At 36.4% G+C, this 118,145-nt stretch overlaps 12 protein-coding genes, 1 long non-coding RNA gene, 1 other non-coding gene and 1 pseudogene across 15 annotated transcripts in view; 10 read left to right on the top strand and 5 right to left on the bottom strand.

Annotated features, from left to right (window-relative positions):
* Positions 1–195, top strand: part of LOC116117733 — a 1,987-nt gene extending 1,792 nt beyond the window's left edge. The window contains exon 3 of the mRNA XM_031403748.1: positions 1–195. This exon is cut by the window's left edge and continues 734 nt beyond it. The gene's annotated coding sequence lies outside the window, so the exon portion shown is untranslated.
* A 29,089-nt stretch (positions 196–29,284) lies between these two features.
* LOC116117724 (glucan endo-1,3-beta-glucosidase-like) lies at positions 29,285–31,138 on the top strand. The gene is made up of 4 exons (XM_031403738.1): positions 29,285–29,755; positions 29,868–30,440; positions 30,530–30,812; positions 30,917–31,138. The coding sequence occupies exons 1-4, from the start codon at positions 29,297–29,299 to the stop codon at positions 30,937–30,939; spliced, it is 1,338 nt and encodes a 445-aa protein (XP_031259598.1). The 5' UTR covers positions 29,285–29,296; the 3' UTR covers positions 30,940–31,138.
* Positions 31,139–35,812: 4,674 nt separating this feature from the next.
* LOC116117708 (glucan endo-1,3-beta-glucosidase-like) lies at positions 35,813–42,177 on the top strand. The gene is made up of 4 exons (XM_031403717.1): positions 35,813–36,268; positions 36,423–36,995; positions 37,185–37,455; positions 41,870–42,177. The coding sequence occupies exons 1-4, from the start codon at positions 35,813–35,815 to the stop codon at positions 42,175–42,177; spliced, it is 1,608 nt and encodes a 535-aa protein (XP_031259577.1).
* Positions 42,178–42,928: 751 nt separating this feature from the next.
* On the top strand, positions 42,929–48,347 carry LOC116117707 (annotated as a pseudogene).
* A 4,231-nt stretch (positions 48,348–52,578) lies between these two features.
* Positions 52,579–53,676, top strand: LOC116117751. Its single transcript, XM_031403771.1, has one exon. The coding sequence runs from the start codon at positions 52,717–52,719 to the stop codon at positions 53,389–53,391; it is 675 nt and encodes a 224-aa protein (XP_031259631.1). The 5' UTR covers positions 52,579–52,716; the 3' UTR covers positions 53,392–53,676.
* Positions 53,677–55,537: 1,861 nt separating this feature from the next.
* On the bottom strand, positions 55,538–55,610 carry TRNAK-CUU. Its single transcript has one exon. It is a non-coding gene; the product is annotated as a tRNA-Lys (tRNA).
* Positions 55,611–55,713: 103 nt separating this feature from the next.
* On the top strand, positions 55,714–58,717 carry LOC116117725 (dolichyl-phosphate beta-glucosyltransferase). Its single transcript, XM_031403739.1, has 10 exons — positions 55,714–55,874; positions 56,014–56,062; positions 56,138–56,244; positions 56,462–56,507; positions 57,002–57,136; positions 57,267–57,356; positions 57,495–57,626; positions 57,732–57,815; positions 57,975–58,039; positions 58,284–58,717. Exons 1-10 carry the CDS (start codon positions 55,762–55,764, stop codon positions 58,468–58,470), a joined length of 1,008 nt encoding a protein of 335 aa, XP_031259599.1. The 5' UTR covers positions 55,714–55,761; the 3' UTR covers positions 58,471–58,717.
* Positions 58,718–60,952: 2,235 nt separating this feature from the next.
* LOC116117706 (epsin-3-like) lies at positions 60,953–62,251 on the top strand. Its single transcript, XM_031403715.1, has 4 exons — positions 60,953–61,059; positions 61,154–61,276; positions 61,367–61,528; positions 61,641–62,251. The coding sequence occupies exons 1-4, from the start codon at positions 60,953–60,955 to the stop codon at positions 62,068–62,070; spliced, it is 822 nt and encodes a 273-aa protein (XP_031259575.1). The 3' UTR covers positions 62,071–62,251.
* Positions 62,252–63,252: 1,001 nt separating this feature from the next.
* Positions 63,253–65,967, bottom strand: LOC116117673 (actin-97). The gene is made up of 5 exons (XM_031403689.1): positions 65,812–65,967; positions 65,114–65,186; positions 64,641–65,034; positions 63,695–64,308; positions 63,253–63,586 (listed from the first exon to the last, which is right to left on the bottom strand). The coding sequence occupies exons 2-5, from the start codon at positions 65,171–65,173 to the stop codon at positions 63,521–63,523; spliced, it is 1,134 nt and encodes a 377-aa protein (XP_031259549.1). The 5' UTR covers positions 65,174–65,186; positions 65,812–65,967; the 3' UTR covers positions 63,253–63,520.
* Positions 65,968–66,769: 802 nt separating this feature from the next.
* On the bottom strand, positions 66,770–69,589 carry LOC116117715 (very-long-chain enoyl-CoA reductase). The gene is made up of 4 exons (XM_031403723.1): positions 69,308–69,589; positions 69,173–69,212; positions 67,701–68,455; positions 66,770–67,094 (listed from the first exon to the last, which is right to left on the bottom strand). The coding sequence occupies exons 1-4, from the start codon at positions 69,374–69,376 to the stop codon at positions 67,026–67,028; spliced, it is 933 nt and encodes a 310-aa protein (XP_031259583.1). The 5' UTR covers positions 69,377–69,589; the 3' UTR covers positions 66,770–67,025.
* Positions 69,590–70,856: 1,267 nt separating this feature from the next.
* Positions 70,857–71,698, bottom strand: LOC116117672. The gene is made up of 2 exons (XR_004125998.1): positions 71,256–71,698; positions 70,857–71,087 (listed from the first exon to the last, which is right to left on the bottom strand). It is a non-coding gene; the product is annotated as an uncharacterized LOC116117672 (long non-coding RNA).
* Positions 71,699–76,469: 4,771 nt separating this feature from the next.
* LOC116117754 lies at positions 76,470–78,284 on the top strand. The gene is made up of 2 exons (XM_031403774.1): positions 76,470–76,554; positions 77,316–78,284. Exon 2 carries the CDS (start codon positions 77,392–77,394, stop codon positions 78,139–78,141), a length of 750 nt encoding a protein of 249 aa, XP_031259634.1. The 5' UTR covers positions 76,470–76,554; positions 77,316–77,391; the 3' UTR covers positions 78,142–78,284.
* Positions 78,285–90,452: 12,168 nt separating this feature from the next.
* On the top strand, positions 90,453–93,426 carry LOC116117705 (uncharacterized mitochondrial protein AtMg00860-like). Its single transcript, XM_031403714.1, has 2 exons — positions 90,453–90,562; positions 93,135–93,426. The coding sequence occupies exons 1-2, from the start codon at positions 90,453–90,455 to the stop codon at positions 93,424–93,426; spliced, it is 402 nt and encodes a 133-aa protein (XP_031259574.1).
* A 5,199-nt stretch (positions 93,427–98,625) lies between these two features.
* LOC116117668 (CASP-like protein 4D1) lies at positions 98,626–101,519 on the bottom strand. 2 transcript variants are annotated; one of them, XM_031403685.1, is made up of 4 exons: positions 101,337–101,470; positions 101,081–101,230; positions 100,900–100,981; positions 98,626–98,660 (listed from the first exon to the last, which is right to left on the bottom strand). In XM_031403685.1, exons 2-4 carry the CDS (start codon positions 101,210–101,212, stop codon positions 98,641–98,643), a joined length of 234 nt encoding a protein of 77 aa, XP_031259545.1. In that variant the 5' UTR covers positions 101,213–101,230; positions 101,337–101,470; the 3' UTR covers positions 98,626–98,640. The 2 variants fall into 2 exon arrangements, with proteins under 2 accessions (XP_031259545.1, XP_031259547.1); XM_031403687.1 differs by lacking the exon at positions 98,626–98,660 and having other exon boundaries at positions 100,185–100,981; positions 101,081–101,212; positions 101,333–101,519.
* LOC116117667 lies at positions 98,909–100,164 on the top strand. Its single transcript, XM_031403684.1, has one exon. It carries the CDS (start codon positions 99,122–99,124, stop codon positions 99,848–99,850), a length of 729 nt encoding a protein of 242 aa, XP_031259544.1. The 5' UTR covers positions 98,909–99,121; the 3' UTR covers positions 99,851–100,164.
* Positions 101,520–118,145: the final 16,626 nt, after the last annotated feature.

Raw genomic sequence — 118,145 nt, 5'->3', positions numbered from 1 at the left:
ATTTTCTTTATGTTTGATTGAACTTACCGTAAACCAGTTGGGTTGGTACCACTATTAGCGAATTGTTCAGTAGATTCTTCCTGGGTTTTGCATTCTTATCTTGAATGTATTCCTCGCCCCTTATTATATGGGTTTTGGAAAGTTTTGCAATTATAATTTTTTCTTATATTTTTAGAATGTTTCTGCCTTTGATGACGAACCGCGTTCTCTATTTTTCTTTTCGATGTATTAAAGAAATGCAATTGATTCTTACATCGGCAAATTTTCGTTGGACCCTTGTTACATTTTGATCGGTGTGGAATCTAAAATGATCAGTGCAATATAGTTTTGAATGGACAGTAGTCCTCCATTTTTAGTAGTTTATGACTGATTCTTCTAATCTGCCTAAAGAATATATTTCTCCAGATGATAAACGAGGGCTTGGGACTAGGTTGTTGAGTGCTTGGAATAGATGCCGTGTCTTTTTAGCTGTCAAATATAATTTTATGATTTTTGATGTACAAGGAATGGATTCAAATGATTCTTTTGGGTGCCGTAAGCATAAAACATGTGAGAAAACCTTATAATAACTAGATGTAATATGTTTCCAGCTAGCTTTTCTTTGTTTGCAGGCCTCCTTGACCCTGAGCATATTTATTATTGGCCATGGTTGTGAGGAAGAAATATAAATAACACTTTAGTTTTGCACTCAAATAATCTCTTTAAATAACCCCTACATGCGTAATTTTACCAGATTCAAGCAATTCAATCTAAAAAAAAATCAGAGTGAATAATATAATTCATTTTACTTGAAGATAAATTCTGCACGTGTAGTAGAATAATCCCACGTGTCTGGATGTGTTATAACCAACGAAAACGACACCATCATTGCTTTTTTGCATCCTCGAGACAAAGAGTTAACTGATTTGTCTAACCCAATTAATGGTTTAATAACACTTTCTCATCAACATATTTTTAAAATATTATTTTACTCTCAAATTTATATTTTGGTGACAAACAGAGAGCAAATTTGATCTACGTTATTGGAGCTTTTGAAGAGGGGGGATTGATGAGTCTTTTGATGGTAGAAGGTTGGATTTTGGGGATTGGGATTGATTGAAATCTGACTTAGGAAAGGTAGCTATGCAAACCCTAAATGCTTGATTACTAGTGATTAACGGGGTTTGCGGGAGTAAGGTTTGAGAGATTTTGGTGAGTGATGATACGAGAAGAGAATGGTGATGGTGTGGGGTTGCAACGATGCTGGATTAAAAAAACAGAATATAAATTTGAGTAATAAAGTCGTATTTTAAAAGTTCTTGGGTGGAAAAGTTTCATTATTTGGGTTGGAAAAAGTCATTTTTTCCAAGACAAATGGCCATGGCCCATGGGTACCCTACTGCTGGCTACTTGACCATAATCCATGGCTATGTTTAATAATCAGTCAGTAACCTGGAAACATGGTGATGAAATCAATCCATCTTATTTTATTTTTAGTGTACAATTTTCTTTATAAAATGTTTGGCTCCTTGATTAAAGATTTCTAGTGTACCTATAAAATTGATGAACCATCCGATAACTAGATCACATTCAAATTAACCGATCAAAACTGCGCACTAAGGTATCCTGGTTTTCGGGTTCTATGATGCATGGAAAGAGGAAAATATGGTTTCCTCTATGCCATTTTAAGGAGTGAGTTTGTTCAATTATTTGGCACGAAGTAAATACTACAAAAGTAAGGGTTGTTCAAATGCAGTTTACTAAAGCTAAAAACAGTCCGTCCTTTGATTTTTTTTTTATTACATTTAAGACTCTCGCAAGGAACTAAATTAGCAAAGAAAACACCAAAATTTCAACTGATTAATTGACTTGTTCTCTCCCCAGGCCCAGTTCTTCGTCATATATAAGCAGCTTGAGTCCCAGTATTTCTTGGTCATAGGCTTCAATCTGCAAGTTACCAAAAGAATATGGATTTTAAAACACTTGACACATCCAGAACATAGATAAAAGTACAAGATGCCAAATAACATATATATTTTAAGAAAATGGAAATATGTTAAGTAATTTTTTACCTTAATTTTTGATTACATATCGAGAACAACCATGCCAGAGTTTTCCCATGCATGAATAACCTCATGTTGGCTGCGGTACATACGACCTTCTGGATCGTAGTAGTACTGCAACACAAATTAAGTTGATTTATAGTTTAACACAGACTCTCTCATGTTTAACAAAAACCAGAGATAACAGACAAAAGTGGTTCTGGTTCACCAATAGATCCAAGAAATCAAGATAAATATGATGTGAAGGATGCATACTTAATAGTTTTAACTCTGATAGACACCATCACATGCAACATACATACGGGCTGATCCCTGTATTGGCCATTTGGCCTAACCTCCTTACGTTAATAAAGGAACAAAAAAAGCTTATTTCGTTATCCTACTTGTTATTTAAGATAGTCTTTTATGTAGTTGAGCAAATTTGCAGCCTGTACAAGGGATACCAGAGCAACTGAGCAAGTTTAGGTTTCTAATCCAAAGAAGAGGTGTGTTGGACTGGGGATAGTGTCGTATGGATCGAAAATGTCTTTTGATTGGGTCTAAGATTTATAAGAATGGATAAACAACATCGCTTGACGCACTTGTTAGAACAAATCCAAGAAATCAAGAGAAATATGACGCAAGGGATGCATGCAAGAGAGATTTTTTTTTTTTTGGGTAAAATCTCTTCATGTGCAACGTAAACCAGAGATGATAGATGGACGAGCTTCTGCAACAACAGATTCAAGAAAACTAAAAACGTTTTGAGAACTTTTTAACTCTAATACATGTAATTAAGATTCTAAATATTCATAATTTAACGCTAACAAATGTTTTGCGCACGTACTCTATAGATCCTTCCGGTTTCCATGTGTCGCTCCTCGGCGACCCATCCAGGCAACAGCCAGCCGTAGCCAGGGAAAGTGTTGTCGAGCATCAGACACTTGGTCCCTGCCTTCATAGACCTTCCACGCCGCCGGCATTTCACTTTTTCCAGGGTGGCTTGTGTGACAGCTGACAGTCTCCCACTTCCATCAATGTTCCTCTTGCTCTGCTCGCCCTGATCATCGCAATGTTCCATGGCTGCTCACTCTGTCGACTCAAGACTCAGACTATAATGTTTTAGCAAATACTACAATTCATTTCCCTTTTTATTTTCTTGTATATTTTGTCGATTTCCTCTCACGCCCGTCATGTTTTTTTTTTTTTTTTGGGGGTTTCTCTTATCCAACTCCGACTTATTTTCCCCCTTTATCCTTTTGGTTTTTTTAATTTCTCTTGTACCCCTAAAATTCAAGAATTGTTGAATTCTTGCATATGATTTAATTTTTTTATTTTTAGAGTAATTATAATGTGTTTATGTAAGCCAAGTAGATACTAAATTAGAATGAATATGTCATAGAAAGGAGTTGAGTTATGTATGAAGAACGAATTTAATTTAAAACTTAAAATTCCTTAAAATCTACTTATCTAACACAGCCTGTTCTATAATTTGAGTTGTTTACTTAGATGACTTTTCTTTATAAAACATAAAAGATTTCAGTGCTGAAAACTTAGGTTAAAGCATGCAAAATGTTGTAGATACCTTTGTACTACATCCTACTTAATATTTATTAATCTTACCATTTTGACATCATACATCGATGATAAAGTTTGATAACTAATTATAACTATAAGTAACGACAAATATATACATTTTGTGTATTTGTTATTTATATTGAAAAACGACAAATATATACTACAAATAAATGACAAATATGTACTAAAGAAAAACGACAAATATATATTACAAATAAATGACAAATATGTATTACCGAAAAACGACAAATACTTACTACAAAAAAACAACAAATATGCACACGTATTGCTCTTACGTTATGGAAAACTTTAGTATGATAATAATGAGTTAATGATCGATAGAATTTGACAGGTGGGAGTGTTTTATGTGTTATATTGTAATAAAACTACTTTAGAAATTAATTCTTGGAAATAAGCCATTTGGAAAATTATTTGAACGAAAAATAGTTTGATCATCCATCATAAACAGTGGTGAAGAAGTAAGAATATGCAAAGAATGATGGTATATATCATAAATAAAACTAAAATATGGGTTCTTCTGCAAAAGTCATATTATTGCCGAAATTTAAATTTAATTTTATTACCAGATTTGGACGTAATTATTATGAGTAATACAAACAAAATCCAATAGGAGTTTCGTTGTCAGCAATTCTAGATTCCCGAGTGGTTACAGGTTATGTAACCGTTACTTACATAAATGGTTACATTTTTTATACCAAATTCAGAAATTGCCTCCTTCGATATTATCCTTATTATATGTTTTTTTTTTTAATCTTTAAATAAAAGCTATAATCAACAATGTGAAATCTTCAATTGCTAAGAATATGGTCATAATATTGTTAATTATATTAAGGTTCAATTAAATTATAATCATATTCAATAGTTTATATAATGTTTTATGAGATTGATGTAGTTATGTCCTTATAAAATGTTTCTTACATTATACACATATGTCTCATATTACCTTATATTATAATTGCATGTTTATTTATTGGGTATAGAACTCATCATTAAAAATTAAATATCGATTTGTTTCAATATTTAATTAAATACTAAAACAATTAAGACTATTTCTTAATTATTTCTGAGTGACCGAGTGGTTCGATAGAGACTCTTGAGTGTATTACTAAAAAAGTTTTGAGTTCAAATCTCTCGTTGAGTGTTAATAGGAGTAACCACTGAAATTTTTATCTGGCCAGTAGTTCTAATCTTCTAGGGTCCTAAGAGATTAATTGAGATACGTATAAGTTGACACAGACATATCCCGGTCATAAAAAAAATAAAAAAAATTAAGGCTCTCTCTCTCTAAATATGAAACTGAAAAAATATTATATAATCTAAAGAATATAGTAAAAGCAAGAAACATAAAAGTACAGAGAGATTTATAAATAAAGACTGATCTCTCTCTCTAAATAAAATCGATAGAGGTGTTTATGAGAAATATATTCAAGGAAATACCCATTAAAATTTCGTATATATCTAACATTATTCAACTAAATTAATACAAAATCTTATATATATATATTTTTTGGTGTGATAATATCCAATTGAAGGGCATTCCAAAAAATTATATATCTAAAAATCAAATACTTCACCTTGTTTAGGCCTTTTTGTTTTGCCGGTTGATTTTGTTTCTATGTTTTGGTAATTACACACTGATTTACCAAAGACAATTCATATATAGAAAGTAGAAACATCTCAATTGGTTTTCAAAGGTCACTTTACGACTGTATGTTGATTTTTTCATACTTATCTCATTCCTCTCACTTAAGTTTTTATTTTTATTTATTCATATTCTTATTTTGTTACATTATTATTTTATTTTATTTTAAAAAAATTAATTTGAAGTCTTTCAAGAATCACAATCAACAGGATGCACAGACAGTAGTAACTCCCGAAATCGGTCAGTGGGTCCTTGGTCAAGTTCAAGTGTTATAGCTACTAATTGCTTCACAAAATTACTTATTTTGTTGAATAATTATTAATTTGGACAATGCAAATCCACCTGTATAAACAATAGAATGGATTTTTTTTTTCTTTTTAAATTAATGTTTGTCCGAGAAAAAGAAGATGAAGAAGAAGAAGAAGAAGAAGAAGAAGAAGAAGAAATCAGCCAGATATGATTAAAACCTTCAACCCCAAAAGAAATTAACCTAAACCATTTTTGAGATACTTATAGATGATGCATTTCATTTCAGATAAGCAAAACAAGAAAATCATAAACATAATTATTCTATAAAACCTTGACTCTAATACAGGAAAATTTCTGATCTTAACATTTTCTTGTTTTTTTTTTGCAAGATCTTTTCACCATTTTTCACCTAGCATTGGTTGCCTTTTCACTTCCTGGAGAGTAGAAGAAGTCTTGTTCACTACAGGATCTGACAACTTGTTGCTTAGACCTATATTGCCTTCCCAAAGGATCATAATAAACCTGCAAAACATTAACATTTTGTTCATATGATGAATATATATACCACTAAACATCAAACTATTAGTCCAATTCAAACTAACAAGGAACAAAGTTCGGGTTAGATTCACAAAACTCTCCAAGATCAAGTAAGTTTCAATGATTACTGATATTAGAAGATGATAATATAATCTTAATGATTAATATGTACACAAATTAAATTGAAAACATAAATATAAGATATTGATTCGTAATCATGTGAAAATACCAAAATCAAGAATAATTTATGTTGGAATACCCATTTTCAAATACACAGTCACTATAATTACAAAATACTTTTGACAATAAAAAAAAATTTAATTAAAGCGTCTAACATGTGATGTTCGTTATTTAAGTTGAAACCGTTAACGGTTAGATGTTCGTTATTCAAGTTAATATCGTTAATGGTTAGACATCCGTTACATTTAATTTAAAACTATGATTAGATATCTTTTAACCGCGTAAAAGCAACGCGGGAAAATAACAAAATTTAAAGAAACACATGAATTAATACATTATTCAATTAAAAAAAAATCAAATCTTAAATGATCCTGTAAAACCAATGTAAATTAAAGAAATAAATAATCAAAGTAGTCAATTAATTAGGAAGAATAAATTAAGGTTTTAGAGATTTAAAGTCTCACCCAATAGTGAGTTTTAAGTTCAAAGAGAATCCTTTTCTCAGCAATCCAGCCCTCAAGAAGCCACTCAAATCCAGGAGAGCTTTTGTCCCAGAAAATTGAGGTCATTTTACCAAAATTCTTCCCCCTCTTTGCCCTACGTTTCATTTCATGCAAAGTTGATATGGTTTCAGGCGAGAGTCGGTGCTGATTTCCTACAACTGCACCATCAAATGTCGATATTTGAACTTTAACATCTTCTGCAATGGCATAGTAACCGTAACCCGGTGGCAAAGTTGGCAGAAATTGATCTCGCAGCGACCGTAGCCGGCGTCGCACATTTCTTCTGTTGTAATTAGATGGACCAGGGGCATTGGATGCTCGGATGAGATTGGCTTTGTAAGACATTTTTAGGGTAAAAATGATTTGAAGAAGGTTTTTGGAGAAACCTATGCCTTTATATATATCTGCAATAGAGGCCACTTTATTGTCACTTGGCCAATACCTTGTATAGAAGAAGTGTGTTTAATGCAATTGTTTTACATTTCCCCCCTTTATTTCATCATATTATATATAAGTTCTCATTGTATTTAATGTATATAGAGAAATATATATATTTGAATAGTGTAAGCCTTATGTTGCAATTACAACTTAATTTTGATAATAAAAACAACAGAGATGAGGTAGATTTTTAATGAGTGAGATAATTATATGAGAACTTTAGTTAAAGAGTCATGCATGCATGTCTAACATCTTTGCTGGACATTTAATGTAAAAACAAAGTAAACCAGCTTTTTAGATTTGTCATTATCTTAACAAAAAGGGAATCAAACTTGCACATTACCCACTTGGGGATTTTCTCACAGTGAAGAATTATGAACAAAAGGACAACATTAGATGCCTTATTGATAACCCTAGTTTTGTAACTGAGCCTTTGTTATTGAAATTTGATTTTCTTCTAGGGCAAAACTGCAATCAAGGTCAAGGGTTTAGTATTTTGGTTTTGGGCTTTATTTCCTCTGTTAAGTGATTCTCGATGTAGGTGCTTTGATTGCATCAGGATTTTTATTATTAGAATGGAATCTATATGGTCATTAAATGGTCATAAATGAGAAAAAAAGAAGTCATAAATTTTAGCCTATAAGAGGTTAACATAACTAAATTTTATTCCTTTATATATAGTAGACAGTAGTAATTGTATTCCTAATAAGGGAAAAGAGATGTGAATACAGAAATCTAGTTTTACAAATTATATCTTTAAATAGAAGAAAAATGAAAAAAAAAAAAAACAACCTTTAATTTGTATTCTAACAAATGGAGCACTTATTTTTAGTGTTATTATCTCAAGTCTATATTGTTTTATCATAACGATATATGAAACTTATAAATACATTATTTGATGAAACATTCATAAAAGAGCTATAAATTAAATATATCCAAATAAAATGAAGTTTAGTATATCAATTTTTCAGTGACTATATGATCTCTTGGATGTTTCTACAAGATTATTCTTAATAAGCATACCAACAGCATATTACCTTTAGAAAAACGGTTTTCCAACCTTTTTAATTGCATGTTTCTTACAAGATTATATAATATGATACATCATCATTCTTCTGACCTAATAAATTTACCGATATTATGTGTGATTTTTCCACCAAGCTTGGGATATCGTGAGGATATAGCTCGACTTCACCGGTTGTCCGACCTAGCATAAGCTCATAGATATTCAGCTCGACCCAGCACAAGCTAGTCGCGAACAACCTGAATGATCACTCAATCAATTCCTAGATAATTTCAGATTCCAGATATTACGAGGAAGATTGGATCAACAACAATTTATGCGCAATCACAGCGCCCAATCGCGAGAATATCAAAATTGTATTTTGAATCAATTGTAATCCCTTTATTTTCGCTATTTCCTTTCTACAAATCTTGTATATAAACCCTCTACAATGATGAAAAAGAGGTTACACAATTTTCATATAACTCTAATTGTAAGCTCTCACAGCAAATACAAACACAGTGGACGTAGGCTTAAGAGTTTATCTCGCTAAACCACTTTAAAAATCTCCTTTTTATTTACATTATTGCATTTGTTATTTTTCATTGCTGATTACCCGTAATCATGCACATATCGGTTCCGATCTCGCCAAGGTCAATCGGATTACTCTAGTTGGTGCAGATTTCTGTATCAATATTTTGGCGCTAGAAGGAGGGGCCAAACCTCTGTCAACATCTCAGATATTCAGGCGAACAGTCACAACAACCAACTCAATCCAGACCCACAATGGTGCACACTAGATCAAAGACCACCACCAGAAACCTTGAAAATGTGGAAACCACCCACCAGAAAGTGCAACAGAATGCTGACTGCTTGTGCTGCCAACTTAACACGTCACAAACCACCAGCGACTAGATAGTGGAGATGATCAAAACAATGGTTGCACAAGCGGTGCAACAAAACGTGGCTGAGCTGAGGAATCAGCAACCAACTGCCCAAAACCTCAACCAACCATGCTTCACCAATGCCACCCCAACAAGTAGGGGTGTTCGGTTCCGGGTACCCTACATATTTTGAAGGAACTGGAACCGGAACCAGAACCAAAACTGACGGTTCCTTGAAATTTGGAACCAGAACCGGAACTGACGGTTCCGGTTCCTAGGTACCCAGAACCAGAACCAGAACCTGTAACAATGGTTCCGGTTCCTGTTCTGGGTACCCTGTAAAATTATATGATCACCCAAAAGTTTTAAAAATGGCAAAAAAACCCTTAAAAACTTACAAATACCCCCCATCTGGCACTTGTTAACAAAAATAAAATTACAAATTATAAATTCAAAATTACAAACTCCATTACTTTGTAAAGGTAGATTCTCAAAACTCAAACCAATTTACTTTAAATGTTATGAAATATAAATATAAATGTATTCACATTAAATTTTTTATAAAAGTTTTTATTAACACCCCTAATCTTTAATTTTATTTTATATTAGCTTCGGTCCCTAGTTCTGGTTCCGGTTCCTAACTATAGGAACCGAAACCGGAACCGCACAGTAACGGTTCCAAAAATTTGGAACCGGAACCTACTCGTTGACGATTGGTTCTGGGTAGGAACCGGAACCAAACCCAAGGTACCCACCGGTTCCGGTTTTAACTGGTTCTTTTGAACACCCCTACCAACAGGTATGAATTCTGCAGGTGGTCGACCTGCTTCGTCGGCGTCGAGAGACAACCAACGCCCCTGACATCACAAGTTGCACTCCATTCATGAGCGTAAATCCCACGGGTAGACCAACCCCGGAAGGCAACCAGAGAAGCAACCGCCAGAGGAAAGCGAAGACAACGATGACCCCCGAGATGCTTGACATTATCCCCAGCATTAGCATGCCGGTATTAACCCATGCCCAAGACAAGATCAATCTTCGCAGGCTCATGAGACGAGCCAAGTGCGTCAATCTGGCAATGACCGATGTTTCAGTTATAATCGACCTCACGAGCAACGCACTGATGAGCATGATAACACTTATCAGCCCAGCCATCATGACTCAACCTCACGCATCAACGCGTACACTAGAGGGACCTTGCAAGCAACAGATGTGCAAACCCATTTGCTTGAAGTGAGACTGAACAGAGCCCATCAGGGCAACCACAACGAAGACTTAGATAGTGTACAAAAAATGCTCGACGATCTGAGAGCCCGTCAGAATGGCACGGTGGAGGAAATAGTAAGTTCCCCTTTTATAGAGGAAGTTCGCCAACCCCCGCTTCTACAAGGATTCAAGGCGTCAGAGAGTAAGTTTGACTGGAGAGGGGACCCTAGAGACCACCTCGACAATTTCAATAACCTGATGGAGCTACACCAGGTCTATGACTTGGCGAAATGTCGATGCTTCATGGTCACATTGGTGGGGGATGCCAAGAGGTGGTATAAGAGGCTCAAGGCGAACTCCATCAACTGTTGGCAATAATTCTCCTTGTTGTACTTACAGCAATTTCAAGCGAGGAGGCAGTTCGCGATGCTGCTTAGCTATTTGAGTAACATTCGTCATGAGAGAGATGAAACACTAACCTCGTACTTAATGAGGTTCTAGAATGAGTAAGCAAAGTTCGCGGATGCCCTCGAGGAGTCCATTTAAACTTTGCTAATTATAGGGATCAGACTGAACACGGAGCTATGGAAAGAGCTCCAAAGTGAAGATCACGTAAGCTTGGCTCAGTTCTATCAAATGATTGTAAAGCACCAGAGGGTAGAAAGCTAGCTAGCAGTACAGGCCAAAAGCCCGATGCGAGGAGCCCCGGATAGGCGATAAGATCGTCCATCGGATAAGCGCGGGACCACAATGATAGGGATGGCAACAAGGTCTAAAAAAGACAGAGAATAGATAATCATGGAGACAGGCAGCCTTTCCCGCGGTATGCAGAATACACCTTTCTTACTCACAACATTGCCCACATCTACGAAGTCTCCCATGAGGCGAAAAGATTGCTCGGTCTAGAAAGAATGAAGGGGGCTCTAGGTCGAAGAGATCGGCAAAAGTACTGCCGATACCACAACGATGTTGGCCACAACACAAATGAGTGTCGAGCTTTGAAGGACGTCATTGAGGACCTAATTAGAAGGGGCCACCTAAAGGAATTCGTTAAGGCGACACCAACTCGCGAAAATACTGATGAGCAAAATAACCAAGGCCAAAGCCAGATTCAGAACTAGGTCTCGCAAGCCCCGTCGAACCCTAATGACATCTTGGTGGGCATGATTTACGGGGGGTCTGACATAGCGGGGAACTCAAGGCGTGCTCGTGAGCAGTATGCTTGAGAGGCCAGAACAAACTCGGTCCCATCTTAGATAATGAACTGCGAACAAAAGCCACTTAAGTGGCCTAGACAAGATAGTGAGGTAGTAGGATTCACAATCGAGGAATGCGAAGAATCCCCTTGTCACAACAATGACGCGATTGTGATCGTGGCCAAAATCGGCAACGCCAAAGTGTTAAGGGTGATGGTCGATAATGAGAGTGCAAGGAACATCATTTTCTTGGAAGCTTTTCAAGGAATGAGGTTTACAGAGAGAGACTTGAGGGCGTGCCCTTCACCGCTCTATGGGTTTACTAGGGACAGCTTGGTTCCTAAGGGAACGATTGACATTCCCATGACTCTAGGGGCAGAGCTCCAGATCAGGACGATGATGACCGAATTCCTAGTGGTAGAATGCCCAACCGCCTACAATGTCATCCTTGGAAAGTCTATTTTGAATGATTTAAGTGCAGTCACATCAGTGCGCTTCCAAGCAATGAGGTTTTTGACTTCTAAGGGAGTCGCGATGATTAGGGATTATAGAAAGGAATCTCGAGAATGTTACAACTAGACCATACATACACCACAAAAATGGCCGCTCCCGAGAACAATGGTCATAATAGAATCCAAGCCTAACCCCTGACCACTCGAGGATACTATAGATCCTCTCATCCATAGAGAAGAGCCCGCAGCAGGGTCAACTGAAGAGTTGCGAGAAATAAGTGTCAGCGACGAAGATCCAACTCGTGTGCTGAAAATTGGCAACAGTTTGATCGGAGAAATGACAGATAATCTGGTGGGGTTGCTGAAGAAGAACCTCGATGTGTTCACGTGGGTGCACGCATGTTAGTTGTTGGTGGGGTTTATGCAACAAAAAACAAAAATAAAATCCCTAACAAGATTGAACCCAAGAACCTTATACCCGATTTATGTTATTTACATATGAAATGATATTGAATATAAAATTTCCAGATTTCATACCAGCGTTTGGAGGCTCCTACAATTGATATGAATTGCTCCCACTCTAAAATTAGAGTGAACTCTCGGTATCTACACGAAGACAGGATGACGATCGACTTACGGTCTCAAGTGCTAGCAAGACACACAAGCAAAAAGAATGAATAATTTTTCTTCAAGAAAAATTCTCTTCTCCACTAAGGAAAAAACGTGAGAGAGAGTGAGGTGAGTGGCTTAGATTTAATTAATGTGTTCTCCAATTTTATTTTAATTTTAAGTTGCCTTTTATATGCAACAAAAATTAAAACCCTAATCTAGTTAGGAATAAATTTATTCCATGACTAGAATAGTAAATCCTTATTACCAAACAAGGTAATAATCCACATGATATCTTATTCAAATTCAAATATGATTTTCATATTCATATATTATCTTTATTAATATCATCAAATATTAATATTGAATATATATTTAAATTCAAATGTGAATTTCATATTTCATATATATTATCTTCATTAATATTAATATTAAATAATATATATATATAATATTTAAATATATGAATATATTTAAATACATAATCTCACTAATTTTAATTTTAATTTCAATATGAAATTGAAATTAAATATAGGTAACGACATCAGCAAATTTAATTGCACTGTGAGATTACCAAAATGCCTATTCATCTCAAAAGATGAAAATATCCTTTCCATCATAAATGACGAAAATGCATTTTCTCACCAATTCATCCTTAGATTACCAAAATGCCCTTTCATCTCAAAAGATGAAAATATCATTTCCATCATAAATGACGAAAATACATTTTCTCACCAATTCATCCTTAATTTGTCTTTTATGTGTGTGACTCGAAGACTTCTTTTCCATCATAAATGATGAAAATACATTTTCTCACCAATTCATCCTTAATATGTCTTTTATGTGTGTAACCCGAATGCTTCTCATCATATCAGCAGTGAGTAGTCTCGCGATTGACACTAATCAATCTTCTCACTAAATACATACCAAGATTGGCCTCTAGCAAGGCATCATGGCCACTTGATAGATTCGGATTCAGCGAAACAGCTTGCCTATCAGCGATATGGTTACCTTGCAATTTGATCATTTCATCATCTGTTATCTCATCGAGGCTGAGGTACATAAATAGTATCAATCTCAGTTATCTTCGATATCTTTGTATTCAGTTACTGGACCAATGACCAGAATAATAAATTGGATTGAGCAACAACTCAATCCCACTGTGGCCACAGCTTTAGTGTCATTGCCATTCATTGAATTGCGCTGTGATATAACTTTTCTCATACCCAAGAGTGATGAATCCTTTGTTGATCCACCATAGTCTCGATACACTTCTTAATGCAGCCAATCACTACCATATTGATAGCTCTGAATAGAACTACATTAGGCTAGTGTCAAACTACACCAATCGGTGCACAAGGCGCTCCGGTGATCTCAAGTCTAAGGATCACATGTACCATCATTCGTTAGAGAATTTATTCCATAGACATTGGGGTTACCATCTCTATGAAATCCTCTGGTGGGTTAGTCTAGTGAACTTGCCTACAACAAACACCTATGTGTTGCACCAGGTTTTCGGCAAACAACCTTGACAAGTGAGATTAGTCACTGCCTTTCGACAAGGTCGTTCAACACTATGATAACCTTACCGTATTATCTGTATCCTTAGTTAGAATAATATTGGGGCTACAGACATTTCTAGAATGGCCACCATATGTGATCATAGGGTTCTCACTATCAAGATTTGAAATACTTGATATCCTCGTCACGGTTCCACCATCCTAAGGACATATTTCAATACACGTAATTATGATTTACATGATATAGAAGAAAAGTGCTTTTTATTGATTAATAAACATTATTACAAACCATCAATTTTACAATAATTGATTGGCTCTAAAGCACCAACTCTAACAACGTGGATATGGTTGGGATCAGCCTTGAGGTAATATGCCGCAGGTTGAATCTCGACCCTCAAGCTCGGCCCATAAGACAGAAAAGAACGGCTATGGATGCAGATCGCTCACAAGCGCTCAAGGATGAGGTTTACAAACTCTTAAAAATCAAATTCATCAGAGAAGGCAAGTACTCGAACTGGCTTGCCAACCCATTCCTGGTCAAGAAGTCAAATGACAAGTGGCGGACTTACCTCGACTTTACGGATCTGAATAAAACCTGTCCCAAAGACAACTTTCTGCTACCACAGATCGATCAGCTAGTAGATGTGACAGTAGAAAATACACTACTCAGCTTCATGGATACGTGCTCAGGATATAACCAAATCCCGATGTACTAGCCCGATGAAGAATATACTTCTTTTATTACTGATTGTGGAATTTATTGTTACAGGATTATGCCATTTGGCCTCAAGAATGCGGGGGCGACCTATTACTTGGTGAACAAGATGTTTGCCGACCAAATTGGCCATACTATGGAGGTATACATCGACGACATGCTCATCAAATTAAAGGTCATCGAAAGCCACATTAAGCAATTGGGGGAAATGTTCAACATCCTCAGAAGGTACCGAATAAAGCTCAATCCTTTAAAATGCGCTTTCGGGGTGAGCTTGGGAAAATTTTTGGGCTTCCTTGTAAACCAACGGGGTGTAGAAGCCAACCCGGAGAAGATTCAAACTCTGCTCGACATGAAAAGCCCGACCAGCATAAGACAGGTGCAGAGCTTGATAGGGCGTATGGCTGCACTCAACAGATTCGTTTCCCGAGCCACAGACAAGTGTTTGTCGTTCTTTGAGACTTTGAAGGGGAAGAAAGATTTCAAATGGACAGAGGAGTGTGAAAGAGCATTCCAGGAGCTGAAGAAACATCTGAGACAGCCTCCCTTACTGTCAAAGCCCATCCAAGGTGAGTCGTTGCTGCTATATTTGTTGGTATCAGAGTCCACTATTAGCGCGACATTGTACGTGAAGAGGGATAAGTACAGTGGCTGGTATACTATGTGAGCAAGAGACTGCTTGACGCAGAGACAAGATACGCAGAGATAGAGAAGCTCGTATTCGCCCTTGTCATCGTTGCTAAGAAGCTACAACCCTATTTCCAGGCGCACTCCATCCACGTGCTAACAAATTTCCCACTAAAGAAAATCATGCAGAAGCCCAAGACATCGGGTAGATTGATCCAATGGACAATGGAGATGGGCCAACACGATATCAAGTACGTTCTGAGAACAACAATCAAAGGTCAAACCTTGACAGATTTTATATCCGAATTCTCTTACCAGCCAGAAGATGAATTAAGTCCACCAGGGGCAGACACCTTGGGAGAAATCAGACAATAGAAGACGGAACTCGACTACTTATGGCAATGGACTTTGTATGTAGATGGCTTCTCGAATGAGAAAGGGGCAAGAGCAAGGCTCTTGTTCAAAAGTCCAAAGGGAAACCCGATCAGAGTTGTAGTAAGATTCTGGTTCACTGCCTCCAACAACGAGGCTGAGTACGAGGCGTTGCTCGTAGGGATTCGCCTCACCAAAGAAATGGGGGCAGAATCCATTAAGATTTATAGTAACTCACAGCTAGTGGTCCATCAAATAATTGGGGAATATCAGGCGAAGGAAGACAGGATGCGCCTATCTCCAATTAGTGGAAGCCGAGCTCAAGTAGTTCAGATCCTTTACAATTCTCCAGATCCCAAGGGAGAAAAACTTGCAAGTAGATGCACTAGCCCGCTTAGCTTCTGCAATGAACTAGGAAAAAGCCAATTCCTCCCAATTAAGTTCCTCCTTGGACCAAGCATCTCCGCCTCACAAGGTTCGGTTTTAACTATGAGTCAGAGATATAGTTGGATGGATGTAATCACCACATAGCTAAGGGATGATACACTATCAGCGGAGAGAACCGAAGCCAGAACACCTTGCACCAAGGTAGTTCGGTACACGCTCATCAATGATAAACTGTACAAACGTGGGTTTAATGTACCGTTGCTATGATGTATTGACCATGAAGACGCAGACTATGTTTTGAGAGAGATCCATGAGGGAATTTGTGGCAGCCGTGCTGGAGGCAGATCTCTAGCCTACCAAGTACTTCACCAAGGGTATTATTGCCAACAATTTTTGGCAATGCAGCAGATTATGTTCGAAGATGTGACAGATGCCAGAGATTCATAGATATTACGTGAGCCTCACCACTGGAATTGACCACTCTGACAAATCCCTAGCCATTTGCAATATGGGGCATCAACCTTATCGGCCCTTTACCTCAAGGAAAGAGAGGCGTTAAGTTCACGGTAGTAGTTGTGGACTATTTTACTAAGTAGGCTGAGGCCCAGCCCCTGACAACGATCATGTCAAACAAGCTAAAGGACTTTGTTTACAAACACATTATTTGTCGGTTTGGAATTCCCCACACGATAATAACCGACAACAAAAAATAGTTCGATAGTGAAGACTTCAGAACCTTCTATAAGCAGCTCGGCATCAAGAAGAGCTTCGTCGTTATCTATCGTCCTCAAGCCAACGAACAGGTAGAGGCTGTGAACAAGGTCATCAAGCACACTATTAAGAAGAAGTTCGACACCCTGAAGGGGAGATGGGTCGATGAATTGTCCGAAGCTTTGTGGTCCTATAGGACGACAACTAGAAGTTCGATAGGTAAAACCCCATTCTCTCTATCAAACAGGTGTGAAGCAATGAACCTGGTTGAAGTGGGATCAACTGATTCCTAAGAGAATTTTTGACGAGGAAACAAACGAAGACCTTTTCCGCTTGAGGCTGAACCTAATCAAAGAACATTAGGTCAAGTCCTAGCTAAGGCTTACCTTATATTAGCAGCGAGTCAAACGATACTTCAATACGAAAGTAAAAAATATAGACTTTGAAGTGGGCGATCTGGTCCTCAGAAGGGTCATCCAAGGTATCCAAAACCCGAACTTGGGGGTACTTGGACCCAAATGGGAAGGTCCTTTTAGGATCTTTGAAAAGCTCGCACCAGGGTCATTCCACCTGGAATGCCTCAATGACGAAGCAATAATGCGAGCTTGGAATGCGAAGCACTTGCAAATGTATTACCAATAAGCAGCTCGGGTTTCACTTATTTTTCTCTTTTTAATCCGTTGTATGGCCGTTCACAGCCAAAGCGCCTGATCAATAAAAGAGATATTATTCATGATTTTTCTTTGCTTGTAATTAATGTCTTTAGTTCGTAAGCAACTATTCACCGACCCGTAAATCGCAACCTATGCGATGGTATTCCAAAAAGAAAACTCAAAGTCAAGAGTCCAGAAAAGGCTATTTATCTCAAAAGCCACGCCAAAATCCAACTCTTTAAGGATGAAACGTCCTAAGTCGACGAAGTTAAACATGATAAATTCAAGAAAAAAACATGTCGAAGGAAATCGGCCTTAAGCCAACGACCAAAATTTGATACAGACAACTGATCCAAAATCAGAGTTGCTTGTTGCAAAAGATTTCCTCGCACACATCCAAAAAAGCTCTTCAAGAAGCGAGCTACGCCTAACTTAGAGCAAATTCAAATCTTCTGTTACAAGTCTAACTAGGACAAATTAATGAAATAACTCCTCAGAAATATAACAATCTTTACTCGACAGGGACATGTTGAAAAATTCTATTTCATTGATAAAGTTCTATTACATTTTTTTTTTAAAAAAAAAAAAGAGAAAAAGTGACGACAAAAAAAAAAAAAAAAAACTAAAAAAAGTAAACAATCTCTCAAGTAGCTGGAAGAGTAGGGGTAGGGATGTATACAAGCCGAGCTGAGCTGAGTATCTTGGTACTCGAGCTTGGTTTGTGATGAATAGTAACGAGCTCGAGTGCGAGTCGAGCTTGGTCGAGCTTCAATATCAGTGTTCGAGCTCGAGCTCGCGAGTAATAAGGTTCACTCGAGCCTGATTGAGCTCGAAGATTGCTCGTGAACCAAAAAGAAGCTGTAATCTGAAGGCAAAACTCGCCCATAATTCAACACAATCTTCAATTTCCAACACCAACAATCTTTTAAAACATAAAATGAAATATGCATTACAATTGTTTGATATATTTTTTGGATGTACATATGTACTATGCATTTCTTCCACAAACACAAGTGTACAACTACAAAAGGGTAGACACTAGACACTTAGACAGGACACTCCATAAAGCTCTGTACAAACACATGAAGCTATATACAAACCAAAAGTACACTCCATGAAGCTATGTGCCTATGTCCAAACAGATGAAGCTATATACAAACCCAAAAATACATCCATGAAGCTATATACAAACCCAAAAATACATCCATGAAGCTATATACAAACACAAAAGTATACTCCATGAAGCTATATACAAAGACAAAAGAGCATAAAACTAAAGCAAGAAATATAGACTTTGGGACAACAAAATCCGAGAAGACAAGGAGAGAAAAACCCAAAGCCACCCAAAGTAGAATAAAGGCACCAAAGCCACCCAAAGCCAGGCCTCCCACCTGCAAAGTGTAAATACAAAGGAAGCAAATATTTTGTAAGTCAAATGTTTGCAATTCACCAAATCAAAATCAACACAGCAATCACCATTCACCAAATCAAAATCAACACAACAACATCACAATATCCCTCTGATACAAACCCCAAGCTTCACCTGCGAAAGATTACTCACAAACAACCACCCAGATCACTCTGAAACTCCAATAGTCAATAACCCAGAATTTCTAGTCACACCAAAATAGTTTAATCACTTCAAAACAATTGAAAAACACAAGCAATACTGAATAACCTCAATATCTATATTGAATAACAACTCAAATTAATGTTTTCCTTTTGGAAACATAGTCTATATGGCTTCATTAAACTAGGAGTAAAAAAAAGGAAAAGCAATTACTCTAAATACCAAAGTTTTCCTGGTATGGCCACAGATCTAGACCCAACTCAACTTAAACTATTATAGAAAAAATACTTATAACAAAAATTGCATTGATGGCCAAAAGATATCTCCCTAGTATGAATATCATCCAAATGTAGACCACTCATTCAACAGACATATAGGTAACACAAGCATGATAGATCAAGCTAGCTGCTTAAACAAATAAGTAATAGTTTTTGGAGTATGTCTTCGATAGACTCTTTTCAGGATCATTGCCAATCAGTGAGTTTCCAACATCAAAAGTTAATAAGTAGGAATTGATACCAACATAATTCATCATCTAATTAAATAATATAATAAATACATTATGTTGCCAGCCGTAAAATCTCTTGTAAAGTTTTTAAGCTGATTGAGAAAGATTAAATGATCTGTCTACTGGAAAACAACCAAAGGAAACTCCTAAGGTAATGTAATCAAAATGCATACAAAAAATTTAGACATCTACTAGGAAAAACACCTTCTAAATAACACACTTCAGAATTTTCTAGCATTCCTAATTAAAAAAAAAAAAAAAAAGTGCATAATTATTCCACACTTAGATAGTATTATATTTAACAACTTATGCAATGTGATTAGTGAAAGCAGTAATCATAAACTTCTCCTAGAAAAATTACCACCCACACCTCACGCACACAACCTGAAAATTGGTCCCCAAAAAAAGCTATATATTTACAAACCTGCGGATATATGTTGGAGGGTCAAACAATCTACTTAATCCCTTCAAATGAAGAGATAGGAAGGGTAATCTCTAGTGGTTCCTCATCCGTCTAAAACATATATAGGAAAAAATCAGAATAAACGAAAATAATATTCAAAATAAACGAGACATAAAAACAGTAATAATTTAACGGTTAATTAAACTTACTTCATCAATATTCGTTAGTCCGAGGAGATTGTGACACCACTCACCTCCACACAGTAGTGCTTGCACTGTGTTTGGAGACAGTTGAGATTGGTAATTGTCAATAACTCTACTTCCCGCACTAAAGGTAGCCTCCGAAGCCATCGTGCTAATACAAACGGCAAGTATATCACGAGCCACCTTACATAACACTGGATATTTCAAACTATTCGCTTGCCACCACTTTAAAGCATCGAACGCCTCATAATCCACCTGACATTTATAACATGACTCTTCAAAATAGGACTCTAATTCCGATTTTTCTGGGGCAATAGTTTCAGTTACGTCCACATAATTCATTAAATCCGACCAACTAGAAGAGTCATCATCTGCATTCGTCCCACTCCTACTCCCACTCCCACTCCCACTCCAACTCCCACTCCCCCTAACCTGTCTGGTTGTATACATATGTCGATCAGCGGATGATTGACTGTCGGTCACATATTCCCTGTACAACTGATACAAGGCATCCCAAACTGTTGAAGAATGAACCCGTGCTTCAAGATTACCATAAATCTTGGGGAAAGCATAGTCCAACACTCTCATTTTGCACCTAGGGTCCAAAACAATAGCTATAGATATCAACAAATTGCACTCCCTTCAAAATTTACCAAATTTCCCTTTCATCTTCCCCACCATGGTCCTCACAAATTCATTTTCATCCTCAGCATGTTTATCCAACAAAACTTTCACCTTATAAAGCTCGACAAGAAATCTATTTGATGTTGGATATTCAGACACTGGAATGATGTTAGTGGTAACATTGAAAACCTTCAAAATTTCACAAACTCTCTTTCTTTTATCCCAATCTTCATCAAGAGGACAAGAAGTGAAATGCTGGCCTCTTTCAAACTATCTTGTAAACACCCTTTAGAATTTTAGTGCAGTTGCCAACATCTCATAAGTTGAGTTCCACCTCGTTTTACAATCCAATATCAACTTTCTGTGAGGCAACTGCAATTGCTGCACAATTTCTGAAAAGATTTGTAGTCTACTCTTCGATTGATTGATGTAGTAGACATTATCATAGACGTCTTTGATAATGTGCCTAATCTGATTAAGACCATCTTGCACCATTATATTCAATATGTGGGCGCAACACCTAACATGAAACAACTTTCCTCCGCAAAGAAGCTTATTGGTTACAAAAAAGTTTTCCTTTAGAACCTTGATTGCCATGTCATTAATGGACGCATTATCAACTGATATCGTGAAGACTTTGTTCTCAATTCTCCATTCCCGCAAACAGTTAAATATGCTATCAGCAATCTAGACACCACTGCGAGAAGGCAGTAAACGAACAAAGCTGAGCACACGTTTGTTCAACCTCCAATTAGTATCTATCCAATGCCCCGTCACAACCATGTACTCAAGTTTCTGATTACTTGAATTCCACATATCAGTAGTCAAACTAATTCTATCAATATTCTTCAAAACAGCCTTCAACCTCTTCTTTTCCATTTCATATACCTTCTTTTTACTTGTGAAGCGTGATATTTTTTCCCAACCAGGCGTCCCATATTTTAGCAAATTATTAAAACTCTCTTGGTTGACAACTCTGAATAGGTGCTCATGCATAAGCACCCATTACGCTATTAGTTCCCTCATCCAAGCCATCTCAAACTTCCTAGCTATAAGAGGAGGCAGCGAACTACCTGTGCAATTGCATCTGCAACTGGAAAGTTCAACTGTTGTTGTTGAGTATTGAAAACCCTTCGCCTTAGACACCCCTTCAAATGTCTAGCAAATTGAGTAGTGCTTCCAGTTGCATTAATGGACAATTTGGCCTTACGATGGATGCATTCTGCCTTCTTCGTATTGTCGAGTTGAAGAACCTCTCTAAATTTTGCCCATACAGAAGATGTCTTCACTCTTTTCTTCCTTTGAAATGGGTTATCAACATCATCATTTTCTTCTTGAACAGTTGGACTAGTACCACAAGTTGCACTTATAGTTGGATCCGGATTACCTGTCGGGGTTTGAACTGGTGAACTTGAGTCAATCAATATGGGTCGGCTACTAGATGAGCCTTCCATACCTATAATGGAAGAATAAAACAACTATTAGCATTTGTATGAAATATAAAAATCAAGCAACTATATATGTAATTGAATGCATTTCAACCTATTAAAGTACAAGAATAATGTGACTATGTGATTGTAACTGTGTAGCGTGACTGATAGTGATAGGAACCCCTATTGTTTCCATTTCCAGAATACATAAATTCACTTAAAGATGTAATATACATGTAAAACCTAAATTAACCCATTAAAGGCTAAAACCTGAGTTAAACCATCAAAGGCTAAAGGTGTCAACTTCATTGCAAGTAATATAATACAAGGAACATGCATTGATAAAAATAAATAAATAAATACCAAAGCAAGCCTAACATGATTAGAACAACAACTAATATGTGGTATTACATTTCAATTACCCATGAATTGAAATGTAAGCCAATACAATAAAATATAGAATTTTATTTCACAATAAAAATCTGCAACCAATTAGTCTCTTTCCAACTGCAACAAAAATAACAAATGGTGGAAGCTAATTCTTTTAACAATAAACCGAAACTCTCAAGTCTCAACTCCAATAGAAATGTGACACAAAACCAAAAAACTAAAACTGCAAGTCTACAACCAAAATCATCCAAAAAAGCTTCCAAAATCCAAACTTTCAACTCTAGCACAAAGATAATGCAAAATGAAAACTGCAACTTAAAAAAAAAAATTAACAAATGCATTTAAACTCACTTAACAACGGATGTGGGTCTAGAGCAGGAGCTTTAACACGATGGAGATGACGGTGATAGTGAATGGCAGCGGAGAAGTAGTTGACTATAGCAGTGTGAATGATTGATTTATGAAAATGGTAGCGAATGGGATGTTTGGGTATTTTAGAGCTAAGGAAGCGATTGGAAAGTGGAGATGACTGTGGCGGTGAATGGTAATGGCTGAGTCGTCATCGACGACGACATGGGGAAGCGATTGGAATTAGAGTTAGGGTTCAGTTCAGTTGAATGAAAAATCCCAAATTGATTTGGGTTTATCGTTTATGTTTGAAGTGTGAATGGGTGTTGTTTGTCATTTTTACAACTTAAAAATAAAATAAAGTTTGAAATCTTGCAAATTGGTCCTTAGAGCTCGTTTAAGCTCGCGAGCCTAATGAGCTGAGCTCAGCCCGGATTGAACTTGGCTTGATACTATTCATGAGCCACTCAAGCTCAAGCTCAACTCGACTGGCTTCGAGTCAAATTCAAGCTTCCAATGAGCTGAGCTCGAGTAGCTCATGAGTTACTCGACTTGTGTCTCATCCCTAAGTAGGGGGGTTATCCTTGACTGATCCAAGGAGCTCGCCATTAGGTGGAAGCGATGGTTCCTCGATAGGAGGGACAACAACGATGTCTCCAAGGTTGGGAGCCTCGGTCGGGGAAGTGTGGTAAGGGGAACTGGATCCTCAACTTCTAGCTTGAGCTCGATCTCCTTTTCGTCTTCCTCGACCTCTACCTAACCCTCGCCATCATCCTTGGAGTCATTCGAGTACACGTAGGCCATTCCTTGGGCTTCGACCATCATTATCTCGACTTACTTTTGATAAGCTTGCGGAAGAAAGAAACGTCGATCAAGGGGTGAGCCTCCCATAGCTTTTGCACAAGGAAGACCGACGTCTGCTAGGATTGAGTAGTGATGGCCTCGTTCAGCTCTTCAATTTGAAGCATGAGTTGTCCAGCATCAGCTTTGGCCTTCTGTTAACCTTCCGTCTCTTAGGTAAGGTCGAACAAGGACTGCTTAAATTTGGCTTCCTAGTCTGAGGTAGCCTTTTGGGCCAATGAAAGCTCAAAGTTTAACTTGATATTGGCACCATGTTGTTGGGCCAAGTTCTTCTCAACCTTAGTTGCCTTGGGTATAGCTTTGGCTTGCGCGGCCTCGCTCACGTTAAGCTTGTAAAGGAACTCCTTTTCCTTGACCCCAAAGGTCGCCACTTCCTCCTTGAGCCGTTCGAGCTTGACCTGCTTTGCTTCTTTCTCTTTCTCTACAACCTTGACCCTGGCCAGAGCATCCTCCTTCACTGTCTCAACCAGCATCCACCCCTTGTGAGTGCCTCTAGGGTGGTGTTGCACTCCTCGTACAGAAGCCTGCTTGCCATAGCAACCTAAAAAGTTAAGATAAAAGTCAGCAAGTGGCGAAGATAGCATGCAAAGAAAAGAAGGGCAAACTACCAGTACATTTGCCGCATAACTGCACGTTAAAGCCAACATCTGAGCAGGGGGCAAGTCCCTGACAACTGCTAATGTTGGCAGGGTGATGCAATCCTTGGCCACTGCAGCCCCAACGTTGATATGGTCGGGGAGTTAATCGATCAGCGCATCAACCACAACTTGGGCCGTTCCGCCTGTTTTCTTACTCTTCGGCTGAGACAAGCTAAATTTGCTTCCCCCAACAACACCTGCCTCACCACAGAAGCAGACTTCTTCTTGGCCAATTCTTTAGCCGTTGTCATATTTTGGCCGTTAGCCTGCACGACGATCTCATTGCCTGAGCCAACTTGCTGCTCGACCACTTTTTGTTTGCTCGTTTATTTTCTTTTTGCCCAAGCCATCATGTTGCTCGGATGCCTTTTGCTTTCTCGAACTCCTAGTTAGCTTGGGTGTTTTCTTCACTAGCCCCTTTTAGGGCTTGTAGGTACTCTTCCCACCAACTGCTTTTGGGACAGTTGCGATCTTTTTTGCGCTTGGGCCTGCCCCAAGCTTGCCACTAGCTCTCTTCATGCCGGCAGTGTCAACAGCCTACTTCGTTGCCAGAGCACCCGATGCTATTTTGGTAGTCGTCAAGGGTGCTGTTTTCTTTTTAAGGCCTTTCGGTTTGTTGGTCTACATCTCTGCAAGAAAGGATGCAAACAGTGAGCAACCTATTTACATGGGAAAATAAACGCGAGCAATTTGTAACTTAAACTTTTTTTAAAAATTGTAAGGAATCTGGTCTTGTCCTGACAAAAGTCCTACGCTTTCAGGTGAGGAAGTGTGAGAAGCTCGTTGATGTTATGCTAAGAATTGGGAAGGTCGCTGAAACGCTGCAGCCTCTGCAAGCTCGCGGCATAAAGATAATTCTGCTCGATGCTAACTGCAAAACAAAAACAACTCAGTTAGCTCAGATACAAAGCTCGAAAGTGACCCTTGCGCACGCGGGGAATCAAAGTTTCACTCGCGTTTGATGTGAAAGCGCCAGTCTCTCGAGCCTCATAGAAGAAAAACTGAGAGTCCTAGTGCGAGACCTTATTCGGGACGTTGACCAGCCCGTTGAAACATATCTTTCTCTCCTTGGAAAGGTAGTAAGTCTGGTCTTGCCCTTTCTTGAGCCTACACAGATGGACAAGCTCTTCAACAGATGGACAAGCTCTTCGATAAATGGTTCACCCAATTTGCGATCATGTATGCGATGTACAGACTGATGAGAATGACATATGAATTTGCAGAACAGTTTTAGCATGTTATCAATAAAACAATGAGGGGGAATAGATACCCTACATCTCAAGAGGGTCTTAGAGGTTGCCACCCATCCGACAAGGGGGTTCTTCCAAGAATATGCCCCCGGAACCATCAAATTAAGTTGCGACGCATAGGTCACTCTTATGCACTCTAGAACCCTGACTTTAATCGAGGATTATGACTCTCTTCATAACCTATGGACTGGAGACCGCGTGGCCTGACCTCAACTGTATCGAAGCGCAATTAGAAGAGCCTGGCGCGTCGGGGTTTAAGCTTCCCACGATGATCTCCTCAGAGACCTTAGGGGTTGAATCCCCGAGGACAGCTGAGCCCACAGGCAAATCAAACATGCGATCGGTTGTGTGACTGCTAGAAGAATACATGGTAATAGCTTGCTTCTGGGTACCTAAAAAAAAAAGCGAACATGTGTCAAAGCTCGAAAGATTCAGCAACCAATTCACACTTGCTTCCAGATCAGGCACCCAAGATAGCTCGCGCCACACTACGAAAGCGCACGACTTACTCAGGGACTCAATGACCACAACGTTAAACCCTTCTTAAACCCAAGATTGTTGGAGACCACCTAAAAACCCTACTAAAAACCCTAAAATGCTCAATGTGGCCACTACAATGACCACCCTTTGACATGAAAACCAGAAAAACAAACAAAGAAAGGGAAAAGAACCTTACCAGAGTGAGAGAAGTGCCAGAAAGAGTGCCGTGATAACGACAAAATAGCAGCAGAATGCACAAGAATGCTAGAACACTTTCATGGACTGAATTAGGATTCTATTGACTTTTCCACCTTTTATAGTAGCTTGCATGGGAGACGAAAGGGTGGGGTTTGATCGCAGCCGTCGGGTTGCAGTGAATCTCGACCCTTCATTTGTTGAGCAATCTCAGCCTTTAGGCGTGGCTACATGTCGACCATCCGCTGGGGGTAACGAACTGTCAGAGTTTTACACTGATAACCATCGTCGCATGTCACCTTGATTTCATGCGTGGACAGCTGTAGTCTCCCATGTGCGATGAAACGTGATTGACAAAGGCTGTTGCATTTAATGCGACATGATCACATTGAAATTACATGTTTGCCCTAACTTTTGATATTCTGAGTTTGGCAGTAAACAAGTGTGAAACACGTCGATCGGACATGAGCTCAACACTATGAGCTCGACCAAACCCACATCTGAGGAACAATTATCATTCCGAGATTGGCATCATGTCAGGCAATAGTCTTCAAAGCTCGAAACGAGCTTCAAACACTAGGGGTGTGATTTTTCCACCAAGCTCGGGATATCGCGAGGATATAGCTCAACCTGGTATCAGCTCGACTTCACCGGTTGTCTAGTCCAGCATAAGCTCATCGACATTCAGCTCGACCTAGCACAAGCTAGTCACGAACAACCCGAATGATTACTCAATCAATTCCTAGATAACTTCAGATCCCAGATATTGCGGGGAAGACTGGATCAACATCAATCTCTGTGCAATTATAACGCCTAGTCGTGAGAATATTAGAATTGCATTTCGAATCAATTATAATCCCTTTATTTTCGCTCTTTCCTTTCTACAAATCTTGTATATAAATCCCCTACAACGATGAAAAAGGGGTTAGAAAATTTTCATATAACTCTAACTGTAAGCTCTCACAGCAAATACAAACATACTGGGTGTAGGCTCAAGAGTTTATCTCGCTGAACCACTTTAAAAATCTCTTTATTATTTACATTATTGCATTCGTTATTTTTTATCGTTGATTAGCTGTAATCACGCACATATCGGTTCTCATCCCGACAAGGTCGATCGGATCACTCTAGTTGATGCAAATTTCTGTATCAACAACTGATATCCTAACACCTTTGGTAAAGCGATTTCCTTCTGACAATTTATCAGAAAAAGTGAATTTTCAATCTTGACAAATTCAATGATGTCTGAGGAAGACCTTCTTTTAGGAAGGATGCATTTTTTATGGCTAATCTACAACAGTTCAATGAACAATTTTTCTGTGTAGAAACTTGGCAATTGTAAATTTATAAAATGGAGTGTACTATTTGGTAACAAACATTAATTTGTTATATTAGTTCAAATATATATACAAGAGGCCAAAAGGTAAAATTAATCGCTCAAAATTTGGATGTTTTTCAAAATGGGTAAATATGTATTATATTTAGAAACTCAATTATAAACTAACTCATACAAATTGATGTATTATAATATGGTTAAATGATTTAAAATTATTAAAATGGATGATGTGGTAAGCATATAAGGTTGCGGCATCAGTTCATATGAAAAGTTTTTATATATTGCATTTCTTTTTTGGAAATAGAGGAAAACTAAATTTAGTGAAAGATTCCGATGGCATTTTAATAAAAACATTTGGTTTTTTTAATACATATGATTTATTTATTTATTTTTGTTTAAAAACAATACTAATTGTCAATATACAAGCCCTCAAAATCTTAGGTCCAAATGACTCAGCCTTAGTTACAAACTGTTGTCAAAGGTTATTCTAAATACACGCCAGTAGTTTTTAAGTACCCCCACATTAAAAAGAATTAATCCTGCTGACCAATTTTTATTATGAGTGAACTTAAGAAGAGGTGGGGTGTATATAGAAGCTAGTCCTCATCACGTTTTTTACAGATATTCATTGCAACAAAACTAATAATTTAGTCTTCTTTTATAACGTGTAAAGATTCAAAAAAATGTGGCGGCCTTCTTTTGAACTTTCTGACATGCATAAAACCGTGTAACGTGTCAAAATCGAACGCCCATTTCGTAAATTTTTCCACAGTACAAAGCTTGTTTATTATGCAGAACATGTTAAGAGCCAGCACACTGCATATCTTTTGTTTATTCTAGATTTCTTTCGGTCAAACAAGTTTTCGTGCCGCCTAGCCTGGCTTTAATCCCCGGCTAGTCGGCTACCACCTGAGGCAGCATCTTCGAAGGCCCAAACCTTAGCTTTAAAATACTATATACTTATATATTGGGTTCTCTTAATTTTAAATACATAAAAAATATTCTAATAAATTAATTAATAACAACCTGCTTTCACATTCACGCGTTTATCGATACTTTGCAATTAAATATTTATATTGAGAAACAAAAAATCACATGTATTGATATATAAAAATGAGATCCTTAATTAAAAATATAAAAAGACAAATTAATTAACTTTATAACCTTAGTAAACTTTGATTTAATAACTAAATTACCGGATTCTGCTCCCTCGCTGACCTTATGGTAAACTGAACTAACCTAATTTTTGTGTCCCTGGATAGGCAAAGCTGATTTATAGTAGTTAAAGTGAAAGCTTCTTACTCTCTCAATTCCTTTGATTTAGTACTGATAAAGTGTTTATGTGGATAAATAAAATAGAACAAAAAATAGTTAGTGATAAATTTGCTTTAATCCTCATAAAAAAGTATTAACTTAGGCTTAGAATAAAAGTATAATATTATAAACCAGGTAGTAATTTTTTTTATTCTTTCTCTATTTTTAGTGCGTTGACTAGTCTTATAAATAGAGTTCTCCCTTTCAGAGTCACTTCAGAAGTTGTCCATCATCTGATAAATATGTCTAAAAGTTCTTCCACAGCTCTCCTCCTCCTCCTCACCAGCTTTATCCTCCAGCTCGCTGCCACCGCCATCGCCATCGGTGTGAACTATGGCACGTTGGGAAACAACCTTCCGCCGCCTGCTGAAGTGGCTAACTTTCTAGCGACAAAAACATATATTGATCGCATTAAAATCTTTGATACAAACCCTGAAATTCTTCGTGGCTTTGCCAACACTAACATTTCTGTGACGGTAACCGCTGGCAACGGTGATATTCCTGCTCTTACTAAGCTCGATACTGCTCGCCAATGGGTTGCTGCAAACATAGCTCCTTATTATCCACAAACAAAGATTATTCGTGTTGCTGTTGGTAATGAAATCCTACAAAGTGCTGTTAAGGAATGGATTTATAATCTTCTTCTTGCTATGAAAACTCTTAACCAGGCTTTGGTCGATGCTGGGTTTAAAGATATCAAGGTTAGTTATCAATAACTAGTTAACTTTATATAGCTGAAAACGAGTTTCTAATATTTGATAGTTGATTTTACATTATGCCAAATTGCCAATTCATATTTAAATTTTTTTGCAGGTTTCAACACCGCATACTCTAGGCTTTCTCCAGACGTCAGAGCCACCAAGTGAAGGGCGGTTCAGAGTTGGCTATGACAAACAAATAATAGCCCCAATGCTTCAATTCTTACGCGAAACCAAGTCAGTTTTTATGATTAACCCATATCCTTATTTCGGCTACTCGCCAAAGATGGAAAACTACGCGGTATTTAAAGCCAACCAAGGATTGTATGACAAGAACACTCACATCACATACTTTAACATGTTTGATGCCCAAATGGACGCTGTATATTCCGCCATGAAAAGGCTTGGTTACGGTGATGTGCCCATTGTGGTGGCTGAGACCGGTTGGCCCTCGGCTGGAGACCCGGATCAGCCGGCTTGTACTATGGAAAATGCACGTTCATTTAATTGGGGCTTAGTTAGGCATGTTAAGACCAGGAGAGGAACACCTTTGATGCCCAACCGCCGATTCGAAGCTTATATTTTCGGCTTGTTTAATGAGAATCTTAAGCCCGGACCAACTGCTGAGAGGAATTTTGGGTTGTTTTATCCAGATTTTACCCCAGTTTATGATGCTGGAATTATGAAGGTACGAATTTGATCATTATTTGTCATTTTTTCTTTACCTTTAACATTTTATTATTGAATTTAATTTATATATATATATTTTTTATTTAGGTTACATTAACACCACCAACACAAAAACCATCTCCAATAGCTGGCAAGAAATATTGTGTAGCAAAAGCAGAAGCTGATGATAAAGCGTTGCAAGCAAACATAGAGTATGTGTGCAGCAAGGGCATAGATTGCAAGCCCATTCAAGCTGGTGGAGCTTGTTTTGATCCCAACACTGTCCGTTCTCACGCAGCCTTCATCATGAATTCTTACTACAATTTTCATGGCCGCCAAGATTTCAACTGCGATTTTGGTGGCACCGGTGTCATTACCACTCAAAATCCAAGTAAGACTGCTATATCATTCTTTTAATTGGCATTTTTATTAAACTAAGTTGATAATTAAAATATTTATTGATTTGTTCTATTTTTATATGTTTTCTGAGTACAGGCTATGGCAACTGTTTCTACTAGAGAGATCCTGTTGGCAGATGGGGAGATGGGCGGCTTTATTAACAGTGGATTACGTTTAGAGAAGTGTTATTTATGCGCAGCATGATGTTTATTAATTGGTTTTCTTTAGTAAAGACGTGTGTAGTTCAGCTTTGACTTCAATTACTTTAACAATTAACTGTACTAATCATTTATTAAATAAAAGAATTAGCGTTGTTCATGGTGATTATGTTCTTTTACAATTGCCAGCTGCTAAAATAGTTTTCTATACTCGTTTGAAATTTTGAATACATATTCCGGCCGTTCTTATAACAACTAAACAAAGATTCCAGGAAGAAATTGAACTAAATTCTAATTCATTAATTTATCTAACATCTTAATACTTTATATTAAATGATATTAAATGATACTAATTAATAAGGTATTATATTTAAGGCCATGTTTACTTCTCTTTTAAACAATGAGAATCACCCGTTCCCTTGTTTACTTGGGTAAGATTTTTAAGAGACGGTGATCTTCTTGGTACCCCATTTCTTTAAACTTGGAAATGGGCAATCGTCCCAAATTCAAGAGGCAAGGAAAGGGTAGAAATTCCTCCTTGCTCCTGTTTGAAATTTAAATTCCTATTTTTACCTGTGTAGTAATTTATTTACATCCCGTTTGGTTCACTATTTTGAAAGTTTTTAGAATAGACTTTTAGAAAAAGTTGAGTTAAGTAGTATTCTGAAAAGTGTTTTGTACATTTTATAATAGCATTTTCTGAAAATATTTAGATTATTTTTAACCCCTTAGTTTTGTTAATTTAACTAAACATCCCTAACAAAAAAAAGTTTAGAAATTAACAAAAACACCCCCATCTATCCACCCACATTTGCCTGATTTCGGCCACCACTGCTAGAAGGTGGTCAGAAATGACGTAATGGCACACTACTGGTTGGATCTGGCTGGTAGTGCACCGATCTAGTTTTTTTCGGCCAGATCCATTGTGGATTTGGTCGGAAAGGGCCACGACCAGATCTGGCCAGATCTTTTAGTCGTCGTTGATAGTCATATCTTGGTCGTCATTGATAGTCATATCTTGGCCGTCGTTGACAAACATATCTTGATCGTCGTTGATGGCCAAATGATAGTCAAGATATGGCCATCGTCAACGGCCAAAAGATCTGGCCAGATCCACCGGAAAAGGCCAGATCGAAAAGGCCAGATCAGCGTACTACAAGCCATATCTAGCCAGTAGTGTGCTATTACAATAGATTTCACCCACCTTCTGATGGTGGTGGCCAGAATCTGGCAAATATAGATGGATGGGTGGGTGGATGGGTTGGTGGGTGGGTGGGGGTGTTTTTGTCAATTTATAAACTTTTATTGTTGGGGGTGTGTAGTTAAATTAACAAATCTAAAGGGTTAAAAGTAATCTAAATATTAGAATAATATTGTATTTTGAAGAGAATTTTGAATATTGAAACAAAAATGTATTTGGATAGGAGAGTAGAATATGGTACAGAAAAAAAGTGAACCAAAGGAGCCCAAATTTTGATCGTTTTATATTATAATATTTATTAATTAAAATATTCAAAAATTTATTTATTGTTTTGTCCCTGTTATTACATTGCCATCGTTGTCAGCACGGTTAGTCAGTCACCAACTTCGTTATCATTTTGAAGAATTGCTATATTTGTTGCAAAGTTTTGAAACTCGGATCGCCCCTTGACATTCTCGGGTTGCCCATTTCGACTGGTTGGATCGGTCGGTCAGATCGGTGAGTCAGCATGTCCAGTAGGTTTGAAATCCTGCAAACACCAGTGCAAAATTACGTATCAGTCTCTACAAGTTTGAAATCCAGCAAAGACACCTTTATGATTTGGGCAAGAAACCGTGAAGCAGCCAAGTGGCGATGTTGGTGACCGGCGGCCAATCAGAATTTTGGATGATTGGGGTTCGATGTGGAGATGAAGATGTTGATGGTGGTGTTAGGTGGGATGCACGGGAAGCTGCAAGAATCAGGGAGGAAGACATTAAGTTTTTGTGAACTAAACAAGAGGTGGCGATGATGATCAGTAGCTAATCAGAGTTTGGGATGATGGGGGCTTTTGATGTGGAGATGAAGGTGATGTTGATGATGGTGTCAAGTGGGATGGTTGGCATCAGAAGTTGCTAGAATCAGGAAAGAAGTTGCCGAAATTAGGGATTTGGTGACTCGGGTTAGCTACCGAACTGGTCAAACCAGCGATTCGTTACTGTTTCGTTGATCTAAAGCCGGTCCAATCCGAGCCATAAGCTAATATCGGGTGTTGAGTGTTTTCAAACCAAAGAGGGGGCTAGTTCCCCGTCGGACCAGTCGAATTGGCTGGTCCAATTCGATCTGGGTTCCAGAACACTGATCTCTGTCATAGTTGAGCATATGTTGATATCACTGACACGTGAAAAGTTGGCCAATAATTTGTGAATTTGGGAAGATTTTGACCATTATTGATAATTGGCTACTGGACATGCGACGGTCGGCAGACACGGTCGTTGTGCATGACATCATGCCACAAGTGTGAAGAGTAGTTGTCGTTCGACGATGTTGACTAGTTGAACATTTTTTAATTTTTAATTTAAATAAAAGATTATAATATTGTCTTTATTAATTAAAATAAATTAATGTTATGATAAACAAATTAACTTAATAATATGACATCTATAATTTGTAATGAATAGTTTAGTTTCATATGTTAACTTATTGGGTAATTTTTGTGTAATTAATTTTTTATGGATTCCATTTTTTTGATAAAACATACAAATAAATTCATTTAAACTTAACCATATTTTTGTAAAAGAAAAAAAATTCATTCCAATCCATCAATGTTCCTTGCTATATGTATTTAGGGTGTGTTTGGTTCATGAAATGTTGTAATATTACTAGGAATGATATGTCAGTGGAAAGATAGATTACTTTGAAGATTACTATAAATGTTAGGAAATGTGTTTGGTTAGTTAGAATAAATTGATGGGTATGTTATATTAATATATTTGGTTGAGAGGAATAAATTGTCCGGTATGCTATATAATTTACTAAATTGCCCTTATTTTTAATTATTAATATAATATTATTTATTATTATTATTATTTTTTGAATAATTGTTTTAACTTGCTACATTTGAGATATTGCTAATCTGGCAATTGTGGTCAGAATGGTGCATGACTGGCCAGATCTGATTGGCCGTGAGCCAATCTAGCTAAAATTGGCCATTGTTAACAGCTAGAGTTTTGGTCATTGACGGCCAGAGAATTTGGCCGTAGTTTTGGTCAAAAATAGCCATAATAGTTCTAGTTGTTTCCGGCCAGATCTATGATGATCTGGTAGTTTATGGAAACGGCCAGATAGGTGCGAGGCTGACCAGATCTGACCGGTCGTGCACTGTTCCGACGTTGGTGTCCGACAGCCAACGGTGGTGGCCAATTGTCGACCATTGGCGGGGTAATTTTTTTAAAGCCAAGGGGTATTTATATCCTAAAAAATTTGTATATAAAGATAAAATAGTCCATTAGTATTTTTGTAAATTGTTTTTAAAACAAGAGCATTATTGTCCAAAAATTTTAATAGTGAGGGATAAATTTGTAACAAAAATAAGATTACCAAGTAATCTTAAGAAAATGAAGGTAATCAGATTATCTCCTATACAACCAACAATAATGACTATTGATTTTAGAAGATTACCAAAATCTTATATTACTTGTCAACCAAACGTGATAATCAAGTAATATAAGATGAGATTACCTCAGTAATGAAGGATTACCCCCAACCAAGTAAGGGTGTTAAAAAAATGCAAAAACCGAACCGAACCGAAAAAACGGTTCGAAAAATTCAAAAAACCGGATTTTTGGTTTGGGAAAAAATATAAAATGGTTAATCGAAACCGGTTTTTTGAACCAGTTTTTTGAACCAGTTTTATATATGTATATATTAAATAAAAATAAAAATATATATTATATATTAAATAAAAATAATAATTTTATTTCGGACTTTTATTTGTATCAATTTTTAATGTATTGTTAGTAGTGGTCAATAGATACGTATGAATGTTTAATTTTTATTTGAATATATATTGTTTATATTTACAATTTAATTTAGGAAAAAAATAAAAAAATAAGTTTTATAAAAAAAAAAAGAGAAAACAGGTTAACCAGTTAGGTTAAAAAAAGCTGATTAACTGCTTTTGAACACCCCTACAACCAAGGACACCCTTAATGTAATTTTATTCCATTCCTTTGTACATTTTTGTTCCCTCATGATCCAACAAGTAGACACACCACCCGGCACCAGCTAAGATAATAACTAATTAAATCACTAAATAACATAACTTCAATCTTGACTCTCTTGATTGGATTTATGGGATTAATTCATTCCACATTAAAATTGGATTTTATATAATATATGAGAGGGTTCGTTAAAATTAAACATTAATATTCGATTTTTTTTTTTTTTTAAGTTTAATCACTTTGATATTTTAGTTAAAATAATTAAAAGGAAATGTTTATAAGATTATCATACAATTCGATTTAAAATTCGATACACAAAAAGTTGTGATGTTAAATATTAAACAGAAAATGCCTAATTCTAATGTCTCTTGATTGGCATAGCTGATTTATAGTGGTTAAGTATAACTCTATTAATTCCTTTGATCTATTACTGATAAATAAATGAGAACACAAACAAAGTTAGGGATAAGTTTACTTTTATTTTTATTAAACTGTATTAAGTTTGGCTTGCAATAACAGTATCATCTAATAAGCCAGCTAGTAATTTTTTATTTTCTCTGTTTTACGAGATTGATTTGTTTTATAAATAGTGTTCTCCCTTACAGACTACAGTTACAGGGTCACTTCAGAAGTTTCCCATCATCTAATAAAAATGTCTTCGAGTTCTTCCACGGCTCTCCTAATCTTCATAAGCTTCATCCTCCAGATTTCGGCCACCACCACCGCCATCGGTGTGAACTATGGTACGTTGGGAAACAACCTTCCGCCACCAGCTCAAGTGGCTGACTTTCTAGCAACAAAAACACATATTGATCGCATTAAAATCTTTGATACAAACCCTGAAATTCTTCGTGCCTTTGCCAACACTAACATTTCTGTGACTGTGACCGCGGGCAACGGTGATATTCCTGCTCTTACTAAGCTCTATGCTGCTCGCCAGTGGGTTACTGCAAACATAGCTCCCTATTATCCACAAACAAAGATTATTCGTGTTGTTGTTGGTAATGAAATCCTGCAAAGTGCCGTTAAGGATTGGATTTATAATCTTGTTCCAGCCATGAAAACTCTTAACCAGGCTTTGGTCGATGCTGGGTTCAAAGATATTAAGGTTCGATAAAATGCTCCATGTTATGATAAGTAAACCTAGAATGCAGATCAACAATTAATCTAACTTCATATAATTAAATTCGAGTCAAAATATTATTAGGTAGTTTTTTTTTTTTAATTACATTATGTCATTTCATAATTAAAACTTTTCGCAGGTTTCAACACCGCACACTCTAGGCTTTCTCGAGGCGTCTGAGACACCAAGTGAAGGAAAGTTCAGAGTTGGCTACGATAAACAAATAATAGCGCCAATGCTTCAATTCTTACGTGAAACCAAGTCAGATTTTATGATTAACCCATACCCTTATTTCAGTTACTCACCAATAATGGAAAATTACGTGGTATTCAAAGCCAACCAAGGAGTGTATGACAAGAACACTCGCATCACATACTTTAACATGTTTGATGCCCAAATGGACGCTGTCTATTCCGCCATGAAAAAGCTTGGTTATGGTGACGTGCCCGTTGTGGTGGCTGAGACTGGTTGGCCCTCGGCTGGAGACCCGGATCAGCCAGCTTGCACTTTGGAAAATGCACGCTCATTTAATTGGCACTTAGTTAGGCAAGTTAAGGCCAGGAGAGGAACACCTTTGATGCCCAACCGCCGATTCGAGACTTATATTTTTGCCCTCTTTAATGAGAATCTCAAGCCGGGTCCTACAGCTGAGAGGAATTTTGGGTTGTTTAATCCAGATTTCACCCCAGTTTATGATGCTGGTATTGTGAAGGTGTGCATATTAACATTTTTGGTCAAATTGTTTTGACCTTAAACTGATTATTATCAGGCCAAATTTCATATGTCGTAATAATATTTTCTAGAATCATCTTAACATAAAATCTATTATCGAATTCAATTTGATATGTACAATCGTTGATTTTTTTTTTTTTTTTTTCTAATGTTCATGTTTTTTATTTAGGCTACAAAAACGCCATCAACACCGATAGCAGGCAAGAAATATTGTGTAGCAAAAGCAGAAGCTGATGATAAAGCCTTGCAATCAAACATAGATTATGTGTGCAGCAAGGGCGTAGACTGCAAGCCCATTCAAGTTGGTGGAGCTTGTTTCGATCCCAACACTGTGCGATCTCACGCAGCCTTTGCAATGAACTCTTACTACAATGTTTTTGGACGCAATGATTTTGACTGCGGTTTTGCTGGAACGGGTATCATTACCTCTCAAAATCCAAGTAAGATTGTTATAGCATTCTCTTAATTAATATTTTTAATTAAATTAAGTTGATAATTAAACTATTTCTAATTTCTAATGGTTATTGATTTTTTTTCTATTTTTAATATGTTTTTGAGTACAGGCTATGGCAACTGTGTCTACTAAAGAGGATCGTATTTCGTAGATCATGATATGGTCGGCTTCATTAACTGTAGATTATGATGTTTGTTAATATATTTTCATATGTAATGATGTGTGTAGCTCAGATTTGACCTTAATTACTTCAACGAATAAGTGTACTCGTCATTTATTAAATAAAAGAATTAACATTGTGCATGATAATGGAAGTTTATGATTTTTGCAACAGCTGCTAAAGTCGTTTGTTTTATTGTTTAACCACTGAACAAGGATTCAGAAAGAAAATGAGTTGATTATTTTGATCTAAAGGTACGTAATCAATTTATTATTAATTATTAAATCACTCAATAACAATAACTTCAATCGTGGTTCTCTCCATTCCAATATTAACATTGGATTGTATATTATATTCATGAAAGGATACGTTACGTTAAATTTCAATATTAATGTTAGACCTTTTAAGTTGGATGATTTTGATATTTGATTCAAATAATTTAGGAAATGTTTATAAGAATATCGTACAATTCAATCTATGATTCTATGACCAAAAAATATTTGATCTTAAATATTAAAATCACTTATAGATTAATCAAAATTACATGTGAAGAGATATCACACTATCTCGGTTAACTGGAGTTAAATAAATTAGCAACAATATTTTTCTGCTTCTGACATCTTTGTGACTTCAAACCTCTACCATTCTCTTCTCCTATTATCACTTACTAAAGTCTCTCAAACCTTACTCTCGTTGATCTTACCAATTGCCGGCAATCGAGTGATTTGTGAAACGTAAAGTTGCTCTTCCCAAGTCAGATTTCGATTAATCTTAACTATCAAAATCTAATTTACCACTGTCAAAAGACTCATCGACATCCCCTCTTAAAAAACGCTAACAACTTGAACCGAGTTTGTTCTCTGTTGGCCACCGAATCAAAAAAGATATTTTGAATAGTAAATGGAATATAAACATTGAGTGAAAAAGTGGTATTTTAAAACGTTGTGAGTGGGCAAGTGTCTTTAAGACAAAGCTTGGGTGGGAAAAAGTCAGTTTGCTAAAATACCACATGGTACCACTCATCCACCCTTACCATGTCGAGTTGTCAACAATATCAATGTCTCCTTCTACCTTGGGCAAGTTTTTAATCTTCTTCTAAACTCACCGTAGTCGATTCGTTTAATTTAGTCCTAAGCCCATTTCTTTGATTCAATTAATTTATATTCAATCTAAAATATATGTATTACAACTAGAGAACTCAAATGTTTTATCTTTCACCTAAACATAACCAAACTTGTATAATTTTGTTTTTCTTTTTTTTTTTTTTTTTGAGAAAAAAAAATTGTCTGTAGAACGCTTTCGTAGCACATAGGATTAACTATATGCATTTTCATATATTAAAATACAGTAATTCAAATCATGAAAAGATTTAAATTCTTTAAATAAAAAAAAAATTAATGTAATGGTCTCGCCATCTACCTGCCTGCTTAACTGGGATGACATGGATTTTATTTATTTTTTCTCTATGCTATGGGCTCGGCTTTCGGTTCTGGATGGGGTGGTACAATTACTGCATGGTTGTTGTGTGTTTGGCTATGTTTCTCAGCCCTCTATTAGGTGGTTGGATCCATTTTGTCTGCTTCAAAGGGATTTGGTTACTGTCCTGCTCTTTGTTTTTTTTGCTGTTATGTGAGAATTGGTGGGTGGTCTTTGGGGGTTGGCCAGCTTGGCCTTGCACTGGTTAATTAGGAAGGTTTATTATTGTGGAAGAAGTTGTTTTTTCCGTGGTGTGTTAGTTCGAAGGATTTCAGCGAAGGGGAACGCGGACTACTCTTTTGTGGTGTTGGCTTCCTCGCCTTCTTTGCTGGTTTTGAAGACTAATGGATCAGTTGTTATTGTGTGCTGGAGAGGGATTATCAGTTGGTTAAATATTGGAAAGATTTGGGCTGGAGTCTGACATGGGGTGGTATGTTAAGGCGGCTGGTTTGTTTTCCGGGCTGGACAAGGATGATTATTGGGCTTGGGAAGACTGGGTTACTTTGCTTGGGCCTCTAGAAGGGTGTCTGCATCTGGTCTTTGTGGTGGGGGGCCTGCTATCCATTTCTCCGTGGGCTGTGGTGTGCCTTTCTCCTTTTTCGGGTTGTTGCTGTCGGCCTCTTTTTTAGCGGGCAGGCCTTTGTGTCTTTATTTGGGCCTGTATTCTTCTTAGTGTAGCTGGGCTACGCCCACTCTTTTTTGGGCTTCTGCCTTTGTTTTTTGGTTGTATAGCCTTTCCATTTACACAAGCCTGGGTCTGTCTGGGCCAAGTGTATAGATTGCTTTTTGTGAGGTTTTGTTTTGGTGTTTACCCCTTGGGCCTGTCCAAGGGTTTGCAAGTTTAAGGGTTAATACCTTATTTTTGTATCATTCTTTTCTTCTTCTAATATATTTACCGAGGTTACCTTAAAAAAAAAATTGTATAAATATATAATTTCCAAAAAAAAAATAATAAAAAATTATAAAAAATAAGAAAGATTCGATAATAAAAAGTTATAAAAATTTGAAAAAATAAATAAAATCTGAAAAACATTGTGCTGGAATGGAATAAAATTTATAATTTTTAGATGAAAATGTCCTTAGTATTAAGTTAAGTTATATATATATATATATATATTTGTTTTGTTAGGCAAAAAAATTTCTTGAAAATATATTAGGCAAACTAACCTAATAATTCAAAATATTTCGTAAAATATTTAAATTGAAATAGCATATTCTATATATGACTAATTTTTTTTATTTAATAAAATATATTATTTTATTTATAAAATTAAAAAAAAAAATTATAAACTTCAAAACCAGTCAATGGCTCAATGCTGATCAAATCGCTTGACAGCGACATTCTTTCACTTTTTGGGTGTCACTGCTGGCTAGTGAAGAGTCTACGGCCACAGATCTGGCAATATGGGTGGACATCAGCCACCAAAGACCGACATATTAACATAAAGTGCGATGGCCGTATGTTTTGTCACTACACTTGACGTCAATACATTGGTCTCTAACGACCGATGTCCATCCAAATTAGGCGTGTGCAATTTTTTTTAGGGCAGATTCAAAACCAACGACTACCTGAGGTGTCGGTTCTGGTTCCAAAATTTGATGGAACCAACACTATGTAGGTCAGTGTATGATTCCACCACTTTAGGAACTGAACCTGGAATCGGAATTGAGGTCTAGGTACCTGAGGTGGAACCGAGAGGTATCCGGGGTGTATTTAGAATTTTTGTAAATAGTTGGGGGTTAGTTTATTTTCACAAGGTATATTGATCATTTTTGTGAACAAAAGGGGTGTATTGGTAATTTTTTATGAATTGTGTCGGGTAGCCAAAATTGAAACCTTAACCACAGGTTTTGGTTTCGGTTCCAAGCATTTAGGAACTGGGTTCTGACTTCAGTTCCTAAATCCTAGGAACTGTCGGGTTCGATTCCAAGGCTTAGGTTAGGTACTCGGACTCACTCACCCCTAGTCAAGATCATTAGATCGAGGTCATAGACTCTTCACTCGCCAGTGGTGACATTGGAAAAGAAAAAGAACTTTGCCATCCGACAACTTTGATCGGCGATGACCAGTTGTGAAGTTTATAAATTTAAAAAAAAAAAATTAAGAAAAAGAATATATTTTATATTATAGTTTTTTTAGTTTTATAATTTTTTTCAATTCTTCATAATTTATTTTTTTTATTGTAACTGACTTTATTTTTATTGTTTCTAAAATTTATTAAGCCTAAAATCAATATAAACCAAACTAGGGGTGAAAAATACAATTACAAAAGTTTGGGTGAGAAAATGCTATTCAGCCTCGTTAAAAATTATAAAGGCAAATAGTAAAGGGTACTAGCTTTGCCCCTGGTGGCTGGTAGATTACATATTCCATTGATGATGGTTGACGACGGGTGGGACATTGTATTTTTCCAAGTTTATGGGTGGGAATGAAATTACAGAAAACCTTGGGTGGGAAATGTTATTATTCTAATGTTTATTATAAGACATTGAGACATGAGTGATGACTCATTATAATTTCTTCAAACTTCTTTAAATTTCTTTGAACTCGATATCTTTAATATGATAATCATGCTTTATTTATAGTTGAAGCCAAAACTTTGATCCTAATTACCTGGTCAAAACTATAATTAACTATCTCATTTGCGGAATTTGAAAACAACAAATCACCACTCTTTGACCCAGAAATATATCTTGACATTCTCATTATAAGTAGTGTACATATATTGCTTGCATTTCAAAACAGCCTGATCTCAATAAGCAGTATCATCAATAACAACATCAAGAATAAGAATAATGGCCATGGCAAGCACCACCAATGTCTTCCTTGTCAGCATCTTGGTCCTCAACTTGTTGACCGTCACCACTTCTCAGCAGGCAGAAAAGAAATTTTGTGTGCCAAAACCATACGCCAATGATCAAGCCTTGCAAGCCAATATCGACTATGCTTGCGGTAGCCCAGGTGTGGATTGCAAGCCAATTCAAGCTGGTGGAGATTGCTTTGAACCCAATAATTTGAAATCTCACGCAGCTTTCGCCATGCTGCTTACTACAACGCAATGGCCGCGCTGAACAATCCGCGATTCTATCAAAGTGAACCCTAACCGTTGAACCAAGTAAGATTCTTATAAACTAGCCAGTTTTACTTAAGTATGAGGTAGAACATTTTTTTTTTTTAAACTTAAAATTCTGAAACTAATTCTTTCAATTTTTATTTGCATTTGAGTGCAGGCAGCGGTAAGTGTTTCTTTGTTTGATATCATAGGAGGAAGATATATAATTAGCAGATCAAGGGTGCTGACTACTCTTATGCTAATTTTATCAAGACATGTTATATTAAGATTGTTTGTTTAATTAAATATTAATATTAGATTTTTTTTTGTTTATGACTTTGATATGTTAATAAAATTATCGCACAATTGATTTAAAATTCTATGAAAAAAAATTTGAGATTTAAATATTAAGATAAATCGATTATCTCCTGATCGAAATTAAAGAAAACGACAACATTTTTTGACTTTATCAAGCAAGTGCATACCTTCACTTCCTTGCTCTAATTTAACTTGTTATTTCGAACTGATTGTTCTTCTTACAATTGAGAAATACAATGCCAACCTCACAAGTTACAACTATTAATTATGGGAAACGAAAGAGCCTAAGTTCACTTTTATCCTTATGAACTGTATTACTTAGGTTTGCAATAACAGTATCATCTTCTAAATCAGCAGTAGTTTTTTTTTTTTTTTGTTTTCCTCTATTTTAGTACTTTGATTGGAATTATAAAAAATGTCCTCCTTACATCCCTTCATATCATCTGATAAAAATGTCTACGAGATCTTTCACGGCTCTCTTCCTCTTCACCAGCTTCATCCTCCAGCTCACGGCCACTACCACTGCCATCGGTGTGAACTATGGACGCTGGGAAACAACCTTCCCACCTGCTGAAGTGGCTGACTTTCTTGACAAAAACACATATTAATCGCATTAAAATCTTTGATACAAACCCGGAAAATTCTTCGTGCCTTTGCGAACTCTAACATTTCTGTGACGGTAACCGCTGGCAACGGTGATATTCCTGCTCTTACTAAGCTTGATGCTGCCCGCCAATGGGTTGCTACAAACATAGCTCCGTATTATCCACAAACAAGAATTATTCGTGTTGCTGTTGGTAATGAAATCCTGCAAAGTGCTGTTAACGATTGGATTTATAATCTTCTTCCTGCAATGAAAACTCTTAACCAGGCTTTGATTGATGCTGGGTTTAAAGATATTAAGGTTAGATATAATGTTCCATATTATATAAAGTTAAAACTAGAATGCAGTTCAATAACTAGTTAAATTTATATAATGTCATTTCATAATTAAATTTTTTTGCAGGTTTCGACACCGCATACCCTAGGCTTTCTCGAGGCGTCTGAGCCACCAAGTGAAGGAAGGTTCATAGTTGGATACGATAAACAAATAATAGAGCCAATGCTTCAATTCTTACGCGAAACCAAGTCAGTTTTTATGATTAACCCTTACCCTTATTTCGGCTACTCACCACAGATGGAAAATTACGCGGTATTCAAAGCCAACCAAGGAGTGTATGACAAGAACACTCGCATCACATACTTTAACATGTTTGATGCCCAAATGGATGCTGTATATTCTGCCATGAAAAAGCTTGGTTACGGTGACGTGCCCATTGTGGTGGCTGAGACCGGTTGGCCCTCAGCGGGAGACCCGGATCAACCGGCTTGCGCTTTGGAAAATGCACGCTCATTTAATTGGCACTTAGTTAGGCAAGTTAAAGCCAGGAGAGGAACACCTTTGATGCCCAACCGCCGGTTCGAAGCTTATATTTTTGCCCTCTTTAATGAGAATCTTAAGCCCGGACCAACCGCTGAGAGGAATTTTGGGTTGTTTTATCCAGATTTTACCCCAGTTTATGATGCTGGTATTATGAAGCTATGAATATTGTCAGGCGAAATTACATACGTTTACTAATAATATTATTAAATAAAAGAATTAGCATTGTTCATGGTGATGGAAGTTTGTGATTTTTGCAATTCCCAGCTGCTGAAATAGTTTTCTGTACTCATATTATTAAAAATATACCAGCCATTCTTTTGACTACCGAACAAGGATTCAGAAAAGGAAATGACCTAAAACGATTTCATTAATTTATCACATGCTTACTTATAATTATCACAATATTAAACGTTTATAGAAATGTTGTTACATCTAAAGGTTTGTAATGAATCTATTATCCATAATTAAATCACTCAATAACGAAATATCTTCAGCGGCGGTTCTCTCGATTCCAACGTGTAAATTGGATTTCACATTATATATGAGAGGATGTCGTTACATTTAAATATAAATATTAAACTTTTTCAGTTCAATATTTTGAAATTTATATCAAATAATTAAGCAAATGTTTACAAAAATATCATACAATTCGTTCTAAGATTCTATAAACAAAAATATTGTGATATTACATATTAAAATCAACGATGAATCAAGCAAATTACATGCGAAGAGATATCACCACTATCTATGTGAACTGGAGTTATATGAAGTAATAAAATATTATTTTGAGGCGGGAGTGAAAATGCTTCAGAATAGGAATAGAATGTTTCAAGCAAGTTCTCACCTTTTTTTCTGCGTTATCAAGCAAGTTCTCACCTTCGCCTATTGGCTCCATTAAATTTAATGTATGAACTGATTGTTCTTCGTACAATTCAAAGAAATTTAATGCAACCTTACAACATTCATATTTATGGGTGAGCGGGTCCGGGTGCCCGGCTTAATCCCTTGGAACCTGACTTGGAACCGGACCTTCAGTTCCAAGGATTTAGGAATCGAAACCGAAACCGGACCCGATCGGTTCCGGTTCTTGAATTCCTAGAATCAGAACCTATATCATAGGTTCCGAGTTCGGGTACTCGACATTGTTCACACAAAATTACAAATAAACCCCTCATGTTTGCAAAAATAATAAATATACCTTGTAAAAATTACAAATACAACTTGGGTACTCATTGGTTCCACCTCAAGTACCCAAACCTCGGTTCCGGTTCTGATTTTAGGTCCAGGTCCGGTTCATGAAGTGGTGAAATTGGACCTAGACCTACACAGTGTTGGTTCCACCAAATTTGGAATTGAAACCGGCACCCCGCATACTCATCAGTTCCGATTCTACCCTAAAAACTTGGTTACCTACTCATACATATAAATATGATATATGATCTACATATAGAAAGATACCTAGACTAGAAAGAACTAATGTCAAGTGTTAATTAAGGAGGATAAAGATATCAAAACAAATATATTACTAAATAGAAAGATACGAAGATTCAAAGATGCTCAGATTGATCTTTTAGAGCAAGTAACAAAATTTAGTGTTTGAACCGAGAAAAAATGAGAGAAAATAATCCGCTTGTATTAATAATTTCGGGGAAGAATTTTCTCCCATTACCTGTGATCTCCTCCTTTTATAGGTACATCTCTTTGGAAGGAGAAAAAAATTAAAGAGCTGATTACATTTTACTAACGAACTCTTAACTAAATCCGGCTCCTACAAATTATACTTAGTTTAAATTATACTTATTACAATTGCAGAAGCTTATGAATATGTTCAGCTTTTACCTAAGCATATTTTGGTAGTTTATGGGATTAGTTATTTGCATTTTGATCAATATTAAAAAAAATAGTAATTCAAATCATAAAAAACATTTAAATTCTTTACAGAAACACAAAATTAACATAAAGGTCTCACCATCTACATATATGTTATTATATATTTAATGTTTTTTATGAGACAAGGGCGATAACTAATTATATTTTCTTCGAACTTCATTAAATTTCCTTGTAACTCCATATCTTTAGGCTTGCCTTGCGGTTAAGGTAAAAATTTTGATCGTAATTAATTGGTCAAAACTATAATGATTTATCCGATATGAACAACAAATCACTGTACTCACATTATATATAGTTTACATGTGTTACTTGCATTTCAAAACAACCTGAATTTTATAAGCAATATCATCAATAATAGCAGCAACAATAAGAATAATGGCGATGGCAAGCACCACCAATGTCTTCCTTGTCAGCATCTTCGTCCTCAATCTGTTGACAGCCACCACTTCTCAGCCGGCATAAAAGAAATTTTGTGTGCCAAAACCAGACGCTAATGATCAAGCCTTGCAAGCAAACATCGACTATGCTTGCAGCAACGGTGTGGATTGCAAGCGTATTCAAGCTGGTGGAGATTGCTTTGAACCCAACAATTTGAAATCTCACGCAGCTTTCGTCATGCATACTTTCTACAACGAGAATGGCGGTAATGAACACAACTGCAATTTCTCTCAAAGTGGAACCCTCACCACTGAGAATCCGAGTAAGACTCTTATAACTTGGCCAAGTTATTATCTTTAAACTCTTAAATTTCTTATATTAATTCTTTCCATTTTTATGTGTATTTGCATATAGGCAGCGGCAAGTGTGTCTATGCTTGAGATCACAAGAGGAAGATACTGTATATACTATATAGTTGGCAGATCAAGGCTGCTTGCAGAGCAATTCCTACTGCCAATTATATCAAGACATTTATGTTATTTTTAGCTTTTCCTTTAATAAGAGAGCTTGTAGTACTTTTTGACCACCAAGTGTACTCATTTTATCAAAGGGAAGAGCATTATTCACTATTCAGCAAGTGTTCATTTTTATGTATGAAACTGATTTCTCTTGATCTTAATTAAAAAAAATAATAATAATAAATAAATTCAATGCAACCTTACAACTTACAACACTCATACAAATAAATACAATATATAATCTATATATAGAGAGCTATCTAGACTCAAAAAGAACTAATGTCAAGTGTTAAAAATATGATAAAAAGATTAATTCTAATCTCTCATCACTATGCAAAGGATCCTTCTTCCTTTCATGAGAAAACCTCATTTGTAGTTTTTTTTAATGAATTATTTTAAAACAAATTACTTCATGTTTTTTTTACCCTAGATTGAACCTAATAAAGTTATTATATTGCTTTCTTATAAATGAGAAATATATATACAAATTGCTTTGGTTTTAGAAAATACAAAGAAAAATAATTTAATATTTTTTATTCAGTTTTTTCAGATCAACTAATCTTCTTCTTAGCTCACCCTAGTCGATTCCCCCTTTGGACTTAGCCCTATTTCTTTGGCCCGATTTTCTTAACCAAATCCGTCTTCTAAAAGATATATTCAATTAAAAATATATAGATTACATATCTAGCTTTTTACCTAAACATAATCAAACTTGTAATTAGTACGTAATTTATAAAATGAATATAACAAATATTTGTAAACTTTAAATAGATTTAAATTTGTAAAAGCAATACAGTAATTCAGATTTAAATTTGTTAAAGAAACACAAAATTAACCTAATGGTCTCACCATCTACATATTTTATTATATTATATTTTCCTTATAAAATTTCTTTGAACTATATATATATTTTTTGGGTAATTAAGCTTTAAATAGAAAAATAAAAAGGATGTACAAAAAAACCTATAAAGGCAGCTAACCTAGTAGAGGACAAATCCCTGAGATAGATAAAAAATAAAAGTCTAATCAAAACAAAAGAGTTACATAAAACACTATCTTCCAAGTCAAAGTCAAAATCGTGATCCAAATTAATTGGTCAAAAACTATTATGGGTTATCCCATTTGCGCAATTTGAAAACCACAAATCATGGATTGATCCAAAAATATAACTTGACATTCATATTATAAATAGAGTGCATGTTTTACTTGCAATCAAAACAACCCGATCTTAATAAGCAATATCATCAATAACAGCAACAAGAACAAGAATAATGGCGATGGCCAGCACCATCACTGTCTTCCTTGTCAGCATCTTGGTCCTCAACCTGTTGACCGTCACCACTTCTGACCATACCCTTCTGACCATGCAGTGCCTCAACAGCCGGCCCACCTATCAGAAAATAAATTTTGTGTGCCAAAAAACCAGACGCTAATGATCAAGCTTTGCAAGCCAACATCGACTATGCTTGCGGTAGCAGGGATGTGGATTGCAAGCGAATTCAACCTGGTGGAGATTGCTTTGAACCCAACAATTTGAAAGCTCACGCAACTTTCGCCATGAATGCTTACTACGTCGCCAGTGGCCTTGCTGAAGGCAGCTGTGATTTCTCTAATAGTAGAACCCCCACTACTCAGAATACAAGTAAGATTCTTATAACTTAGTTTTACTCAATGTTGATGCTTGATTTTAACACCAACCACTTGCATGTGCAAAGTGTTAAATAGCTCTTAAAAATTACACGTGAATAAATATAATAATCTAATGCAAAGACTGAGTAATAAATAAAAGATAATTTTTAAAGTGGTTTAGATGCTTAACGCAAGTCCTACGTTAATTGTTCTTTTATATATGAGAGATTATAAGAGGTCGGAAATAGCAAACAGCGAGCAGAGGTATAACGATTGATTATTTGGATAGAATATCAAGTCAGTCTCGTTCTCGCAGGTTATCTTTGCTCTGAAGATATAGATTACAATCAAAGTGTGAGTTTTCTGTATCAAAATCCCGAAAATGAGAGGGGGAGTCCTCTATTTATAGTAGAGGAATTCGAGGTAATGGTTACAAATTTACAAGTGAGTAAGTGTTGTGCAAGTCTTTCCTTGCCTCCTATTGGCTGATAACTTATGATATATCCTCAAGTTACCTAGGGTTTGGACAAGTGTATGGCTTCTATTCACTTATAGACAAAATCTGAATCTGTCAAGTTGGTGACAGCCATACTCTCTCTATCTTGGGGTGACGTGGCAACCCTTGGACGATGCAAAACCTTCCTGCACTCTGATTGGAGCTAGCTGATGCAGGCTTACATCAGCCTTGATTTTTTAGGCATAACACTTAAAGTTTGTAGGTATAACATTATTTTTTAAACTCTAGATTTCGTACATTAATTCTTTCCATTTTTTCTATGTATTTGGGTACAGGTAGCGGCAATTGTGTATACACTTGAGATTATACGAGGAAGATATATAATAATTAAGTAGATCTGAGGCCGTCTCAAGAACATTTGTGACCTTAGGCAAGAGTTACTTTGAAGGCCTTCTAATAATATAAGCATATATTAAAAAAAAAATTATTTCAAATTTATTTTCTTGCCTTTTGAGATGCAAACTCACTAGGAGAGGTGGACGGCGATCGGCAGGCGAACGGGGTCAGGTTGGTAAGGGATTTTAGAGAGCAGATGTTGGAGAAGTGATGGGTGGTGAAATAGGTAATTTCCAATGGCCGGATTGGCCAAAAAAGGCTTGAGAAGTCGCAGCCCAAAAGGTATCAATGGTCGGCGATTGACAGAGTAAATGGATGAGGTATGATAGGGATTTTGGTGAAAGAGTTGAGGGGAGGAAGATGGTGTTGTTAGGGAAGGCCAACAATGTTGGGTACGTGCTGAAAAGGCCGAAAATGGCTGTCATGCGCAGTGGAGTTGGGTTATGAGATTCGTAAAAAATCAACCAAATCGAGGACTATCGAGGCTGGAAAAACACTTGGGAAATGATAAAGTGATGATTCTAGTTAATTTTGATGAGAAAATCAATCGGAATCAGCTCCAAACGGCTGGCGGCGGAAGAGGCGTGGAGATAATTTGTGTCAATGTTGAATTTTGGGATGGAATTAGGGTTGAATAATTTGAGACATATAAATGACTATCTTAACCTTTTATTGTTAAAAGAAATTCAATGTGTTCATTTAGAGGTGTAAATTTGAATATATGAAATTAGAGGTACAAACTTGCTATTTTGTCAAACTTTGGATGGGAATATATGTAAAAGGTTTATAATAAATTTTAGTCTTTTTGGCTTTTTCTTTTTTTTTTACCCCTGGTTTGGATAAAAAATCATACACCATTTTCATTTTTGTAATATATTAAAAAAAATTATAAAAGATTCGGGCCCCTATTTTTGGGGGGCCCTAGGCAGGTGGCTCACCTGCCTACCCCTTGAGCCAGGCCTGGACGGCCTGTAGAGCAACTCCAACTGCCAATTTTTAGGAAGACATATATGTTCTTTCGAGCTTTTCCGTTGATAGAAAGCTAGTAGTAATTTTTTACGACCAACTGTACTCTCCTTTTTTTTTTGGGGGGGGGGGGGGGGGGGGGGGTTGTTTTCCTTAATTTTTGGGAGAGAGATTATTGATTATGTTAATAAATTTAAGGTGGTTTTCATCATAAAGAGAAATTAAAAAAACATTTGATCAAGCGATGTAAAAGGCACAACAAGGAACTAGTTTTCTACTTGAAGACTCTTTCCTATTTCGTGTAAAAATAGATATTCACTTCTCTTATTGTCGTTGTATTCCTATCTTACACCAACTTGATAAGGAAATAGAATCTTAAATATAATATGAAAGGTACAATAGGAAATAACTTTACTACATTTGTAAGTTTGTAACCCCTTAAGATTACAAAAAAGTGAAGGTGGTTTTTATTTTAAAAATAAGTAACAAATTAATATATCTATATCATTTTTTCAGTTACATATATGTTTACAATAAAAAGATAAAAAGAGAAAATAGATACCAAAAAGTTGAAGGATATTTAACGCCCTACATGATTAACCACATAATCACACAAGACTACACTTGCCGATTTGCAAACCGACTCTCCATCCTGACTCGCATGGAGTGCAATGTAGTTAGTATGAGAACTCTCCACATCGTATTCCACATTAATTGAGATGTAGAGTCGGTCTGTAGAATCGATAAGTATAGTCTTTTTAAAAGATTTTTAATTAACTGAGAAGATGATGAGCTTTTGGGCCGGGCTGCTAAAAGGAACTCTTGCTTCTTATTGTATGAAGAGAAAATATTCTTTTAAGAAGATGCCCAATTCAGTTGGGCACAATTCTTCCACAAACAAAAGTTACATCAATGCTTAAATTAAGCTTTTAGCTTTTTATACCTAAATGAATAATAATCACAACTTTGGTCCACTGTTAGTTGGAGTGATCTCTTTCATCACTAATTAATTCGCAACCAACTGATATTCTCATCACTTCTGTTATGAATATTCTTATTACCAACTTAATTACATATCCCTTCTGTTGCTTGATATTGAAAGGACCATATAATTAATGAAGTAATTAATTGGATTTAATGAATCTACTCCTAATTATAAATAACATAACTACATTATAAAATTTGAATATGGGATTTTTTTTTATTTTTTATTTATCACAAATTATGTATCTGTTACTTGTTCATTTTCATATAAGGGTGATAAATGGAAGCAATCCTCTTACAGGACATGAAAGCAGGCAGAATTTTATTGGAGGGACAGGGTGGCCCCTAACGGCAAGAATTTTGCTTTTAGTTGGTGTTCTAAAGACCTCAGGATTTTCTTTCTCATGAAATGATTGAAGGCAATGGTGCCTTTAGAAGGAAACAACACTTTAATGAGAAGACTTATTGGTTGCGAAATGAGGTAAGCAGACCTTATCTCTCCAAAAAACAAACAGAGCCAAAGGCAATCACTTCTGTTTTTTTCCTGAAATTTTTTCTCCGAACAACTCCACCAAACCTGTGCCAATTATGGGGCCAGGCCAATTCCAGTCAAGACTCATTTAGCTTTGTTGACAAACAACTAGTGTCCATATAACCAAATAGACTCAAAGAAAATTAGTCAGCTTTTGAAATGAAACGGTGGGAAATTTTATGTAACAGGTTGGTAAGTTTAGTTGTATCGATTTGATAATATTATTTGTATTGATGGGTTTAATTAAGATTAGAAAACTAATTAATCAAGTTCAGGATTATCATAATGTGGTGGTCCCTGTTCTCCACTAGTGAGCACATATACCAAAACTAGATACGGGTTTAATTTGAGTGATTTCATAAGCCCAAGATGTTGAAGCAGCACGTTATGATTCTGAAATTTGTGAAAGTATATGTGGTTTTTGCAGCCTTGGCTTTGGAATGGATCAGAATTATGAGATGGGTTCTTGTTAGATGCATTGTTCTTGCCAAAATCTGCTGATGATCTGTTACTGTGAGGGAATTATGGATCTTAATTGTCACTCAACTTTGTAATGATTTAACACCTAATTACAACTCTGCATGGACATCATTAGGTAACATTGTTCCTCCATCTGTATCCTTGAATACACAATTTTTATAGCATAAATGGTACATTCCGAGGTATCATATACAGGAAAAAGATGAAGAAAAGAAAAGAAAGTGGGAGCATCATGAGATACTGCATCAAACTATTAAGAACTCCAACTACTTTCATCTCAAGAAACCCCTTTAATTTATAGATTGACTTGCATAATACAGATATTAATTAAAATTTATTGATATTAATCCAATAATATTTTTGTAATAAAAAGTTACCTTCTTCAATATCTGAGATCACTTTTAATAATAGAAGAGTGGCATATACATTTGTAAGAGAGAGAGAGAGAGCAAATTTCTGTAAAGTGATAACTCTCTTTTTGACTGCAGTATCCCAAACAAAAGCTTTAGATTGGTTTGTTATTATACACAAACAAAACCCACTAGCCACCAACACCACCACCAGCACCACCAGAAACCCAAAAAACCATGGGAGAAAAAGAGAAGAAGAAGAACAACAAGAAGCAAAAACACCAACACCCAAATGAACAAACCACAAAACCAGCTTCAGATATTTCTTTCAAGCCTTGTTCCGAGGTAAAAGGCCTGAAATTTGGAGGCCAATTCATTGTAAAATCATTCACAATCCGAAGAGCAAGACCTCCTGAGCTTCTGAAACTCCTTTCTTACCCACCAATAAATAAATCCAACAACAATAACAAAGTCCATTTTCCTTCAACCACAGGCTTCTTGCCTACAAACTTCACAATCTTGGCGCATCATGCTTGGCATACACTTACACTTGGGCTCGGCACCAAAAAGTCTAAAGTAGTTCTATTTGTTTTTGAATCTGAAAATATGAAGTTGGCAGTGGACAGAATATGGCCGCCGGAGATACCTCTCGGAGAAGTGAACAAGAAGCTTATAAGAGGGCTAACTGGATGTGAAATGGCTCGGTTCAAATTCAGAAAAGGTTGCATCACTTTCTATGTATATGCAGTGAGGCGAGTTGGCAACATTGGCTTCTCATGCGCCGATGATCTAAGAACAATATTGCAGTCGGTTGTTGCACTCAACGATTTCTTGGATCACACAGTGATGCTCGCGATGCCTAACCAGAGAAACATCAATTACTGTACTCCTCCGGTCGCTATGGCTCATTAGACATCTCTATTATCTTCAAAACATTCATCTTTCTTCTTTTTTACATCATTATCATCAACATCATCACCGATATATATCATTATCTCCTTCTTGTAGACTTTTTTATTTTGTCGACTTTCTAAATATTTTTTTCTTCTGGGTATGGGGAATTGGTTTATTTGTTGGGGATCTTGTTTATGTTTTATTTGTCCCGGAAAAAAATTGTATTGTAGTATGAATAAATCTCAGTCTTTTACAGTGAATTCAAACTCTTTGTACAAGGTAATTGAAACTCTTCATTTCCAATTTCTGGGCTATTCTGAAGATCAGGTTAGTGACATATGACCTTGCAGACATGTGAATATCTTCTAATTTTATCACAGTATGTTTTGCGACATCATCAAGCAACCATTTAGATAATATTAATAGTAAACTTTGTTCTAAGCTAGAACTATGAACTGATCCAGCTGCAAAATGTTGATGAGCTTTTAGGGAAAGAGTTGAGAGATCAACATCTGAAGTTACAATAGTTAATTAACAGTGTAATTAATGGTATACTATCACTATCATTATAAATACAAGTAGTTGAAGTAAAGTGAAGTTGCAGAGTCAGTTTGATCTCTATTTCACTGATGCAGATGCAGGCCATCCAAAAAATTTCTTCCTCCAAAGTCTACAACACTGTTTTCTAGTAAATTGTGCTGATATCTTACCCGTGAACACCGCTTGCAAATTGGTTCGCAAAAACTTGTCGCTGGCATCATTAAACTATTTTTATAAATTGGTGCAAATTTTTTACAATATTTCCGTAGGTTAAAAAGGCTATTAACCTTGAGAAATATTTCTAAATATCATTCACTTTTAGAAAAAGTATCAATTGTAACTGTCAAATTCATTCATTCATTCAATTGAAGATAATATCAAAATTAAAAACTGAGAAAAAAAAAAAATGATGTGTGGTGCATAAATACATTGAAAATTTCAATAAATAATTTAGGAAAAGTAGTCTGGCATGATGAAAAGGAGAATTGGGTAGGGTGAAGGGCCAACCTCTCCACCGATAACAAAAGCTTTGTGGTCTACTAAAGTGGGGGAAAAAGAAAAAAACTTTAATTTTCTTTTTCTTCTAGTGCCTTTAATCATACCATGGGAAGGAGAAGGTCACAGCCCAGCTAACCTTCTGGCTTCTTCACATGACTGCTTCCCATCTCTCTCCTTGATAAATTGTGCCCACTTGATCAGTTTTCTTCACCCCCTAATATATATATATATATATATACATGCATACATTCGTATGTATAATTACATGTCTACATGCTGGTGAGACAATCAAACACAATTGCAGTTGGAAATTATTAATAATGATAACATTTTAGTATAATAAAGGGACCTCTGTTGAGTTTGTAAAAAGAGGCCCCATCTGCTAGCGTTTATTGTAGGGATTTCTCATCACTTTTTTTGAAAAACAATTATCTGTTTTCTGAAAATAGTAGTTGTATTTTGAATTTCGAATGTGTGCTGGCAATGGCATTAGGTGCCATGGGGTGGCAGTAGATAAGGCCCCAGGAAAATATATTAAAAGATGGTAACAGAGAATATAAAATGGATTACATGACAAGGACTGAAGCTGTGGGACAAAGAACTTTACAGTCATTATCTGCTGAAGATTCGCCATAGAGCACAGAAATTAATACACAGAACCTTGCAGTACCCCATGCCCTTGAGAAAGAATCCACAGGATTTATTGCGAAATCTCTGTTATCTGAAACTGAATGTTCATGAATCTTATTTGCTTTGATCGTCATGGAACTTGAAAGAAGGCAATCCTGGCGTTCTGAAAATGTTTCCTTCAGCCCCTCAAATAATTCAAATGTATGTTTAACATGTTTGTTATGAAATCCTGACATTTTGAAAATGTTTCCTGCATTCCCTCAAATAATTAAAAAGTTTTTGTCCTTTTTTCCCGATTTATGATACCTCACTTGTTAATAAATGTATATAAAACGGACTTTTTTTTATTGATATTCAAATTTCAATAGAAAATTCTCTATATTTCCAAAAAAAAGAAGAAAAATTCACAATGTTCCTAATATACGATACCTCACCATCGTTGGAAAAAATGAAAAATGAGAAATTCAAATTGTTTAACTTAAATAGAAATAAAAAACGCCCACCATGGGGCTCGAACCCACGACCACAAGGTTAAGAGCCTTGCGCTCTACCAACTGAGCTAGACGGGCTTGGTGATCAATGAACTTCTAAAGTAGATAATGTCATAAATAGCTAATAGATCTTGAAAAAAAAAAAAACTAAATTTGAGACGAGATAACAGTCACTTGATAATTTACTCGTCAACGGCAAATAACAAAAACACGAGCTTGGGGAGAAACGATGGCGTTGCTATGGACAATTGTGGAGGTCATGGTGGCTCTGATCCTGCTTGTGCTATTTGGAGTAGTTTCTGTGATTATTTTCGAAGCATATAGAAGAAGACACAACAACGAGTATGTTCCCTCATTAATGGAAAACCTAATATTCAAATTTTATTTTATTTTATTTTTATCTTTCTTCATTTCTTCCGATTTTGTTTTTAATTTTTCTAATTTTATCTCCTTTTGCATTTTTAATTCTTCATTGAAACAGCCACGTTGAAGCTTCTGCAATCTTCGAAGATCCTAATTCTTTGAAAAAGGTTAGATAAATAAATTATTTTATATTTCATATTAGATTCACCATTCATTTATTTATTTTTACATTTTTTTTTCAGGTTCCTTGTCCTTCTCTTACTGATCCAGCGGAGAAATATATATCTTTGATAATTCCTGCATTCAATGAAGAGCATCGGCTTCCTGGAGCTCTTGATGAAACCTTGAAGTAAGTTGAATCACAAAATTAATGTCATTTATTAACTATATTTGGTTGCACATTTACTAATTTTATTAGGGCAATGCAGCTTAAATTTTAGATAACGTTGTATATGAATTCACTCAAATATGGCGTGTTTGTTTTAATGATCTATGATTATGTCGATTACTGTTACATGAAAGAGTTGCAATGTTAGAGAATAATGATCTTAATTTTTACTTTGTAGTTACCTTCAACAGCGTGCGTCAAAGGATAAATCATTCTCTTATGAGGTACTTTTTGTTTCCTTCATTTGTTGGATTATCTGAGCTAAGATTCGTAATAATGAGAGCTGATTGTAGTAGAATTGCTAGTGTAAAATTGTAGTTTGTGTTTCATCTGGAAAGAGATAAGAATTTATTTTTGTCTGTATTTGTGTATGTTCATGATTTATTGAGTTTGCTTATATTGCCTTACTACATAATCCTACTAAAAGAATAATATATAATGCTTGGATGATTTTGTTCTCTATTTTCACCGAAATTTTGTTATTGTTGATAGGCTAAAAATTGAATGTTTCATATTGATGGCAATTTGAAATGTGGCTTTCAATGTTGTTTAATCTAGTATATTAAATGATATACTAATCTTTGTATGAACACTCAAAAGTGAATTGACTTCTAACAGATTTTTAGGGATTACTATTTGCGCATTATTTGAGTTTAGGCTTTACACTGACATATTCTGCATTCCAGTTACACTTATTTACTCCTGAGTTACTGGACAGGTGTTAATTGTTGATGACGGAAGTGTTGATGGGACAAAAAGAGTAGCTTTTGACTTTGTAAAGAAATACACAGTGGACAATGTGAGGATCATCCTCCTTGGAAGAAATCATGGCAAGGGAGAAGCTATAAGAAAAGTGAGTCTAAGCTATAAAATTCATCTCATCTGTTGTGAGTTGTTTTATAAGGTTGAAGGGATTCCTTTTCTGCTACTTGTGACAACAATTAATTGAAGCTTTTTACTTCTGTGAAAGCATTGTAAAACAGGGAATGCTTCATTCTCGTGGGGAATTACTTCTAATGCTGGACGCTGATGGTGCGACCAAGGTTAATGACTTAGAAAAACTTGAAAGTCAGGTTAGTATTAGCTCAGATTTATACTATAAATATAATACTGCAGTTTAAGTTAGTTGTTTAGTTGTCGCATAAAATTCATTTCAAGGTATGTGGAAATATTAGCCATGTACTACAGAATACCTGATGTTATCCATATAGATCCATGCAGTTGCTAGAAAGGAGTATCATCAAGGAGATTCGGCAGCTGGTGATTCAAGTTTTAGAATATCTGATGTCCCAGTAGCTGCATTTGGTTCTCGTGCTCATCTTCAAGAGAAAGCTTTGGCTACTGTTAAGTTTTGATAATGCCACTCACTATTTTATACATGTTTGGTCTCTCTGCATTTCATTTTTGCTTCAAGCTTCTTTTAGTTGAACTAGTTTACTTCGTTTCAGAGGAAGTGGTACCGCAATTTTTTGATGAAGGGTTTCCATATTGTGGTTCTCTTGACTGCTGGTCCTGGTATTCGTGATACACAGGTGAGTTTTGTCTTATATGTTTCTTTACTTTTGGTTTTGGCACCTCATTTTTTTCTCCATTACCAATCTTAACCCTTTTGTGTTCTTATTTAATAATGTATACTGAAATTGGAGTAACTTTGTTGTTGATTATCTAACGTATAATTCTTGGTGCTTCAGTGTGGTTTCAAGATGTTTTCTAGGGCTGCGGCAAGGAAGCTTTTCACAAATATCCGTCTGAAAAGGTAATTTGGACCTTCTTAACCTATTGATACCTCCCCTTAAATTAAAGTTAATTTCCAAAAATTGAAGAGAACAGAAATTGACAGTGGCTTCATGTTCTCGTTGTGTTTATGGAGTGGCATATAATACCTCTAATCTGCTTTCATCTTGTCCACATAAGCAATGATTAATTCCACCTGTGACCTGCCATTTCCTGTTGGCTTAAATTTCAAAATTTGTTATGACGGAGCAAATTGGACTGTACAGGTGGTGCTTTGATGTCGAGATAGTTTTTCTATGCAAAAGGTTTAACATTCCTATGGTTGAGATATCTGTGAATTGGTCTGAGATTCCCGGGTCCAAGGTGAATCCCCTGAGCATCCCCAACATGCTTTGGGAGCTTGCGCTTATGTCAGCTGGATACAGGACGGGTATGTGGAAGATTGCCAAATGAGCCTTCAAGCCTGACTGGATTCGCAACTATCCATTAGTAGGATTTTACATACCACTCGATCTAGTTCAATGCAACAGAGAAATCAGAGACACTGATTAGGCAACCGTAGGTTATACACATCATTAAAATTACAGTTGAGCGAGCAAAAACCTCAGTTTTAATGTTCTTATTTATGCCGACCATTACCAAACCATACGGTTTCCATTTGTATTATTTCTTTGAGCCACTTCTTTAATTGTCTTATTCATACTCACTGACAATTAACTCCAAGAGCCAATAATCTTCTCTATATGATTATATATTCATGATAATTACGATTTTCGATCACGAAGATTAGGTGCATTTTTCAGGTCTTCTTGCAATGTTGACAAATATCACCAGAGTAAGACTCTTAACTAAATTGAAAATTTACATACCTAAACCAACCTTAGACACACTCGTGACTTGGGTATTGTTCCACCATGTTTTGCTTTAAAACGAATTACAGGGCATGCTACCAACAGCATTGCATACTGAGGGTTCCTTTATTTATTTTTAAAACATAATTTTGGTTTAAAACTGATATTCATTGAATACGTTTGATAATAATACCTCTTTAAAATGTCCATAAAATAAACATAAAGAAAATGATCAATTCCCCTCATTTTTAGCTTCATAATAAGAAATATAGAAAAAACTTATGCTTTGAAGAAGGTATTACAATGTCAATGGGAAGACCGAAACAAGAGAAAATTTAGCTTTGAGAAGAGACACTTGAACAATAGTCTATCTCAAGAAGATGAAATCAAGCCTAATTTTATTCGGTAAAGTAATTTTTCTCATCTATCTTTTCATTTAACAATTTCTTAATCTGAAACTCAGAACCTCATTTATGCTACATTTTCATATACTGGTCAACTAGTGCTTTAACTGCCATCCAAGGAGTAGGCGACTTTTTCCCACCCACGGTTTGCCTTAAATACATTTTCTCACCCAAAAAGTTTCAAGATACAATTTTTCCACCCAAAGTTTATATTCCGTTAATACTCAAAATATACTTTATTTTCTCAGCCAAAGTTAGGCAAGTTACCAGGAGCTAGAGTGAGAGGGGTTTTCTAGAGTGGAGGCCACTAGATCAAGTGGTGATGACTGATTGAATATTTGCCATTGAAATCATCCAAAAATCAACTAAAAACAGTAAACCTTAGTTTTGCAATGACCGACAATCGATGAAAAAGCAAGTGCTAGAGTGAGAAAGGTTTTGTATAGAAGAGACCAGATATTCAAATGGTGGTTTTCTTTGTCAGAATCAGCCGGAATCGGCTTTGGGTAATAACGGAATATTAACTTTGGGTGAAAAAATAGTATTTTGAAATTTTTTGGATGTAAAAGTGTCATTAAGACAAACCTTGGGTGGAGAAAAGTGTTTACTCCCATCCAAGCTACTCTTGAGGATGGACATTTTTTTTTTCCGGTTCCGCCAAAGCCCCAGCCTACCCTTTATCCTAAGCTTAAAGTTTGGTAAGACTATCATTACAACGTTTACTTTGTTAGTCTAAATTAAATGTGTTGTCATTTGGGTACTGATCAGTGATCACAGCAAGCTGAGATATTGAACCCTCAATCAGCAAACGGGACATTCACGATAACTGTTAAGTTGTTAATTAAGGACCTAATTTTCTTGTCAGGTAGACATCAACTCAAATGTCAGGAGATATATTTCCATTTCCAGGTCAAAGATTACAGTAATTTGACTTTGGTCAAGAAAATTTTCTAATTAAGAAAAGAGCCTTACTGACCATTGTATATTTAGCTATAAATTTCCGCGTTGTTATCAGCATCCTTATCGCAGTTTTAAATTAAAAGTTGCTTATCTGCTGTAAAATATTCTTTCATGGAATTTTATTATTAGTCTTCTTACGCAAGCCAGTCACTTTTTAAGAGTAGTTGGTGTTTGTTCTTGTTGTAATGGAGTTGTTGCAATTCTTACGTACTTAAGCTCTATCTTACAAGGCTTTGAGAGTCGAAAAAAAAAAAAAACATCAAAGAATTGTTTCTATCATTTTCTTTTCCTACCTTACCGTAGAAATGTTAAGCCTCAGTACTCTAAACAATAAGTCCAAAATGAGCAATCCTGTTTTCCATAATCTCAAAACACAAGCTTCTTTCTACTTCAAGGAGAAGATAAAGACTGCTCGATTGGCTCTGACTGATGTTACAGCCGCAGAACTGTAAGTTTATTGTTCCATGCTGATATTGAATACATTTTCTCCACGGATTTTTCCCTTTTTTTCAAATAAAATTCTTGTGGCTGGGGCTTGAAGGTTGACAGAAGAAGCTACAAGTGGAAATCTATGGCCGCCTGATACACGTACCATGGGTGTGATATCACGGGCTGCCTTTGAAGTTGATGATTATTGGCGAATTGTAGAGATTGTACACCAGAGGTAAGTTTATTATGAGTTTTATAAGTTAAGATTTGATTATAACTATCTGACTATTNATGAGCAATCCTGTTTTCCATAATCTCAAAACACAAGCTTCTTTCTACTTCAAGGAGAAGATAAAGACTGCTCGATTGGCTCTGACTGATGTTACACCCGCAGAACTGTAAGTTTATTGTTCCATGCTGATATTGAATACATTTTCTCCACGGATTTTTCCCTTTTTTTTTTAATATAATTCTTGTGGCTGGGGCTTGAAGGTTGACAGAAGAAGCTACAAGTGGAAATCTATGGCCGCCTGATACACGTACCATGGGTGTGATATCACGGGCTGCCTTTGAAGTTGATGATTATTGGCGAATTGTAGAGATTGTACACCAGAGGTAAGTTTATTATGAGTTTTATAAGTTAAGATTTGATTATAACTATCTGACTATTTGAAAATTTCCTGGATTTTCTCCAACATAATTCAGGTTCCTGAAGTTTGATAGGAAGAACTGGCGAGCCTCTTACAACGCTCTAATTTTACTGGAACACCTTCTAACTCATGGACCCAAAAGAATGGCTGAGGAGTTTCAAAGTGATGAAGATGTTATAAAGGAGATGGGAAAGTTTCAATATATCGACGAGAAAGGGTACTTGTTAAATGCTAATTACTGCTTTATTTTATTATGTGTTCATCATTTTGCTTCATCTTCACTTCATTTCACCACTCATATGTTGATTTCATGCGTATGTGTTATGCAGTTTCAACTGGGGCTTGAGTGTCAGAAAATTATCTGAGAGAATAATAAAACTTCTCGAAAGTGAGTCACTACTCAAAGAAGAGAGATCAAGAGCTCGTAAGGTAACTCGAGAGATCAAAGGGTTTGGGAGCTTCACCCAGCAGCGATCCTCAGAAATAGATGAAAGTTTCAGAGATTCAAATGTAAAAACGTACGGGAAATGTAATTCTTACTTTAATGATTATATAAATGAGGATGACAAACTGGGGGACTTGCGCCAGAGTTTCTTGAACGAGGAAAGGAACGAAAAAACACCTGAAAAGCCACAAAAGAATTCTAAGTTGTGGGTAAGTACTGCTGGAGATAATGGATATTTTAAGGAAGAAAATCACCCGTTCTTCTGGGAAGAAGAGCTTGAATCTACAGCATCATTACTTTCGTCTACCAAATGAAGTTTTCATAGACAATCAAAATTAAATTAGGATGTGTTAGAAAGTTCAGTGTTCGTGTTATAGCGTAGAGAATAGCTAGTCAGTCAGGTACTGTTTTGATGGAGATACAGCATTGAGTCATTTCTGTTACTATGTTAGGTGATGATACACAGTTAATAATAGCAAATATGTCTGCACAAAATTCCCAAATAGAACATATTTACTTTTTCTTAAAATTCGAATTTGTTGGTTTTTTTTTTAATTCCAATTCTGTTTATTAGTATCAACAAAACTAGAAAAAAACCAAGAATATTACTATTTTCAATCAAATAAGTTTCTTCCTTCGATGTTCACTGATAATATACTAATGTCTAAAAGTATAATATAAATTCTAAGAAATGCCCACCTCTATTTTTTAGGGTTTAATTTGCTTCATCTCTGGAGGTAGTTGAGTCTCAAATACGATTTTCAAAAATCGTTGGCATGTTTTTCATTTTTATAATCGAAGATGTCTAAGCCAACTTACACGTACTACAACTAATCCTTTAAGAGAACTATCGGTATTTTAACAAATCCCTTAGGACCTTAGAATTACCGGTCGGATAAGAATTCTAATGATAACCCTTATTAACAATTAAAGAGGAATTCGAACTCAAGACTTCTTGAGTAATACACTCAAAAGTCTCTATTAAACTATTCGACCACCTAAGGGTTGGTTCTCGTTGGGATGTTTGAGACGTAATTCTCTCATAAGTCAGGGGAAGTAAAATTAATCTTTAGAGGACTCAAATTTAACTCATCAATTCACCCTTTCTAAAGATAGCTTTTGCCTTCGAAATTCTCTCTTTTATCACTGAATTAGCCCTCAAGAAAAGTGAGATAAAAATATGCCAACTATTGGCACTTTTAGTTTGTTCAACCTTTTACATTAGTAGTAATATGAAATAAAAGGTGCTTTACGAGGATTCAAAAAGGCCAAGACTGATGACGATTAAACATCCAGTTTCAGACTGGTTGTGTAGAGATTTCAGAGATGTTTCTTTTTAATTTAATTATAAAGTTGGGATTAAAATTTGGCCCAAGAAATACTGTGATTGCGCCGGCACTTTAATTGAAATTAAAATAGATTTAATCTCCAATAACCAATAGGCAAACAGTTTAAGATCTCCGAGTGCATCAGTGACAGCGAAATTTGATGGCCCATTTCACATAAACCCCCAACCCCTCAAGACAAAATGATATTTTAACAAATACCTAGGCGGCAACAGAAATTGGACGTCAACAGCTTTTCTCTAAGATAAACGACAATGAAAGAATTGGCCCATTTTGAAAATCAACTCCTCAGCCTTCTCAAAGTCATCACTCCAACATGAAAATAAACATAGAATAGAAGGATAACAAAGCTAGAATGAAAAGGGGTTGCAAAAACAAAATCAGTACTCCTTTCTTCAACAATCCTATTGGTGAACACTTAGAAGCACTTTCTATGCACGATTGATGGCCCAGATTCATCATACTCTGCCTTTGCAATCCACATCTGCACTCAAAAAACAAGTAAATCAGACAATTAGAAACAATCGAGAAAATAATAAGACAGGTAATTGGACTATGTATTTGCTGTACATGCGCATGAAAAGAGACATACCTGCTGGAAGGTGCTAAGGGAAGCCAAGATGGACCCTCCGATCCAGACACTGTATTTCCTCTCAGGTGGTGCCACCACCTTAATCTTCATGCTGCTTGGGGCCAAGGCAGAAATTTCCTTGCTCATTCTGTCAGCAATACCAGGGAACATGGTTGAACCACCACTGAGGACAATGTTGCCGTACAAGTCTTTCCTGATATCAACATCACACTTCATGATGGAGTTGTATGTGGTCTCGTGGATGCCTGCTGCTTCCATACCGATCATGGATGGTTGGAAAAGGACCTCAGGACAACGGAAACGCTCAGCACCAATGGTGATAACCTGTCCATCAGGCAATTCATAGCTCTTCTCTACAGCAGAGCTGGTCTTGGAAGTCTCAAGCTCCTGTTCATAGTCAAGGGCAATGTAGGCTAGTTTTTCCTTCATATCCCTGACAATTTCGCGCTCAGCTGTGGTGGTGAAAGAATACCCACGCTCAGTGAGGATTTTCATCAAAGAATCAGTGAGGTCACGGCCAGCAAGGTCAAGACGAAGGATGGCATGTGGCAGGGCATAACCCTCATAGATTGGAACTGTATGACTGACACCATCACCGGAGTCCAACACAATACCTACAGGCAAAGGTACAATATACATGTTTTAAAGTTAAAAAAGACATATGTCCACATGACCTAAATAAACATAAATGAAATTCAAAGAAAACAAATGAAGGAATTGGACATCTCCAAAAATCAATAAGATGATTAACCACTAGATGTCTTAGGAAGAAATCACTAGAATCAAAGGCATTCAACTCAATACCAAAGAGAAAATACTCTTAAGGATTCTAGTTATATATCACAACTCAAGTCTTCAAATCAATAATTCAGCCTTTCTAGCGTCTTGTAATAACAAGATATGTTAACAGAGAGAACAGATTGTATTATAAATTTGAGATCCTTACCAGTGGTACGACCACTTGCATACAATGAAAGAACAGCCTGAATGGCAACATACATAGCAGGAGTATTGAAGGTCTCAAACATAATCTGCGTCATCTTCTCACGATTAGCCTTGGGGTTAAGAGGAGCCTCAGTCAAGAGAACTGGGTGCTCTTCTGGTGCAACACGAAGCTCATTGTAGAAAGTGTGATGCCAAATCTTCTCCATGTCATCCCAGTTACTCACAATACCATGCTCAATTGGGTATTTCAAAGTTAAAATACCCCTCTTAGATTGAGCCTCATCACCAACATATGCATCTTTCTGGCCCATACCAACCATCACACCAGTGTGACGGGGTCGGCCAACAATACTAGGGAACACAGCTCGTGGTGCATCATCGCCAGCGAATCCAGCCTAAAAGGCAAAAATATCATCACAAAATTTAATGGTTCAAACAAACCATTCAATAATAACTTCCATTCACGTTCATTACCTTAACCATTCCTGTTCCATTATCGCAAACGAGTGGCTGAATATCCTCAGCATCTGCCATCTTCTACTTCTATCTACAATATCCAAACGCAATCAGTTAAGACGAAAACAGAATTTCTTAATCAAAACAACCACACCATGATTGTCCATGTTTTGCCTCATTTTGAATTGTGAAAATCAAATTTTGAATCTTGATTAGAAAAGAACTATACTCTGTTCCTCAATAAAATTGCAACATACATTTTTATATAAAAAGTAATCAATTAAGGCAAGAAAATAATTTCTCAATTAAAACAAGTACAAAATCATTGTCCTGGTTTCGCCTCATTTGGCATTGAGAATATCAAAATTGAATCTTGATTGGCACAGAATTAACTATGTTCCTCCATTAGTTTGATGATAAATTTTCATTAAACAAATTACTGAACCAAACACTACATTTAGGATACAATCTAAAGGCTACAATAACACAAATTACATAAAATCATATCATAATTCATCTAAATCAAAACCTAAATCACAAATCAACGATCAAACATAAATGCCAATAAATCCATTGGAAAAATGAAGCAATTCACCAGATCTATTCTACGAGCTATTAGTCAACAGATCGATAAGAAAGATAAAGGAAAATTATAAACAACTAGAACACATTGTTTTAAAATAAATAATAATAATAATAATGTATAGAAAAAAGACCTGTTAAGACGATGGGAAAGAGATGAAAGCGCAGGAGGAGGCACACAAAATGGAGGGCTCCTTGTTTTAAAGGCGAGAAGAGGAAATGAAATTAATATAAAATAAGAGCGAGATGAGATGTGAACCGTTGGATTAATTATTGGGTACAGCTTATACATAGCCTCTTTTGGGGTCATTATTCCTGCTGCATCTATCGCCATCCGCTTTTCCAGTACTCTTCTTTTACAATTTTGCCCGTCGATTATAAATAAAATAAAATAGATTAAAGATATAATTATAAGCCTTTTAATTAACAGAAAATGTGTAAAATACAACACCTGTCAGTGGGTGGTTTATAATTGAGTGACAACCATGAGATAGTTTAAGATGTTTAGATTTAAGTAGACAAAGCAGAAAGGTTTTGATAGATAAAGGTTATTTTGCAGAGTGTCTTTTCAAATAGACTTGGCTCCAAGGTTTGCTGGGCTCCAAAGTTGCTGGAAGCAAACCTTTCCAGCACACAATAGTATTTTTTTTTTTTTTTTAAATTTATTGGGAGTATTAGACAGATTTTCGTATACTACAATTAATTTTTGAGACCCTAAAGTTAATGACGAAGACCAGGCCAGTGGCCACCCCTACACACAAGAGTTATTCTCCACTCTCAGCTATCCATAATCCAACCCTATCATTTGATTGCTATGGATTTTGATGTCAACTTATGCGTTCAAACCCCCCAGGATATTTTTACTCAGTTTAATATAAGGGATTTTGTAAATTCAATCAAACCTCATTAAACATACCGATGAATATTGATTCTGGTACAGATTAATTAGAGCTCTCAGTTCTGCAAATGAACAACATCAGTTACACAATTATTCATTTATCAGTCCAATCTTGCCAATGTTGTATTCAAATTCAAGACTTCAAGTAATAGATTTGTGCAAGAACCGAAAAGCCATGATGTTACATTCAGGTATAACAAAGAAAGAACAAGAAAGTAATGGCACACCAAAGAGTCAAGAAATCGTTAAAACGAACAAGGTTCAGATCAATTGCAGAGTTACTAGATTTAGATGACAAATCATGAACTTTAAATGAATTACAATGTCTAAATGAAGGACTAGATCCAATAGTGTGAAACTATGTGAATACGCCATCTCTAATTCGTATCTGACGAGCATTCTAGTTGTTGAATCCAATAGTTAACCAACAATAAACATGCTTGTTTAATTCTACAGGAATGGGGGCAATATGACCCATCGGCGTGGATATTTGGGCCTTCCGTCCTTCCCATCAAATAGCTGCAGATGTCAATGAATCAGGAGTAAGCAGATTATTCTGTGTCTCTAGAATCAAGACCAATCTACATATAGGCATTATAATAAAAATCAAGAGATTCAAATGCCTAAAAAGTGGTTTCCCTCCCAATTTATATTTCATATGGACTGGTTAATATTACCATATCTTCACTGTCTAGGCAATAACAATAGCAGAATAGGCTCTCAATGAGAGTCTCATTATCAGACCAGATTGTGATATAATCAGATCATATGAAAGTAATCATGAAACACTTAACCTGAATGAATCAAGGTAAATATAATATCTAATTTTAGTTAATCCAAGTACAATCTACCCAGACCACACATATCCAGTCCACTTATTTGTGTTTGATTATCCAGACTTCATTTTCGGAACATATATGAATATTTCTATAGTTATGCATCCAATATGCATAAAAAATCAAAATTTCATTGTGCTGAGATCCAATTCAAACTGAACAAGTGTAAGCCTAAATGGAGGGTGATATGAAAATCAAGACATAAATCAACCCAATATAAATAATCCCAAACTTTAATGTCCAAATGCAACAGAATAACAAATGCATGTATCAAAAATTTAGAATGTACCTTCTTCAAGCGATGATGCTTTGCAAGGGCCCAATTAGTCATGATAGCAGCAGCAACCACAAGAAAGACGTAACCTGCAACAGTCTGTGTTGCGATATTGAAACCCAACCACTGATAAATTTCTGTTGTGTAATTTGCACATGTCACAATATTGAACAGAAAACCACGAGGGATTTGATATCCTCCACTGCCACTAGGGCTGCGCAAATTCTTCAGCAAGATATGGCAATAAAAGTTTGCGACCTGACAAAGCAATCCAAACCCAAAACCGATCTTCATTTGAAGGTCACTAACAGGGGTGTAAAGCGGGTGATTTACATAGTAAGCAATGTAACAACCAAAGGTCCAATAGTATGCGCAATTGCGAAACACATTGGAAAGTGGTGAGGTTGCATGGCTGAAGCGGTGCACAAAGAAAGTTTCCATAATTCGCTTGAAGTAGTGGAAACACCAGTAGTATAAAGCATATGTCTGAACTGGGTGGATAACACGCTCCCCTTTGTAGCCAAAGAATTGGTACACAGGGAAGTAGTAAAAAACAGGATAGAGGATCAAAGGACCCAAGTATTCAAAGAAGAAAAGTGTACGATAAGAAACTTGCGGGCCCAGGTCCTTGAACACTACAGTCAAGTTGCTTGAGTTTGCATCGCAGTAGTCTTTTAGACTCTTCTTGGAATTGAGGACAGTAGGTCTCTCCTTTGATCCCAGTGGGAGAGGGAGAGTTAGCCGCTGTCTAGAAGGGTAAAACTTTTTGGCTGTCAACAGAAGGCAAGCAAATTATGTTATTAATTCAAATTATATTGGTGATTTCCAATGCATACACATATGCAGGAAACAGAAAAGCGGCAAGTGGTATGGTTATAAAAGTACTAGATATAAGTCTAAGCAACAAAAATAGTATGATGAACTAAACAAGAAGTCTAATCAAAGTGAAGGCTAAATAGATGCATTTCATAAATATTTAATCTTCTGATTATGCTTGAGATATCAGATTACTTCCCTCTCAGAAACATAAATAAAAAGAATTTCTGGAGCAAATTTTCTACCAGACAAGGTTTTAATAGATAAAAATTGCACTAGCAAACCCTGCTGTGTTGAAAATAACTCATTTAATGTAAAACTTATAAGCCTTAACAGAACTTTCTGCAAAGGCAGTGACCAGCAGATGATGGAATGATACTAACAAGCAAACAAATTTCGCATCAATGAAGTTCACCTCTTACAAAATTCAAAAAATTGTTAACCTCCGTCACATAGTTCACATGATTTACAACCAAAAAAGATGCATCAGGATTTGTCAATTACTGAAAAGCATAAAGTATTCTTAAAAATGCGGCGAAAACTAGCAGCAAGAGCCAAAGGCTAGATATTTTTTATAAGTTGACCGAAGAAACAACCAAAAGTTTAACAAACTCAATTCTATAAATTGATAATTCTAATAGGCGAAAAAGAGAACCATATCAAGCACTTACTTCGCTTATAAATGGCCTCCTGCAAATCAGCTACGGTAGCCTGCAAAGCAAACCCAAAAACACAAATGAAACAACTATCGCAATTCACAAATGTTCACTGAAAAACATTAGTGGAACAAAACAAAGTAAAAATACCGAATCGTTAAGTTCGAGGCCTCCTTTGATAACTTCTCTACCACTGCGTGAAACCACAGAGACCTTCATCTTGGGGAAGAAATGAAAGAGACCCAATTGAGAAAATAGTTCAAACAACAAACCCTTTTAAGAGTAGAGAATATTGTTCAAGATTTAGAGAGAGCTAGGTGGATCAAAACATGTGGGAGGACAATAAATAAATGTATAATAATGAATATATTTAAGAGAAAGTCGAGAGGCGCTAGGGAGATGAATGTTATGATATTAAAGGCGTGTGGTTGGGGTAGGAGAGCTAACTTGCAAAACCGATCAACGACATCCATTCTTGTTTGTTGATTTCTTATCGGACCGTCCTTGTCTTAGACTTGAGCCTTTATGATGTTAACACGTCATATATCTCTGATTGGGACCACCAAAGGCGTGGCCCACTTGATGGCTATCAGGCAAAAATCGACGGTTGGCGTTAAAGCCAAAAAAACATATGTACTCTTGACTCTTGAGATGCAAAGTTTAAAAGATGAAATTAGTTTTTGTATTTAAATAATATAGTATATCTTCACATAACTTCTAACCAACCATATTAAGTTTTGCATTTATAATGGCGATCACAATCACGTACATAATTTCAAAATAGTTCGCAGAGGATTAGGAATCATTGATTAACTGGTAATGAATCTCACTTGTCTTAATTAATTTACATACATAGCTGGCACATACTTCTATCTTAAAACACTTAACTCTAAGTAAACACTTCTTATAATCTAATCACTTTATTAATATCTATTATGAAACATGAGTTTATAAAAAATAATGAATATACCATCTCAATTTTCAATTCTTCTAACATTCTAAATTTCAAGTTTTTTTCTTTTTTACCAACGATCTCTAAGCCAACTTACGGATATCTCAATTAATTCATCGAATCTTAAAATGAATAACCGGGTAAATCACCTCAGTAGTCACCCCTATTAGTTTTTTTTTTATTATTTTATTTTATTGAAGATGTTTGAGTTAGCTTGCATACACTTTAACTAATTTTTCTGGGTCCCGAAGTGAATGATCAGTTAAATCACCTCAGTGGCCATCCTTATTAGTGCATGAGAAACTCGAATAAAAAATCCATATTGGACACTTTTGCTCTTTTACCATCAAACTAGTAACGGTTCTACATTTTAAGTTCAATGGCCAAATTATAGCTACCTTGCTTGTAGGCAATTCAAGAATAATACTACACCAACAATTATCTCTCACAAACTTTCTCTTACAACTTTGATATGATAACTTATATTTGATAAGTTCACAACAGCCTTGTATGGATCCTACTAACTAATTGCGATCTGATCAATTGCGAGCTACCACATCGCAATTCAAAGATATCTAAGCAACAAAAGCCAACAAATTAGGGTTACTGGTTTCTCAGGTTGTTGTTTCTTGTTACTTCTCCATCAAACTTTTTTTTCCACAGGATATCACAGCTTATCAAGATTGACCACTTGTTAAATGTTCCATGGATATATGTCAAACCAAGAAAAAAATAAAAAATTCTATGTAACAAATGAATGTTCATCGTATCAATGAAAAATTGCAGTGCAACATCAGTGTTCCCTCGTATTTCGAAATGATTTAGTTCTCAAATATTCAAACAAAAGTATTCAGCTAGAGGAACCCAGATAAACATTCTAATATTCAACTAATAAAAGTGAAAAGCCAACAGAGATTTTCATGGTTTCTCAGGTTCTTTCTTGTTAGTTCCATCATCTTTCTCCAGCGGAGGTAGTGTCTGCATCCAAAACAACAAGCCCAAATTTTATTTATTAGAGTTAGATCTCCATCTTTTAATCAAACAACTTATGGGCAAGCAGGAATTGCAAACTGGTGATTCAGGCATTTTATCAAACAAGTTATGATCATTCAAAAAAATATAGTAGAGAGACAATGAGAGAATTACAAGATCAGGCTTGTAGATGTTGTGGACGACGGAAGCACCAGCAAGAAGTGAGACGATAACCACAACGCAGGACCAAGCCAGTGACGGAGTCCCTGTGGGCTGCGATCCTCCAAATTTTTTGTTCATTTTGTCTTATACCACGCTGCTGCAACAAGAAGAACTGGGATTTTACGTTGTAATTATGCACTCGTATATCTCAATTGTTCCGACTCTAGTTACTAACTTACTAAAAATATTATCAGTACAAATTTGTGTATGAAGATGGTCTACTGAACTGTGCCTCACTACTGGTATTTATGAAGCATGACTCTCTCTAATGGACTTTGAATTGATTTGAAGTAAATGTGGGCTGAGATGACTATGGCCTGAAAACATGCATTAATATTTTTGGCCCAAAAGTTTGTCCTTAACACAAAGAACTTATTTCAAATGTGAATTGGTCAAATGTTGCTATAATGGTGAGATAATAGCAATTCAGAAGCTTCCCAAGTCATTGGAAAATCATAACATTATTGAAATTTCATATACTTAATTAAATTGACTTGTGTTACAATCATAGAAGATGAAACGACTTCATCTGAGTTTCCTTTTCTTAATTTCCCCTCTCTCTTCCAGACAACTTCCTTGCACGTAGAATAGTCATGTCTATGTAAATCAGGGCAATATATAGTGAATGACACGTCAAGACCCATTTGATTAATAGCCGCCCAACCCCACATACAGAAGTCACCAACCAAAATAACCAGCAGGCATGTTTAAGTTAGCAACAGTAAAAACACGGAAGTTTATCAGTGAATACTAACTTGTTAAGAATTATTTGTATTATCTATAAAATCATCATTTGCTAAAATATCTGACTAACCTCTCTCCTTGTGGCTAGATAACAAGTCCTTTAATCTCGAGGATTAGTTATATCTAAAGAATTTTGTTTTTAAGTAACGAAAGGGACAATTACCGGGTTTAATTAAAAAAAAAAAAAAAAATCCCAACTACCATCAGTTATAAAAGTAACATAGATACAGAAGCACACACTTCAATTATTGTCGTATAAAATTCTGTCTAGTATTGTATCAAGCACAAGCAGCGAAAACTTGGGGGCAAATTGATATACCATTACAATTTTGATGAGGTATTCAACGTCAAAGTGTGCAATGAACATTAATAATGCATTAAAAAAAGCTTGGTTAGGTTAATTGTTGCCCTAGGATGATGCCTGGAGACTCATAAATTCCCCTACTGTAACGGCGACATGACAATATAAAAGATTTTCTCGGAAACTCATTAGTTTATTTCAACTAGAATTCTAGTTTCCACGAGAAAATTACCCAGAAGCTAACATATTATCTTCGACCTTCTCTTTCCATGTATCTATTCTTTTTACAATTGCTCTGAAAGTGCTTTAAACGTGGGAGTTACTTCAATGTGTGATGTGCCCGTACAATTAGAGATACAGAAATTTGCTATGTTGCTTCTCATATTGAAGTAAAACTGCAGTTGGGCACCCTTTCTGATTAACTTTCTGAAAATTTTGAACCGTCTAAGATATTCAAAAACAATAAAACAGACATATGAACCTTTTGGCTAGCTTTTGCCAAACATCTATTCCACGCTGCTGCAACAAGAAGAACTGGGATTTTACGTTGTAATTATGCACTCGTATATCTCAATTGTTCCGACTCTAGTTACTAACTTACTAAAAAATATTAGGGGAAACGACATGCACCTACCCAAAGTCTGGAGAAACAATGATCGGTGCCCAAGAGGTTTAAAAAAGACAAATAGATACCTTTTATTAGGGAAAAAACTAGAATGCCCTTGAGAAATATTAGTCTATTTTTTTAATTACTTTTAGTTCTCTTAAGTTTATTAATTCCATTAAATACCCCTAGAAAAAAGTTTAAAAATTAATAAAAACACCCACACTCACCTATACTTGTCAGATTCCGGCGGTTACCACTGTAAATAGTCGGTAGTTCACTGATCTGGCCTTTTTCGGTTAGATCCACCACAGATCTGACCTTTTTCGGTCAGATCCACCACAGATCTGGTCGGATTGTTGACAGTCAACGACGGCCACATCTTTGGCCGTCACTTTCCGGCCAGATCTGGCCTTCTCACGTCAGATCTGGCCTTTTCCGACCAGATCCGTGGTGGATCTGACCGAAAAAGGCCAGATCGGTGAACTACTAGCCATTTTCGGTGGTAGCGTAGACCATTGTGACAGATTTCGGCTACCACCAGCGGTGGCCATCGGAATCTGGCAAGTATGGGTGGGTGGGGGTGTTTTTGTTAATTTTTAAACTTTTTTCTAGGAGTATTTGATAGAATTAATAAATTTAAGGGGTCTAAAAGTAATTAAAAAAATAGATTAATATTTCTCAAAGGGCATTCTAGTCTTTTCCCTAACAAAAGGTACCTGTTTGTCTTTTTGAAACTTTTTGGGTACCAGTCTGTCATTTGTCCAAACCTTGGGTAGGTGAAACTTATTCTGCCAAAATATTCTCAGTACAAATTTGTGTATGAGGATGGTCTACTGAACTGTGCCTCACTACTGGTATTTATGGCATGACTCTCTCTAATGGACTTTAAACTGATTTGAAGTAAATGTGGGCTGAGATGACTATGGCCTGAAAACATGCATTAATATTTTTGGTCCNTGGGATTTATCTACTGTTATTTTTCTTTCATTTCAGTCCTGGGAAATTGCTCTGTTTTTACCAATTTCAATTCTTAATATCAATCCAGCTCTATCCATCCAAATCTGTCTTGCGAAAACACTGGAGAACTGGCGCATTATCTAATTTGGTGGTTGCTTGTTGTTTGTTAATCCTAGGGTTTTATCAACTGGTATCAGAGCCTGGTAATGCCTAAATCGAGAATGGAGCAAAAGGTTGAGGGATTAGAAAAAGAAATGGGTAATATGGAGAAAGGAGAAAGAGCTAGGAGAGATGAAGGAGGAGTTAGGTAGTCTCAAAGGGTATCTCCTGGAAATGAGGGAATGGATGAGACTCAAAGAGGAGAAGGAAGCACAAAATAGTAGAGATCGGGGCAAGTCAAATATGGGGGAAAACTCCAACAGTAATGACAATGGTGGAATGGGTCATAGTAAGGAAACTGAGAGCCTTAGGGAGGAAAGGAAAGGAAAAAAAAAAAAAAAAATAGAATTACCAATGTTTAATGGAGAAGATCCCTCTGGATGGACTTTTCGAGCGGATCGCTATTTCTCAGTCAATCGTTACACAGAGGGAGAAAAGGTAGAGGCAGTTGCGGTTTGCATGGAGGGACAGGCACTGAATTGGTATCAGTGGGTCGAATCAAAGGCACCCATTAGTTCATGGGAAGCTTTTAAAATTGCCGTAGTTGTGAGATTTCATCCATCTTTCAAAGGATCAGCATATGAGGCACTAGTGGCCTTAAAACAAACTGGAACAGTGACAGAATTCAGAGAAAACTTTGAAGAACATTCAGCTCCTTTGTGTGAGGTGGGAGAAGACTTACTAATGGGAATTTTTTTAAATGGACTCAAAGAAGAAATTCGGGCTGAACTGCGTTTGGCCCAACCAAATACACTCTTTGCACTTATTGAGTAGGCCCACAGAGTTGAGGAGAAAAACTGGGTTTTGGAAAAAAAAAGGCCTAAGCCATTTAAGACCCAACTACTTAAAATGGAGCCATACCAGCGGGTCACACCCAACCCAGAAATCTGGCGCACAAATGAGTGGTTCCCAAATAAATTTTCACGCATTTCAGATCTGGTTTCAAGCAAAGGAACAGATTTGGTTCCAAGCAAAGCAAATGAACGATAGAGGCCAGCTAACGCACCCATGCAAGGAACTCGAGGAGAAGGGTTCCGATGACTTACTGACGCTGAGATTCAAAGCAAAAGGGAGAGGGGATTGTGCTTCAAATGTGACAAAAAATATAGTCCCACACACCATTGTAAGGCGAGATCGCTACAGATTCTCTTAGTGATCGATGAAGACTCGCCGGAAAAAGAAGAACCCAGCCTTGACAACGACGATGACGCCAACCCAACAGGTGATCCCTTGGCTTTGTCAATGAACTCGATTGTGGGTATGACTATGGATAAGACTTTGAAGATCTAGGGAATGATTGGAGATGAGACAGTGATTGTGTTGGTTGATAGTGGGGCATCCCACAATTTCATCTCAAAGGAGTTGGTAAGGAAGCTAGGCTTGAACTTGGAAAAGGGGAAACAATTCGGAGTAATGGTAGGCAATGGATTTACCGTCAGGGGAGAAGGAATCTACAGAAATATGAGTATGAGGATCCAGGAGGTGGAGTTAGCACAAGATTTTTTTCCATTTGATTTAGGTGGAGTTGATGTGGTGTTAGGCATATCTTGGTTGAGCACGTTGGGAGATGTGTGCTCTAATTGGAAAAATTTAACCATGGCATTCGATAGTAACGGGGAAGAGAACTGTGTTGCAAGGTGACCCTTCGTTAGTTAAGAATGTAGTATCTCTAAAAGTCATGCTCAAGACACTACAGAGTGAGGGTGCAAGGTATGTAGTTGAGTTTTGTTCTATCGAGAGGAAAGTCAAAGAGCAGAGTGAAACCATGGAGCCGGAAGTTGCTGCATTACTTAATGAATTCCACCAATTGTTTGACCAACACTCTTGTCTATCTCTAAGGAGACCAACTGACCATGCCATAACCTTACAATAATCCTCCAAAACCCCTAACCTACTGTAATATCCCACTTGAGGTACGTATTTAAGAGTTGTTGTATTAGTTAAAAGTTTATTGTTTTAACTTAAATTGAGTTTGTATGTGGAGTTGGTTGAATTGTTGCCTTGAAAATTGGTTAAGTTTTGGTGAAGTTGGAAATCCAATCTTCGCCGCGGCGAGGAGGAGAAGTGGCATTCGGGTATGTTCTGCCCAATTTCGCATGAAAAGAGGGAGCCTTTGGGTTAAAGGAGAGAAAATTGTAAAGTGTGAATCAGGGAGGTCCCAACTGCCTCTCGTAATGGTTATACAACCCCTCACGGTCCACAAGTAGTTTCCAGGTAGATGGTTTTGTGCTAATCCGATACTTAGATTTTCTTAATGAAGAAGAAATATAAAGTTTTAACCTTGATTCTCAATTTTAAAAATAAAAAATAAAAAAAATCATAGAACTAAAAGAGTTTTAAGTCGGTTAGGTTAGAGCCTATATATAGCTCTTCTTCATCAGAAAAGTTATGTATTAATCTGCTATTACCTGATTCTACATATCTCTCAAAGCCTGCATTTTACACTGAATCTCTTTAGTTCCTTCTGGAATCTAGCTAAAAAGGTTTGTTAATCTTCCATGTATACATGCTTTGTGCTATACGATTTGTTCTTGGTTGATCATCAAGTATAATACTTTGTGCTATATATTTATCAAAAGATCTTCGTCATCATCGTATTTTTTATATCTACCAAATGGTTTTATCTTATAGAATAGTGGTATATGTATATGATGATTCTGATTCATTAGTTCGTATACGACACAAATATTTAATTAGGCCTTGTCCTTAAATGGCTTCATGACCAGTTCTTTGTTCTAAAAGTTTAGGCCTTAAAAAGTGAATATGACATCATATTCATATTTACGTATCTATTTTAGATGTAATTAAAATTAAAACATGAGATTTATATCCTTTTTTTTTTTTAGATTATTTAATCTTTTTACCTGATTTTGATTTATATCATTTTCTTTCATAGGTTGAATCACTTAAGATATTTCCTTACCATGATCTTCTTTTTCTTTTTTTGTGATGATGTTTTCAATGTAATAGAAGACTTGGTACTTACGATGAAGATGTTTTCTTTTTAGGTTGGATATAATAGGAAATGTCCTGAGTAAAGATAATCTTTTTATATGGTTTTAATTTTAAAATATATTTTAATTTGACTGTTTGATTGTTTGATAGTATTAATTTAGATATGAAACAAATTGACGATGTTCTCCCTACTTTCTCTCTGTTTTCCTCAATGTGTATTTGTTTCTACTATAAACTTATATTAAACAACATAGCAAACTTATCTTACGTTTGTGCGTTGATTGTTTAGGAACATTAAAGCCGTTTGGAAAACCTAGAAGCGAAACAACAGTACATCTTAAGCAAGATCTAATTTTCTTCAAACAATGTTGCTCACTGAGATCGATCATTTTAGCCACTCACACAGGCTTAAACTAATGCCTGTCGAAGCCCCATACCAATGTGATGGATGCAAAGAGCTAGGATTTGCGCCATGTTACCAGTGTACAATGTGCAGCTTTCATCTTCACGAGGAATGCGCAAGAGCTGAACCAAACATCTCTCATAAATATTTCAAGAAATGCAACTTCAAATTCTACGAGGAAAATCTTCGTGGTGGTGTAAGAATTTGTGATGCATGTGGAAAGGATATACAAGGGTTCTTGTACCAATGCTCACATGAGAAAGCATTTGATTTGCACCCATGCTGCGCAAAGCTCAAAGAAACCCTAACCGGTCCTGAAGGGATCAAGCTTTACCTTAGTAACAAGGTGCAATTAAAGTGCTTAAAATGTCAACGTAAGAAAACTTCGAACCGGGTGAAAGGTTTTTCGTATGTTTCCTCTTCTGGTAAGTACTGTTATCATGTGGCGTGTGTGAAAGATCTGATTGTAGACAATTGGAGGAGAGCCCATTTCTCTGGTATTACAGAGGTTAATGGTCATTTAGCACTGCAGAACATTGCAGTTCCAAGTCAAGAAGTGGCACTACTAAGTGGGCAAAGCTCAATGTTAAGGAAGGCTAAAACTTTCTGCAAGAAGGCATTATTGTATATCAGGCTCGTCGTTTCTGCCATATTTGGTAATCCAACGGATTTGATTTTTGCCATCCTCGAACCTTTACTCTCAAATAATTAAATTCATACTTCTTGATTATGAATGTACATAGATAATAGATTGTTTTGTATGATAGGCAGTGATACTCTTATTTGTAAAAGTTTACTTTTATATTGGTTCAATCATGAACCCATTGCTTTTTGTGTATATATTTTTCTTTCTTGAGATGGAAAAATTGCTATATTTTTGTATATTTATAGCTTGAAGTTATTATTTGCCTACTATCCACTCACAGCTAATAGCTTAATTTATTCACATTAATTTATAGTTATACGACTGATCCAAACATTACAATACTCTATATGGACAGAAAATATATTGATTAATCATTGTGATTTATATATTGAAAAGTACCATCAAATAATTTGTATGGTCAAATTGACGGTCTAAATGGTAAACTTTGTGAATCTGATAGACCACCTATCAAGGAGGTTTACCAGCACAGAGGGCACAAGGGTAAAAAGCCACTAACATAATTGGTTGGAATTGGAGAAGCATGCGTTAGTGGAGAGAGGCCAACAGAATAGAATTGAAGAAACATGCTTGAGTGGAGAGAAGCTGGAGGCAGGTGACGTGTGAACCAATTAGTTAGAAGGGAATAAAAGTTGTTAGCTGATTCATGTATAAAAGAGGGAGCCTTTTGGGTTAAAGGAGAGAAAATTGTAAAGTGTGAATCAGGGAGGTCCCCAACTCCTCGAACTGCTGGGATTTATCTACTGTTATTTTTCTTTCATTTTAGTCCTGGGAAATTGCTCTGTTTTTACCAATTTCAGTTCTTAATATCAATCCAACTCTATGCATCCAAATCTGTCTTGCGAAAACACTGGAGAACTGGTGCATTATCTGATTTTGTGGTTGCTTGTTGCTTGTTAATCCTGGGGTTTTATCAACTGGTATCAGAGCCTAGTAATGCCTAAATCGAGAATGGAGCAAAAGGTTGAGGGATTAGAAAAAGAAATGGGTAATATGGAGAAAGAGCTAGGAGGGATGAAGGAGGAGTTAGGTAGTATCAAAGGGTATCTCCTGGAAATGAGGGAATGGATGAGACTGAAAGAGAAGAAGGAAGCACAAAATAGTAGAGATCGGGGCAAGTCAAATCTGGGGGAAAACTCCAACAGTAACGACAATGGTGGAATGGGTCATAGTAAGGAAATTGAGAGCCTTAAGGAGGAAAGGAAAGGAAAAAAAAATTAGAATTACCAATGTTTAATGGAGAAGATCCCTCCGGATGGACCTTTCGAGCGGATCGCTATTTCTCAGTCAATCGTTACATAGAGGGAGAAAAGGTAGAGGCAGTTGCGGTTTGCATGGAGGGACGGGCACTGAATTGGTATCAGTGGGTCGAATGAAGGGCACCCATTAGTTCATGGGAAGCTTTTAAAACTGCTGTGGTTAGGAGATTTCGTCCATCTTTTAGAGGATCAGCATATGAGGCACTAATGGCCTTAAAACAAACTGGAACAGTAACAGAATTCAGAGAAAACTTTGAAGAACATTCAGCTCATTTGCGTGAGGTAGGAGAAGATTTGCCAATGGGAATTTTTTTAAATGGACTCAAAGAAGAAATTCGGACTGAACTGCGTTTGGCCCAACCAAATACACTCTTTGCACTTATTGAGCAGCCCACAGAGTTGAGGAGAAAAACTAGGTTTTGGAAAAGCAAAGGCCCAAGCCATTTAAGACACAACTACCTAAAATGGAGCCATACCAGCGGGTCACACCCAACCCAGAAATCTGGCGCACAAATGAGTGGTTCCCAAATAATTTTTCACGCGTTTCAGATCTGGTTTCAAGCAAAGGAACAGATCTGGTTCCAAGCAAAGCAAATGAACGATAGAGGCCAACTAACGCACCCACGCAAGGAACTCAAGGAGAAGGGTTCCGATGACTTACTGACGCCGAGATTCAAAGCAAGAAGGAGAGGGGACTATGCTTCAAATGTGACGAAAAATACAGTCCCACACACCGTTGTAAGGCGAGATCGCTACGGATTCTCTTAGTGACCGATGAAGACTCGCCGGAAAAAGAAGAACCTAGCCCTGACAACGACGATGACGCCAACCCAACAGGTGATCCCTTGGCTTAGTTAATGAATTCGATTGTGGGTATGACTATGGATAAGACTTTGAAGATCCGGGGAATGATTGGAGATGAGACAGTGATTGTGTTGGTTGATAGTGGGGCATCCCACAATTTCATCTCAAAGGAGTTGGTAAGGAAGCTAGGCTTGAAATTGGAAAAGGGGAAACAATTCGGAGTAATGGTAGGCAATGGATTTACTGTCAGGGGAGAAGGAATCTGCAGAAATGTGAGTATGAGGATCCAGGAGGTGGAGTTAACACAAGATTTTTTCCATTTGATTTAAGTGGGGCTGATGTGGTGTTAGGGATATCTTGGTTGAGCACGTTGGGAGATGTGTGCTCTAATTGGAAAAATTTAACCATGGCATTCGATAGTAACGGGAAGAGAACTGTGTTGCAAGGTGACCCTTTGTTAGTTAAAACTGTAGTATCTCTAAAAGCCATGCTCAAGACTAGACCTGGCAAAACGAGTCTGGACCCGCGGGTTGGATCGTACCAGAGTAAAAAATATAGGGTACGGGTCCAATTTATTAAACCCGTTTTTTGAGACTCGTACCCGTACCCGTACCCGGCCCAAATACACACAGTTTATACGGGTGAACCTGCGGGCACCCGTATTTGCACTAATGAGTTTGAATCCCTAACAGTAATCCCTAATTTTATCACGCATTCAGCCATTCACGAAGTCACGCCTCTCACTCTCAGTCTCATCTCATCTCTGATCTCTCACATCTCTGATCTCTCACTCTCATCTCATCTCTAATCTCTCACTCTCAGATTCTCAGTAACTTTATCGCGGCCGCATCTCAATCTCTCATCATTCTTCTTCGTCTGAAGTTCAACTCCCTATCTCGGTGTCTCCATCTTCGATTAATAGTCAGTTCTTCACTCGTCGTCTTCAGTCATTCCCATTCCCAGTACCATAGTCGCCGGTTGCCGTCACTTATCCTCGTCGGCTGGTAATGAATCCCTAACCCCTAATTTTGTGTGTTTGTTTTTGTTTTTTTGACATATTTTGTGTTTTCTTTTTTGTTTGAATGGTTAATATTTTGTATTTTAATTTTGTTTGTGAGATTAACATTGTTTACACTTATATTGTTATCTGGTTGAGCTTTCCCTGTACGTAGATCTGTGTAGAGTTGTTTTCGTTGAGTGTGTTTGTGTTGGGTTCCCCTAGTTGATGGGTTTTGCAAGTGGGGTTTACTTAAATGTATAAGGGATGTATACTGGAATCAATTATTATTGGTTATGTGTAATTTAGGAAATATTCTCTTAAATGTGCCGATTCTAATTTTATTTTTTATTTTTTATTTCATGATAAGATGGTTAAGGTAAACTAAAGAAAGCAGATGTTTTGAATTAATTACATCCATCAAATCCAATGAATGAAAACCCTTACTAAATGGTTTCATCGAAGGGGAATGATCTTGACATAGATATGCCTATAAAAAAATAAAACATAAAAGACCAAGCAGATAAAGTTAGGACATAATTTCCAACTCTGTACATGCATCAAGCTTATCTTAATTAGTAATTTACTTAATCAAATCTATGAACTTCAGCAGATCTTTCATAAGTTATAAACGTAATTAAATAAGTTCGTTCCAATAATATTTGATATATAATATTAAAAAAAAAATATTCATACAGAAAATATCCAATATCAACATATGTCGCCATTCTCTCGTATGGGTATACAACCCCTCACGGTCCAAAAGTAGTTTCCGAGTAGATGGTTTTGTGCTAATCCGATACTTAGATTTTCTTAATGAAGAAGAAATATAAAGTTTTAACCTTGATTCTCATTTAAAAATAAAAAATAAAAAAAATCATAGAACTAAAAGAGTTTTAAGTCGGTTAGGTTAGAGCCTATATATAGCTCTTCTTCATCGAAAAGTTATGTATTAATCTGCTATTACTGATTCTACATATCTCTCAAAGCCTGCATTTATACTGAATCTCTTAGTTCCTTCTTGAATTAGCTAAACAGGTTTGTAATCTTCCATGTATACATGCTTTATGCTATACGATTTGTTCTTAGTTGATTATCAAGTATAATACTTTGTGCTATATTTATCAAACAATATCGTCATCATCGCATTTTTATACTACCAAATGGTTTTATCTTATAGATAGTGGTATATGTATATGATGATTCTGATTCATTAGTTCGTAACGACACAAATATTAATTAGGCTTGTCCTTAGATGGCTTCATGACCAGTTCTGTTTCTAAAAGTTTAGGCCTAAAAAGTGAATTGACATCATATTCATATTACGTATCTATTTAGATGTAATTAAAATTAAAACATGAGATTTTATCCTTTTTTTTTTAGATTATTTAATCTTTTTACTGATTTTGATTTATATCATTTTCTTTCATAGGTTGAATAACTTAAGATATTTCCTTACCAGATTTCTTTTTTTTTTTGTGATGGATGTTTCAATGTAATAGAAGACTTGGTACTTACGATGAAGATGTTTTCTTTTAGGTTGGATATAATAGGAAAGTTCCTGAGTAAAGATAATCTCTTTATATGGTTTATTTAAAATATATTTTATTTGATGTTGATTGTTTGATAATTAATTAGACATGAAACAAATTGACGATGTTCTCCCTACTTCTCTCTGTTTTCCTCCATGTGTATTTGTTTCTACTTATAAACTTATATTAAAAACATGCAAACTTATCTTACGTTTGTGCGTTGATTGTTTAGGAACATTAAAGCCGTTGGGAAACCTAGAAGCGAAACCACAGTAATTTAAGCAAGATCTAATTTCTTCAAACAATGTTGCTCACTGAGATCGATCATTTTAGACATCACACAGGCTTAAACTAATGCTGTCGAAGCCCATACCAATGTGATGGATGCAAAGAGTAGGATTTGCGCATGTTACCAGTGTACAATGTGCGGCTTTCATCTTCATGAGGAATGCGCAAGAGCTGAACCAAACATCTCTCATAAATATTTCAAGAAATGCAACTTCAAATTCTACGAGGAAAATCTTCGTGGTGGTGTAAGAATTTGTGATGCATGTGGAAAGGATATACAAGGTTTCTTGTACCAATGTCACATGAGGAAGCATTTGATTTGCACCCATGCTGCGCAAAGCTCAAAGAAACCCTAACCGGTCCTGAGGGATCAAGCTTTACCTTAGTAACAAGGTGCAATTAAAGTGCTAAAATGTCAACGTAAGAAAACTTCGAACCGGGTGAAAGGTTTTTCGTATGTTTCCTCTTCTGGAAGTACTGTTTATAGTGGCGTGTGTGAAAGATCTGATGTAGACAATTGGAGGAGAGCCCATTTCTCTGGTATTACAGAGGTTAATGGTCATTTAGCATGCAGAACATTGCAGTTCCAAGTCAAGAAGTGGCACTACTAAGTGGGCAAAGCTCAATGTTAAGGAAGGCTAAAACTTTCTGCAAGAAGGCATTATTGTATATCAGGCTCGTCGTTTCTGCATATTTGGTAATCCAACGGATTTGATTTTTGCCATCCTTGAACCTTTACTCTCAGATAATTAAATCATACTTCTTGATTATGAATGTACATAGATAATAGATTGTTTTGTATGATAGGCAGATACTCTTATTTTAAAAGTTTACTTTATATTGGTTCAATCATGACCCATTGCTTTTTGTGTATATATTTTTCTTTCTTGAGATGGAAAATTGCTATATTTTTGTATATTTATAGCTTGAAGTTATTATTGCCTACTATCCACTCACAGCTAATAGCTTAATTTATTCACATTAATTATAGTTATATGACTGATCCAAACATTACAATACTCTATATGGACAGAAAATATATTGATTAACATTGTGATTTATATATTGAAAGTACCATCAAATAATTTGTATGGTCAAATTGACGGTCTAAATGGTAAACTTTAGAATCTGATATACCACCTATCAAGAAGGTTTACCAGCACAGAGGGCACAAGGATAAAACCATAACAGAATTGGTTGGAATTGGAGAAGCATGCTTGAGTAGAGAAGCTGGAGGCAGGTGACGTGTGAACCAATTAGTTAGAAGGGAATAAAAGTTGTTAGCTGATTCATGATAAAAGAGGGAGCCTTTTGGGTTAAAGGAGAGAAAATTGTAAAGTGTGAATCAGGGAGGTCCCCAACTCCTCGAACTGCTGGGATTTATCTACTGTTATTTTTTCTTTCATTTAGTCCTGGGAAATTGCTCTGTTTTTACCAATTTCGTTCTTAATATCAATCCAACTTATGCATCCAAATCTGTCTTGCGAAAACACTGGAGAACTGTGCCTTATTGATGATGTTAAGTTTGATCTCTGTGATAAGGTGTTATCAAAGTGCCTTTGGTGCAACAAGAAAAAGCGTGAAGGCACTGTGTCCGGCGTCAGGGGCTGGACCTATGTGTCCAAGTGCAAGAAGCACCATTTTCATGTGAATTGTGCGACAGAAATGGAGGGATGGGACAAGGGGACTTATAATGACGATTATAGTTTGGCCTTGCAGAATGTGGAGCTGCCTATTCAACGTCACAATAGAAATCAAAGGAGTGGCAACAAATTTATCAGGATGGTGAAAGTATTCTTCAAAACCATTGCTGCTATTCTTTTAGGCGATCCAACCATAACTCTTAATTGTCTCCTCGTGGAGTTGGTCGCAAAATGACGATGGGTTTATTGATCAACGCAAAAGCCCCTGCTTCATGGTGTTACCATACAAGTGTATTGTGTGTATCCTATTTTAATAAGGAATCCATCCAGCTATAACTCTCACTTCTCTTCTCGGTGGAGTTTGATCGGAAAATGATGTTTGGTTGTATTATTAGGAATAGCTTTTGATGGTGTGTGTATTGTGATCGCTAGCTAATATGTACATCTTAAGTCCCAGTGCATTTTGCTGTATAAAATTAAACAAGGGAGTCTACTGAGTGTGTGTATTTCAAGCTGAATCTTCCATGGAATTCAACCTATAATGATAATGTCTTTTTGGAATTATTGCATGATGGAAATCATTAATTAACACTTCATTTGATGACTAAACAGAGATGACAAAGACATCTACAGACTACAATCTGAGATTAATTTTTATAGAAAACCATATAAGTCAGAGTTTATTCACTGAATGGAAAATTAATCAATCTAATTACTGTTTAACGTACTTTGAACATTTGATTCAGCCTTGCTTGTCTCTGATTGTTTTACGGAAGAAAGCAATGATACACATAGAATTTCAGGAGACAACAGATATAGTAAAGAGTAGACAACATATTTCCACCCAAATAATAGTTTAATGACTCTTTTCTACCCACAGACTTTTAAAATATCATTTTATTACTCAAATTTATATTTCATTTTAGATTTTGACATCGTTACAACCTCACACCACCACAATTCTCTTTCTCGACCATCATTCATCAAAACCCCTTAAATTTTACAGCCGTCAACTCCTCAAATCACTGACAAATGAGCGATTATGATTTGCACAATCGTCTCTTCCAAGTCAAATTTCGATCAATTCCAATCATCAAAATTCAATATTTCACCATAAAAAAGACTCATCGGTCTCCCTTTTTAAAAAATCCAACAATCTTGATATAGTTTGCTCTCTGCTCACTATCGAAGTATAAATTTTGATAATAAAATGATATTTTAAAAGTTTATGGGTGAGAAAGTGTTGTTAAACCATTATTCGAGTAGAAAAAGTCTTTAACTTATATACTTATGATGTAAGTTCAGCCCGTTACTAGACAAAGCTTAAAACGAACCTGATTGGCTCAAAATGTAAATAGTTGCCGTTTCTAAACAGGCGTGTTAGAACAAACGTGTGGCAAAAGCTATGATTAAGGCCCCATATTGGAATAGAAATTGCTGAATAATTTCCCGTATATAGTTTCACTAGTATTATGAATAAGAATTATTATATATAATTAAGCATCTTCCTCTCAATAATCTCTCAGACCAAAACGTGTGAAGTCCACATCCATGACTGAGTCCATGAAAACACGGGTCCGCGTTGCACCATTGCTGGGTACTGCAATTTGGTAGGGTTTAATTTGATGAACGCACCNACTTTCAAAATGTAATGGAAAATAATTTTGTAACAGTTACTAAATACAATGAATGATACTTTGGTAGCACTTTTAACATGTTATTAAAAACTCTTCTATAGCATCTTCACAATGTTAAGAAAAACCAATCTATAACATTGTAAAAATGTTACAAAAAACTAAACTATAACATATTAAGAATGTTACAGAAAACTTATTTATAGCATTTTGATAATGTTACAGAAAACTAAATTGTAACAGGTTAAGAATGTTACAAAAAACTTATTTGTAGCATTTATGTAGTGTTACCAAAAATCATTCGTAACTATGAATTAGTGTTACAATATACTTAACAACAACATTTTATAACAGTTACTAAAATGATAGGTAACATGCAAAAAGTGTTACCACTGTCTACTTTTTAGTAACACGGGCTATCACAGCATCCTTATAAATGCTACCAATTACCTACGGTAACACTTTTTGTATGTTACCATAGGCTACTTTTGTTGTAGTGCTATACCCAAAATTAGAGAATTCACTCACACGGCCAAGGCTCCAAATCCATCCTCAACCGAGTCCGATCGGTAAGAAAAGAAAGAATAGAAAAGAAAGAAAGAAAAGAAAGAAACAAAGAAATAATAGAAAAGAAAGAAAGAATAGAAAGAAATAAAGAAAAAGAAAAAGAAAACAGAATAAAAAAATAGAAACGAAAATGCATAATTTATGCATTTGTACATTTGCATCATGATTATGCATAATCATGCTCCTTATCATGAGTAGAGAGAAAAAAACAGAGAGCAAAACAAAGAAAGAATGAGAAAAAACAGAGAAAGAACAGAGAGAAGAGCAAAGAAAGAATAGAGAATAATCGGGAAATGAGATGTAAGGAAAGAAAATTCAAGACTTAAGCAATGGAGAGAGAAGGGTAGCATAACGGGTTTACTTACTGAGCAATTAGTGCTCACTCTGTTGTTTTTAATGTTTTGCAAGTAATAGGTGAGTTGTGGTCACTCGGAACATCACGCAGTGGAAGGGTTGGGCTACATTGTCAAGTTTCTATTTTTGAGTATATTTTGAGTATATTTGTATATAAAGAAAAATTAAATATGGACCCATACTTTGTTACTCGTTTATATGTGTATTTTCTTATATATATTTTTAATGAGTTTTATTGATTATTTTACGAGTATACTAGCTAGAAAGAGGTATTACAGTCACAGGGGAGAATGGTTGGGAAAGGTTAGGGAGTAAGTGGAGGTAAATAGGTGTGGAAAAGCCTTAAAGTAGGCATGTTACCATGGTTGCCCTATCAAATATGTGGCCTTCTGAGTGATTTTTGGGCATCTTACCTATCGAATTGGGTTGAGACATAAACATAAAAGTTATAGCCCTTTCTCTAATCCTTAAAATGAGACTAAGATCATAGAAATCTAATGTGTATAACTCGAGATATGTCTTCTTGAATATGACCTGTGCAGAATGACTACCTCAAAAGTGCTTCCAATTTATTAGTTTATTTTTAGTCTAATAATCTATGATTAATTTCACGTATGGGAATGTTATTGGTAGAGAATACTAGTTCCATAATGATATCTTTATATGCCATTATGTGTTCTCACATTCTCACATTTGCATTTAGAAAGAATAGCAAAGAATGAGCATATTTCCATACACATACACATGTATGAGAACATTAAAGAATAAAGAGAAATAAATAAAAGAAATAAATTTTAGAATCATCCTCTAAAGAACATAATTAAAGAAGTTCAAATCTGAAATTTTATTTAAAGAAATGTAAGAAGATAAGAGAAGAGAAGGTTGTTGCGATAGGGAACCCATGAGTGACCGAGAAGAAGAATAGCCCACGTGCATGCCGCTTTTAGTGAGTGGCCTCAGAATAAGAAAAAAGAATTTATACAGTCTATTAGAAGTGCATGTGGATGAGGACTGTACCCAGCAGATCATACCTACATGCACGCCACCTTTAGTTAGCGACCTCAAAATAAGAAAGAAGAATTTGTACAATTTGTTAGAAGTGCATGTAGTTGAGGACTGTACCCACTCATACGGCTAGGGTTCCGAATCCATGCTTCAACCGAGTCCAACCGGTTCGACCCAACGATTGAACTGTTTTTTATTATTTTTTTATTTTTTTATATGTCATGTTCATGTCAAAATGATGTCATCACGCTGACATTAGCATGATGACATCATGATTCGGCCCGAAGGTTGAACTGGTTCAACTCGATGATTGAATCGGTTGAATCGAGCAATCTGATGACCCGGTGACCTGAGCAAGTCACTCCCTGGGTTGGGTTTTAAAACCTTGGTTTTGGGTAGCTCATGCATTTGTGTAGGAGGGGTTCATTTTGGTTGTTTTAAGTGTTGTTTCACATAGAGTTGTTCTAGAATTTATAAATATTTTTGATGCATGTTATTTTAATTCTGAAAGTCTAATTTGGAGAGGCCTAGCAACAAGGGACTAAACTAAAAAGTTTACAACTTGTTGGGTACAAAAAAGTGTAATTTACCAAATGATCAAAGATTCTGTTTTTGATTGATCGTTACATGCATATTCTTGAGATGAAATTTTATGGTGTTGGCTGCATTTGCCGTTAGACCTAGTTAAATTTGAGGATTGTAATTTCAATTTAAATAAGGCTTGCATGCCTTGCCTTTCTTTTAATCTCTTGTAATTCTTTCTCTCATCTTACTCCCCTCGAATGTAAATCAAGGTTTCTGTTTATTGATGTAAAGGTTAAGTTATATTTAATTAGAGTATTGATGGAGAAAAAGGAGCATTGGATTAAAGAAGGAGGGTTATTAATTGAAAATACTCTTGTAATTTAATTACCTAGGTTGACATACAAATTTCCCAAGGATTGGGAAATTTGGTTTAGTTAAGGCAATGCACCAACAACTTTATCTTTATTGCTTTAGTTGGTATGCTAAGGTTGAATGTTATGGATATAATATGTTTAATAAAATAAAACTAATGAGACCAAAAGAGTAAAAATCCATCATAAATGATATTAAGTCTATTAACGCCTTCCAACATCATGGACTTAGTCAAACCACAGATCGTTGTTACCTTTTCGATCAACGAAGGATATGCTTTTATCAATTGGAAGCTAAATTGCATTGGAGCTTTTCCTTAATGATGTCAGGTTAGACTTAACTAGTAGTTTTGGCTTTTCGATCAACAAAGGTCAAAGACGTACTAGAGGCAAATGTAGAGAAAGTGCAATTTTTCAAATTCACGGGAGATATGTAGTATCTACTCTATGGATCCAAGAGTTGCACTCGAGGTCAATGGTCGACGCCATTGGATTGTGTAATTGGTTTGTTTGCACAATTTATATTTGAGGATTAGTGGTCGGCGCCATTAGCTAGTATAAATTAAATTTGAGGCTTACCTAGATCAACCCGTTTTTGGCTTTTCGATCAACGAAGGTTAAAAATGGAATTGATGGGATCTTGGCCCACTAGGAATGCCAACGGGCTTTCCTGAGCCTAATAGTAGGGGCTATTAAGACTTAAGTAAAAATAGTGGGACCGTTTAATTAATTAAAAGACCTTGGTTAATTAAATATTATATCATGCTATTAACTCACTTATTTTGCACTTGTAGAAATCTCAAAATGACAACAAACAACCTATCATTGCAACTGCTCTATGAGAGAGAAAATAAGTATAATGGTGGTAATAATTTCATAAGCTGGTATAGACATTTTCAGTCTATACTTGAGGCTAATGATGAATTATATACCATGGAACAAGCTTTAGAGCTTGATGATGATTCCTCCCAGGAACCAAGGGACGTTTATGCACAACATCAGCATGAATTCAACATTAATCATGTAAGGTTTCTCATGCTATTGTTGTTGACACCCAAACTACAAAAACAATGTGAGAACATGGATTTATCTGCCATGGTCTTGATTCTCTGTCAAACCGAGAGGTTTAGGGTGTCACGTAATTTATTCAGTTGCAAGATGGCTAACGGTGCCAAAGTAAGGCCTTATGTACTCAAGATGTTAGAGTACATTGAAGCATTGGATGTGATGAGATGTCTTATTGATGATGGTTTAGCAATAGGCATAGTCTTACAATCCCTACTAGTTAATTTTTCTCAGTATGTTCAAGACTTTGTTGAGAACAATGGGGAGAAAGCCCCACCTGAGCTTCTAGGGAAAGTGAAGGCCATGGAGTGAGACATGGATAATGGTTTGATATTGGTTGATGCCAACTCTAGCGATGACAAGGACAAAGTTGATGTTGAGTCTAATGTTGGTTTAGCTCATGAGCTAGTAGGAGGATACATCATGTAACTCCCCACTTGAGGTATGTAGTTAAATTATTGTTGCATTGCTTGAATGTTTATTGATTTGTNAGTTTTGATTTGCTTTTCATGTGTTGTGCAAAGAAATTGATATTAAACATGATGTTGTGGGATGTTAGTTCCATTGCTTTCGGCTACTCTGTCTCTTGGTGATGTTGTTGGAAATTTTTATTTGCATAAATATATTTTCGGCTGGACAAGATATTAGAAAATGCTTGAGTTGGTTCTTCTTCTTAATTGTTAAGCTTGCTGGAGGTTATATTAGAAAATGACTTAATAGTGTTTTTAATTCAATATTTTGTTGGACATCCTATTTGCTTACACTCGGCTAGGATATAGTAGGAAGTTGGTTGAATTATGTTTGGCTACTAGAATCTTTTTGTAAGCATGAAATTTTGCTAGTCTATACTGCTGCATGTTGAATTTGAGTTTTAAAATGGAATGTAATTTGCTTGCTAATTGAACTTGCATGCATTTGGTTCTTTCAATAAATTGTGATATTGGCTGGATACTTTAATTGCATGCACTCGGCTGGACAACATTTGGGAGATGCTTGAGTTATGTATTTGATTTAAGGGTTGGTTGGTTGAATACACTTGCATGCTCCCAACTGGAATGTCTTTGAGAAAATTGATTTCATGGTGTTTTAAAATGCTGGAAGTTAAGGCAATTTGAGTGGAAATTGTATTGAGTTCTTGAGTACTGCATTTTAAATATTCGGTGGCCCCTTTTTATTTCCATGAGATACACATTTTCGCATGCATAATATAATTCATTACTTTTTGATATATATATATACTTTGATTATATTATCTGCATATGTGATCAAATTAGAGTTTGACATATTATATGTAGTGTTAATTGATGGATATAGGGCTTGGGTTTTGGATTTAATTAAATTGGTGTTTGGGGTTCAATGAAGTGAGTGTATAGACATTGAATAAACTTGAGAAAAACAATAGGTCCTCAAAAGTATTTTAGACAAGGCACTGGATGTTGAATATCTAAATAAGTGTGGCCATTTCAGAAATAAAAAAAGTTCAATTCTTCAAAACTAACATATTAACATAATATTTCTTATATTTTATTATTTACATTTATTAATATTTGTAGTTGATCATTGTTTTGTAGATGATGAGGTGAATGATGATTCGGATGATGATTTTGATATGCCATTGAGGCATTGACTGATCTCGAGACTGTGGAATCAAGAGACTCTATCACGCCCACTGTAATTTTTGCTGTCCTAAGAATGGTTTTTGTTGAATATTGGATTATGTATTTGTTTATTTTAGTTGGTATTTATAGTTTATTGACTTATTTTATTTGTTTATGTGTAATTGTGTATTAGTGATTTTGTATTTGTTTATTTTGGTTGGTATTTGTAGTTTTGTATTATATGTTGTTGTTTGTTTATGTGTTATTTGTTTATTTTGGTTCCTATTTGCTTATATTCTTAATTGAATTGAATTTAGAGTAGTTCATTTAGGGGGTGTAAATGTAAAAAATTAAAACTGTAGGATTTTGGGGGTGTAATTATCATAATTGAAAACTGTTAGGTATGAAACTGTAAAAACTAAAATCTGGAGAGAGAAAAAACGGGTCCACTCGCGGGTCCACCCGTACCCTTCTAGGGTAGGGCACGGGTCCAATGTATATATCGACCCGTATAAAGGCCCGTACTTGTTTGACCCGGACCGTACCCGGCCCGCCCACCCGTTTTGCCAAGTCTACTCAAGACACTACAGAGTGAGGGTGTAGGGTATGTAGTTGAGTTTTGTTCTATTGAGAGGAAAGTCGAAGAGCAGAGTGAAACCATGGAGCCGGAAGTTGTTGCATTACTTAATGAATTCCACCAATTGTTTGACCAACACTCTTGTCTACCACCAAGGAGACCAACTGACCATGCCATAACCCTCCAACAATCCTCCAAACCCCCTAACCTACGTCCCTACAAATATTCCTACACTAAAAAAAATGAGATCGAAAGGTTGGTGGGTGAAATGCTGATGTCCGGAATAATACAACCAAGTGTTAGCCCTTTTGCAAGCCCGGTGCTGTTGGTTAAAAAGAAAGATGGAAGCTGGCGTTTTTGTGTTGACTACCGTGCCCTTAACAACATAACTATACCCGACAAATTTCTCATACCTTCAATTGATGAGTTGCTAGATGAGTTGGCTGGAGCGACAGTTTTTTCTAAGTTGGATTTGAAATCCGGATATCATCAGATTAGAGTTAAGCCCGAGGATGTGCCGAAAACAGCTTTCGGAACTCACGAGGGGCATTATGAATTCATGGTCATGCCGTTTGGACTGACTAACGCTCCCTCTACTTTCTAGGCTCTAATGAACACCATTTTCAGACCAGCTTTAAGGAAGTTTATACTGGTATTTTTTGACGACGTCCTAGTCTACAGCCCCAACCTAGAAGCCCACCTCACTCACTTGCGATACACCTTCCAAATCTTGATCGACAACGAGCTGGTTGTCAACCGGAAAAAATGTATATTTGGTCAGATGAAGTTGGAATATTTGGGACACTTGATCTCTGCGGATAGGGTGGAGGCAGACCCAACCAAAGTTGAATCCATGCTATCTTGGCCTGTTCCACAAACTATCAAAGGGTTGCGGGGATTCCTGGGATTAACAGGATATTACCGTAGATTCGTGAAAGATTATGGGTCAATAGCTCAGCCACTGACTAAACTACTTCAGAAAGACGCCTTCGGATGGAATGAACAAGCCCAACAAGCCTTTGATAACATAAAAAAAGCCATGTCATCCGTGCCTATGCTGGCTGTTCCTGATTTCAGTCTTCCTTTTGAAGTCCACACGGACGCATCGGGTTAAGGATTGGGAGCTGTCTTACTTCAGAACCAGCGTCCCATAGCATTCATCAGTAAAGCATTTTCCCATTAGTCCAAGCAAAAATCAGTATATGAAAGAGAGTTAATGGCCATAGTGTTCGCGGTTCAAAAATGGAGTCACTACCTCAGCAGACAAAAGTTTACTATCAAAAAGGACCAACGTAGTCTGCAGTTCCTGACAGATCAGAGGGTGAAAACACCTGAGCAGCAAAAATGGATTTCTAAGCTTCTAGGTTACTCGTTTGAGATCGTGTATCAACCAGGTAGTTCAAACCATGTGGCTGATGCCCTCTCCCGCAGAGAAGACATGGAATTCATTGTTGTCTAAGTAGCTACCTTCTCAGAATTCGATGATCTTGCGGCTGAAGCACAGCAAGATGAGAAGCTTCAAACTATCGTCCAAGATTTGCTTTTCGATCCCCAGAGTCACCCGAATTACAGTCTACACCGCGGTTGTCTACTCTACAAAAACAGGTTGGTAATTCTCAAATCTTTTAAATTTATTCCACGTTTGTTGGAGGAATTCCACAATAGTCCTACCGGTGGCCATTCTGGATTTTTTAGAACCTACAAACGAGTGACGAACTTAGTTTTTTGGGAAGGAATTAAAAGAGATGTTCAGACTTCTGTTCAACAGTGTTCCACCTGTCAATTGAACAAATATTCAGCCCTTAAGCTTGCCGGTCTGCTCCAACCTTTACCCATCCCCACCCAGGTATTCGACGACATTAGTATGGATTTTATCGGGGGGCTGCCCAAAGCTAAAGGATACGACATGATATTGGTCGTGGTGGATCAATTAACTAAGCATGGTCATTTCCTTCCATTATGTCACCCATACACGGCCAAGGACGTGGCTGATCTGTTTATTTCGGAGGTTGTTCGACTGCATGGGTTTCCAAACTCAATTGTATCAGACAGAGACTGAGTGTTTGTCAGTTTATTTTATCAAGAATTGTTTAAAGCCGCCGATACCAAGCTGAAATTTAGTTCCTCATACCATCCCCAAACCGACGGCCAAACGGAAGTAGTTAACCGTTGTTTAGAAGCCTATCTCCGTTGTTTTTGCAGCAACCAGCCTAAACAATGGCCATGGTGGGTAGCATGGGCCGAATTTTGGTATAATTCCACTTTTCATAGTGCAATCAAGATGACCCCTTTCAAAGCACTCTACGGCTATGATCTGCCCACTCTTCTCCGCTTCACCGACTATCCTTCACTAGTTGAAGAAGTCAATCAGCAGATGGCCGATCGTAACTACATCTTGGACATACTGAAACATAACTTGAGTACTGCCCAGAACCATATGAAATCACAGGTAGATGCCCATCGTCGGGATGTTAACTTTCAGCTTGTAGACCAAGTGTTTTTGAAGCTTTAGCCTTACGCTTCAGGTCCCTGGCTTCTAAACTCAATGAAAAGTTGAGTCCGCATTTTTATGGACCATTTCCCGTTTTGGAAAAAATTGGACAAGTTGCATATAAGCTGGAGTTGCCTTCAACAGCCAAAATTCATCCCGTTTTTCACGTATCTCAGCTCAAGAACAGTCTGCACAGCTCGGTTCCTACCCAACCTCTACCATCCTACCTCACAGAGGACATGGAGTTGCAGGTTCAATCGGAGTCTGTCTTGGCAGTCCGCACACTAGTGAATGGTTCTCAAGAAGTCCTTATTAAGTGGAAGGATTTGGCCCCATTTGAAGCAACTTGGGAGTTGGCCGACACCATCACTCTTCAATTTCCTCACTTTCACCTTGAGGACAAGGTGGTTCTTCGGGGCTTCGGGGGGGGGGGGGGGGGGGGGTTTACCAGCACAGAGGGCACAAGGGTGAAAAGCCACTAATAGAATTGGTTGGAATTGGAGAAGCATGCGTTAGTGGAGAGAGGCCAACAGAATAGAATTGAAGAAACATGCTTGAGTGGAGAGAAGCTGGAGGCAGGTGANTAAATCTTGATCGACAACGAGCTGGTTGTCAACTGGAAAAAATGTATATTTGGTCAGTTGAAGTTTGAATATTTGGGACATTTGATCTCTACGGATGGGGTGGATGCAGACCCAACCAAAGTTGAATCCATGCTATCTTGGCTTGTTCCACAAACTATCAAAGGGTTGCGGGGATTCTTGGGATTAACAGGATATTACCGTAGATTCGTGAAAGATTATGGGTCAATAGCTCAGCCACTGACTAAACTACTTCAGAAAGACGCCTTCGGATGGAATGAACAAGCCCAAAAAGCCTTTGATAACCTAAAAAAAGCCATGTCATCCGTGCCTGTGCTAGCTGTTCCTGATTTCAGTCTTCCTTTTGAAGTCCACACGGACGCATCGGGCCAAAGATTAGGAGCTGTCTTACTTTAGAACCAGCATCCCATAGCATTCATCAGTAAAGCATTTTCCCATCAGTCCAAGCAAAAATCAGTATATGAAAAAGAGTTAATGGCCATAGTGTTCGTGGTTCAAAAATGGAGTCACTACCTCAGCGGACAAAAGTTTACTATCAAAACGGACCAGCACAGTCTGCAATTCCTAGCAGATCAGAGGATGAAAACACCTGAGTAGCAAAAATGGATTTCTAAGCTTCTAGGTTACTCGTTTGAGATCGTGTATCAACCAGATAGTTCAAACCACGTGGTTGATGCCCTCTCCCACAGAGAAGACATGGAATTCATTGTTGTCTAAGTCTTCTTAGAATTCGATGATCTTGCGGCTGAAGCACAGCAAGATGAGAAGCTTCAAACTATCGTCCAAGATTTGCTTTTTGATCCCCAGAGTCACCCGAATTATAGTCTACACCGCGGTTGTCTGCTCAACAAAAACAGATTGGTAATTCCCAAATCTTCTAAATTTATTCCGCGTTTGTTGGAGGAATTCCACAACAGTCCTGCCGGGGGCCATTCTGGATTTTTTAGAACCTACAAACGAGTGACGAACCTGGTTTTTTGGGAAGGAATTAAAAAAGATGTTCAGACTTTTGTTCAATAGTGTTCCACCTGTCAATTGAAAAAACATTCAACCCTTAAGCCTGCTGGTCTGCTCCAACCTTTACCCATCCCCACCCAGGTATTCGACGACATTAGTATGGATTTTATTGGGGGGCTGCCCAAAGCCAAAGGATACGACACGATATTGGTCGTGGTGGATCGATTAACTAAGTATGGTCATTTCCTTATATTATGTCACCCATACACGGCCAAGGACGTGGCTGATCTGTTTATTTCGGAGGTTGTTCGACTGCATGGGTTTCCAAACTCAATTTTATTAGACAGAGACTGAGTGTTTGTCAGTTTATTTTGGTAAGAATTGTTTAAAGCTGCCGGTACCAAGCTGAAATTCAGTTCCGCATACCATTCCCAAACCGACGGCCAAACGGAAGTAGTTAACCGTTGTTTAGAAGCCTATCTCTGTTGTTTTTGTAGCAACTAGCCTAAACAATGGCCACGGTGGGTAGCATGAGCCGAATTTTGGTATAATTCCACTTTTCATAGTGCAATCAAGATGACCCCTTTCAAAGTACTCTACGACTGTGATTCGCCCACTCTTCTCTGCTTCACCAACTATCCTTCACTGGTTGCAGAAGTCAATCAGCAGATGGCCGATCGTAACTCCATCTTGGACATACTGAAACATAACCTGAGTAATGCCTAGAACCATATGAAATCACAAGCAGATGCACATCGCCGGGATGTTAACTTTCAGCCTGGAGACCAAGTGTTTTTGAAGCTTCAGCCTTACCACTTCAGGTCCCTAGCTTCTAAACTCAATGAAAAGTTGAGCCCGTGTTTTTATGGACCATTTCCCGTTTTGGAAAAAATTGGACAGGTTGCATTTAAGCTGGAGTTGCCTTCAATAGCCAAAATTCATCCCGTTTTTCATGTATCTCAGCTCAAGAACAGTTTGCACAGCTCAGTTCCAACCCAACCTCTACCATCCTGCCTCATAGAGGACATGGAGCTGTAGGTTCAACCGGAGTCTGTCTTGGCAGTCCGCACACTAGTGAATGGTTCTCAAGAAGTCCTTATTAAGTGGAAGGATTTAGCCCCATTTGAAGCAACGTGGGATTTGGCCGACACCATCACTCTTCTATCAAGAAGGTTTACCAGCACAGAGGGCACAAGGGTAAAAAGCCACTAACAGAATTGGTTGGAATTGGAGAAGCATGCGTTAGTGGAGAGAGGCCAATAGAATAGAATTGAAGAAACATGCTTGAGTGGAGAGAAGCTGGAGGCAGGTGACGTGTGAACCAATTAGTTAGAATGGAATAAAAGTTGTTAGCTGATTCATGTATAAAAGAGGGAGCCTTTTGGGTTAAAGGAGAGAAAATTGTAAAGTGTGAACAGGGAGGTCCCGAACTGCTGGGATTTATCTACTGTTATTTTTCTTTCATTTCAGCCCTGGGAAATTGCTCTGTTTTTACCAATTTCAGTTCTTAATATCAATCCAATTCTATCCTTCCAAATCTATCTTGCGAAAACACTGGAGAACTGGTGCATTATCTGATTTTGTGGTTGCTTGTTGTTTGTTAATCCTGGGGTTTTATCAGAATCCTTGCTAATTTGGCTTTGAAGGGTATCCTAAGTATTTAATAAATAAGAGACAAATACTATATATATGTTAATACTGTATTTGTATTTATCAGCTTGAAGCAAAATTCAGTAAAGCAATTAAGTTAGATAAGAAAAAAGCACTGTGTGACTCTGTGAGCGAGATTAAATAACTGGAAGTAGTGAAAATGCAAGGGCTTGTTAATCTATCTTAAAATATGTCGTTTAACATTCACTATTTAACTTGAAGAAGCAGATGTCTATCTAACTATCTTGTTTATGGGTAAGTTAACGTCATAAATTAACCCCTAATTATTGAGATTGCTATAACGGAAATTTCCAAATTTGGTAAACTTGGACGACAAGGCAGAATGTAAATTTCTGAAGGGTTTCGTGAAAGTGAAAGCTGGTTTCTTCTTCTCAGACACAACGCGGCCGGGCAGTTGAATTGGAGTAAAATCGGATAATATTTTCGGTGTTTGTCACCAAAATCAACTAATTTTGTTAATATTAGAAATATGTGGCCTCAGTAACTTCAGGTTTTCAGCTTCAAATGGACTATTCAACATCATTAAATGACCCAGCAGATTTTATTATCTCTACTCCGTAGCCGTCCATTGAATGCTGAGGGCGCGTAGAGGTTGATTCCAGTTAACTTACATGGGACGTGTGAGCCCTACAAAAACTACCAGTCAAAACCCTAGCGAAACGTTTAGCTGTTGTGAAAAATTCCTATCTTATAATTCAGATACCATTAGATTTCAGTCCAAAAGCAACAAGACAAAGAAGAGATTTTCTGGGAAGAACCAAATTCATTGTTGTCTTTCCCTCTAGTCTCCATATTTGTATTTTCAATACAATTTCATTGAAATTACTCCTGTGGAGTAACGTAATTTATGTGTTTCTACAAAGGAAATCTCCTAACGACAGAAATTCGATGTTACTTCTTCTTGTTACCCCTATATAAATAGGACCACAGGGGATTATTGCCCATCAAAACATTGCTTCCTCTTCTCATACTATTTTTCCCTGTGCTCAATCTTCTTCTTCGAGTAACTGTCCGCTATACTAAAATTATAGGTGCTAGATCAGGTCACGGTTTTAAAAACATTCCTAGAGCAGGTCCTAAAGTCACAAATGGGAAGGATTCACCCTAGCCACGCAGACCATGAGCTCGAGCTCAAAAGCTTTGAAAAAACCTACAAATGCAAGGGGTGCAAGGAGCCTGGATTTGGGTCACGATACAGATGTGAGCTGTGCGACTATGATCTTCATAAAGAATGTATGTTTCCTAGCACCACCACTGACCATGACTTCTTCGAGAATTCAACCTTCAAATTCTTCGTTCAACCTCCGCAGAACTGCTCTTGTGCAAAGTGTCAGAGATACTGTGACGCCTGTGGAAAACCTATTAAAGGTTTTGTTTATCACGATGAAAAAAAGGGGTGGGATTTGCATCCATGCTGCCGTAACTTACCCAGCAAGTTACGTGTTGATGATGTTAAGTTTGATCTCTGTGATAAGGTGTTATCAAAGTGCCTTTGGTGCAACAAGAAAAATCGTGAAGGCACTGTGTCCGGTGTCAGGGGCTGGACCTATGTGTCCAAGTGCAATAAGCTCCATTTTCATGTGAATTGTGCGACAGAAATGGCGCTGGAGGGATGGGACAAGGGGACCTATAACGAAGATTATAGTTTGGCTTTGCAGAAAGTGGAGCTGCCTATTCAACGTCACAATAGAAATCAAAGGAGTGGCAACAAATTTATCAGGATTGTGAAGGTATTCTTCAAAACCATTGCTGCCATTCTTTTAGGCGATCCAACCATAACTCTTACTTGTCTCCTGGTGGAGTTCCTCGCAAAATGACGATCGGTTTGTTTATTAGAAGCTTAATAATTAAGCCTCTTCTAAATTGAGTCTTATGTTTGTTAGCTAGCTATTCAAGTGTATTTTGTGCATTCTTTAGGCGATCAAACCGTATATTAATTCTTCTCTCGTTGAATTTGATCTCAAAATGGAGCTTGGTTGTTCTATGAGAAGATAAAAGTTGTGTTAAGTGTGGTTTTTGTATGTACTTAATTGTAAGAGTTTTGATGTTCTTATTCTAGTAAGATGGATTTAAAATGATTAATTGTAAGAGATCTGAGGTTTTGATTATTGAAATTTTTTATTGATTTAAATTTTTTTTATTAATTTTGATAACTTCAATTATAAAGCTATGGATTAAGCGTAGGAAAAAATAATTATTTTTATTTATTACAATTATGTGAAGATGGAGACTCACGACAAAAAAAATAAAAAATGGGAGCTAAAATTCTCTGTGCTTGATCTTAAGTTCTTAACACATTCATTGCCTGAACTCGGGCCTAATTCTCTACACTCTTTATTTTTTCGGCCCATATTGGCTTGGGGCAACTCGTTTGGTCCAAGTGGTTCACTAAATTTTTTTACTACCATCCACAACTAATCCGCTATTTGTGGCCTGGACAATGTTATAGAATTGAGTCCAGGAGGTATTACTTATAACTTGAAGACCCAAAGTTTAGTTTGGATTGGACTCCGCTTTGCTCTATTTTCTATTGGGTCCACTTCTTGACATCCTTTTCCATTGGGCTTTGAACTATTTACTATGGGCTAAGGCTCAGTTAATACACTTACATTTCAGATCAGAGATTAATAGAGAATGGCATGAACTTCAAACAGAATCAAAGAACAGAAGATACAGAGTCAAGAGTGTCATAAAACCATAATTAAAACCCACTTCAAACAATAACTGCAGAATTTATGTAAATTAAGCGACTATTGAAATCGCTTAGGGAGAGCATAGGATGAGTAAATTGATAACGCAGCGGTACAGGCAAACCAAAAGAGGACGAGACTAGCACAGCCATAACCCCTATCAAATAACTTGTTACCTGATCCTGCAAAGACAACCTTCATATCTTTGGTCACCCCAAATGCTGCAGCCCCACCTGTGGCTAACACATACGAAATAACCTGACCAAGATTCAACAAAATGTCCGATCATGTTTAATTAAAATGGCAGATAAACAGTTATTATGTACAATTACTATATAATGTTCAGGGGTACTGTACCTTGTCGCCATAAAAATCAAATTTGAAGCTCCCATCTCCACTGATTACACGATTTCCAGTGCTAACATAGTACAATGAGAAAGCAACTTGCAGGATTGTGTAGGCAATGCTAATGACAGTTGTAGCAAGCATCTGCAATTAATTTAAAATCTGAACGCAAAGAATAAGCAAAATGAAAACCCATCTCTAGAATTTAAGTTGAAAACCCATCTCTAGAATTTAAGTTATAGAAGATAAAAATGATGATGAGAAATACCGGTAGGCGTAAATATCCTGGAAGCGAATTTTAAAAGTTAAATCATAGACAGGAAGGTCTATGTATCCAGAATTGGTGACAAGTATGATCATGGAAACGAAAAGAGAAGCAAATGTAAGGATTCTCAGAAACAGAGCGGCCAGTCGTGTAGCCATGCTGGGTGGTGGTGGTGGCGCGGCTGGTGCCATATATCTCTAGCTAAACCAATTAAGTGGCCGTGGTACAGCAGTTTCTGCAGTTGGCTCATGGTCATTAATAACCATGTGGAGGACATCGTTTACTTTAGTCTTTGGGACTGGGTCAACGAGACCAGGTAAATCCTTAAAGATGGCTTCAAAAATGGAGGCTCCTAACATGTGGATTCCAATCATTGACCATGTAATTGTTTGACACACCGACCAACAATGAACAAAGACTCTTCTCCTTATTGATTATCGTTGACTTGATTGATCATTTGGTTTATGAAACTTTCAATTGGTTTCTTTGATTATCTTGTATCAATTAATTAAATTTTATTCATTATAGCACCTAGTAGATCATTAATAACACTGTTAACGCATCAATTCATTCAAAATTTGCTTCTTTAAGAGTTTAATTTGATCAAGACTTCTTTTTTTTTTCTTTTTTTAAGCACTTTAGGAGAATTCATGATATTTGGTTGATTCTCTAGCGTGTCATGATAAGCAAAAGTTAGAAGAAAATTCAGGCAACAAACGTCGTCAATGCATGTATGTTATATAAGTCAATGTATGTATTTAGATAGTCCAGAGAAACTAACCTGTCGGGTAAGAACTTTAATAACCACCCTTATTAGGGGTTGGAGGGATTGAACTTAGGAGATCATGTAAACTTAAATCCTCCTTTACTCTTTTACCACCAAGCACTTAGTGGTGGTTTGTCATTCTTATGTTAGAATTATTTATAATTCTTATAAAGTGGTCTATGTGAATTAAATATAATATAAGGTTTAGTAATAATTAATTTAATTGAAGGGCATATTGGTATTTAACCTTTGATGGAAAAGTTACATCAGTTAATAAAATAACTGATGTTTGCAGTTAATTAAATAACTGCAATATAAAAGGTGAATCTTCTCTCTATTCCTTATATACGCTAAAATTTTTCTCTATCCATCGAGAGAGTTTGCGATTACAGAAGGGAAGAAAGTGAGAGAAACGCTGTCTATTTTGATTCAATCAAGATTCAAGTTTTAATTTTCAAACTATAGAATCAGGTTTGTATTTCTTTTATATATATGTGAAAATTTATCAAGTTTCAAGATCCTATAATTTTATATTTGTGCAACTTAGGGCATAAAAACATGAATTGATTATTGATTCTTTGCTTTTGATGAGTTTGCTTTTAAGTTTACAACTGGTATCAGAGCGATTTCAGGTTTAGAGACTGATGAATTTTCCATTAAGTTATTTTTAGGGCTCTTATGGGATGTAGAAATTAATTGGGTTTTGGAAATTGTGAAATAGGAATGGTTTGGGTAAAATAGATTTAAGAAAATAGTTTGGGTTTAGAAATTAACAAATTGGAAGGCTGTGGTAGATTTTTTTTTTTTTTTTTCTTATTCTGAAATGCAAATTTTCATAATCCAGAAGTTTTTTTCAATAAAAAAAAATTCCAGAAATTTGGAATATGAAGTTTACCTAATTTTCCAGAAATTCAGGTCAATAATTGACCCATAAAATATTGACCCAACCCAATGATTCAGTAGCGGATCCAGGAATTTCTTTTAGGGTGGCCCAAAATAAAAATTTATTATACATTACTATTTTTGTCCATTAATATTTTGGTTAGGGTGGGTCAAAATATATAAATTATACATACTAATATTAAAAAAAAAAAAATTTGAGGGTGGGCCAAAAAGTGGCTGGATCCGCCACTACAATGATTAAAGCCTTATTAAGTGAGCTCAATTTTCAAATCCATTAAGAATAACCCATAAAGAAGCTCAACCCATAACCCATAAAGAATCCCAACCCTTTTTGGTCAAACGGGTAAACCCAAATAAGTTAAAATGGTTGACCTGAACCAGAAAAGTAGGTCAAATCGACTCGGTTAGGATCCGAAAAGGTGAACCAAACCGGTCAACGGGTTAAACCGGTTCAAACCGTTGACTGAACCAGTCAATAGTTAAAGTTAACGGTCAACCGTTAAAGCTAAAGATCAACCGTCAAAGTTAATGGTGACAATCAAAATAAACAATGAGGGTCGAATCAACCCAATTTTGTCCTTAATGTGCGTTTAGGCACGTGAAATGTATATAAGTTTCTAAAGTATAATTTTCTTTGGAGAAAGATAAGTATGACAAACTTAAAGTTATTATTTAAGTTTGATAACTATATTATGTATAATTTGTTAGTCACCAAAGTGGCCAAATTAAAATGATTATCCCATAAATATCAAACTAAATGAGATTCAATTACTCATGATCATTAGATGCTTTAATGAGATGACATAATGTATTGGACATGAGTAATTTGAAGTTTATATTTTATAGGATAGTTAAGGATCGCCCAAAGGTAGATTAGTTAATCCTATAATTATGAACATAATTATGGTCAATTAATGTACTTGATTAGGTGTGTTTAGTATATCCAAAGATAATAAACATGTCTAACTAAACCAATTAAGAAAACTTATAAAAGATTGAATCAATTAAGTTTAATTATCGTTGTAATATCCCACTTGAGGTACGTATTTAAGATTTACTGTATTAGTTAAAAGTTTACTTTTTCAGATTTAATTGCGTTTGTTTGTTGTCATGGTTAGTTGGTATGTTGAGTTGGTTGAATGGTTGCCTTGAAATTGGTTGAGTTTTGGTGAAATTTGGAAAATCCAATCTTCGTCGGGGCGAAGGAGAAGCTTCGCCGCGGCGAGGGAGGAGCTGCACCCCAGGGTAGATTCTGCCCTATTTCGACGGGGAGAAGGAAAATACTTCGCCGCGGCGACGAACCTAAAACAAAGTTTCTTGAGTTTTCTAGAGAATTCTTCTTTTGGGGCACAATGACCATTCTACCCCTAATTAGTAGGAAAAGTGGGGAGTAAAATAAAAGGAAATTTAGTAGAGATTGTGTTTGGTTGGGGGTGTATTTGTAATAATCAAAGGATATAGATGGAATTTCCAAGGAAGAGCAAAGGCAAAATGGGAAATGCTGCTTATAATATGAGCTAAAAAGAGTTAGAGTGTAGAAACCCCTTTATTACTTCATTCCACCGCCTCTTCCATTTGCCTAAGTTCTCTCATTTTCCTCATCCAATCTCCCAAGATTTCTAAGGAATTAAGAGGGTTTTGGTAGAGATTTCAAGTAAAGCATCCTAAGGTAGGATTGCTTCTTTAGATGTAAGTTTCTTATATTATAGTGAAGTCTTATTTGGTTTTTTGTTCTTGTTGTTGTTTTGATTGTAGAGAAGAGACAAAACAACAAGGAAAGGAAAAGTGCTAAAGAAGTCACCTTTTTGACAAGTAAGTAAATCCAACCAACTTGAGTTTTGATAAGCTTTTGAGTAGAGATTTATGCATGATCAGTATGTAGTATGATTGATGAGAAAATTGAGTTGACTAGTAGACTATTTTGTAGTTGTTGGATAGATTCCATGTATGAGAAGTGTTTTAATGTGTATTGAGAAATGAATTTGAGATGAAGTTTGAGAGATGTTGTAAACAGATTTGGAAGTGCTTTTCTTGAAAGGGATTATGAGTATTGAGGAGTTTTTCCCCAATTGGGATGGCTAGAGAATGAAGTATAGTATATTTTAGTAGAGTGTTATATGCACATGAGTTGCTTGATGAATGCTAGGAGAAATCTGCCCTTCACTGCCGTAACTTTCTAGAATTTTTGGGTATCTTACGGACTGAATGGCTGAACCAAAACATAGAAGTTATAGCCCTGTTTCTAAGTTTTAAAACGAGACCAAAACCGTAGCAATCCGAGGTGTATAACGTAATTATGGCCATTTTGTGACCTGTGCAGAAAGACGGTTTTGGGAATTTTGTAGTTGGCATTTCATTAGTGCATTAGGGAGCATGAGCTAGCTCTACACCTTTGTTTATACACTTGAGAAGTAGCTTGGATTTAGTAAAGAATTTGAGTATAAGTTCTTTAAGAGTTAAGAAGAAATAGAGCAGGTTGTGCGATGGGGAACCCGTGAGTAATGGGAGAGTATTCCCGTATGTACGCCGCATTGAGAGAGCGGCATGATACCAGATAGAGAAGTGTGTAGCCCGTGAGAATGCATGCGGATGAGGGCTATACCCGAGTAACCCGAGAGAGAGATTATATACTCACATGGCCAAGGGTTCCGAATCCATGCATAACCGAGTCCGATCGGTAGAATGAGTAGAGTCACGTAGAGTGGGAGTGAGTCCCGGCCGTGCCCTGGTAATGGGGTCGTGACTTACTAAAGAGAGGTAATGAAAGAGTTCTAAGAGAAAGAGAAAGAGAGAGAGAAGTACCCAAAGAGAAATTGATGAGGAGTAGTAAGGAAGAATTAGAGAGAGAGAGTTCGGGATAGATGAGTAGAGGATTTACTTACTGAGCATCGTTTGTGTCTCACCCCGTGTTTTCCTATGTTTTGCAGGATCTAGGTGAGGACGTGGTCGTTGGACGTCGGTGCTCGAGGAGAAGTCGTTACACTGTCTATTATGTTTTTGATGACTTTTGTACACATTATAATTTATGTAAATATGTTTGTTTGTAAGATATATTATATATATATATATATATATATATATATATTATAAAGAAAATTTTGGGCCCAATTTCTTTATATTTTTTTATATGTTTTTCATTATGAGTAGTGACTATTACATATATGTTTTGTTATTTCTCCAAAGGAGATTTTCAATATATATTTATGTTTTAATAAATATAAAGTTTAATACTGAATGTGAAATCATTTTAAGGTTTAAAACTCAAGCATTAATGTATAAACGTAATTTTTGTTTTGTACATCTGCTCTTCACACTTCATCTGTTATTAAGTTTAATGGGTTCAATTATAATGAATGGAGTGAACAAGTCGAGTATTACTGTGGTGTTCAAAATCTCGACCTTGCACTCTACAGAGAAACCAGCTGATCTCACTAAACACACTGATAGAAAGGTCTTTCCATAGGATGGGAGAGTCGATAGATTGGCTGAAATATTTACGATGATAGGTGAGCAATCAGTTCATCTCAGGTGAGATGGGACTGAGAGAAATAGAAAAGGTGAGGAAACAGACTCACTCTAAGATAGCTAGGAATTTATGAGATAGTCAAAGAGACTTCTCAGTCTGAGGCCGCTGACAAGTCCCCGGGGGGCATTGATGATAGGTTGACCACCATGAAATATGATGTTCTCGTAACATTATGAACATGTGACTGAGATGTCAAATAGCCAAGAATTAGAACATAGGAATGTCTATGGACGAAAGTTTCCTTGTTCGTTTGTCATTAACTCTTTACCTCCTCAGTTAGTCCATTTCAAATTAATTATAACACAATTAAAGATAATGAATATGATTGAGCTTCAAACTAGTTAGTTCAAAGAAAAAGATTGAAGAAACAAGGAGTTCATTTTGTTATCTTGTAGGCTTGTCTGGAGTTAAGAACAAATCCAACAAGTTAGTATGAAAGGCAAAAGGCCATGAAGATTAACGAGTCTTCTGCCCAGTTCATAAGAAATAAGACTAAGAAAAGTATCATTTCTGTAAGAAGTTGGACACTATATGAGAGACTGCCTGAAACGTAAGGCATGGTTCAAAAAGAAAGGTAAGCCTAGTGCTTTTGTATGTTTCGAATCATATTTATCGGAAGTTCCTTATAATACTTGGTGGACTGATTCTGGATGTACCACTCATATCTCTAATACTTTTGCAGGGTTCTTATGACCCAGATCATAAATACAATGAAAGATTTGTGTAATGGGGAATCGAGTCAAAGCACAGTTAAAGCCATTGGAACCTATCGTTTAATTTTAAATATTGGACATCATTTAGATTTGTTTATACTCTTTATGTACCGGAGATCCCATAATTTACTATCTTTATCTAAACTTGATTTAGAAGGATATTCTTTTAAGTTCGGGAATGGATGTTTCAGTTTATTTAAATATAATTGTAATTGGTTCTGTGTGCTTTGTGATGGATTGTACAAATTACATCTTGATAATTTATTGCTGAGACATTATGACCCTACATCATAGTATAGGAACAAAACGTGCTTCTGTGGATGAGAATCTGCTTATTTATGGCATAAGCGTTTAGGCATATATCAAGTGAATGATGCAAAGATTAGTAAATGATAGTTTTTTACCTGATTTGGACTTTACTGATCTTGGCGTCTGTTGGATTGTATCAAAGGAAACAACCCACATCCCAATTAAAAACGCCCCAAGAGCACATAACTCCTTGATCAATACACATCGATATAGTTGGTCCTTTTGATGTACATTCTTTTAGTGGAGAAAGATTTTTCATCACTTTTTGATGTCTTTCACGTTGGAATATCTATTTATTGCATGAAAAATCTCAATCTGTTAATATTCTAAGAGTATTCATATGAAGTTAGAGGCAATTAGATGAAAGTGTGAGTAGTACGGAGGTGAATATTATGGTAAATACAATGATCTGGATAATGTCCAGGTCCATTTGCTAATCCTGGAAAGTCGAGGCATAGGTATCCAATACCAATGTCGAGACATCGCAAAAGAATGTGTTCAGAAAGGCTAACCTAACGTTAATGGATATGTTTAGGAGTATTGTTGATCATTCCTCATTACCCTCATCATTGTGGATATATGCATTAAAGACTGTTGTATTTTATTAAATAGGGTTCTATAAGGTAGTTCCAAAGACTCATTTTGAACTGTGGACAGGAAGAAACCTAGTTTGAGGCACCTCATGTTTGGGTTGCCCAGCAGAAGTCAAGATTTATAATCCCCATGAAAAGAAACTAGACTCAAGAAAGACCAGTGATTTTTTCATGGTTATCCCGAAAAATCTAAGGGGTATCGTTTTTCTGTCCTAGCCATAGTACGAGAATAGTTGAGACTGGAATGCAAGGTTTATTGAAATGTGAAACCAGTGGATTGTTACCCGTAAAGTGGATATTCAAAGTCAGTACAGGTCCCTGTCCTATGACTTCTACTGAGGTTGTGGTTCCTATAGTTGTCAGACATTCTATGTCTGACAACAATCAAGAACAACAAACAATTGAGCAAACACAACCTGATAATTTAGTAATCAATGACTGTGGTTGGTGAGCCACATGAAAGTAAATGAACCACAAAAAATGACATTAAGAAGATCTCAAAGACAAAGGAGATCTGCCGTTTCTAATGATTATATGGTTTATCTACAAGAGTCTGAAATTGACTAGGAATGGAAGCAGGTCCAGTTTCGTTTTCACAAGCCCTTAAAGTGATAATTCTATAAATGGTTAGACGCCCATGAAAGAAGAGTATAAAATCAATGGAATCAATGAGATCTGGTAATCTTAAAAGCACAAGACCAGGTGTAAATGGGCCTTTAACCAAGCTGACTCTAATGGCAATATTGAATGTACAAGGCCAGAGTTGTTGCCAAATGTTTTACTCAGAAAGACGTGGTTCATTACAACGAGACTTTTTCGCCAGTTTCCTCAAATGACCGTTTATAATTATTATGGCAATGATAGCTTATTATGATCTAGAGCTCATCAAATAGATGTGAAAACTGCCTTTCTGATGGGGATTTAGAAGAAGAAGTGTACATGGAACAACCTGATGGTTTTCCATTGAAGGGAAGGAACACATGTGTGTAAATTAAGAAATCTATATAAGGATAAAAACAAGCTTCCAGACAGTGGTACCTCAAGTTCAATGATACCATTATTACTTTCGAATTTAAGGAAAACACTGTTGATTGTGTATTATATGAAGGTCAGTGGGAGTGCATTTGTAATTCTAGTCCTGTATTGATGACATTTTGCTTGCTACTAATGATCTTGGCATGATGTATGAAACCAAGAAGTTTCTCTCTAAGAACTTTGAAATGAAGGATATGGGCGAGGCATCTTATGTGATTGGAATTGAATATATCCATGATAGATCACAAGGATTGTGGGATTGTCTCAAAATTATATCAACAAAGTTCTGGAGAGATACAAATGGATAAGTCTCTGCGAGTCCAGTTCCAATTCAGAAAGGTGAAAAGTTGAGCCTTAGCAATGCCCAAGATTGAATTGGAACGTAAGAAAATGAAGCATATTCCTTATGCATCAGTTGTCGAAAGTTTAATGTATACTCACTGTATCAGACCAGACATTAGTTTGCGGACGGTTTGCTGGGTAGATATCAATAATCCTAATGGATCATTGGCGAGCTGCAAGAAAGTGTTAAATATTTACAAGGGACGAAGGATCATATGCTTACCATAAGAGATCCATTATCTTAGGTAGTTGGATATTCAGATTCAGATTTCGCTGGTTGTTTAGACACATAGGAAAATCCACTTTTGCTACTATTTATGTTAGCTGGAGGAGCAGTTTCATGGAAAGTGCGAAGCAGTCTATCATTGTTGCTTCCACTATGGAGGTAAGTTTGTGGCTGCTTTGAGCCACAATCCAGGATTATGGCTACGTAATTTTATTTCAGGACTTGGGATTGTCGATAGTTTTGCCAAGCCGCTGAAAATTTATTTGATAAGGCTGTAGCGTCTTCTTTTCTAAAAAACGACAATATTCAAAAAGTGCTAAACATATGGAATTAAAATACTTTGCTATTAAAGAAGAAGTTCAGAAACAAAGAAATGACTATTGAGCATATTAGCACCAATTTTATATAGCGGATTCGTTGACTAAAGGGCTATCACCTAAGACCTTTAGTGAGCACGTTGAAAAGATGGGTATTATTGCCCGTCATGTTGATTTATAATGTTTGTATATATTCCTTGACTTATGTTTTAACATTATGTTGTTTTTATGTACATAAAGCCTTATGTTTAGTCACTCTGACTCTTGATGTATTGTTTCTGATTGTATAATTATTCTGTGTATGTTTCTTTATATTATGTTGTTTTGTATACATGAAGATAAAGATGACAGAATTTGTCCTTGATAAGGCATTATTGTTGGACCATTAAATTATTATATATTGTTATGAGTATAGAATTTGTAAGTATACATGGAAGGGAATATGTTGATTTAATAACATATGACCGTCATGATCCTTATAGGTTCCTACTTTATATGTTTATATCTTGACCATTTAAGTATGATCTTTAATTAATTATTATTGTGTACACATTATGTTTAATTACTAAGCTGTAAAGTTTTATTTTTTGACACATGGACCAAGTGGGAGAATGTTAGAATTATTTATAATTCTTATAAGTGGTCCATGTGAATTAAATATAATATAAAGTTTAGTATAATTAATTTAATTGAAGGACATATTGGTCTTTAACCTTTGATGGAAATGTTACATCAGTTAATAAAATAACTGATGTTTGCAGTTAATTAAATAACTGGAATATAAAAGGTGGGTCCTCTCTCTATTCCTTATATAACGCTAAAAATTTCTCTGTCCATCAAGAAAGTTTGCGATTACAGAAGGGAAGAAGGGAGAAGAAACGCTGCCTTTATTTGATTCAATCAAGATTCAAGTTTTAATTTTCAAACTATGGAATCAGGTATGTATTTCTTTTATATCATGTGAAAATTCATCAAGTTTTAAAATCCTATAATTTTATATTTGTGCAACTTAGGGCAATAAACATGAATTGTTATGATTCTTTGCTCTTGATGAGTTTGCTTTTAAGTTTACACCTTATATCCAATCAGTCTATTATCATCAAAATCAAACACAAAAGATTTGCAAATTGCTAACTTAATTATTGGCCCCTTCGAATTAGTTAGAGTCTCAACTAATCCTAACACTTAATAATAGTTTGTTAGTCAGTTTTAGTTTGTTATTGTTTAGGAATTAGTTTGATAATAGTTAGATAGTTTTAGTTGGTTAGAATTAGTTGTATTTGTTTAAGATATAAGTGGTGAAGCTCCTGTATATAAGCTGTATTTTTGTCTTTCAAAGTAATTCAATAAAACAAATTCATTTTTACTTTCCAAATCCATTTCTTCACATGGTATCAGAGCATTGTTCTCTCCTTTTTTCTTGAACTCCAAACTGTTATCTCCACTGCATCATGGCTGCCTACATCAGTGGTTCCTTCTCAAGATCCACTATTCCATATTATCTTCATCCCAATGAAAACCCCCAACAGTTTTAGTGTCTCCAGTTCTTAATGGGACCAACTACCATGCCTGGGCAAGATCGATGAATGGCTTTACTCTCAAAGAACAAATTGAAGTTTGTAGATGGCACCATTAAATTCCTCAAGTAATATTCTTTATACTCTGCTTGGGAAGAATGTAACACCATGATATTGTCCTAGTTAACTCATTCTCTTTCTCCTTCAATAACAGCTCATTTGGTGGATTGATAAAGCATATGATGTATGGATGATTTGCGGGAAAGATTTTCTCAAGGGATGTTTTCAGAATCTCTGAATTACAAAAGGAAATATATGCCTTTAAGCAAGAAAACAAGAATGTAACAGAATATTTCACTGAATTGAAATTCTTTGGGATGACTGTTAAATTTCAGGCCATTACCTTCATTGTACTTGTGCTGTCCCATGTTCTTATGAAGCTTTAAGCAAAATCAAAATTTACCAAACAATGACTATGTAACTCGGTTCTCAAAGACTTAGTGATCAATTTGCAATAGTCAGATCTCAAATCATGCTTATGGATCCACTACCGTCCATCAACAAAGTCTTTTCTTTGGTGGTTCAACAAGAAAGACAGATGTCTAGGGCATCAAAGGTATTGTCCACAAACCAATAATCAACAAATTTCAAGTCACAACGACTAAAAGGTCCCTAGTCTCACAAATAGTCATGGTAATAATGATACCAGATTTTTGCGTTTTTTGTGGCAAGCCACGCCATGCAATTGAGACTTGTTACAGAAACATGGATATCCTCCAGATACAAACCTCGAAATGCTCATTCTACTGCTCACAATGTGGTAACTGGTGATAATGCTGAGGTACTGAAGTTTTTGCTTTACAAACTGACATGTCAAAAGGTACTCTTGAGCATTCAGGTGTTACTCTAACTCAAGAACAATATCATCGTTGGTTGCCTTACTCCATCTACCAATCTGGAAAATTCTTCTCACACTACACAAGTATTATCTCATCCCAATCATCATCTTTTGCAAATTTTTTGTTTCACAAGGTAATCATTTTCTACTATCTTGTTCCTCTAATACTAACCTTTGGATATGGACACTGGTACCACTGACCACATTACCCATTCATTGCATCCTTTATCTCTTATAAACGTATCAAACCCATCACCATAACTTTACTGAATGGTGCTAAAATCACACAAATACCTCAGGCACAGTTTCTTTTCTGACAGATTAATCCTTACCAATGTCTGTATGTGCCTGAATTTTCCTTTAACTTGATATCTGTTACTAAGCTCACATCTTCCACTCCTTGTTCCTATTTTCAAAACTTTTGTTGTCTATCAGAAGTGTACTCATGGAAGATGATTGGTTCAACTAAGGTGGTTGACGACCTATATGTAATGCATAACCCGCAACTATGTTTACCCCTTTTTCTCTTGTTTCTTTGACATCTACAGATAAGGTTCCTGACCTCTGGCACTACCGACTCGTCACTTATCTGATTCCAGGATCAAACTTTTATCTTCTCTTATTCTGATTCTTAAATTGAATGAAATTCAGCTTGTAGTGTAGTCATTTTGCAAAACATAGCGTTTACCTTTTCCTGTAAGTCATTCAAAACATATAAAGCTTTGATCTCATTCATGCTGTATATGGGGACCCTTTTCTACTTATTCTATTCAGGACATCGTTACTTTCTTACCATGTTGATGATTGCACATGTTACACTTGGGTGTATTTGTTGCAAAATAAATCTGAAGTTAAGCATTTATTTCTTCCTTCTTCAATCTGATTGAAACTCAATTGGTGTTAAAATAAAGTGCATTCGACTGATAATGGTGGTGAATTTACTTTGTCCCAATTCTATGCATCTAATGAGTCATTCACCAAACTTCATGTTCGAAACTCCTCAGCAAAATGTTTGGTTGAACACAAACACCAACATATTTTAAACGTTTGCTCATTCATTACTTTTTCATCCTCTTTGCCAAAACTCATGGAGTTATGTTATCCTTCATGCCGTGTACCTAATAAACCAATTTCCTTCTCCTCTTTTGCATAATCAGTCCTCCCTTTCACCTGCTCTACAACACCATTCCAGATCATGAAACCTTACGTGTGTTTGGTTGTTGTGTTTTACTTCAACTTTGCTCCCTAATCGCACAAAATTTGATCCAAGGGCTCTCAATTGGTCTTTCTTGGTTACAAAGTATACTAAAGGTTTTATACCGTTAGTATTCATTCTAAAGAAATGTTTGTTCTCAAATGATGTTTTTCATGAACACATTTTCCCTTTTGCCCATACAACGCAATCTGCTCCTTTACTACAAGCCAATTCTTTGCCATCTTCTGATCTTACACCTCCTCGGCCTTCTTTTAATGATGTTTCTTCTTCAACACACACTGATGTCTCTTCCTCACAACCTTTGCATCACTCTGAACGTCATAGAAAACCACCATCATATTTGCAAGATTATCATTGCAACATGGCTGCTACATCTACTCCCAATGTCTCTCCACGAAGTACATCTACTCCCAATGTCTCTCCACGAAGTACCTCTCCTTATCCCTTATCTTTTGTTCTCTCTTATTCTAATCTTTCTCCTTCATACCTGCATTTTATTCTTGCACTTTCTGCTGTCTCTGAACCAAAATCATATAGCCAAGCCATCAAACACAAGTGTTGGCAAGATGCCATGCAAGCTGAAATTCAAGCTCTTGAGCAGAATAACACCTGGGTACTCACTGATCTACCTTCTGATAAGTCTTCAATCAATTGCAAATGGGTTTATCGCATCAAACATAGAGCTGATGGTACAATTGAACGCTATAAGGCTCATTTGGTAGCCAAAGGCTACACACAAACTGAAGGAGTGGACTATTTCGATACTTTTTCGCCTGTTGCCAAGATGACCACTGTTCGCTTACTTCTTGCATTAGCGGCTTCCCTGAACTGGCCTCTTAAGCAGCTTGACGTTAATAACGTCTTCCTTCATGGTGATCTTCATGAAGATGTTTATATGGTTTTACCTCCAGGCTTTAAATCAGCTAATCCCACTCAAGTCTGCAAACTACAAAAATCGCTTTACGGTCTAAAACAGGCTAGCCGTTAATGGTTTGTAAAGCTTACTTCTGCTTTGGTTAAAATGGGTTACTCTCCATCACCTTCTGATCACTCCTTATTTGTCAAGCATTGTTCTACTGCCATCACTGTCTTACTTGTTTACGCTGATGATGTTATTTTGGCTGGAAATAATTTGCATTAAATTGATGCTGTTAAGACTCATTTAGATGCCACGTTCAAAATCAAAGCTCTTGGTGATCTTAAGTATTTTCTTGGCTTAAAGGTGGCTCGCACAACTAAGGGACTTGTGTTATCTCAGTGTAAATATGCCCTTGATATCTTGGCTGATACTGGTTTTCTGGAATCCAAACCTGCTAAGACACCCCTTGACACTTCTTCAAAGCTAACAAAAGATGTTGGTATTCCTCTGGAAGACAGTTCCATGTATCGGAGGTTAGTTGGTCGTTTGTTGTATCTCACCTCCACACGTCCTGACTTATCTTTTGTTGTACAACAGCTTAGTCAATATATGGATCAGCCTACTTCTTTGCATCTACAAGCTGCGCATCGTGTCCTACGTTACCTCAAGAACTGCCCTGCTTTTGGTATTTTTTTTCTGCTTCTTCATTAACGCTGAAAGCTTTCAGTGATTCTGATTGGGCTGGTTGTCTGGATACTAGGAGGTCAGTCACTGGTTTCTGCACCTTTCTTGGTTCATCTCTAATTAGTTGGCGTGCTAAGAAGCAGCCCACGGTGTCCCGCTCTTCGTCAGAAGCAGAATATCGTGCTTTAGCTTCTATCACTTGTGAGCTCCAGTTGCTTGCTTATTTGCTCCGAGATCTTCATGTATCGCATCCTCATCCTGCACTTATTTTTTGTGACAATAAATCTGCCCTTCATATTGCTGCCAATCCGACCTTCTATGAACGTACCAAACAGATAGAGATAGACTGTCATATTGTGCGTGAGAAGGTTAAAGCAGGTCTGATACATCTCATGCCTTGTTCTTCTTCAGATCAATTAGCTGATCTCTTCACNTTGTTTCTCGAAATGTGTCTTTTCATGAACACATTTTCCCTTTTGCCCATACAACGCAATCTGCTCCTTTACTACAAGCCAATTCTTTGCCATCTTCTGATCTTACACCTCCTCAGCCTTCTTTTAATGATGTTTCTTCTTCAACACACACTGATGTCTCTTCCTCACAACCTTTGCATCACTCTGAACGTCATAGAAAACCACCATCATATTTGCAAGATTATCATTGCAACATGGCTGCTGCATCTGCTCCCAATGTCTCTCCACGAGGTACCTCTCCTTATCCCTTATCTTCTGTTCTCTCTTATTCTAATCTTTCTCCTTCATACCTGTATTTTATTCTTGCACTTTCTGCTGTCTCTGAACCAAAATCATATAGCCAAGCCATCAAACACAAATGTTGGCAAGATGCCAAGCAAGCTGAAATTCAAGCTCTTGAGCAGAATAACACCTGGGTACTCACTGATCTACCTTCTGATAAGTCTCCAATCAGTTGCAAATGGGTTTATCGCATCAAACATAGAGCCGATGGTACAATTGAGCGCTATAAGGCGCGTTTGGTAGCCAAAGGCTACACACAAACTGAAGGAGTGGACTATTTTGATACTTTTTCGCTTGTTGCCAAGATGACCACTGTTCGCTTACTTCTTGCATTAGCGGCTTCCCTGAACTGGCCTCTTAAGCAGCTTGACGTTAATAACGCCTTCCTTCATGGTGATCTTCATGAAGATGTTTATATGGTTTTACCTCCAGGCTTTAAATCAACTAATCCCACTCAAGTCTGCAAACTACAAAAATCGCTTTACGGTCTAAAACAGGCTAACCGTTAATGGTTTGTAAAGCTTACTTCTGCTTTGGTTACAATGGGTTACTCTCCATCACCTTTTGATCACTCCTTATTTGTCAAGCATTGTTCTACTGCCATCACTGTCTTACTTGTTTACGCTAATGATGTTATTTTGGCTGGAAATGATTTGCATTAAATTGATGCTGTTAAGACTCATTTAGATGCCACGTTCAAAATCAAAGCTCTTGGTGATCTTAAGTATTTTCTTGGCTTAGAGGTGGCTCGCACAACTAAGGGACTTGTGTTATCTCAGCGTAAATATGCCCTTGATATCTTGGCTGATACTGGTTTTCTGGAATCCAAACCTGCTAAGACACCCTTTGACACTTCTTCAAAGCTAACAAAAGATGTTGGTATTCCTCTGGAAGACAGTTCCATGTATTGGAGGTTAGTTGGTCGTTTGTTGTATCTCACCTCCACACGTCCTGACTTATCTTTTGCTGTACAACAGCTTAGTCAATATATGGATCAGCCTACTTCTTTGCATCTACAAGCTGCACATCGTGTCCTACGTTACCTCAAGAACTGCCCTGCTTTTGGTATTTTTTTTCTGCTTCTTCTTCACTAACGCTGAAAGCTTTCAGTGATTCCGATTGGGCTGGTTGTCTGGATACCAGGAGGTCAGTCACTGGTTTCTGCACCTTTCTTGGTTCATCTTTGATTAGTTGGCGTGCTAAGAAGCAGCCCACGGTGTCTCGCTCTTCGTCAGAAGCAGAATATCGTGCTTTAGCTTCTATCACTTGTGAGCTCCAGTTGCTTGCTTATTTGCTCCGAGATCTTCATGTATCGCATCCTCATCCTGCACTGATTTTTTGTGACAATAAATCTGCCCTTCATATTGCTGCCAATCCAACCTTCTATGAACGTACCAAACACATAGAGATAGACTGTCATATTGTGCGTGAGAAGGTTAAAACAGGTCTGATACATCTCATGCCTTGTTCTTTTTCAGATCAATTAGCTGATCTCTTCACCAAGTCTCTCGCTCGTGCTCCGTTTCAAGCATTAATCCTCAAGCTGGGAATACTATCTATACATTATCCAGCTTGCGGGGGGCTCTCAACTAATCCTAACACTTAATAATTAGTTAGGAATTAGTTTGATAATTAGTTAAGAATTAGTTTCAGTTGGTTAGAATTGGTTGTAGTTTGTTATAAGATAAAGTGGTGAAGCTCTTGTATATAAGCTGTACTTTTTGTCTTTCAAAGTAATTCAATAAAACGAATTCATTTTTACGTTCCAAATCCATTTCTTCACATAGAGTTCTTAAGTTATGATCCAAATTCAATAAATCAGGATGAACCTTAAACTATGGTCTAGACTGACAGAGAGATAACATTTACTTCATAAAAATAAAAAAAATAAAAAAAAATCAATAATGATAGAGGTCTAAACACTGAAAATTATAACATGTTTTCATTTGTGCTTTCGAGATTTTATTGAATGATAGGCCATCAAAACTAATTAAGAAATTGCAGGGATATTTTCACCGAGCTAGGGCTCGGATTCAAGGCTTAATTTGGTTTAAAATTAGCGTGAAATTCTTATTAAAATATATATTAATGGCAGTCGTTTGGAGTTGACCTCCTGTGCTGAATACAAAACCTGTTGAAACAAGTAAAAAAGC

The sequence above is a fragment of the Pistacia vera genome, unplaced genomic scaffold, assembly GCF_008641045.1.
Source record: "Pistacia vera cultivar Batoury unplaced genomic scaffold, PisVer_v2 Contig820, whole genome shotgun sequence".
NCBI lineage: Eukaryota > Viridiplantae > Streptophyta > Magnoliopsida > Sapindales > Anacardiaceae > Pistacia > Pistacia vera.
This window is presented reverse-complemented; position numbering and strand designations above follow the sequence as displayed.

Coding starts and splice junctions, on each gene's coding strand:
- LOC116117668 (XM_031403687.1), bottom strand. CDS start 101,491: ATGGCTACACGACTGGCCGCTCTGTTTCTGAGAATCCTTACATTTGCT. Junction 101,213..101,332: donor ATATTTACGCCTACCGGTAT/TTCTCATCATCA, acceptor AATTAATTGCAG/ATGCTTGCTACAACTGTCAT. Junction 100,982..101,080: donor TTGATTTTTATGGCGACAAG/GTACAGTACCCC, acceptor AATCTTGGTCAG/GTTATTTCGTATGTGTTAGC.
- LOC116117667 (XM_031403684.1), top strand. CDS start 99,122: ATGGGAAGGATTCACCCTAGCCACGCAGACCATGAGCTCGAGCTCAAA.
- LOC116117725 (XM_031403739.1), top strand. CDS start 55,762: ATGGCGTTGCTATGGACAATTGTGGAGGTCATGGTGGCTCTGATCCTG. Junction 56,245..56,461: donor GCTCTTGATGAAACCTTGAA/GTAAGTTGAATC, acceptor TTTACTTTGTAG/TTACCTTCAACAGCGTGCGT. Junction 57,137..57,266: donor AGGGAGAAGCTATAAGAAAA/GTGAGTCTAAGC, acceptor ATTGTAAAACAG/GGAATGCTTCATTCTCGTGG.
- LOC116117754 (XM_031403774.1), top strand. CDS start 77,392: ATGTTGCTCACTGAGATCGATCATTTTAGCCACTCACACAGGCTTAAA.
- LOC116117724 (XM_031403738.1), top strand. CDS start 29,297: ATGTCTAAAAGTTCTTCCACAGCTCTCCTCCTCCTCCTCACCAGCTTT. Junction 29,756..29,867: donor CTGGGTTTAAAGATATCAAG/GTTAGTTATCAA, acceptor ATTTTTTTGCAG/GTTTCAACACCGCATACTCT. Junction 30,441..30,529: donor ATGATGCTGGAATTATGAAG/GTACGAATTTGA, acceptor TTTTTTATTTAG/GTTACATTAACACCACCAAC.
- LOC116117673 (XM_031403689.1), bottom strand. CDS start 65,173: ATGGCAGATGCTGAGGATATTCAGCCACTCGTTTGCGATAATGGAACA. Junction 65,035..65,113: donor ATGGAACAGGAATGGTTAAG/GTAATGAACGTG, acceptor TTTGCCTTTTAG/GCTGGATTCGCTGGCGATGA. Junction 63,587..63,694: donor CCCTTAGCACCTTCCAGCAG/GTATGTCTCTTT, acceptor TTTTGAGTGCAG/ATGTGGATTGCAAAGGCAGA.
- LOC116117708 (XM_031403717.1), top strand. CDS start 35,813: ATGTCTTCGAGTTCTTCCACGGCTCTCCTAATCTTCATAAGCTTCATC. Junction 36,996..37,184: donor ATGATGCTGGTATTGTGAAG/GTGTGCATATTA, acceptor TTTTTTATTTAG/GCTACAAAAACGCCATCAAC. Junction 37,456..41,869: donor CATTACCTCTCAAAATCCAA/GTAAGATTGTTA, acceptor CTCAATAAGCAG/TATCATCAATAACAACATCA.
- LOC116117706 (XM_031403715.1), top strand. CDS start 60,953: ATGAGCAATCCTGTTTTCCATAATCTCAAAACACAAGCTTCTTTCTAC. Junction 61,060..61,153: donor GATGTTACACCCGCAGAACT/GTAAGTTTATTG, acceptor TGGGGCTTGAAG/GTTGACAGAAGAAGCTACAA. Junction 61,277..61,366: donor GTAGAGATTGTACACCAGAG/GTAAGTTTATTA, acceptor AACATAATTCAG/GTTCCTGAAGTTTGATAGGA.
- LOC116117705 (XM_031403714.1), top strand. CDS start 90,453: ATGGATAATGGTTTGATATTGGTTGATGCCAACTCTAGCGATGACAAG. Junction 90,563..93,134: donor CTAGTAGGAGGATACATCAT/GTAACTCCCCAC, acceptor CTCTGCGGATAG/GGTGGAGGCAGACCCAACCA.
- LOC116117751 (XM_031403771.1), top strand. CDS start 52,717: ATGGGAGAAAAAGAGAAGAAGAAGAACAACAAGAAGCAAAAACACCAA.
- LOC116117715 (XM_031403723.1), bottom strand. CDS start 69,376: ATGAAGGTCTCTGTGGTTTCACGCAGTGGTAGAGAAGTTATCAAAGGA. Junction 69,213..69,307: donor GCCTCGAACTTAACGATTCG/GTATTTTTACTT, acceptor TTTGCTTTGCAG/GCTACCGTAGCTGATTTGCA. Junction 67,095..67,700: donor AGCATCATCGCTTGAAGAAG/GTACATTCTAAA, acceptor TGACATCTGCAG/CTATTTGATGGGAAGGACGG.